Source organism: Aythya ferina, assembly GCF_964211825.1.
Source record: "Aythya ferina genome assembly, chromosome: 1".
Lineage (NCBI taxonomy): Eukaryota > Metazoa > Chordata > Aves > Anseriformes > Anatidae > Aythya > Aythya ferina.
In genome coordinates, this window is record NC_140296.1 from 64614933 (window position 1) to 64759111 (window position 144179).

The 144179-nt window shown below is 39.1% G+C and overlaps 1 protein-coding gene and 3 long non-coding RNA genes across 8 annotated transcripts; 2 read left to right on the forward strand and 2 right to left on the reverse strand.

Annotated features, from left to right (window-relative positions):
• The first annotated feature begins 5077 nt into the window (after positions 1-5077).
• Positions 5078-85176, forward strand: LOC311422702. Its single transcript, XR_014685487.1, has 2 exons — positions 5078-5527; positions 84846-85176. It is a non-coding gene; the product is annotated as an uncharacterized lncRNA (long non-coding RNA).
• Positions 28029-31511, forward strand: LOC311422658. Its single transcript, XR_014685468.1, has 2 exons — positions 28029-28132; positions 30153-31511. It is a non-coding gene; the product is annotated as an uncharacterized lncRNA (long non-coding RNA).
• SLC5A7 (solute carrier family 5 member 7) lies at positions 42764-70570 on the reverse strand. Of its 5 annotated transcripts, none has more exons than XM_084495499.1 (9): positions 70439-70570; positions 69300-69522; positions 63944-64057; positions 60656-60811; positions 56547-56695; positions 51610-51753; positions 49500-49653; positions 48155-48372; positions 42764-47409 (listed from the first exon to the last, which is right to left on the reverse strand). In XM_084495499.1, the coding sequence occupies exons 2-9, from the start codon at positions 69475-69477 to the stop codon at positions 46786-46788; spliced, it is 1737 nt and encodes a 578-aa protein (XP_084351625.1). In that variant the 5' UTR covers positions 69478-69522; positions 70439-70570; the 3' UTR covers positions 42764-46785. The 5 variants fall into 5 exon arrangements, with proteins under 5 accessions (XP_084351625.1, XP_084351626.1, XP_084351627.1 ...); XM_084495500.1 differs by lacking the exon at positions 70439-70570 and adding an exon at positions 70314-70431; XM_084495501.1 differs by lacking the exon at positions 70439-70570 and adding an exon at positions 69680-70141.
• Positions 85177-111976: 26800 nt separating the features above from the next.
• LOC311430071 lies at positions 111977-113403 on the reverse strand. The gene is made up of 2 exons (XR_014688537.1): positions 113313-113403; positions 111977-112168 (listed from the first exon to the last, which is right to left on the reverse strand). It is a non-coding gene; the product is annotated as an uncharacterized lncRNA (long non-coding RNA).
• Positions 113404-144179: the final 30776 nt, after the last annotated feature.

Here is a 144179-nt window from a genome sequence, read left to right on the forward strand (position 1 = left end):
CTTTGGAAAATCACTTTATTTAGAAATTAAATGTAGGCAAAGATTTTTATATTTTAAGATCCAAGAACCTGATGAATTGCTGCTGTCAGCTACATGCAAATTGTGTCTAGAAACAGAGCTTTTGCCTTCACTTCCCAGACAGCATAAAGTTAATGAGCCAAACACATAAGGTCCTCTTATACAACCAAAATAGAAAGGAAAACAAAACTTTGGACTGGCAGTTCAGAAATGTTAAGACTGTTTGTAAGTATGAGCACAAAATGAATAAAAGCCAAAGGCTATTAACAAATGAAAGCTTGTTAGCAGTGGGAAAACTATGATGGCAGCAAGATAAGGGTGGCATTTGCCAAAGGTGGTGGGATATTAATTTAATTCGTCATCTATAAGTTCATGCGACAAAAGTCTTCTGTAACAACCGAAGCTACTTTGAAGGAGGTCCAAAAGAAACTCAGAAGTTAAAGACATTAGTTTAAGACAGTTCAGAATCTGGAAATTTCTTTGTATTTGTACTCTACAGCAATGTCCTCTCAGAAGTACAGGGGCCCTACCTTGATAGCTTTGCAGAATGGAGCCAGAAATGTCTTACTTATTTTTGCATGTTTGGGAGGCACTGGGGTGGGGATAGGGGAACATCAACTTATTTTTCTTTCTCAGGGTGCTCATGTTATGGAACATAATATGTCTTTACATACCTACTCTTGGGCACTCTTTATCCCAGTATAGAGCCTTCCAGCTATTAGTTGGACAAGGCCAGGACTTCTTGCAGAGAAATATGTGAAAAGGTGTACATGGAACTGTTAAATAGCAAATAAGTTACAATGCATCAAAAGAAACCTCAATATACTAGTTGCATGAAAAGTACCAAAAAAGATGTGGGAAGGACAAATGATTGCCAGGTCTACCGCAAAGGCATCTCTAAGCAAAGACCTCAAAGGTGGGACAGCTACATGGTCTGCAACAAGAAAATGACTGTGTCTTAAAAGGAGGATGAATGTACGCATCCCTGCTTGTTATTCTTGTGAATGACACAGAAGTTTTATTAGTATCTGTCCCTGATTTTGAATATCCCAAATTGTAAATCCAAACATTTATTGGAGAACTTTAAGGAAAAGAAGCTAAGGCTACTGAAATGTCCAGATTTGTGGCAATGGAGAATGACTGGAGAGATAATAATTTTTGTTTAAGTATGGTTAATTATCTGTTGATGATTATCTAGTTAGTAAGGAAGAAACACAGAGGCATAATCATGGTGCTTTTTATTTTTTATTTTTTTCCAGTGCAATCCTTTCCCATTAGGGTTGTGGGCAACTCTGTGTTGAATGGCTAATGGTTCATTGTTGGTGGTGTTTTCCATGCTGTTCACAGTCCAGGGATAAATAACTCCATTGTAGAGCCTGTCAGTTTGTTACCTGTCACAAACAGTTGATTACACTTGCTTGTTTATTAATTCTATGTGAGTCTTGCTTCTGGATTCCCCTTCCTAAAACATATACAGTCTTCCTTCAGGCTATGTTGTCCTTATAAATGCCACTGCTAAAGACTTAATGGTTTTTGCATCCTTCTGTAACTTCTACACATCATGTCTTATTTCCCCTGCTGAGTTTGGCAGTTCTACCTATTGAATTAAAGCCTTATTTAACTATACGACCCACAACTTCATCAAAAAACAAAAAGGTAAAAAAAGCGCAACCCCTTCTTTGTTAATGTCTCTCCAGATGAGGGCCAATTTAAATCAGCCTGCAGCCTTTCAATTTCGACATTAATCATGGACTCAGAAAAGCTATGTGCATTAGCGCTTTTTTGCCATTAGAAAACTTATGTTTCAGTGGTGGTAAATTCAGTGTTTTAGTAATTTCTTATCCTGTAACTAAGGCTTGAGCGCTAAAAATAATTGTGTATTCTTTGTAATTTGTTTTTCTTTACAAAAAAGACCAGAATCTAGTATACAAATATGCATTTGCTAATCTGTAGCCATTGTTGATCAGACTTGTGCTGCTCAAGGCAGGAGATAAACTCAATTTCATCGGTGCAAGGAGACAGCATGTAGCTGTCCTCCACAAAGGCCAGAATACACTCTTTTCAATGGTGAAACAATCACTCTTCATGTCTTAACTTGACTATGGGAAAGTACAGATAAAATTAAGAATGAGCAAAGTGAGAACTGCATGTAAGCCTCCTTATATGATTTCTTGTGCAATTTTTCCAGGATATACGAAGGATAACCCTGTGTTCATATGGAAAAAAGAGTTTTATGTGTTTGCAAATACATACTGAAGTGCTCAGTGCTATGGGGGAGATCCATCCTGCCTAACTTCAGACCTACACTGCATGAGAATCTGCATCTAAAATAAGGATGTCATCTGGCATCCAAAGGTCAGCTGGATCCCACCTAGGAGGTCTACACCACATCTGCAAAGCAGCTGTGGTCAGTCTGCTTAGTGGTGACCTTGGCGAAACAGACATTATTAACTTACCAGGCAGCTCTTGGGGAACTTGGCTGGCCTTTCCTCTGGTTTAACATTCCCTCCTAAGAGCAGAACCACAAGTGTCTGGCCCAGCTCTGCAGACCTCCCACTAACATCTGAGCTCCAGTCCACTTCTCTGGTCATTATTCCTGCCTCATTTCCTTTATTTTATTTATTTTATTTTATTTTATTTTATTTTATTTTATTTTATTTTATTTTATTTTATTTTATGGGAAAAAAAAAGGAAAAAAGAAAGAAAAAGAAAAAAAACAAAACAAGGGAAAAGAGCCATGCACCTTATAAAAGTTTTCTAGTCTCTGATGTGACTTCATAATTGCTTTTGTTTTGGTTATAACACATGCATGTTAGATGACTTTGTCATCAAGATGACCTTCCCTGCCAGCAAAGTATTTACTTCCATAGGAGGCAGTAGTTTTTCTGGGTTGATTACTTCCAAGCAGTGAAGGATTTCAGCCAAGGGTTTACTCTGACACATTTTATACTAAAGTGTGGGTGAAGATGCAGCAGAGAAGGCCATGAGTTCCACAAAAATAATAAAAGCTGGGCATCCAAAACACACTTGATGGCTAGGAAATAGCCCAAACAAAGAGGTTTTAATTCCTATGTTTTACAGATCACAGACAGATTCCCCAGTGGTCTGTACTTTGATATGTGTAGAGCCTTTTTTTTATTTTTTATTATCTATTTATTTATTTATTTATTTATATTTATATTATTGTGGAAATGATTTTACTCTTTTGTGAGGGGAACTGAGCATATATGCTATGTGGTGTTTTTATGTGGTCTTTCTCAACCAGAAGAGAGTAAGCTCTGATACATACTGCCCCAGCCAGACACTGCACATCCACATTAGCTTGACATCAAGGCTAAGTTTATTTACCATTTCTCTTAGTGGGCTATGACTGCTTTCTTATGCTAAACATCTTCTTGCTCACTGAATATTGCAGGACCTCCTGTGGCTCAGATGATGAGTTCAAACTGTTGTGAAGCCATATAGTGGAAGGAAAGAGTCACAGGAAGGAGAGAAAGGGAACAGAACATCTGTGTTTTTCAATAAAAACTCTAGGAAATATAACTTAAAATAAGACTCTAATGTTCTTATGATATACAACTGCTAATAAGCAATGCATTATTCTGCTATAGCAGAGGACGTGTTATTTAGTACTCCTGTCTTTAAGAGTACTTTCTAAACTATGGAAGATATTATGACAATGTCCTACATATACTATCTATTGATGTTATCTATTTGACTATCTTTCAAATAAAACCTTATTTTAAATCCCAAACTAATTGCAGCTCTTCTTAATTGACATGAGGCACAAATCACAACCATGCCATTGATATGCATTAAGGATGCCACTATTGACAGCAATAAGGCATCAGTCAAGCAGCTACAAAAATGGAGCCATCTTAGAACATTTACCATTGATTAAAAAAGCAAAGTCAGATCTTGTATTGACTGAATAATGGCTATCCTGTGTTTGATAATAGAAATTCAGATGGTAATCACCAGTTAAAGTACAAGACGATATTTCTGATTTGGATAAAAGCAGATATATCCAGAATAAAGTGTAGCTACACAATAAAAATATCTGTCAAATACATTCACATTGAAACTTAATTGAAAAATAAACCAGAATGTGTATTGGCAGACACACTTAGATCTTTAGCTAGCATAAATCAGCATAGCTCTGTTGTCTTAAGGCGTGATTTATACCAACTGAAGATTTGACCTAATATTAAAAAAAAAAAAAATAATTCCCCAAGTAGTTGGTCTTATCAGGACACACATTCATGTGTTACACAGTGTGACATTTTTTGGTAGTCTGTTTAAAGGTAAATTTAGTCCACTACTTAAGCTCAGTTTCTTATGTGTGTTCATAGTTTACTAGTCATTGAGGGGATTAGGATTTTCTGTACTAGTCAAGATTGGCTGTTGTTTGCCATATGTATTGGCCTATATAGAGCAAGTAAATGATGCTGCCCAATATGCTCTGTGCTAAGCTCAAAAATGAGAAAACTGTGATTTGGTGTGAAGGTCCTGGGCAAGATTCCCATCTTGGCCAACTATGGAGAATGGTTTTTCAAACACAGTTTCAAAAACAAAACACACTTCATGGGCTCCCTGGCAATAAAACCCCCTGGCTCTGGAGTTGCTTACTGCTTAATTCCTGCCTCTCTGCCGTGTTGGTCATCAGGAGACATGCAGGGAGCAAATGGTCAGCAACAAACCATGTTTCCATGGAAATCACCCTCAGATCTTTTGGACATTTTGTCAACACATTACTAGAATATTTCAGCTTTGATAAGTCTGGTCTTTTCTGTCAGAAAAATGCAAAGTCTAGAAAAACTTCTGCTTTATCAGCTTTATTTTTCACTATGTGTCTATTTATGTTAAAGCTTTTTATCTTGCTCACTGTTGCTTTTCATTTGGAATTAATTGAGATAATCGGAAAAGCCACTTAGAACAAGCAACCCTGAAAGGCACATGTTTATGTTAACCATCAGAGAAAGTCTTGTGGTGATTGTGGAGACTTTTTACAGTGCTGTCATTGAATTGGTCCTAGGAGATGGCCAGGAGCACTTGTTAGTCCTGATAGCTGGCTGCCACATTGTAAGATCTTCATCTGTGGTCTGGCAGGAAAACAGGGCAGCAGCCCAGCATCTTGGCAGGTCCTTACTGAAGCCACCAAGATGGGTGGGTGGCCCTGTCCTGGGACCCTCACTCAAGCAGGGGTTAGGATGGTGAATTTTGCAGTGGTCACGTAAAGAGCAAAGTTCCACCATGAGGATGGTGCTTGAGCAGTATGACAGCTGACACGTATGGATCATTTAAATTGGTTTACTGCTTTGTGAAATGCTCTGTACACTGACTGATGTGCAAATAGAAAAGGCAGCTTAGGTATGAGCTATGTTACTTGGGTTTCTCCAGAGAAAATTGGTTTATCTTCTACTGACCCATAAATTCAATTTGCCTCTTTGACTTCCTGTATTGATACAAATGGAGTAAATCAGAAGATGGCTGAAGCAGACATGTTGAGGTAAGCGTTTTTCATTCCCTTTTCTCAATTAAATGAGCTGCAATTGCATTACGGACGACTCTGCTCCTCCAACTCATAAATATTCTTAATGCATTCTGTCTAGCTAAACCTATGATGACGCAAACAACTGCCCCTCTGACCCGTCCTTTCCATTCTTTGACATATGCTTGGAGAGCTACATTTTGACTTGGAGTTATTGCTAGCTGGGATATGGAAATGTTGAAAGTTCTTTGTATACCCATTTTCTTTCATATGTGGGTACAGACTGTCTGATTGTCAGATAGCCATTAGACATCAACAAATTGTAGCTGGAAGCAGGATTTTATAGTACAGGCTTGCTTTTAAGAGCCATTCTGGTACTAGTTCAAAATTAACTTTCAAAACATTTTATAGGCCACTTTCTTGCCTTAGAGAAGAGTGTGGCTGGAATGAAGAGGATATTTTAGGAGTGCAGATGCTTTTGCAAAGCCAGACAGAAAAAATGAAATGTCTCCTGAATCATACTGCTCTACAAATGCCTAATAAACAGATCAAAAATCAGTGATGGTTGTGGAGAAAAGGTATATAAAAAACACCAGCATTTTTGTGGGTTTGAATTTACAGAAACTCTGAATTCTTAATTCAAATTTATTTTGAAAATGCTATTTTACTAACTTCTGTAGGAATAATTTAACACATATTCAGCAGCTGACCCATGAACTAGTTATTCACTGCACTTACAAAGAAGAGAACATCAGCTCTCAGAAGTTTTTTTTGTTTTGTTTTGTTTTGTTTTGTTTTTAAATGCTTTGGCTCTATGCTTGTAAATGAGGATTTCCTTTTATTTTTATTTGTATTTTTATTGCTTTTATTTTATTTTATTTTATTTTATTTTATTTTATTTTATTTTATTTTATTTTATTTTATTTTATTTTATTTTATTTTATTTTATTTTATTTTTTAAGAATAAAGATCCTGGGCTGTTGAATTGCTCTGTTACTGTTTACTTAAAGAATGCAACAGACATATTTAATCCAATTTTGGAGCTGGCATGAGAATCAGTTATTACTTTCTAATTTTACATTTTCTTACTGGCAGTGAAATAAACAGATCCTGTTCAAATATCTATCTTTCTCATGATACATCTAGGATTGAGAAGACTAATATAGATATTTTATTTTTCTATCATAATTCAAGCAAGTATTCCAGTTTGTAAAGACTATCGTAACACTGCTTTGGAAAGGAGATCTAGGAGATGATAATATTTTTTATTTTGCCTTAGTAGGCCACCACAGCATTTGCATTGTAACTACCAAGTTTACTGAAAGTATTTTCACAGGATCAGATGTGCAAAAGCCTTCCCTACCACTGCTACGAACATACCCAGAATATTTCTTTTTAATTTTCCCTGCCCTAAAGGATTACTGTAGTCCCAACACCCTGAGATAACTTGGCAGGACCACTGGCATTTGTTCACCCTGTAAACCAGAAACCAGGCCTTCCATCCTCCAGATTAATGTCATAGTCAGTAGGTTACATGGTAAGGTATTCACATTTCTCCTCTCAGCCTTGAAAACTCTTATTTTATTGTCTGCTGAGCTGCAGAGGCTTCATGGATGTTTCTCTTGCTCAGAGTAACATATAGATATATGGTGAGGATGTGCTTCTCTGGAAAAGGTATTTTTGACATGGTTCAGGGCCTAAAGAGACCTTTCCCTGAAAATATCTCGAGGTGCTTACCACTAGGAAACAGCACCTCACTTTATCTTGCAAATAGACCACATCTAAAATATATGGAAGAGTTGAGAATTTTAATTATCTGTAATTTCTTGGCTTTCTGTGCAGTACATGGGATATTTTTGGATTGCCTTTTGTAACTGTGCCTAATTCTCTCCTTTAATTATGTAGGATGCCAGGATGTCAGGATACCTTGTCCTTCTGAGTTGAATTGTATAAGTTAGAAGTGCTCAGACTTATACTGTGGATATTGCCTCCATCCTGTAATATTGGGTCCATTAGAAAAGTAGAAAGGCAACTTTTTTAAAGCAAACATCGGTGCTGGTGAATTCAAGGAAAGCCCCACCATGAAGCTTGTGTGCTATGTCCTCCCCCCAAGAAATTCTTGTTCAGATTAGCATTACGTTGAATACATGCACAGTAGCTGAACAGTGCAGATGAAATATTGACATAAGAGAGAGCAAAGTCAAGTCTGGAGACACCCTGTAATCCACCATCCCAAAGAGAAGAGAGTCCTGGAAACTTACCACTAAATGCTCTTTACTGGGACAAGGTCTGTACTGCCTCCCAGCCTTCTGTAACATCAGCCTCTGCTGAGAGGAGCCAGGAACGCCACGCTTCCTTGAGCCCCATTGTATCTACTGGAAGACTCCAATGAGTGGTAGGAGCAGAAATCTGCTATGTGACAGCATGCCGTGTTGGAGCTGGGTCTAGCAGGAGCTAGAGATGCCCTTCAGAGCAGGAGCCATACATGCTCTTTAATTGCATATGGAAAATGTAGTGGATAGTATCCATAATGTGCTTTGAAGACTGACTAGAAGTATTTAGTCATCTGATTTCACTAAGGTGTGGCCCAGGCTCTGAAGGATAGCTTATATCCTGCCACTGGAAAACTCTAGAAATCATCTGCTGAGTTGGATTGACAAATCCCTGCTTTCTTCTGAAGCCTGCATAGAGTAATCCTTGGAATATTAATTCTTAATTTATACTTATTCTAATATTTTTAGAATACTTTTTCTCTGTGAAGTATTGTTTCAACATTAAATAAAAAAAAACATAGATGCTACTTAATGCTTTTAGCGAAGGTCATGATGGTAATAATAAACAATTGTTTTCTAAATAAAATTATATAAGAATGCATTACATCTGTTTCAGCTGAGTATATTGAAAGAAAACAATGAATTATTTGGGGTCTAGCAGATAGGTAAGAGTGAATGGAAAGTTCCCAGTAAGCAATACATAAATCATACTTGAAATTCTAGTTAGTTTCAGATTATTCACATCCCCACTTAATACCAGTGTAGAGGTTAGTGCAATTTGTTCCTAATGGATCTGACTGGGGGTAGAGAGGGCTTATGTTCCTCATTTTTATCAGAAGAGTGGCAGGGATCCAGCGTCTTACAAAGCTAATATTTCTGTTTTTGTCCTGCAGATTTTCCTTTTCTTCTGTCTCTGTGCCAAAAATAATAAACCACTTAAGCTGATGATGTGAACTGCTTAAGACATCAGCATGAGTTATGCTGCTGTGACAAGAAGCGCAGAGCAGCATGCGGTCTTCTGACTCTCTGCCCCTACAGGGCACCAGAAAAGCTTGCTAGTTTTAGACAGTCAGAGTAAACAACTCTCACTTTACAGGTTTGGTGGGGCCGCGTTATCACTTTGCGAGGGACAGGGGTGGCACTGACAGCCTCCTTGGTGAAGGCTGTGTCCTCAGGGTTCAGTAGACAGTAAATGCTCCTTGCAGTTTAAAGCCAAACTCGTGGTAGCACTGAGAGGCAACAAGAATATTTGACAATCCTTACTATTATCTAGCTTTTTTTAAAATTTTGTTATCTAGCTTTAATATTGCAGCTGTCATACACTGATGATGGGAAACAGGTTCCTTCCTGGCATTAACTAGCCAGCAGAAGATGGCTGGATCTTTCTAACTGGGAAAACAAAAGAAAAGCAAGAAGTAGATCCTTTTGGGCTGACTCCGTAGTCTTTATCCCAGTCTTTATCCTGGAGTATTAGCTTTAGCAGTGAGCGGGAATTCTTTGTACTGCCTGGGCCTGTGGCTTTTGTATGCTGAACTATATGCCAGAATAAGTTACATTTTTTCTAACTTCATGCTTGTTGTGTACAAGCCTCAAACTGCCCTTTCTGATGGAGCAGGGGCTGCTACCACTATGTTTCACTATTTGAAGAGGCCCCTGAAGAGATTTTTGTATAAATATTTATATAACCCTGAAAGCTGTTTTGCACTGCTAAACAATTTCAGAGGACTGGTGCTACTGACTTTGAAATATTTCTTCAACAAGTCACCATGCAATTTAAAAAAAATATAGCACAAATATCTTGAAGAGAAAACAGAGTAACAATCTTAATGTGTATTCTTACACAGTTTCTAGCTCCTTGTAGTCACCAGCTGTATTGAGTGAAGAAACAATTAAAAAGAAAGTCACTAAATAACTCCAGCTAATAATGATGTTGTTTAGCTTTAATTACCTATAAATTAAACCTAGATTGCTATGAACAGTTCCCATTTTCTAGCAGACTCAGAGCATGACTTTGAACTTGACCAGCACCTAATTTAAGATTCATCAGTGCAATGTTCACAGAAGCTCCACTTTTCCTGTACAGTTCTTTCTTCCTCATTCTGGAGTTACAACACCAGTGTCTGGGTAGTGGGATAAGGAAACTATTTTCTCTTTAGCTTTACTAGTAAGAATAAACTTATATAGGAAGAATCCCAAAGTCCATGCTTGGTTCCTGCTTGAATTCTATCAGTATAATCAGCAAAACACTCAAGGTTGTGTCTTTCAAATTCTGGGCACTTCACTTATTCTTTTCATCTGCCTAATCTGTTTACAATATTTTAATGGTCTGTGGCATCAAGCCACACTGTTGTTTGTGCCCATGTTTTTTGCATTCAGGATCATTATGCTAATGTCTTCTAGCATAGGTACATTCTTGTGTAGTCCTTTGCAGAAGAAGCATGGGTAAATCCAGTCCATCAATGTCCACATACTAGACACCACAGATAAAGCATCTATCATGCACTTAAGCAAAAGTTTAGTACCATATTATTGTAGAAAATACTATTTTTGATTATATGTGTCAGTAAAAATAAGCCACCACATCACCACAACTTTTACTTTATCAAATGCATGAGGATCAGTCAATTAATTCTCTTCATACCATGCTGCATTTGGACAATACTGCAGACTTGATGATGGGATTTACTAAGGACCACAAGGCATTCAAACAAATACAAGAAAAATGTACTTTAGGCTGACAAGACATGTAGCAGATGCCTTGATTTATATCCCACTCTCTGTTGGCTTATTTACAAGATGAATTGTTCATCCTAGGTGCATCTATTACCCATAATATTTCTGCATATCTGACTGCACAAGGCATTAAGAAACATACTTAATAAATCAAGATCATTAAAGAACCACACATGTCAGATGTTCTGTGGATTCACTAATTAGCAGTTAGGAACTTCCAGAACTTATTTCAAGTGGCCGGGTGTTCAGGAAGATTAATCAGCTGGCTATAAAGCTCAGACAGTGAATGAGAATGTTCAGTGGAGGAATAAAATCCCTCCAGGTAAACCAGAACTTGCATACCCTGTTCCCACAGTTGTCACTTCCCTATTCATTTATTTAAGATAACAAATTACCATTCCTATCTCATCATAGCTTGCCTACTGAAAGCTGAAAGATCCCCAGCCAGCTCTACCACAGACAGAAGAGAGGAGTGCTGGTACAGAGCTTGGGTCCCAGTAAAAAATGTTCAAGAGAACATTTACTTGCCAAATTTATTTTATTTATTTTTATTTATTTATTTTCACTGTGAAGGGAATAGAAACTGTATGTGACATGAAGTACCCACCAGATTTGTGAATACTATGAGCATCTTATAGTTCACTTGGAATTCTCTCATTTCTGTGTTTATTTCCATTGACATGTAGAGGAATAAGGTGTGCAGTAGATGGTCATATACATTTAGCTGCAATAGCATGAAAGCAGCTTTGCAAAGAAGGACATGGGAGACCTAGAGGGCAATGAAGTTGACTGTGAGCCACCTGTGTTGACTGCTTGCTCTTGTGGCAAAGAAAAATACTGACATCCTAAACTGTATTTGGAAGAATGTTGCCAGCAGGTTGAAGGAGAAGATCTTTCCTCTCTGCTCAGCACTGGTGAGACATATCTGAAGTGTTGGGTCCAGTGCTGTGCTCCTCACTACAAGAGAGGACTGGACCCAGTGGAGTGGGTCTAGTGAAGAGCCACAAAGGTGATTAAGGACAGAAGTATCTGGTGTATAAAAAGAGGCTGAGAGAGATGAGACAGTTCAGCGTGGAGAAGTCTCAGGCAGGTCTTATCCAAATACATAAATATCTGCTCTGGTAGTGGAGCAAGTGGGGTAAAAAAGATAAAGCCAGGCTCCTCTCAGTGGTACCCAATGATGGAACAAGAGGCAATAAGCACAAACTGAAATATAGGAAACCTCTTTTAAATTTAAGAAAAAATTGGTTAAAATGTGGGAGGTCAAACACTGGACCAGGGTGCCCACAGAGGTGGTGGAGTCTCCATTCTTGAAGATATACAAATCCCAGTTGGATGTAGTCTTATGCAAACTGCTCCAGCTGACTCTGCTTGAGCTGGGGCTTGTATTACACAATCTCTAGAGGTGCTTTCCACCCCCAGCAGCTGCATTATCATGAATTTGACACAATACAGCAGCTGGCTCCTCCTGGCCAGCATGACAGTTCCTTTAACATACACCTCTTTGCAGGTTGTTGATACATGCTCTTTGGGAGGCAGGGGAGAGAGAAAAAGACCACAGTAGAGGAAGTAGGGTTTTCTGGTCTTATAAAAATTACAGATGCAGAGTGGGAGAAATCCTCTTTGATTATGACTGTCAGCTTGTGTTAAGCAACATAAAATAAGTATATTTTGTAATTTTGTTGGGCAACTATATAACTGATTTCTTGCCCTTTCCAGAAAGAAATGTATCAGTGACTAATGGCTTAGGTTGTATTATATGACAAAATTAAATACACAGTCATGCTAGTAAGAGCCATTTTTCTCCTCTTCTTCTAATGTTTATGACAAATGCTCCTGTGTCTAGCTCTAAATAATTAATGACTAATGTGCTAAATTAATGGTAGTAATTTAAGATGGATTATAGCAACATCAATCAAGCAGCAGATATGCTTGTAAACAAAACAAAACAAAAAATCACAGTGGGTTCATTCCTCCTCTGTATTTTAAGGTTTTACATAGGATCATATCTCATGTAATCTCCCTAGGATTTCCTTTAATAGCCTCATATACTTAAGCTCCTATATAAGCAAGAGCTATTATGGAAAAAGGCAGGGCATCTGGACTCTGTCTGACATAATGTAATTTTCTTCTTCTTCAAAGGTCAGTTGAGTTCACTGCAGAAGCCAAGCCCAGCTATTAGCCATTGGGAAGATTACTCTTTGAGTCCCATTCTTTCAGGAAAGCATGAAACCAGGCATCTGTTTCCGGAAATGTAGTGGGTTAAAATTTAGTAACAGCCTTTTCTTCTTCTCACTTTTTATAAAATAATAGAACTTATAAGCAAAGAAAGCATCTACAGTCTCAGAGAGGGAGCAGCACAGTCACATTTATCATGTCAGTTTTCTTAAAGATGTGCAACTTCCAATAAATTTCATGTGCTGTCAGTGTGGAGGATAATGTGTCCCTGGAATAACAGGTATTGTAGAGCTGAGGAGCTTCTCCTCAAAGAAGCATAAAACCCACTTTCAGTTCAAGATAATGTAAAGCTGTGTTTTCAAATGTACAAGTTATCTTGAGGGAATTATTAGGCAGAAGAAGAAAAATGCCTTTAGTATTATTTTTTATGTTACAGAAGTGCAGAAGTCCCTGAGGGATAAACCTGGTGGCTCTGGCAAACTTAGCTTTATAAGTAACTCTGAAGAGACATTAAAGAGAGAGCTAGTGAAGATGGATGACTATCCGCAATGTCCCTTTAAGATGTTAGATACATTTTTTAACACTGCATAGCATTACCTGGAAATGGAAGATACACATTCACTTTACCACAGAGGGGAGTATGTAAAAGCATCAGAATTTTCTTATTATCAGTAGAGCAAAACCAAACTAAACACTTCCCAAACCAACACAAAGGAGCATTTTTTTGCAGAGGTGAGGATAGGCTCAACCTGATGAGGTAGGAATGGACAGAGACTCTGTACATTTAATCAGGAACCTCCTCACCTCTTCCTAAAAAGCGAGGAGAATTGACATGACTTAGCCACCTCCTAATTCCTGACTACCCCAGATAATGAAGTTGACTCATATCCTGCCTATAAACATGCCTTACCTTGCAACCATATGCTCTTTCTTTTAGTCCTGTTGGTATATGTTGGACCACTGTGCCTGTACTTATATCATAGATAATGTGATCCAGTGACTAATTCTTTATTCATATCATCAAAAGCCACAAGTTAACATTTATTAAACCATGTAAGAAAATGCCAGTCATTGTGATACATGACTGAACAATACAAAGCTCTACATGTTTCCAATATGTGAAAATGTACATGCAAGTAAGCTAGCAATGGAAGTAATGTATAAGCTTTCAAAATTAAATAGGATTTCTCCTTGGTTGTAAATAAAAGCTATGGAGACAGCACTGTATAAACTAGTCTGTGCGATTTTCACGAAATTAAGTTGGCTTTCTAATTAAAAGAGATTGAGAAGAACTGTGCTAGGTGATACTTTGGCAATCAGAATGAGTAAATCAGTTCTCTCATTGTAATTGGTATTCTCAGTTAAAGTGATTGCCTGTGAAATGCCTGTAGTGTGTTTCTAAGACACATTATTTGCATAGGTTCTTGCTGTAAAATGATGCCCAACCAGTTAATTTATGAGTGGAAATTGAAGCAGTGGGAACACACTGAGTGACAGGATGAGAAGATGGGAGTTTTGAAACATTTGAGAATTCTAGCTTCAGAGCAAGATATGATGCATGTTGATTATTTTGCAAAGATTAAAACATTTGAGTAAACATTGCCCATAGAGAGTTCAAAAATCTTGTATTTTCAGTGTGCAGTGGTTTGGTCCAAGTATTTTTGTGTTCAGTATGAATGTGGTTGCACACCCTGAGACATCAGTTTCCAGGCCAGCAGGTCATTATAAATCCTCTGAAACACTTGTGGCACACTGACAGAGAACTGACAAGTTGGTGCATTACACAGCACAATATACCTTATTGGTAGTCCTTGAACTACCACTCTTCTTCTGAGCACAGTTTAACCTCCTTAATCCATCACTTCCAGTGGGAGGCTTGAGAAAATTTTAGGTGAAATTGATGTCTTGGATGTTTCCACACACATAGGCTTAAAGAGATGTATAACTAACAGGTGTAGATATCTGCTCTGTAACTTGCAAACTTAGAACACAGGAACTGCATTTCTAGGCTGTAGCTACCTGACGCTAGTCTCAAAACTAGATAACTTACTCAGTCCTCAGTTCATTCAGACAGGATGTGAATGTGCCCTACATTCTATCTATCTATCTATCTATCTATCTATCTATCTATCTATCTATCTATCTATCTAATCTATCTATTTTATTTTCAGAAAGCAGATGTTTATTCCATTAAGACTAGCTTCAGATTTTATTTTTTTATTCTTAGCAAAAACAGACAAACAACAACACAAGAACTAAGAAGTTAATAAAAGGGTTTCTTATACAAAGCTTAGCAATTGAAAAAAAAGTAACATTACAGATACAGAACAATTGTTTACTTCATCGGGAATGTAATTCCCTCACAGAAGTCTAAACTGGAGTAGATATAAATCATGGGTTGCTGCAGATACCTTGATGAACAATCAATAACAATTTTTTTTACAGGAAGCAAAATCTTAAGAGCACAAAAAATCACTACTGTTGTTATTGTCATTATCATCACAAGTCGTATTTCAGCTGAAGTGGAAAGCAAAATGAAGAATAAACAGAAGACAGGAAAACAAAGAACACCCCAGAAACCATCCCTTAAGAATGGGGAGGGAGAAATGGAGGGAAGTGGACAGTTTACTTTTTATTTAGGACAACAGATTCTGGGAAATTCCACTGTAACTGTGAACAAGAAGTGGATAAGGACCAGGCATTGTGCTTCTCAGGGATGTAAGAAAAGCTGAAGAAAAATTAAGACAAGTCTTAAAGTCAGGCATATATATATATGTCACCCAGGCAGATCTAACTTATCACAGAATCACTTAATGGCCGAGCTTGGAAGGGACCTCTGAATATCATCTAGTCCAACCCCCCCACATTTATGTGTATGTAGACAAAAGATGCCTGTGAAAACTGGCTTCAATGCACATGAAGCTAAATAAGTTAAACATCTAGCCCAATACACAAGCCATGTAACATATAACACATATACCTGTATGTGTATACATACATATATATGTATGCATATACTCATGTAGATACAAAGATTTACTTGCTTAGTGTGGATATACTCACTCCCAGATTTGGCATAAAATAATAATTGAGGGAAAACATGCAGTTCCACTTGACAATCAGACCAATGTATGCTTATTAAGGTACACCTGAAAGCGGTCAATGAATGGTCCAAAAAATGTAGAAAACAAAGACTGTGAGGAAAGTTGCAGTGCAAATGTGACTGTATTGGGAAAATAATCAGCTGATTTGCAAACTTTAAATTGTCATAGCATGCAGAAAATGCTCACTAGTATTTCAAAATGAGGATGGTATCAAAGTAGGCTAGCATTATTAGAATAGGAGAGTAAAGTATCACATACAGCTGTGGGACTGAAAACCAGTGCTAGCACTCAAGGGATCTCCATTCTGCCCCCAGCTCAGGTGAGGCTTGGGAAGACTGCTTAGTTGTGGTCTCTCTTCCTCTATTATCACCTGTTAAATAGTTTAATAGTCCCACTTTTATTTTTCTTTCCTATTTAGATTATCTTTACTTTTTTGTTACCGTGGATCTGTGAACTGTAAGTTGTGCTGGCATCCAGTGCCCCATGCCTGGCAGAGAGATGTTGCACTGCAGCACTGCCCTGCTCTGTACTCCTTGGTGCATGCATCTTGCACAGCTCTGTGCTGTCGTATATAAGTGAATCCCCACCCCACATGGTGCTCTTTAATTAATCCTGGACTTGCTTACTGTGTGATTTCTCATCATGCCACCTCACACTGTTCACTATCACTCCCTGTGCTGAAATTTGTAAAATTCAGTGAAAGCCCCAAATGTCAACAGCAGAAAACACCCAGCTAAAGGAAAAAATGTTTCTGGTTCTTGCCATTCAGGCCTCAGCCTATCTGCTGACCAAGAGAATTGCTGCCTTGTCTCACAGGAGAGTGCCTTCATATGGACTTTGTTCCTCATGTTCACTGGGGTCACACTGTGATGTGAAACTGCAATGAATGTATATTATACAACCAGTGGACAACAGCTATAATCAAAGACAAGAATCCAGAATTTAAGTACAGAAGCAGGCCTTCTAGAAGCATAGGGCTTCTGTTCAAGACCATTAGCTCTAATGAAAATGCAGATTTTTCATTAGGCTCTAATAGCCTGCTTCAAAGTAGGGCAACTGCTGTGCAGTGTTTGTAGAAACAAATTGCTAATCAGTCAATAAGGACCTTTACTGTGCACTCTGCTACAGACAGCTTTTAAGCATTTTCAACTACATTGAATTATTTTAACTCATTGAATTGTTACTTAGTGAAAACGAAAATATGTTTTATTTATAGAGTATTCAACATGGCAATGCAGAGTGAATTTCACATCTTGAGTCCATTTTGTTAACATTTATACAGGAGATTTATTATGAGTTCTATTTGCCTCATGACTTTTTTTATCTAGGTTTCGGAAAGTTTTTATTTTATACTGAAAGATGGTAATTAATTGCATCAATCATTCTTTTAGAAGTAGATTTTATAATTCCATTACTAGTATCCCAGGCACCCTAAATCTTAATGACATGAGCTGTTACTGGAGCACAAAAGCCCACTGATCACTGTTGAGTGAATTATTCACATAGAAAAAAATCACAGGATTAGGATCACTACTGCACTTATATGTGTATGTAAATGTGTATGTGTGTGCATATGTAATATACATAAATGAAACAATGTAACTTTTTTTTTTTTTTTTTTTTTTTTTTTTTTTTTCTGGTAAGAAATAAACTCTAATTATTTACTTTCTACAGAAGGTCTGACTCATCTGATCAGATTCACTCATGTTAATAGTACTAGGCACAGAAAACAGAACTGGACTGTACTTTTCCAATCTAGAATATGGAAAGATTTCTACATCTCTTTTAGTAGGAGAATCAAACAACAATATGAATCCTTGTTGGGTATGAAATGATGATGCTCCACCATTTCATGACAAATAAGAATATAATATAATATAATATAAATCTCGTGTGTGTGTGTGAATGGTATATGAAGAAATTCTTTATCTCTATAAGTAGTGATAATATTAACCTCTGTTGTGCCTTTTTGAAGTGGAATGCATAGAGTAATATTTTGAAGGAAATTAGGTTTCTAGTTGGGAGCAAGAAGTACTGAGTTTGAGGGAAAGGTAGAGAGTTAAACGTCTGTAGCTTGAAAACTAAACTGGGACCTGGAGAAATATGATAATTGTCTAGAAATATTTAAATATTATCAGGATGAAAGATTAGTTTAATTTTTATTTTTTGGCCTTCAGATAAGCTTACATGAGAGACAAATGGTTAGTACGACATGTCTGGATGTGAAGCATACCCCTGTAAAGTGAATGCAAAAAATCTTAGATCTCTGTATTTTCAAGGAGACCTCTGAGGTGGATCTTATTGATGTGTTTGATCTTAATGAATAGGAAAAGCCACATATTTGGGATACATGCAGTTGCTGATGAAATAATTCCACCATTATGACTGCATAGCAACCTGAATTTTACCATGATAAACTTGAGAAATGTTTGATTTTCCACATTATGGTCATGTTTTATGTTGATGTTTTATTATGCTGGATTAGACTATTCATTACAAAGGCATGTTGTACATGGTTCTCTAGAAAAGAGGGCATAAACCATAGTATAAAGCAGATGGAAACCAAATTTCACAAGATAAAGGGAAAAGACTAATGCATTTTTTACTTACAAGATGTAACTATTCTGAAGTATTTGGGGAGCTTTCTATTACACCATGATAAATGACATCATTATATTGTCTGGATGTATACTATCTAATCAGTGTATCCAATATCTGCTCAATCTGGCAGAGCTACAGGATGCATATAAACCCGCTTTCAGTAAAGGAATCTCATATGATAGGCTTTTGGAGAAGTGTTTGACTTCTGAAAGTTGACAGTGAAGTTAATACTAGTATTCTGAGAAGCACACGTGCCAAAAGGAGTTGTGAAATATGCCCTTGTTTTGAAGTGAATGGTAAAAGCAGACTACTTAATGCTTCAGGAGCTTTACCTGAGTTTAAGACTTGTGGGTAATAAGATAACATAAAAGCCTGGTAGTTTCCACCTCATTGTATTTAGGAAAAGAATTGCTAACAAGTGGTGTTTATAAACTAACTCCCTTTCCTCTCCTTCATCTTTTCATACATATCTAAGAGTGGCCTCAGCAAAAGGAAATCAGTCCAAGAAGCAACAAATCAAAGATTACTTTGACTCTTCCTAAGCCCTATTTAATGTGTTGAAGAACAGTATCTGCTTAAAACACTCCTTGGACCCTCTCAGACCTATATTCTTTTCAGTCAGTGGTGTGTGTCTACAGCAGTGGCATTGTCCTGTAAATAAATTTAGCCTGATGAACTGCAAGTACCACATGTGAGAGTGGTGGTGGCCTTAGTTTTTTGAACCAGTATAAGTGCACTTCATCCAATCTAAGTATTCTCACAGACTGATTGGTTATAGTTGTACCTTTCTGTTTTCTGAAATATGTTCGCTATACTTTAAACACTAAGTTTTACCATAATCTTCTCTTTGTAAGGACTGTTGGGGACTTTTTTTTCTGACTTTTTCTTTTTTTTTTTTTTTTCACTTTAACTTTTCCATCCTCTAGGGGTTTTTCTTTGAACCGATGATCCTGAGAAGGTTGCACTATGTCTATGTAATGAGTAATATATTGTGTCCAACAGAATGAATCAGAGAGAGAATAACATTATGTGAAACACTCAGAGTTCCAGCCCTTGGAGAAGTGAGTTCTTCTGAGTTCAAGTTAACCCTTACCTTATAGAAACAGCCTCTACCTCAACTGGATGTGAAAGAGACCTGAGGTATCTGGCTACTATGCCTACATCTTATACCCCAATATGTCAGAGAGACATTTGGAGTCCCATGAGATAAGTTTTGCTATCTGGACATGTGCAAGGTCTCTGGCTCCATCTCACTCTTTCTTCCATGGGTCTTTGCTCCCCTACCTAGCCACAGATTTGGTTTTTTGGTTATCAGACCTTGCTTTAGCTATGGATTTAACAGAGGGAGAATTAATTTAACAGGTAGAATGGCTGCTGAAAACAACCTTATGCTAGCAACAGGCTACATTAGGTTTGGCAGTGTGCTCTCCGGGTATATCTAGGTTGTTTTTGTTACCACACCCATTTGTTAAGGCTATCTGAAGTATCTCTACGCAACATTGTATTGTCCAAAGTAAGCTTATTCAAAGCAATAGTTGTTGGTGAAGCTGTCTTAGAGCTCTGAATGTATGAAGATGATCTCATGTTCCCAACAATACCATATGAACAATGAGCTATTGCTTAGAATTCCCCTTGGGAGTGATGCCAGCAGTTTGGAAGGTAGATGAATGGAAAAATTTTGCCTGACAACATAATTCTGTTTGCTTATTTGAGAAAGAAATAAAAAAGTTTTAGGGTTTTCTTAGCTTGTAAATACCTGACAGGCATAAATCCAGTCATAGAAATGCAAGTAAAAGAGAGCAACACTTCTGTGCCTCATTATTCTCAGATGTCTCAACTAATGGATTTGCACCGAGGGGTTCCTGCTTTCCTCAGAACTGATTGTGTTATTCCTTGGGAGCTGAGGCAAAACATATACCTGCCATAAAAATGCTATTGTTCTTCAGGAACTTTTTGTGGTCAGGATAGCATCCATCACCTTTTCTGCTTGTCTTGGATGAATTATTGGGATGCTTGTCTGCTGGCTCTACTTCTGCTTCTGCATGATCTCATGCTCACCCTTATACTCCCAGGGCAGCATTTGGATCGTAGTGATACAGAAGCTGTGCTGGCTTCTCTCACACTGAAAAAGCCTCTGGCTTGCTTCTTTAAGTTTCCCCTTCACAATGGAAAATAACAGCTTTTGCTAAGCTGTGCTTTTCATGCATATAGAGCATATATGGGGCTCTGTACCACAGACATCCAAACCACCAACCACGTGTTTCTCCTTAGGTATCTTCTCTCTTCAGTGGGATAGGCAATGTGGACAACAGACCCATGTCCTTTGAAGAGTTCTCTATACTTCTAAAACAACCTTGTGCTTATTTAATCACAAAAATTGTACATGGAAACTGGCAGAGAAATTGTCAGCATCTGCTGAGAGGTCCTGTAGTGTGGTAAAACACTGGCCCTGTCAGGCTTAACATGCCTAACAGAAATCCTACAGCATAACCAGGTCCAAACCACATCTGAGAATTTCCAGGAAAATGCTTGCAAGTGGACACAGTTCCATATATCAGGAAAAGCATTTGTGTATACCATGAACTTTCATACATTTGCATGTGAAATAAACAGATAAACTGTGTAAGTAATTAGCGAACATGCAATGGACTGTATTAGGCGTGTGTGTGTATAGAAATAAGAGTTTGTAAGGTTAACTTTGGATACCAGCTGCTGGGCAGCTGTATCCCACTGAATAGTTTGTACAGCAATGTGCCATGCTTGACTGCTCGCAACACTGCCTGGAGAGTTGGAAAGCTAAGGGATAGTTCTGGTATGCAGCAAAGCTCATGACTAAGATAGTTAAGGAACCATGCCTGGCAGAAGAACAAGATAAACATATGCAATGTTCATTTATCCTCTAGTTTGCTGAGAGAGGTTTTGCTAAAACCTAAGAGACTAAGTGTTACTGGAGATACTTGGCATTCTCAGCTTCACTAAGATAAAATGATTTAAAGAAGGTGGAAGGACTGGCAGATCACAAGCTGGCTCTCCAAAAAAATTGTGTGACTGTAAAAGCAATTCCTCCAGCCTTTAAAGGACATGGTGTTTGAGGATGTATTATTTGGACCAAAATCAACTGGTACATCTCTTTTCTCATGTTTCTGAGTGATGGCTATACATTGAAGTACATCCCAGGGCATAGGGTCAGCTGACTGGAATGGGACTCTGAAAAGAGCACACCATGGTTCCTGCCTACCACAAGCAACTTGCTTTTTTCCCTGTGGAAACCTATGCATGGTGGAGGGAAGAAGGCTGCGTGCCTGAATCTTGCTCTTACAGTTAGGCAGTACTCAATAATGGTATAGATAGCAGAGCACAGATGCTTGGAAGCATTCCCAAGCACATTGGCTGAGAGATAGCCAATGGAACCAGAAACTTAGATAATAACAATAATATGCTTTAATGGCTTATTAAACTATTAGTTATACATAGCAAAACATAAAATGAACGGACAAATGAAAGATACAACTTTTTATGGTGAATACTATTTACAGAAAAAAAAAAAGTAAAAAGTATGAACACAATGCAGTAACACTATCCAGATGCTGTCTCCCTCAGCACAGCAGTGAGCTTGTTGTTGGATTTTTATTCAAAATACACATGTACATTTTCATCCCACAGAATCCTCCAAACCAATGGAAATACAGATTATTGCCTCTAAGCACTAATTTTTAGTGCTTAGAGGCAATAATCTGTACTAATTTTTAGTGCTTAGAGCAATAAGGATTGCTAATAAAGCCAGTATTGTTCCTATGTCTCTTCCAGTCTGATCTTGGCATTGAAAGGCAGTAACATTTTGGGTGATGGCTTTTTCATTTTTATTCCCAGTAAACAAGTCATCAAAACTACTGTCTTCCCATACAATTTACTGCTGAAACAATATTTTTGCTGTCAGGGGGAAAAACAAAATCAGACCATGCAGCATTAATATCAAAGCTCCTTTACTTAGTTCAGTAAAATGGGGAAGAATTCAAGAGATTCACTGCAAGAAAACACTGTAACAGTGTCAGGAAGTGATCTTCTGTCTCCACAGATAGAATGGTACATTCTTTTTCTGCTGTCAGAGAGGTATATGAAGTCTTGCAGATTCAGTTTATCTCTGCCTTCCCTCTTTCATATTCTGATATTAGCCAAAGGTTGAAGGCATCTAATTCTTCGTAGCTGGACATGATCATCACTTCAGACACAGACTTTTTGCTTGATCTTCCAGTACTGAAGAACAGTGAATCATCTCTATACTATTCATGTCCTGACTCAAAGCCAGCTCTGGCCAACTCTATCACATGTGATTCCATGTAGCAAAAGGAAACAATGGACGGTCAAAGTGAGAGTGGACTCCAGCTGAAGAATATAATAGAGTGAATAGGAGACCAAGACATTTAGGACTAAGCAATCATTGAAAACTACTCATTCCCTACCTTAATTGTCTTGGTTTACAACTTCAGAAAAGAGATGAAGAGTGGTCCGTATGCTTTGTTAGAAACTGGCTGGGTAGCCAGGCCCAAAGAGTCATGGTGAATGTAGTTAAATCCAGTTGGAGGCTGATCACTAGTGGACTCCTCCAGGGCTCAGTAGTAGGGCCAGTTCTCTTTAATACCTTTATCGATGATCTGGATGAGGGGATCGAGTGCACCTTCAGTAAGTGTGCAGATGACACCAAGTTAGGTGCATGTGTCGATCTGCTCGAGGGTAGGAAGGCTCTGAAGGAGGATCTGGATAGGCTGCACCGATGGGCTGAGGTCAACTGCATGAAGTTCAACAAGGCCAAATGCCGGGTCCTGTACCTGGGCCGCAATAACCCCAAGCAGAGCTACAGGCTGGGAGAGGAGTGGTTAGAAAGCTGCCTGGCAGAGGAGGACCTGGGAGTATTGCTTGACAGTCAGCTGAATATGAGCCAGCAGTGTGCTCAAGTGGCCAAGAATGCCAACAGCATCCTGGCTTGCATAAGAAACAGTGTGACCAGCAGGGCTAGGGAGGTGATCGTCCCCCTGTACTCGACTCTGGTGCGGCTGCACCTCAAGTACTGTGTTCAGTTTTGGGCCCCTCGCTACAAGAAAGACATCGAGGTGCTTGAGCAAGTCCAGAGAAGGGCAACAAAGCTGGTGAGGGGTCTGGAGAACAAGTCTTACGATGAGTGGCTGAGGGAGCTGGGATTGTTCAGCCTGGAGAAAAGGAAGCTCAGGGGTGACCTTATCACTCTCTATAGGTACCTTAAAGGAGGCTGTAGCGAGGTGAGGATTGGTCTGTTCTCCCCTGTGCCTTGTGACAGGATGAGGGGGAATGGGCTTAAGTTGCACCAGGGGAGGTTTAGGTTGGATATTAGGAAAAACTTCTTGACTGAAAGGGTTATTAGGCATTGGAATAGGCTGCCCAGGAAAGTCATTGAGTCACCATCCCTGGAGGTCTTTAAAAGACGTTTAGATTTAGAGCTTTGGGATATGGTTTAGTGAAGGACTGGTTAGTGTTACATCAGAGGTTGGTTAGACTCGGTGATCTTGGAGGTCTCTTCCAAGCTAGATGATTCTGTGATTCTGTGATCAATCAAATCCATGTCTCTCCATTTTAGAGATAAGTATTTCATGCAGGACAGTGTTAAATACTTTGCACAAGTCCAGGTAGATGATGTCAGCTGCTCTTCCCCATATCCATCAATGCTGTAACCCCATTGTAGAAGGCCACCAGATTTGTCAGGTACAATCTGAACTTATTGAAGCCATGTAAGCTGTCATCAATCACCTCCTTATCTTCCATGTGCCTTAATACAGTTTCCAGGAGGATCTGCTCCATGATCTTGACGGGCACAGAGGTGAGACTGTAGTAGTTTCTTAGGTCTTCGTTTTTTCCCTTTTTAAAAATGAAGGCTTTCTTTCCCCTCTTCCAGTCAGTGGGAACTTCACCAGACTGCCACAGCTTCTCATATATGATGGACACTGGCTTAGCAACTTCACCTGCCAGTTTCTTCAGATGAAGATGCAGACCTGTGCATTCATCTCATCAGGTCTCATGGACATGTGCAATTGCAGGTTCCTTAGATGATCTTGAACCTGATATTCTCCTACAGAGATGGTTATTCATTCTTCCAATCCCTGCCTTTGCCTTCTGTAACTTGGGTGGTGTGGCCAGAGTACTTGCAGTGAAGACCAGGACAAAAAAAGGTCTCTTCGAGTACCTCAGCCTTCTCTGAATCTTGGGTAATCAGGTTTTCCATTTCCTTCTGGAGAGGGCCCACAATTTCCCTAGACTTCTTTTTACTACTGACAGACCTATAAGAGTGTTTCCTTTTGCCATTGATATCCCCATCCAGATTTCACTCTATCAGGGCTTTAGCTTTCGTAATCTCATCCCTGGCTGCTTGGACAATTTCTATGTATTCCTCCCGGGCTATCTGTCCTTGCTTCCACCTTCTATAGGACTTCTCTTTCTGCCTGAGTTTGGCCAAAGCTGTTTTTTTTTTTTTTCATTCACGCATGCCTCATGGTGTTTTTGCCTGACTTCTTCTTTGCTGGGATACATTGCTCCTGAGCTTGGATGAGACAGTCCTTGAATATTAACCAGGTTTCTTGGGCCCCTCTTCCCTTCAGGGCTTTGTTCCATGGTACTTTACCAAGTAGATTCCTGAACAGGTCAAAATCTGCTCTCCTCAGGTCTAGGGTAGGGAGCTTGCTTCTTCCTTCTTGCTGTCCTCAGAATCCTGAACTACACCATTTCATGGCCACTGCAGCCAAGGCTGACCTTGAGCTTCACATTCCTCACCAGTCTCTTTCTGTTAGTGAGAATGAGGTCCAGCATAGTACCTCTCCTTGTTGGCTCCTTTATCACTTGGAGAAGGAAGTTATCATCAGTGCATTCCAGGAGCCTCCTGGATTGCTTATGCCCTGCTGTGCATATACCTCTAACAGATATAGGGGTGGCTGAAGTCCCCCATGAGGACCAAGGCTTGTCAACATGAGGCTACTCCTATCTGTCTAGGGGGCTTCATCCCTTTGGTCTTCCTGATCAGGTAGTCTTCAGCAGACCCTCATAAAGTCTCCTGTCCCTACCCTCCCTTTAATGGTGATCTATCAGCTCTTGGTTGGATCCTCACCTATTCCCAGGTGGAGATCCATGCACTCCAGCTATTTATTGACATAGAGGATGATGGTCTGTCTTCATCACCCCTGACTGTCCTTTCTAAGGAGCCTGCATCCCTCCATTCCAACATGCCAGTCCCAGGAGATATCCTACCATGTCATCCTGAGATGCTGCCAAGAAGGCAGGGGCACTATGTGTTGTTGTCTAATCTTGCCTGAAGTGGAAGTCTACTGTGTGTGACTTCTACACCATAACATATTGCTCAGGGAGGAACAGAAACCAATGGGCAGAAAGAGAAGGGCTTCTATGTGTCTGTCTTCTTACTGTTTTACAGCTATCATGACAGGATTTCAGTCTCCCAGGTGATATGAAATTGTGGGATTACAAGAAGTTGAGAAAAAGGTAGGAAATATATATTTCTATTTGATTAAATCTGAAAGATGGAATGCTTGGAAAAGCTAACTTTACCTGTAGCCCGAGGACAGGAAGAACACACAAGGAAACTATGTGGATCAAGAGACTTGAGCCTATCTGGTATATTGGGATTTACTTTATGAGAAGAGAGAATCATTGTTATTTTAACCTCCTCCAGTGCCAGTGTGAGGACTGCTCTACCAATTTGTTTGATCTCCCTAAGAAGAAGGAGAATTTTGTCTTCAGGTCTCATTCAAAGCTCCCTGTGGCTCCTTGCATTATAGATTTGTTCTATCAACAGTATTTCTTCACCTGAACATGACCCACTAAGCTCTTTTCTTCCAGACTAAAATACATACCAATACATATACATACATGCATAGACATGCAGACACACATGCAGAGCACTTAAAAGGCAGATCTGTTTCTGACAGTGTTGAGCAGCAGACTATGATCCATATTGAGACAGAATAGGTGTTGCATATTGAGCCTTCTCCTGATGTTGCCTATGTATGCTTTCTGAAACAGAGGCTACATTCAGGCTTCTTTTGTTTCCTTGTTTTCCCTCCATTACCTTCTGGGATTAGTGAACTTCTACCTAAGCATCAGCCTGAGCAAGGATTATTTTAGCTATGCACACCAATAACTTAGAACATTAAAAAAACTGTCATTCATCTGCTTCAGTATTTGCCCCAAGTCCATTTTAGAAACTAATTTTAGACATGTTGACTTGAACAGTTAATTAAATTCAGGAGGCCATGTAATTTGTCCAGCAATATTTTAGGAAGGTCTGTTAATACTAGTTGTTGAGGGAATGAGCATTTTTATAGAACATAAAGCAGGGATGAAATCAGAACTAATCTCAAGTCCCCAGTGCATTATAACATGATATATTGGATCAACAAACAGATATCAATCACTCATTCTGGAAATGATGGCTGGGGTTTCAAAAGTAACTGTCACATTTTTCTGTTAAAAAAAAAAAAAAAAAGAGAAAGAGAGAAGGTTGTATACCTGTATACCTTTCTCTAGTTAACAAAACTGTTACTCCTGTAACAGAAATGCAAAATAAGAAGGAATTAGGACAGACCTAAAGGTCATTTCATGGACCCACTTTTGAGAAGCTGGGATTTCTTTCCCACTATTGTGATGCAATGTTTTTTTATTTAATAGTCACTAATATCCTTATACAGAAAGGCACAAGAAGAGAGAGGGAAATGTTTTCTTCTCAGAGTTATTTGATGCTTGTGCTTCACACAACTTTCTACTGAAACTACCTGAAACTGCAGGCTGATGGAGTCTGCCAGAAGCAATGGAGGGCTCTTTGCACAGAGAGGCCATGCTTTCATGACAGCTGTAATGTGCCCTGTCCCTGCAGCTGGTACTTCTGCCTTTAAGGGGGTACTTTGGTAAAAAGCTGGGGAATATCTTCAGTTGCACTCCAATTGTTGAGAATTTTCAAAACTGATGAGAACATGGGTTTCTGTTCTAGTGGAGAGACAGCCTTCCTTACAATGGAGAATTGATGCATGAGATGTACAAGTCAAATACTTTTAGTAGAAGAAATCTAAGCTAATGCTGTGTTCCCAGAAATACTTTTTCCCTAATAGTTATGAGGTTAGTATTTCATTTGTACACTGCATACTTTAAGTCTGTACCAACACTATTCCACTGTGATGTTAGAACTATAATTTAAAAATCCTGAATAAATTCTATAAATATTGCCAGAAGCACCCAGGTACCAAATTAACCAAATCAAAAGAAACACTTACAAATGCAAAACTAAATCTCTCTGTTCTGGCAAGAATAACAATAAAAAATATAAACCTTTTTGCACAGTTGAACAGGGAAAATATTTTATTGGGTGGAGACAGAAGACAATAGGTAATCAATTTGCAGAATGAATAAAGCTGAGCCATTCTAGCTGAACCACTTGAGAGAGAATCTCAGGTGTTCAGCATAATGACTTGGCAAGATATGTTAGTCTTATCTTGCAAGGGATAGGTATATGAATCCAAGAGTTGTTAAATCTCTTTTCCCAGAAGTCCCCTACTTTACAAGGTTCCAAGAAGGCTTTTTTTTGCTTTTTTTTTTTTTTTGCTTTTTTTTTTTACAGCATGCTAAATCAGTCTTTATTTTGCTTATACTATTTTGTTTAATATTTCCATTATTGGAGTGTCTTCTGTGTTATGTTTCAGCCAACATAGGTATGCTTGGCATCTGCACAGTGAGAACTTTTATCTTTGAATACAGACAAATAATGAGATGGAGAACAGAATTTACCCTTTGGCTTTCTCAGACTTAACTAGTGAGAATATGAAGACATAAGAAAATATGTTTTCTTATATAAATACTCATATAACTTTTGGCTCTGAATTTATATACCTGTTTTTAGATAGCTGGACTTACAAGCTTTCATTGTTGAAGCTATCTACTTATTTGCACCATATATACTATGAAGAATTATTTAAGCAGTTTACATAGGAAGTGCTATTCCTGATGAATGTTGTCAGGGTATTCTTGTCTTTTAATAGTATTCAACAAAATAAATGACATGTATGTGTTTTTGTAAGTCCCATTCCATCACCAGCAAAAAACAAAACAGGCATTCATATTTATGAAAATCTGGCCCTGAACAGTTGCTTGAATGTCCAGGTATGAATATTGGTAGCTCTGTATCCATAGTGCTCTTCCGTATTTCTCTTTTATCTTTATTGATATTGGTGTTAAATGGGCGGTTTGGGGGTATCAGAACTGTGGAACTGATTCATTACAGTGATTTCCTACCTCAGGCAGCAGTAGCTTGAATTTAAAGTCAGTCTCCCCTCCTCCAAAGAACACATACATGAAGACAGATCGATGTCCACCTCTCCCATTTGCAATAATTCATTTAGTTATGTTAATAAGAGCTATCTATTTGATTTGTCAAATTGCATTACAAAACCCACTGAAGCTGATGGGAATTATCTTGTCTCCTGCCCTAGTGCCTGGCTGCCAGATTAGGGGGGTGGAGGTTAAGATCAATTTTGCTATGGCTCATTTACTCCTGCTGTGCTGGTTTATTCCATTTAGCTGTAAGTAGGATGAAGGGAGACAAGCCGCAGCTGATCTGTCCTGTACTACAGTCCAGCCTTCAGCCCTGCAAGAGCTAGAGATACAAGTAGCAGAGCCACAGTGAGCTCCTGCAGATCGTGAAATCTGGCCAGACAACTGTTTCTGAGTTGCTTGCTGGACTTTTGCCTAGTTTATGTAAAATCAGCTCCTGCAGTTGTTAGGCATTGATAGCTCAGGCCTCCAGCTGGAGTATATAGTTGAAATGTTGGGAAAATAAGAGAGTAGTAAAGATGGGTTTTAAAAAAATATATGCACCTACATGCAACCTTGCTGGAAATCCAAGCAGTTACAAAGAAATCAGCTTGTGGAATAAAGACAAAAACACTATGATAAAAAATGTAAATATGTTCTTTTTTTTTTTTTTTTCCCTGAAATGCATGTATATGCAATTGTATTCATGTGCCAAATTGATGTAGATTGTTCCCTTTCCTTTTTTTTTTTTTTTTTTTTAATAATGTGACTCGATTCTCTTCGTAGACAGAGCCTAGTTTGAAATAATACCATGCAAGATACAACAATATTGTGAAAAGCACAGTATGTTTTAGCTCTTTTCAAGGCTCTTAATCAGAACTACAGCCTATAGCCTATACGTGTATGTATCTATACAGAGCTCCTGTATTACCTAGCATGAATGCAGGCTGATCTGATCACTGGGGAGCTGATGACCGGCTGCTTGCTTGTAGGAACCTACAGTGCATAAGGGATGCTGCCTGTATGGTAATTTATCAAGGTAATAAGAATCCTTTTTTTGGCTGATGTCAGCCCCAAGGAAGGTAGGTATCACACAGTGAGGCTGAGCAGCAGAAAGATGACTAACTGGACCTTTACTGTCATAGGAGGCTAGTAGGTTTCTGAAGAATGTATAGCACACTTATAGACACAAAAATGAGGGAGAAAGGTTTCTGATCTCTGAATCCTGAGCTTTGCTATGTTATCCACAGATAAGTGATGTTGCAGAGGGCAAAAAGGCAGTTGTACAGTTAGGCTGAAATTTTACCATGCCAATCACCGGAAAAGGAGTTGTCAAGGATACGTTCTGCGCAATCACATTTATTTCCTTAATGCATAGCAGGCTGGGCAAGCGCAAACCTCCTTCTTTACTCTTGTCTACAGGCTATGTGCAACTGGGGCTATGTGTTGAAGGCCGAAGACCATTGCCTGCTTTCTGTAGAAAACAGTCTTCTCTTCCTAAAGTCCAGTTATTAAGAAGATTCCTTCCTCCACATCTCAATTTAACAATTACTGAGGCTTCCTGCACTATCCTGCACATCTCATGGAGTAAGTGACTCATAGAATCCCTGTGCTGCTGAGCAGAAATTAAAAAGAAAACAAAACAAAACCAATTTACGTCATTGAGGCTAAACTGGCCCTTGGAGGAAGCTCTCTCCAGGTCTTTGAAAGATGTTCAGAAGGATGCTTACAAAACAAGCCTTTAAAATACAGCCCATTTGAGAAGATAACCCAATTTGCAAGGAAAACTTGAGGACACTTGGAATGTTCCAGATTAAAGCAAAGAATCACAGAATGATAGGCTATCCTGAGTCAGAAGGGACCTGCAAAGATCATTGAGTCCAACTTCTGTCATTGAGTGCAGCTCCTAAAACAGTCATTGTCACAGCTTGTTGGTGAGTTGTTTAAAAGAGACTCACGTGCATATTTTTAGCTTTGTTTGTTTAAGGGTTTATAAATACTTGCTAGAAAACAATAAGAAAAAAACATCTGGTTCTTCCTACAGGAGAAGTCATGTCAGACACAAACTCCAGAATGGTAATATAATGCATTTATAAGGTTTGAGAGCTGATAGAAGTCAGTGGTTTAGTGGTTGTATTTCTGTCCGGGAATGATTACATTTTACAGATAAAACACTGTGCACTTCCTTAGGTCCTGCAGAAACATTGAAGGTTTCTGAACACCACGTTTGTGTTTAAAGACTGAACAGAATAATTATCTGTAAAACCTACTTTCTTTGAAGAGTTTGCATTCTCATCCTTTACAGGAATGACTAGGAAAGAAAATGTCACTCTGAGTTAATGTAACCTTTGTCTTGCCTAGTCTTGCTTTGGTGTGTGATGTGCTGTGTAGCAGCAATCACCAGATAAGCTTTGCTGGATGTTAAGCCTAAAGAGATACATAACCATGTGACTCCTCTACCATTCACATTGTTTGTCCCGAGGCAGGTATTCATGTTTTATAAGTGATGAGCTCATTGAGATTTCTGCTTCTTAAAAGCACCTCAGGGAGACATTTGTCTGTTTGCCATTCTGTATTTAAAGTCTTCTACTCCACAAATTGTTGCAACGTCTCCATTCAGCTATCAGTGTAGAATCAGTAGCTTAGACTCCAAACACACATATCTTCCTATGGATGGTTAATGAATCAGCTTTGGAAATCAAACAGAAATAATCATGAGGAATCTTTTCCTCATGACACATAAACACTTTCTACTTTAACAAAATTACTCTTTTAATTGTGTGTTTGGGAAGTTTTCTTGCAAACTAAGGGTGTGCTGAGTCCACTGTTTGAAATAGTGGATCTCCCACCAATTGCAGGTGTAATCAGTGGTGGGGAGAGGCTTAGAAAAATGAGCCCATGAGAATCATAGACTGGCTTGGGTTGGAAGGGACCTTGAAGGTCATCTAGTTCCAACCCCAAGAATACAATAACTGAAAGCAGAAACCATGTTGGAAAATATTTGCAACACAAGTCTTCAGCAAGAATCTATTTTTAGGAGAAAACCAAATTGCTTTTGGCTACAATAGGAATTCTGGACATAATTCTGCAATCAGTTTAAACTAGTGCACAAGATGTACAAATGTCTATTGTATCTGTCTTGCCATATTACATTTTGATATTTAAACTGCCTCATTAGTGCAGTCTCCCATACTAGATGATAATCCAGCTGAAGAATATTAATTTTCCTAAGAAACATAAACAGAAAGCTAATTTAAAAACAACAAGAAGAAGATAACAAAAACAGTTTATGCAAGGAACATTCTGTCTTCCTATTATTAATAATATAGTATGTGTCCAGGAATTTTTATGTTAAAGAATTCGAAAGCACTTTAGAAACTGTTAAACCCTACTGTATATAGCATCACACTGCAGTCTTAGAACAGGACAGCTGTTTAAAGTGAACAATAAACACAGTCTTGTAGAGTGCCAGAAGAGGCAGACACAGGACCTGTAATAAAAAAGGTTATGAGAATACAAGTTTTCCCTTGATGTGAATGAAACTTTTAGCTAGCTTTGAAATGTCTGTCTCAAAGTTTTAGACTGCTTGCCTGTGCTGTGTTTAAAGGACTGGCCTGTAGGAAGGTAACTCTCATGACATCCGTTGATGAGGAAATGTAAGCTGCAGGAGTTGTCAGTGCAGAAAACAAAGACCTCATGCATGTACCACAAATATATATATATATAAAATATATATATATATATATATATATATATATTAATCCAACAAAGGAACTGTGGAGAACAGTCAGACTTGTTCTGATAAGCACCAGCCTTGGGCAAAGAAGAAATGAAAATTGAATGGCTTGTTCTCATTTATCTTTTATACAAATATTGTCTCCAAGCTTGGTATGAGATGTTGATGAAGGAGGGAGTCTGAGGTTGGTGGAACAGCCCTGTTTTGATGGCAGAAGAGAATCTTGAGCACCACAATGCCTGAGTGAAACTTTTTTCTTCATTATGTGTAAAATGAATATTAAAGTTCAAGCTCTTGAATATGACAAGGAGCTTAAAGAAGTACATACTAAACATATTTGACTACATACTTGTATATAGTATTCAACTCCTCACCCAAATCATGATAAACATCACCCCAGGGAGGGAATAGATAAGGTTTGGATGTAAAAGAGTGTTAGGAGTTGGTGTAAATAGATAAGAGAAGGAGAAAAAAAGAGAAGAAGATGAAGTTAGAGGGAGAGAAAATGAAGAGCTTGGTGGGGAAAGAAGAAATTGGAAACTAAGGAGAGCCTGTGTCCTCTTCTCCTCCACCAAGACAAGGATGCCTTCCTGGTAAGCACTGTCTTCACCCTTTGGTGAAGAATACTCACGATAGTATAAGTCCTTGGCAGGGCTCTTAAACAGGCAAAGGTTGAACTATAAGTACTTCCAAATTTCTGAGACTGTCTCAGTGAACTGAAACAGGCAAACACTGGACACTAGTAAGTGTCCTTTAACACTTACTAACATGTAACTTACTAAGATGTAACACACTTCTTAGAAATGAGTGCCCAACACCAAGCATTCTGAATACTGTGTTTTGTAGTTTTTCAGATGTGCATCCAAACATCTCTTTGAATTGTAACACCTTGCTTTTGCCTCTCTGTCTATGGTGAGCTCATGGATTCAGTCCTTCTTATTTTGCTTAACTAGTAAGTCTTTTGAAACAGGGCTTTCTCATATTGCTCTCTAATTTTAGTGACTTTTTTTTTTTTTTTTTTTTTTTTTTTTTTTTTTTGGATCAGTGATGTATCTCAGTGTGAGCTAAGTGGCATATACTGGTATCTGGGCATTGTCTAAGCAACTCTGAGGGTCTTCTTGGTTCCTTAAAGAAATCAAATGTTAAATATCATTCCAATTTCAGCTAACAATCAATTTCTGGTGTCTGCTGAGAAGTTCTCATAGTTTAGACTATCTTGGATTAACCAGCCTGGAAATTGGAAAGAAAAAAAAAAAAAAAACCACAACAAAAAAAGCAAACAAGCAAGCAAACAAACCCACAGCACTACTGAATGATTTTTCTCATGATCTAATGCAAAGAATTTGAAGATTTAGGCTGGGAAGAGCTCAAGTGGCTGTGGCAGCTGTTTTCTTTCTTTCTTTTTTTTTTTTTTTTTTTTTTTTTCCCTCATGACTCCACTTTCCCTCATTTCTCTACTTTGTTATTTGAACGTGATATGCACTTATATGTCTTGCTGTCCTATATAAATACTGACAGTAGAGTAGTCTTTAGCATACAGACCTGTAAGGGAATAGGTTAGTGCTGCTAAAAGCTTTCAAGCCTCTTTGTTCACTGCAGGGCAGCTACAGATCAGTAGCATAGGTTTACTTTTATTCAGTGCTTTAATCAAGTAGACATTCATATCTTCATTAAACATAAGATTGCTGAAGTGTTTTAATTTCATTCTGGTCTATTTCAAGCGACATTGATTTGCTTAGGATTATTTTTTAATTGTTTTGTAGAAAGAAGCTTATCTTAGGCCTGCCTGAGATGTTAGGGTTTGGCAGAGCTCGTTAATGTTAGTAGGTCTGAAAAAATCACTTTCAAAATTAAACTAACCATCCCCAAAACCTTTCATGAACTGTTGATGGCAGCAGTGTAATATGCCAGTCTGTTCAAGGTATAGTGGGAAGAGACCAATATGCATCCAAGAATTTTATTTATTGAAAGCAAGGCCTTCAGCATCTGAATCTTCTCATTTCCACCTGCATTGACCTTGCATTTGAGATTTTAACTGCAACAGGATCAGAATTGATGGTGGTGATTTATATTTCACTCTCGCTCTTGATTTCACTTTGATGTCCACTCAAAATGACTGACTTGCAAAGTAGTTCTTCTTCAGTTGGGTCTACAAGAGTGAAGATGAATAATCACGGAGATTTTGTTCCAAGAATATCTGTGTATCGTTTTGGAAGAATAGGATACTGCAACTATAAAATAATATGTTTTAGTTGTGTATATTTTTACTCACAGTATATTTACTGTGGAATTCCTGACAGTTATTTTGAAAATGCCTTTGACTTTTCACTTATACATATTGTTGTTTAGATAAACGAAAAAATCTACCAGCTGAAGACACTGAACTATAGATTGAGGCTATGAATGAAACATTTTTGTTCTCTTATTATAAGTCAACATATTTCAAAGATTATACATTTCAACTCATCCTAAAATGACCTAAAATGTATGAGTTCTAATAAAGTTCTCTCAGCTTATGTGCTTACAAGGTTATATGTATGCATACAATTAATTTACTGCTCTATTTGCAATACTATTAAAATTCTTGAGATTACATTGTCAGTTATGCACAAAACTTAAGGTTTACAAGAACATTAAATTTTAACCAATTGGGTAACTAATCTGGGAACCATGTGAAAAATGATATTGTGTTCAATTATTTTTTTGTAATAATACTTGGCCCAGAACAGGAGACAAGTATAAACATAAATCCTGGCTTAAAGAGTTTACAATTTAAAGCCCTTCAGAAAATTACTTACATGCATATGAAAAATCCAATTAACATTAAAGTTATGCACTGTCAAATACAGAGAATGGTTGTTTTCTAACACAGGATTAGTATTAATGTATGATATTGGCAGCATATGTTTGACAGGCTGTCAAAGACATGTTCTTACTTCAGGGTTTCTTTAGTAATTGGCTTCGTAATGCATTTTATTATTTGAAAAAAAGAACAGTTCTGAAAGAGCCAGCAATGGAACTCAAATATCTATGAGACAGTAAAACCTTGAGTTGTAGATAATGAAAGCACAGATAAATTATAAAAGCAATAACCCAGACCTTAAAAACAGGTTGGAGAAATGAACAACTACAAAGTTTATTACCTGTAATCCTACAGGATTCACATTTCTTTTGAGGGAGGATCATTTCAGGCATAGGCACAGAACACTGAGTTTATAAACCTCTAAGATGTTTCTAATTTCCCTATCAAATACATGAATTTTGAAAAAGGATATGCAGTTTATGTGAAATGAAATGCTTCTTTGAACAAAAACATTATCATACCAAATTAGCAATTGCTAATTGAGTGCCAGGTATAGTATTTGACTGGAAGGAGGTATCTTTGCATGGCAACGTGACAGCTTTATAAAATCTCTACTACAGGAAATTCTTTTGCATGTCTAATTGTTAACACTACGTTGCATTCACAAGGTTATATAAAAGCTGCCAGACATTACTCAGAACAAATGAGAACCAAAGAACACCCAGCTTTTGAGTTGGTATTGCTAATAATATTGTACAGGGGAAATGTCTGTCAAAGCAGAGGTCTAGGGATGTATGTATTGCTCCCATTATTATTTATATTACAAGAGTATGCAGGTATTCCAGACAAATTTAGGCCTCCTTAGGCACACTGCAGACAGATAGAAAGGGATGTTGCCTTTGAGAGCTTAAATCAAAACAAGATAGGTGAGACAAGGAAAAGCAGAAGAAAAAAAGAAGATATGTACAGACTTCCTTCTGGCCAGGCAACAAGTGAGTGACAGGTAGATGGGCTGGGTCCATTCCTCTTGCCCTTCCCCAAGAACAGTTTAGGCCAGGCATTCTAGCTGCCCAGCCAGCCTGATCTAGAACAGTGGCATCAAAGACCTGCTTTGCAAAAGTGCCAATGACCAAGATACCCAGGAAGACAGTTCTGGATGGATCTGCTATCCATCAGTCCCTTGTACTGCAGACAATGCCATTACCATTCTGGTTCCAAGGCTTCTGTTAGGTATATAAGACAGGATGCTTGAGAAGCACATAGCCTAAACTGGACTTTATTATTATTTTATTTTTATAAGCAAAAATATAAGCTGAAGCTCAGAAGTTGTGTGCTTAGCTAGCTTGCCCTTGTCCTGTCATGTTATCCTTCATATTTTTACATATATACTTTTCCTTAGGTGTATGTGAATAATTTTCCCTACATTTTCATATTGTTCTTCAGAACAGTGAAGGAGCAGATATTTGATGTTTACAATAATTGTAAAAGTCAAGAGGAAGAAATTGTATAAGCTATAGAAATTAGACAAAGACACTAGTACAATAGTTTGATACAAATATTCATTATTTTCATAAATTATTCATTATTCACATATTTGTTAGAACAAATAAATATGTGATCTGACCTTTCCATTATCTTCTGTCCTTAGTGCACTTGATGTCTTAATGACTGTTGCAAGACTCTATTACCTCTCCAGAAGTTGAGCTATTCATACAAAATATTTATGTACAGGTAACTACTGGCTATGACATAGCCATGCCATAGAGGCGTGCAGGAAAAACACATCTAATGTATCCAGTCCCTCTTCTGTTTTTGGAAATGCCGTGATTTAGGAATCAAGGTTATTCACTGGTAGTGCCTATCATTATTCCCACTTATTATTCCCACTTTGCTTAAGGTCTGCAGACATATACTGCAAGTAAGGCACAACATTTTTTTTTTTTATTTTTTTTTAATAGCGGTCTTGGTACAGCAAATTATTATCCTCAGTGTTTTGCATGATTAAGAACAATTCCAACCTATGCATTTCAAATGGGGTGGAAAATCAGATGCTCTACACTGTTAACATTTCTCACAATGGATCATTGTGTGATTAAGAAGAATCTCACTAATGTGACTTTTATTTTTGAATATTCAATTGTAGTTTGTACCCCTTTAATTGAATACCCACTATTTGTTTTTAAGACTACTCTGGCATACAGTGACAGCAGAGGCAGGACCATTAGCTTTCATTACAAAACTGAATAATGGAAACACTCATTATCCTGATAATGCCATTCAGTGTCATACTGCCAAATGCCTATTTTCCCTGACATTTCTGCTCACAACTGTGGATACTGTAATTGCTATGAGACTTCCGCATTTTTTGGTGTGTTCATTTTTAAATGACAATATTGTGAAATATATCTGTCTACTGATAGTTTCTCTACTCCCATTGAAAACCTTTGCAGTATTCCTTAGGTTGTTGTAGTGCAACATAAATCTACATAAGTTAACGTTGAGAGAAAAATGGGTGAGGGGTGCAACTTGAAATGCTTTACTAGATTAGGTGAAAGTGAATGATATGAGAAATCCCTGAAACAAAGCCTTTCTTTTCGAACATATAGGCTACAAGACTTATCTCATTTTTGTTTGTGCCTTGCCAATATACTTTCCTCATAGTGTATCTGAATAGAAACTTCTTATGAATGAAAATTAGTTTTAAAAAGGCATTGCCAAGCATCCCAAGTTTTAATGCAAGCATTCATGCAAGATGAGTTAAGCATACATTGTACTCAGTTCACTGGGCATAAGACCGAACTGTTTGAAAAGCTCCAGATTTTAAGTTTGTATATCTACTTTGAAGTAGCATAAACAGATTTAATATTCCAGGAGCTAACATTCAACACTTTCTGTAAAATGAGCTTTCTGAAAATGAACCCTTAAAATATCAGCACTGAAATCCTGTCAGAGGTCCTGCTCAGAAATGAAGTTTCCATCTTTCCCTTTTAGCATCAAAATAAGCTTCTTATGAAAATCTATCTTATTTATTTTCTTATTCAAATGTTATGTTATTCTGCTAAATTTCCATGATGTTATAAGCAATTTTGATAAGTGAAATCCTTGAGGATACTTCACTAGAAGTAGAAAAACAGAAATTAGGCTGATGGAAAATATAAAGTTGTTTTTCAAATCTGAAATTGGATGACTGTTTTCCCTTCAACATGGAGTCATTACATGGATAGCTGCTATAGTGAGTGTATGAACAAATGTCAGGCAGTGTGCAAATATCATACTAATTTATGCAGTAGAGGAATACCAATCAACCCTTGGCAGTAAACATGACTGGATGTCTGGATCACTGGATGACTAGAGTTTTAATTTTTGGGTCTGAATCTTACTTTCATTTTCTCCCACAGTAAGTGTTTCTAAAAATTCTGCCTCCACATGTGCAGCTGATCTTGCTGGACAGCATGTTTCATGTTTGTGTGATGCTAGAAAGAATTCCTGATCTTGTGCCTACAATCTGGAGGCACCATGAGATGACTTTCCAGACATTTACACTTTTATTGGCAGTTGTCTTGACAAAGTTTGGAGTAAATTAATGTCCCATTAGACTAGGATTCATATATATATATATATATTTCCTTTTATCATGGAGTAATAAGCCAGAACCTACTGCTCTTTGCAGCTTTATGCATTGTGCTTAGAGACATGGTTTAGTGGGTGATATTGGTGGTAGGGGGATAGTTGGACCAGATGATCTTGGAGGTCTTTTCCAACCGTAATGATTCTATGATACATATTGAATAATTCATTCAAATAACCTACTTAAAACTTACGAAATGGCAGTTGTCCTGTTGAGGTTGTGTCTTGCATCTAGTTACTGAAGTTTATCAATGATCTGCAGTTACTATTTTGTTTTGAAAGTATAATTTTACATTAACCAATATCCTGCACAACAGACAACAGGTATAAAAGGACATCATCTCTTCAAATATTGGTTTCCTCATGGACAGGATACAGGAATGAAGCAGAAGAACTTATTAGTTTCTTTATTTGCTGTAACATTTTTTTACAGTCACACAGAATACTAAATTTTACATAGCTCTCTGGTATACCAGCACAGGCCAATTATATTACTGCTGGTAATCAGTTTACATATCTGTCATATTTCTGTCACATTAGCTTTGTGTGTAAGAATGTAAACTGTAGTCTAGAAATCTTTCTCATTGCTTATACTTGCATTCATCTCATATGCTGAGCAACTAGGCTTGCCCTTCATGGGATGAAAACAGTAGTGGTTGATCAGTACTGGAGTGATAACTTTACTGTGAAAGAAGGCAAATTAAGACACTCTGGTAACTTTCAAAAGTCCTAGTATATAGGAGGGAAAAAAAAAAAAAGAAAAAAAAAAAAAAAAGAAAAAAGGAGCCTTAACATTTTTGAGGGCATCTTTTCCTTTAAGTCCTCCTGAAAATTGTGTCCAACATTTTGATGGATGTGAACTGCTGAGTAATAGAGTAATACAAAGTGCAGTGCAGCACTCTAATCTCAGTTATTAATGTGCAGATAATAATTACCTTCCATTAGTAAATTGGCAGGATATATTTGATTCTTTTGCTTGCAGTAAAATTTATTGTTATTTTGGCAAAATATGCCTCATCCATTTCCAAATAAGTAAGCGAATTTTAGTGTTTCAAGTCATAACCACAGAAAACTCATACTTGAAAGAACTAACAAGTGGCTAAGAATTGATTGACTTCTGACATTTTACATGTATGTAAATATGTAGGATGTAGGATGTAGGATGAAGGTATGTAGGATGAAGGTATGAAGGATGGCTACCAATGGCACTACTTCAGTTTTTTATCTACAATATTCCAACTAGAAGACTATTTCAGAAGTTCAATCATTTGGTGAGGAACTTGCTCCTAATTCCCATTCCAGATTTATTCTTTACTACTGTATATTCATTTGTATTAGAATTAATGTATATTTTTTTTCAGCTTAAATATCTTCTTTCATTGCTCTTTGTATACAAAGATAATTTAATCTATTTCATCTTTCAGTTCAATAGTCGACCTGATCAATTCTCTCACCCACAGAAGTTTGTTCATTCAATTTCTTTTGTTTGTTCTTTCATTCCTTCTTTTGTTCCTTCTTTCATTCATTCTTTCATTCTTTTGTTCTTCCCTGCTGTCCTTTATCTTATTCTTTAGTATAGCCTTATTCCAGACCATGGCCTTGTTGTTTACATTGTTTTTCACCTGTTATTTTTTAACACCGACAGTGGAGACAGCATAAATCTCTCCCAGCCATAACAAAACTCTTGCCTCCTAGATGAATGTTTTCCTTCATCTGTTTTTGTAGTCTTTGTTGCAGAAAGCCAGTGCTCCAGGCAGTCAAGTGTAAACTGCCCTGACACTTATGCTCTTTCTGTGAGTGGTTCCTAAAGACTAAACATCTCAAAGTCCTCTCCCTCACACCAATTCCTGAGACATCTGTTTGGTGTGATCGTATTCATGGCTTCAACCTCTTCCTCAAGGAGCAAGGAGTGGGCCACATCACCAATGTTTAGACATCTGTATGGGTATTTCTAGGTTGTGATCTGTTTCATGGCAATGTGTGTATTTAGGTGAGATTAGTCATGTTTTACGTGTCAGCTTCTCTCCTTTGACCCCAAAGGAGGCCCATATCAGGATAGGAGAATTGAGTTGTTTCTCCCTGAGGCGTATCCACACCATAAAACTGAAGGTGTTCAGGCATGTTCCTGGACACTGAACACATCTGGCTTGAGGCTATGCCAACAACCTCTTGCCGAAGTATGACTGCTTGTGAAGAGTCCATTGGGAAAGGCTCTTTTGAGTCGTTGGAGCAGTTTAGTCCCTTAGTCATGCCTGGGGACTGTATGGGAGAGAGATGTTGGACTTGAGACATTTTGACTTGAGTCTGGAGACAACGTTAATGGCCTGGCAACAATTCTGGATATCATTTCACATTGTAACAATGTCTTCTTTAAACCTCTTATAACTCTGTCCCACGTCTGGTGTAATTCTTCTTCAACCTTTCCAGTGGGAAGTACTTTCCCAGCCAGGAAGAATTAACAGTTTTTTGATGTACCCAGATTCACTCTTTTCAAGTGTAAAACTACTTAGTACTTGTGGTCTTTTCAGTTCCTTTTGTGGATATTAAACTGCTTGGTAACTAAATATACTCCAAAGAGAGGGTACATTTCATATAATTGCTCAATATTCAATTGTCATCAGTCGTTGCGTGGCTGTGGTGGAAAGTGAATGGTTCAATATTCTTTGATAAAAATGCTTATATTAAAGAGCTTAATTTCTTTTTCTACCCATTTACTCCTCCACTCTTTGTTTTTATGCCCACTCTCCCTTTTGTGAATTTTATAGGAAAATATGTAATAATTTTTGCTGTGGTTCTGGCCACAGCTGGTCTGCATATGACATTTTACCTACAATGTGATGTGCCTAAGCAGTTCATTAATGCTTCCAAAGCAATCATCACTACATCTTATTTTTTTTTTTCTTGTGTTTTTGACCCAGCAGAATTATGGAATTGCTTTCATTCTGAGATGTAAGTTACAAGATATTAGGGCTTTTGCCTTAACATGTCCTTTATTTTTTCAAAGGTACCAGTGGGAATTCAGGTCCAGAACTGCGAGGGAGACCAGAGCCCTGCAGCATCAAAGAAATGTCTGAGCTGTGCTATGCTGTTTGAAATTTATAGGCTCTGCTTTGCTCCATGAGTGGGTGCCTCTGCCCTTGAAAGCATGCCAGTGCTCCTTATTTCTTCCATCCATGGGTGGATGGTATTGCCCACATATTTTTGTAAAGCAGCTGGGAGATAAAATACACCATATATTTGGCATATCATTAAAGTAACATTACAATAGCTATTGTGTCTTTGTGTACAGTAGATATTTGTGTCTTTGGACATTAAATCAAGATTTTAGTAGGAGGATAAAAGCAGAGCTTTCATTTTTAGTCAGCTAAAATTTTGATTTCTACATAATTGCATTCATAACACATTCAATGCCTATGATGACTTTATGCCCCTCTACAAAGGGCTCTTCCTCTATGTGAAGAATTGTCAAACCCTTTCTCCACTCCACTCTCATGAAAGGTGGAACTAAACCTGCAACTTCTAGGTACGTGCATTCCTGCTCCCATAGCACATTTGTGCTCCTTGTCAACCCTGCCAATCCTGTCAATCCTCATGTAGTCTAGTACAACACTTCCAAGAGAAAGATGCCTCCCAGTACACACTGTGGGAGGGAGTCCTGTTGGGCTTCAGCCCCATTTCTGTATTTCATGGGGCTCAGGGGTCTCTGCTCTTCGTGGTTGTGACAGTGAGGAGGAGATGAGCAGGGCTGTAGGGAGGCTCAACTGCAGCCCCACTGAACCCCCAGGCCAGGGCCAGATTCCTCTTGGCCAAGTTCATCTCACTTCTACTGGGCTGCACCCATGACATAAAACCTCTGGTGACACTGAGTGATAATAAAATAAATGCCTTTATTTTTAATAGATGGACAAAACAGACCCCAAACTAGACATTATTTTCCTGAATTTCATGGGCACTATTGAATACAATACAAATGATGTTAAAACATATATATCTATATTATGCTTCTTATCTGTTTTGTTAGTTATAGTCTTTATATAACGTCTCTGACACAGAAAAAAATATACTTTTTTATTTTTAACAACAGCCACAAATACTGCCCTGATTAATAGCAGACTTACAATAACTCACTGTTTAACTGCACATGGTACTTGATCAAATATGCTTGAAGGGCAGAAGGAAAAATTAGTAACATTTTTTTTTTCCTACGAGACATATTTGAAATCCTAAATTATTGCACTATAAGAAAATAAAAGACTAAGTCTGACTTTTACTTTATTTGATCACTTAATGTTTACATTCAGTTCAGGTTCACAAAAGCATGTTTTATTTATAATACATATACTATCCCATATGGACAAATATAGATGAAATTATAACTTTTTTTTGACATCTCAGCTACGTATTAACTTTGATTTTATGAACACATTTCATGCAAAAGAGGTAAAAAAAACTGTCAAATAATTGTTATTCACAGATGTTAAGAATCCCAAAGTGAAATGTATGATCTTGATATGAGTATTTTATCTAGAAATCTTAGGCTCAGAAACAATAACCTCTGTGTCTGAAAACAAGCTGTTTACTTCACTAAGTAGATCCAATTTACTGCACACACTACTACTGTCTACAAATAGCAAAAGTGGAGAAGGAACATATAATGATTCACATCAAAATAAAGTCTACTTGAAGAATCGCATTCTATTGGCATTTTGCTTGTAGAAACAACTTGGTTGTTTTCTGTTCTCTCTCTCTCTCTCTCTCTCTTTTTTTTTTTTTTCCTTTTTTTTTTTTTTTTTTTTTTTTTTTCCTGCAGCTGTCATAGATATGGCCTTTGGTTATATGATCAGCTTTGTATAAATCTAATAGTAGGATAGCTGAACTAAGGCAAGAAAACTTGTAAACAGACTTTGCATGGGTTGTTTTAGTTTGGATTGTGAAATCATCCAGTCCACAGTGCAACCCACCAGTGCAGCCACTGCAGCCATTGTTGGACTCATGCAAAGACACCCACGGAGACTTGTCATGTAGAAAGTAGAGCTGAGGTCAAACTATGAATAGACTTCTGTGTTGCTTCTACCTTTTGCATGATAAATCTTCCATGGCTTGTAACAGTGCAATAACCTTTCAGTTTCCTTAGAGAGGACTGGAAAACCTTGTTGGAACCATTTTCTCCCAGAAAGTGTAGTTCCATCTAAACAGGAAATCTTTGTAAAATCACAGTGATCTCACAAGAATATTCAATAGATAAGCAGCATAAATTATTCTGATTATGTTGAAAGCATCTGGGTTGAAATTTTTGGACCAACACATTTTAATTTTTCATTTGACATTTCATAGTAAATATTTCAAAAGCCTTTATGTTTTTATAGCTATGAGGGAATACAAGAGAATTAAAATACCTTAAAAGAGTCCAGCTGAATCCCCTTGCCCATTTCCCTCTCCTCCCACTCTTGAGAATTTTGAAATACATAATACAGAAATGCTGCTGACCAACATGCAGCTTCTCATAGTGAAATTTTACCAATTCCTAGACAAAAGAAAAGTAAGATAAAAAATTCAGGAAAATTTATAGGTAGCTGTAAATCAGGATCCCCTAACTTAATTTGAAACCTCAACGTAAAGCATTAGCTATGGAAACAGGTAAAACTCACTTGATATTTCCTCTTAAAAAGGGATTCAGGCTAGTGGATTTGGGACAGAAATGGATAATAATTCAGCAGTGGCTCTGTTCTTCCCTCCCATTCTTCCATTAGATTCCTTTCTGTTTCTCTTTTCCATTGTTCAATAAGCAATGAACAGTCTGGGCTCGTGTCTGGTTTGTGAGATCTGCAGCACCCTGAAGTTCATCAGTATCTTGTTCACTCACCCCACAGGAACTCATCTTTTGTTTGCTATTTTGACTCTTCTAGGGTTTCGTTTAGATCTTGATTTTGTTTTCCTTCACCCAGAGCACACCCTAAACTTGTTAACACAGTAATACTGATGTTCAAAATGCATACCCAGAACTCAAATGTAGTATTATTCCTAATGCAGTGTGTGCAGGAAAAAATAATATCTCTAAAATTAATTTTATCTACATATAAAATATATATATGCCATTAAAACTCCACAAAAGGAGCAAAAACATATCTAAGGATTCGACCTTGAGAAAGTTTATGTCAACACTGAATATACAAGTTGATGGCTTCTTCCTTTAGCAGCAAAACCTATTCTTACACTTTCTATCCTCCAGCATATTTCCTCCTGCTGTAGATGTTAAGAAATTTTCACCAGTGTCTAGCAAGAGGAGGATATCTGGATTTCACTTGAATGTTTAGTATCATGCGTAGATATTAAGAAGAATTACTGGAACATAACTCTTAATTGTACTAGCTATGAGATCTCCCATTGTGAAAGGCACGGTACCAATGAGGACAGACACAATCATCTCAGCTGTGGGCAAACGGAAACAAAATTGCACGTTCCCTGCTGGCCAGACCAAAGTCAGAAGAGGCTTAATCTCCCTACTTTGATGTTCCTAGCCAGCTTTACAATTTATGAGCGAAGTCTCACCTGTGCCTGACCACTGCTAGTGCTCCACGGAGGCACCAAGCTGGCCCAGGAGGATAGCTGTTATAAAGAAGTCCAGTCTATAAAGACAATGCTGTGTGTTTTGCTGTGCTTGTGGGTTCAGCTTTCCTTTCAGATCACCTCCAAGCTGCTGCTGCTTCTAGAGGCGGACACTTATAGATATGGAAAGCTCTCCACCAAGCTTCTTTTCCCATAGGAAATCATTTTTTTTGGAGAAAAGGTGATTTTCCATGGAAAATTTCCTCTTTTCAGAGTAATCCCAGCAAGTCAAACCCAAAACACTTTTTGTTGTATTTGAGAATATATATATGTTTTCTTTTTTAGTAAGTGAAGAATGGGCATTTTCCCCATGGAAAGCCCTTTAATCTTATTTTTTTTTCAAGCAACCTCCTTATTCTCTTTACTTTTCAATATTTGCTCCATTGTTGTGGTTGCTCGGTGTCAGACTGATTTGCTTAGTGTTCATTTTGACGATAAATCAAGATAAGGCTTCTTTCTACAACATCGCAAAGTTCTATTCAGTTTATAAAAATTCTGCCATTTTTCACAAGTTGAGTTTCAACTCCAATTATTGCTTTAAAATGGTTGTTATCCTCCATTGGTGACAGCCACTAAACACAGGAAAAAGAACACCTATAATTACATACTTTGATTAAGGTCATCTTGCATTAGGTATAACATCACTTTAAACTTGTGATTTAATTTGATTTTTTTTTTTAAATGAATATATAATGTTTAGCACTCCCATAAGGAATTTATTAATATTTGCACATTTTGCTGTCTTATACAAATAATAAAATATTATATTTGTATTCTTTGAAACATTTTATGAGGAAAAGAATACCAGACCAAAAACCCAGGGAATTTATTTATCTGTCTACTCAGGCAACTAGCTCTTTAGTAATAAATCACTTATAGCTGTGACAATATCTTTTCATACAATTCCAATAAAATGTTGACTGATAGTATTTCAAAGTGACTGTATTATAATTTCTTCATATGATGTCTTAGCTAAATAACTGTTGCACTTTTCTGCTACTTATATTTTCAATTGTAAATATATTTTTTTTAATTACATAGTGTATAGTTCTGTGTGGAAACAAAGGGATCTGAGTGTATCTTTCAGTAAACAGGCTATGATCTTATCCAACATGTCAGATAACACCAGATAAGAGTTCCTCCCATGGCTCATAGAACCAACTTAAAGAATTGTGCAGTGGTATTTTATTCTAAAGTTTTGTTTTTCTTCTGATAAAATGCCTCTGACTATTCTTTGTAGAATACCCTGCTTTGCATTGCTTTGTCTGTGGGTATAGGACTTTTTAATTATCTTCAGTGTTGGACAGCTCTGGACTTGAATCAACATAATTAAAGGCTTCCTTGTTTGTGAATGTTGAAGTCAAAGTCAGACTGTGTCGTGGATTTACAGGTGCAAGTTCGTTTAATACAATATTGTCACTTTTTACAAGAGTTGCTTTGTCCATGTGTTCTCTGCTGTACCTCGCAACCACAGCATCAAGGAAGTCCAGCTTTGGTGGTAAAGTCCCACTCTCAAATAAGTATTTGGCTATGTAGGAGACTATAATGTTGGTAAAGAAGGAGGTAAGCATTGCAAGTGTTTTAAATGGGAATCGCTGGATATAGATATTGTTTTCATCTGGATAGCAGCCAGGATAGTAGATCAAGGGCTGAAGGTAAAGGTACGGTTCTCCTCCAGTTATTCTGAGAACAAGGCCAAATAAATATCCTGCAATGGCACCGTAGGTGTTGGTTCCTTTAATAAATAGCACACAGAGGAGCTGAGGGAATATGATGATATAAACAAGGTCAGAGCTGAGGTACCACAGGCCGTAAACAGACGAAGCCAGCAGTGCCATCGCTGTTGCTGATGCTCCAAACAGAAAAACAGTGATTCTCATGACCCACACGATTTCCCTGTCTGAGGCCTGGAAAGAAATTGCAGTGTTAGGTGTTTTTTTTTTTTTTTTTTTTTTTTTTTTTATGGTAATATACATATGCTTTCATTTATTTCCATTTCTCTCTCTATGTCTTAAGCACAGAAAAAAACAACAACAACAACAACAAAAAAAAGGGGGTGTGGTCGTCAAGTTATTAATCCTTGTGTGTTTGGAAAAATTTGGCAAATTTGATATTGTGTCAAAGAAAAATTAACAAGTGAGCTGTAGAATAACTTTTAAAAATAACCACAATATGGATCAACAAGAAAAAAAAAACAAACAAACCAAAAAACCAAACAACTCCATGTAAGAATATATTCTTCTCCATTTCCTAAGAAAACCTCTGACTCTCTAGCCCATTTTGTGCCTTTCCTCTGTGTCAAAGGATTTCCTAAGAAATCAGTAATTCAGAAAGATTCATTTCATTAAGTAAGGTAAAACTTATGGTTACAATACTAATTAAGAGCTGTGTAGAATAAACTCCAATGCCATGAAAACACTTGAAAGCTGCCTACCCTGATCTTTTTCAACTGTGTCATCAGTTACAACCATAAATATTTCGTGACTTTCAGTGCACTCAATATACTGTTAGGAAAAAAATGTTATACTTTTTCTAGTCATAGGCAGGAATGTGGAGGAGGTGTTTCATTAAGAAATGACACCCTGTGCTTCACCTAGTAAAGGTCTCACCCAAATTTTTCCCTAAAATTAAAAAATGGAAATGTAATCTCACGTTTTGCCGAAATGAGAGCTGGTAAATGTTCCGAGCAAACATAGAACTTGCTGATAATATCGAAGAGTCAGCTGATGACATGACAGCAGCAGATACTGCACCAAGGCCAAAGAATGAGATATAGACTGGACAAAGGTACTGGAGCACAATAGGTAAAATCATATCCGCTTCTTTTTTAGTCATGGGGTCAGGGACACCATACTCAGTCTGATTCCAGGCTGCAACATGGAGAACAGTGTGTTGTGAGAAATGCTAGTAGTCACCAGCTACAGTACAGCTTGACTTCATATACAGTAAAATATTCATACTGCCACATTTTCATTCGTATTCAGTGACTGAATTTGCTAGGGCTGGACCTAAGCATTTGAGAGAGGCACAGTCTCACTGATTTCTGTTAGACAGATTTAATTCTTCTGCTCAGCATTTTTCCTTACCGCTAAGCTAAGTTTGACCACATCCTGTGGTAATGCTCTAGAATGTGTAATATTAAATCTACATGACTCGTAAACACCATTTTCCTCAGTAAAACCAACCTGAGATCCAAGTTCATTTGTGATGTGTTTACCTACTCTCTTGAATTATTACTGGCTCAAAGCTCAAAGCCTGGTATTAAACATTTTAATAGAGCATTTCTAACAGCTGAGCTACATGGTCACTGCAATAGGGACAACTCTCACTAAGTCAACAAAAGTGACAAGGGTGCTTTGATCAAGACAATAAATTCCTGATAAACGACTTCCCTAAAACAACTAGAATAAAACCACAGTCACTTTACACTTATTACTGTTATGATGAAATAAAAATACTAGAATCTCAAGAAAATGTGAGAGAAGAAGCCCTGCAGATCCCAAGGTCAGTGCAGCAGGAGGGCTGGAGGTGCTCCAGGCAGGCAGCAGCAGTTCCCCTGCAGCCTGTGGAGAGGCCCCTGGTGGAGCAGGCTGTCCCCCTGCAGCCCATGGGTCCCACATGGAGCAGATCTCCACGCTGCAGCCCATGGAGGAGCTCCCGGTGGAGCAGGCGGATGTGGCCAGGAGGAGACTGCAGCCCATGGAGAGCCCCTACTGTAGCACTTCTTGGGGGAAGATGTAGAAGAGGATGGATGAGGATGGATGGGGGGAAGGTATTTTTAGTTTGCTTTTAGTTTCTCACTGCTAGTCTGCTAGTGATGGGCAACAAATTATATTAAACTCCCTGTCCTGAGTCTGTTCTGCCCATGATGGTAACTGTTGAGTGACCTCCCTGTCCTTATCTCCAACCATGAAATTTTTTTTCCTTAATGGGAAAAACTTAAAAATGTAATGGGGTTTTCACACATTTATTATACTACACATTTTTAATTCTTTACCTGTGGATGCTCCAATTGCACCAATGAGTACTGCAGGAAGAGCCATCACAAGACAGCCAAAAGCAGCCAGAAATGACAAAACTTGAGCATATGTGGCAGATGATGAAGAAAGAACCCGCTGGAAATATGCTTGCCATGGGATTCCTCCTAATGTCTGCAAAAACAATGAACAACATCCTGTTATTGAGGGCTGACACTGGATTTCTTTGCTATCATCACATAGAGAGCAAAGCAAAACATCTCTTGAATACTGAAAGCTGTGATGCTGCTCTTTCATTTATTTATTGAATACATGTCAGTTAGTAAGAGCTGTAACTTGCATTCTTGCAAGTAATGTTAAACCTTTGTAAGACTACTAAAATCCCACTCTTTTAGGCAAGTTTTCCTTTGTACAATTAGCAACAAGACTTCACATTTGTGTAGTTCTGCAATTTCAAGGTACTGTGAGCTGCAAAAATATTTGATGAAGCCTTACAAAAAATTATAAAATAGTATTGGTATATCTCATATTTGGAGAACTTGGCTTCCAGCACCCTTCTCTCCTCAAAATTAGATTAGTTGCTGATAGGATTTGAAAGCAAAATTTTATCTTCCACTATGAATACGTGACCATCTAAACAAGGCAACAAGATATGTGTACATTCAGCCTGAGAATCTGAAAATAATTTTTCCACTGTCTTGATCAAATATGATACCACTATAAATTATGGGCAAAGCAGTAAAAGAGTATTTTATTTTATGGTGGTAACTCTTCTCTTGTTTTGGGTATATATAAATGAAGATCCTATTTAGACTTAAAGTTATACCTGCAAAATATGATATAAAGGAAAAGTTATGCCTGCAAAATATGATATAAAGGAGTCTTATCAAAGGCTGAAAAGCGAGTGCTAAAATTCTGTCTTCAGAACAACATTTGAATAGTGTCCACTAAATAAGTGGACACTTATTATTATAAGTAAATAATAATAATTATTATTATAAGTAAATAAGTGCCTATGACTAAACAGTATGGAAAGAAAATAAAGCAAATTGCTCACTAAACATGAACAGTCCAGTTCTAAACACTGAATGAGGCAGGAGGCATTTGGATCTAATAGTGTGTATCCAGGTGTTTCATATATGCTTCATGCACACACAGCGATCAAATGAATGTCTCACAGGCAACTCAGATTTTGACATACTATTTTTGAGTGCTTTCCTTTGTGGTATTAATAACATTCCCCTAACAAAGCTTTCAAAGTATGTGTAAATTTCCTGAGCTCTAATAAAACAAACAAGATGAAAAGGAAATGTGTCACAATTTTGCAACATCAGAGCTTTCCTTTGTTCATCAGCAGAGATGAAACCTTCAAACTTTCAACACAGAATTCAGCTACTTGTGCTAATGTCATACACCTGCTCTCTGAGAATGTTTAAAAAAACCTAAACTGAATAAAACGATGCATTTTACTAACTCTATTGTTAGAAAACGCTGAAGATTTTTGGCTGAGATTGATTAAAAAAACACAAACAAATAAATTGCAAACTAGAGTATGATAACGTGCTGTAGAGTTGCTCAGGGACACTGAGAATGGAAAATGTTTTCTAATGGAAAGCACTTAATAACCACCAATCCCATGTGTAATATATGGGTGTTAAATAATGAAAACCCTCAGTTCATTCTGGCATGTGTGTGTATGAATTCATCCATCCATCTCTGCAAACCTTCTTCTACATCGCCTACACCTTAAGGAATATTTAATCATTTGTGTAATGTATTTATTGCCTTCTGCAATGTATAAATTCTTTTGCCAAGAATGACATCAGTTAAGTATTAGCCACACACTTTTAATTAATTTTAGTATAAATCAAGTCTTGCAGCCTGATGATATTTAAATTGCATTCCTGGCACTGCTGACTTTGACAGCCATGCTACAATATTGTACTGATATTTCACTGAACTCATTCAAATGTGCAGAAATATTTAGCAGGAGTCAAGAGGCTAAGAGTTTTCAGGTTTCTGGAAACACAGATAAACTTTTTTTTTTTTTCTTTTTTTTTTTTTCAGCTGTAACAGTAACACAGTGTGAGCACTTAGATGGTTCATTCCTTCACACAAGCCATCACTTACCAGTAAAAGAAAATTGTCCAGCCATGTGTAAATGTCAAGTGAGTTGATAGATCCGAGCCAAGGTGCTTGGTGCACCTGGTGCACAGCTGTGAACCCAATGTCTGTTACTGCAGGATGGGACATCGCAAAGGGTACACTGATCCACTGTAACCAAAGAGAAACACTTTGTTCAATTGTAATGTAGGCATGATAAACCCATGAAATTATATTAAATTTGGTTTGTTTCTCTTCTTCTTGCATGCTGCTAATCAAATTACAAGTTGACTTGCAGAACAGTCAGACTATGTGCCAGAGGAAAATCTCCAAAATCTGGAGAGTTTGGTAAGAGATGGCTTACCTCTGTCCTGAACAGTATGAGTGTAAGTAGAGGATTAATCAGTGTAAATCATACCACCAGCAGGAAAGACACATTTATATATTTTCATTACGTTTTCCCTAAACTCCGCATATAGTCTTCACACCCTTTCCTGGACCACACTATAGAGCAATATCTACATATAAAAGCATGCAAAAGCATCAGGATTTCCTTCAGGAATGGGGCATCCACAACTTCTCTGGGCAGCCTGTTCCAGTGCCTCACCACCCACTGAGTGAAGAATTTCCTCCTAACACCTAATCTAAATCTTTCCTCTTTAAGTTTAAAACCATTCTCCCTCATCTTGTCATTATCTGTCTGAGCAAAAAGTGTCTCTCTATCTTTTTTACAAGCCCCCATTAAGTACTGAAAAGCTGCAATGAGGTCTCTTCAAAGCCTTCTCTTCTTCAGGCTGAACATCCCCAGCTCTCCCAGCCTTTCTTCATAAGAGAGATCCTCCAGCCTTCTGATCATCTTCATGGTCCTCCTCTGGACCCTCTCTAATAGATCAACATCCTTTTTATGCTGGGAGCCCCAGACCTGGATATAACACTCCAAGTGGCAGAGTGGAGGGGGACAATGACCTCCCTTGACATGCTGGCCACTCTTCTGTTGATGCAGTTGACATTCTGGGTTGCAAGCTTGCACTGTGTGTCGAGCTTTTTGTCCATCAGAACTCCCAAACGCTTCTCTGCAGAGCTGGTCATAATGAGTTCTTCTCTCTGTCTGTACTCATGTCCAGGATTGCTCTGACCCAGGTGCAGTACCTTCCACTTGGACTTGTTGAACCTCATTAAGTTCACATGGACCCCATTTTTATAGCTTGTCCAGGTCCCTTTGGATAACATCTCTTCCTTCTTTGCTATAACTGTACATCTCAGCTTGGTGTCATCTGCAAACTTGCTGAGGGTGCACTTGATCTCATTGTCTATGTCATTGATAAAGATATTAAACAGCAAGGGTCTCAAGACAGATCCCTGAGGGACACCACTTATCACTGGCCTCCACTTGTACATAGAACCATTCACTACCACTCTCTGGGTGTGGCCTTCAAGCCAATTCCTTATCCACCCTTCAAATCAAGTTTGGCGATTGGGATGTCATATGAGACTGTATCAAAATCCTTACAGAAGTCCAGGTAGATGATATCAGTTGGTATAAATACACACACACACATATAAAACACACACACATACACATATAACATATAATATTCAGTACAAGATGCGTTACAGCACTTTTGTACCTCAAGAACAATTTCAATCTGGGCTATTCACTATTTTCAGTTTCTCTGTTTTTGATCTGGGCTAAAAAATCAGTTGTGAAACTCTTCCCGGAAACAGTTTCTGCCAGAAGATGGGTTTCCTTCACCAACAGACTTTTTGTGCAACTCAACCTTTTCCAACTCATTTTTCAGTGGTATCTCAGTAACTTATGTTAAGAACATGGTAGTTCTTAACTGAAATGAAAACCAGTCTTTATGCTCTCTGGAACAGACCATTGCAAGCACAGCATCCTTAAGCCTTCAAAGATATCCAAATACAAGCAGATTACCACAGTCCTAATGATTAGATTTAAGTGTATGGAGGTGCAAGGAGATGGGAAATCAAACATCCTCCTCTTCTTTGTTGCTCACTAATTGCAACCACTTGTGATGAAGGCATGAATTATTGCTATGTTTTGCAGCTCTGCCTATTAATTGGGATGTTTATCAAGTACAGTTTCTCAGTTACATTTAAACTTTGCCAGTTAAAGCACTTGGATGGAAAATCCAAAATCCATCCTTTCTCAATGTCTGCTTAGGCTTTTCTGGGAAATATCACCAAAATGTTTCAACCAAGACATTTGGAGGAAAAATACATTGCCAAAATGATGAAAGGATGCTTTTTTTTTTTTTGAGAAATTTACAGCAAACAAGGGTGTCAAATGGATTTATTGTTCTTTTTGAATCTTAAGTCTCATACATGTCAAAGTGATGATCTTCTCAGTAGTTTACTCATACTCAGATGAGATTTTCATGAGGTAAATTTCTGAAGGTCCATATGCAGCCTCCATGTCACAGCCCAGGATTTAATAGGGACTGTATTGCAAACACATTATGAGCTTTTGTAATCCATTCTGGATCCTGACAGCAACATAGTTCTTGGTGATCTCAAGGACTACTTCTATATTAGAATATATAACAAGTCAAGACACTTTATCTGGCCCTGCAGTTCACTGTCATGTCACAGCTCACATCTGTACATCTAGGTTTCCTTTCCCTGCTGAAAAAGACAGCCCTGAACTGCTCCTGGGAATTGCCTGGGAAAGCACTAGTTGGCATGGGTCAAAACAATACCAGAACTGTCAACAATTAAATAGATGATCTTGTATTTTTACCTAGGCACTCTTTAGCTTGCTAACACAGACATAATCCTAAATTCTCTTCTCTTGCCCAATTTATTCTTTGAGCTCTTTCTAATGAGAGTAGGAAAATCACTTTTTTGTGATTTTGAGCAGAAATAAAACAACAGCTTGTGGAAGTGAAGTAGAAATTGGGACTTTATGTTGTGACTAGGAGCTCAGGGGTAGAAGTAAAAGGTAGCTAAGGACTTGGAACTTGTGGGACTGAAAACACAGAAAAAAATGGACTTCTACATGACAGCTAGGAGTTTAGAATGGAGAATTAATAATATAGGTGAGATGAAGAGGCAGTAAATAATGTGGGTACAGCACAGAATCAGGGAATGACTGACTAGACAAGGTAAAGACACAGACTGGAGCAGAGAATTGCAGTTGTGGGTACAGGAGAGTGAGAAGGGAAGGAGAGAAACTACATGGGGTTGTATGGAGAAAACCAGGGAAGTACATGGGGTGCCTGGGATGGGCCAGTGTTTACAGCGGCATAAGGAAGAGGCTGTGCCTGAAATGAGGAGACAGCGTAGCTAACAGAAGTGATTAATAACAAGCATCGCCTCTCTGTTAAGGAACAGACAGTAGAGGAATAAGCAGTAAAGCTCTATGCCAGTGGGAATACAAACTGCTCCAGAGTCTGTAGGGGAACCTGGGACATTGAGCCTGTAACATCTACTGTGACACTTGCTGTGAAAGTGTCCCATCTCATATAAAACCATTATAAAACCAAAAGCATGACCATTTAGGTGGTATCTGAAGCTTCCAGCTTCTCATGACTCCTACGGTAATGCATGTGATTTCTTCTATATGACGTTATTATTTCATATTTTAAATGGGAAATTACATATAGTGCCCAACCTGGATTAAAAGAGCACTATTAAAGCTACAGAACCAACCATATAGAAGACCGCTACACAGCCTTTGTTTGTCTTCCCTTCCCTGTAAGGTTCATGCTGCCTTTAATTACAGGATCTCATGTTATTCCCACAGGATGAGGGTCTTTAGTAGTGCATGAGTGATTTACTTTAGTTTGGGAATTTATGTAATGTACACCATCTGTGGAACCTGAATGGTTTGCAGATATTAACATGCACATTAGGGAAGGAGTCAGTATTCTCCCCACTGTACAGGTGAAGAAAAGAAGTGTGAGAGAAGAAGCTCTGGAATAACTTCTCATCAGAGGTGGCCAGCTGGAACTTGGATTTGTTTTTTCAGAGTATTTAGCACCATTCCCATGCAATCAGTTACAACTGGGAGTGCTTAGCACTTCTGCAAATAAGGCCACAGGCCTCATGATAAGACACCACAGAGTGAGGACTCACACAGGGTTGGCTAGTGGCCACCTGTGCAAGCAGTGGCTGAAGCAATTTCCCTAGGGCTGCCCAGGAACTCCAGTGAAAGCAGAGAAACAACCCTGGGTCCCCCAAGGCAAAATTCACCTTGAGCCACCCTTTTATTTCAGCCTGTCACAGTTCTCTGCACCACTGTGACAATCTATTACTGGCACTGGCAAGCAAAGACAGCAGCTTCTTTGATTGCAGCCTTATGATCTGACCCCTGGTTGCATTGCTATTTTTCAGAGTAGAGTCAAAGAACAGTAGTAAAACAGGAAAAGGCTGCCCACAAACATATCATTGATAACTGATGGACAAATCATACCATCATATTTGAACAGCAAGGTCCTCTGGTGAGACTCCCCAGACCGTGGTCTCCAAGGTCAGTGGAGAGAAATGAGAGAAAAACCCAGTAGATGATTTAAAACTGGAGATTAACTAAGTTGTGTGAGTAGGCGACAGCAACAGGAAAGAGAAGTAGGAGAGTATCAGCTGCACGGGTCCAATTCCAGTGTTTCTGGACTGTTTTACTGACTGTTCTCTGCATCTGATGTCTCCTTCCAGTGCCTGTGATATGGTCTTATAGGCAGATAGGGAAGGAATCAGAACCATTACTACTCTGAGTTAGATGCTCAGCAGGAAAATTACCTCTTGCCAGCAGTATTGTCAGAGTATGGGCTGTACTTTGGTGTAAATACAGATTCAAAAGTCATTGCTCTGTGAGTGGAGATATTCTTTCTCTGCACTGTCAGTGAAGACACAGTTCCAAAATCTCTGCTGGGCAACAGGTCTCAGTATTTGTCATAATTCTCAAGGAAAAATCTTCAACAAAGGGGAAAAAAAGCCAAACTTACCAGCCCCAGGAAGATGCAGAATAGCTGAACAACATCGGTGTAGGCCACAGAATAAAGCCCACCCACAAGAGTGTACATAGTTGCAATCAGGGCAGAAACAATGACTGATATATTGATATTAATGTCAATGATCACACTTATGGTGGCACCTGTGGGGAAAAAAAAAAACAACAAAACACTGTGTTAGTGTATGTCACAGAATGATGAGAAGGTTCACCTCTGTCAGGTTGTGTATACAGGTACTGGTCTGCTATCCATTCTGACACTGCAAAAGCATGAAGACATAACCCCCTCTATCTTCTGAACATCCCTCTGCACCTTTGATAGGAGTGAGAAAAGGAAGACTCCTGTTGGTCTAAATTTAAGATCTATCACTTTGCAGGTTCTTACCAAATGGAGAAGGATCCCAACAGCTTTTCCTTACAGAACTGCTCAAGCTCTGCAAAGACTACAATCTTCTGCATGTGGAAAAACCACATATAGACACTGGAAGCCTCCCTGGATGAGTTACAGTTGCATAGGAACAAGTGTATAAATGCAGTAAAGATACTGTTTTGTACCTCACTTGTGCTCTGAGCTGTCCCCTTTTGACCAGGGAAGAATCATTCATTGACTTTTCTAAAGTGTCTTTGAATTATTTACATGGGAGAAAGTTGTGTTTCTTTGCAAACTGGAGAATACAACAACCATTGTTGACCTAGAAAACAAGCTTTTCTGCAAGCACCATCAAATAAGATTTCAGTTGTAGAAAACAGACCACAATGTTGAGCTTGCCAGTCAGTCTCCACAAAACAGCTTGTAGAATCAACTTCATTGCCCTCTAGGACTTTCCGGTCCTTCTCTTAAAAGTTGCTTTCCAGCTGGTCAGTGCCCAGCCTGTACTGGGGCATCAGGTTGTTCTTCTCCAAGACTTGGCGTTTCCCTTTGCTAACCTTCATGAGCTTCTTGGCCATTTCTGCAGTCTGTTGAGGTCCCTCTACATGGCAGTATGACCCTCTGATCTGTCAGCAACTCCTCAGAGTTTTATTTTCTTCAAACTAACTGAGGATGCACTAGGGCCAATCATCCAGATCATTAATGCAATTATGACAGAGCACAGGACTCAGTATTAAGACTTGAGGAACTCCACTGGGTGAGTGGCCATCTCAGCTGGATTCTCAGAAGTCACAGACCTCTGAGACTGGCAGCTCAGCTACTTTCCAGTCCTCCTCACTGTCCACTTCCTTACTATGTACTTCATCAGTTTATCTATATTATGGGAGACAGTGTCAAAAGGTCTTGCTGGAATCTTCAAGATGCACTGCTCTCCCTTTTTGGATCAGGCCAGTCAGCTCATCATGGAAGGAATCAAGTTAGGCATTTTTCCCCTTCATAAATCCATGCTGACTCCTCCCAATCCTCCTGTTACCCCTCATTTGTTTGGAAGCATTTTCCAAGTTTGTTTGCTTCATCACCTTCTCAGGGATCAAGATGAGGCTGACCAGCCTTTGGTTCTCTGTGCCCTCCATCTTGACCTTCTTGGCGGTGGGAGTGGCATTTTTTATTTGTATTTCTTCCAGTCTTCAAGAACATTCCTGATCACCACAATCTTTAGAATATTACTGATTGTGTCCTGGCAATGCCATCAACCAGCTCACTCAGCAATGCATCTTGTGAAGTCCCACAAACTTGTGTCTGTTCAGTCTATTTAAATGTTTCCTAACCTGATCCTTTTCCAGCAAGTCTTCCTAGCCCTGAACTTTCCTAGGGTTTTCAGGGTCTGGATATTCCTGAAGGTTGGTCTGAACAGCAAAGAACGAGGCAAGAGGCACTAAGTACCTCAGCCTTCCCATATCCTTTGACCTCAGGTCTCCTGTCCCATTCAACAGCAGGCCTACATGTTACCTAGTTTATGTACATTTAGGAACCATTCTTATTGCCCTCTATTGTCAGATTCAAATGTGTATGGACTTTGGTGTTTCTAAACCCAACATGCTCAGGTAACATTTCAGTATTCCTTCCAGGTAACCTCTCCTTGCTTCTGCATTTGAATACTTCCTTTTTATGTCTGATTCTAGCCAGAAGCTCCTTTTTCATCCATGCAGGTCTCCTGACACCTTTGCGTGTTTTCCTGATCATCAGGGTAGACTGTGCATGGAGGAGGTGATCCATGAATATCAACTGGTTCTCCTGAACCCCTGTTCTCCCAGGTGTCATCTCCCATGGGATTTCTCCAAGAAGAACCCTGAAGATACCAAAATCTACTTTCCTGAAATCTGTTGCTGTGATCCTGCTTTTTGCTTTGTTCCTTCCTTTCAGGACCCTGAACTCCACCATCTCCTGAATACTGCAGGTAAGGCTACCTGCAGCCTTCACATCCCTAACTATTTCTTCCTTGTTTGCAAATATCAGGTTCAGCAGAGCAATGCCATTCATCGGTTCCCTGGTTATTTTTGCCAGGGAATTGTCAGTGTATTCCAGAAATCTCCTGAATATTTTGTGTCCTCCAGCAGTGTCCTTCTAGCTGCTATCAAGGTGTTTATACACTTGCCTTAGATGTATTAGCTATTTCAAGTGATTGAAGTCTTTTAACACTATGTTTAAAATTCCCTCTCTTTCTAATTAGGGTACTTTATATTAAGTGCTTAGCAATAACTTTAAGTTCTTGCAGATACTGCAGGTGAATATTCTTGACCACATAGGTGGAAAAGTTCTGGCAGTACAACACAGCATGATGTATGGTATATGAGAGTTGCAGAGAGCCAACAGGCTTTTTGTTCTACATTGAGTCTTCAAGATTCATGTGTCATAGAATTACAGACTTGAACTTCTTTCACAAACTGAAAGTCCTGTCTTTCCCTTCTATAACCCTGCCAAGCAAGGAATCATGAGAATCAACAAGTGAAGAGTACTGGGATTAAACATTCATCAGTGAGGACAGATGTGCAAATCAGGAGATATAATATAAATACATCTATTCAGATAGTTAAAATTTTCAAAGACCTTTATTGTCACTGATAGTCTTTAGCTGTCAGCCGTTAATATAAAGCAACTAGAAAGGCATTCACATCACTTGCTTTGAAATATCACAGATTAGCTTGTCCTCAATCAAAAAAGAAAGTATATTCCAAATACTCAGAGAGTTCTTCAAGCTATTCAACTCCTATCACCTCAGCATGTAGTTTGTTCTTAGTCCTTTAAGGGTTTTGTGATGAAATTGTGGTAAACAAGCTCCCCATTGCTTTGCAGTTCATCAGAGCACAGTTGGAGAGTACCTTCAAATTTTATTTTCTGTTTAAAATAGCTTGTGCTAGAAAGCATTGCCACATGCATGTGCACTATGAGTATGATTAGCTGGTAAAAGTCAACTGCTGGTGCTTCAGCTCAAGGGCTTTCTCACTTCTTGAAGGGATTGCTAAATTCAAACCTGAAACATAATTAAAAACCCTGGAAACTGATTTATTTTTCAGGACTGGATGAGAAGTTACATGATTTTCTATTGAGTCATAGTTCCACTAATTCTCTGTATCCTTTCTTGAATCATAAATATTTTCTTCATTTTGTCTAGTAGAAAGCCATGTCAGCAGATAGAATAATATTTAAATTTATTTACCTGCATCTTGATTTACTTCTATTATTTGTGCTATGGAAAGTTGTCTTTTTTTTTTTTTTTTTTTTTTTTTTTTAATGTAAAAGATTATTTTGTTTAGATGCATTGTCAATGGTGTTCCACATTTTTCAGGGAAATTTTAGCTTTCTCTTGTGGTCTCAATGGTATAAAAGAGAAGCTCAATCAGCTTTGACATAAAAGGTATACTTGCAATGACTCATGTCACCCTCACTGTTAAGGGAAATTTGTGTCTAAATCTTTCCATGCTGCTTTGAGAAGGGACCACTTAAGGATACCTGAAAATGAATAGATATCTTGCATGTCTTTCCATTACCAAAACAATCAATGGAGTGCCATTATTAGTTTTGACTACTGGTTACCATAGGACCAAGACAACTTCCACACTCTTCATCATTTAGTTAGGATAGTTAGCATTTGAAATCAGGCTTTTTATATATTTCTGATTTTCTTAATCATTTACAACCATTACAAGTTATTTTTTATAATGCTAATTCCTTACCTAAGGCTGAGAAGATGGCAGCAGCCCAGAACATTTCTCCCATTAAAGCTGGAATAAACAGGAGACCTCCCATCCTTTTTCCATAAATCTGTTGAAAAGGGTCTAGCATTGTCACATAGCCTTTGGATCGCATGGGTTTTGCAAAAAACAGACCTCCTACAACAAAAAGTAGCAGAAGGCTGCAGTGAAGAAATGTGTTGCTATTAAAGGGTAAAACATAGAATTTGAATTAAAGGTACAAATATATATATACACACATATATGTATTTAAGAAATAGGTACAATTAAAATATCTGCTGGGAACTCTAACTTTACATCTATCTACAGAGTTACATAAACAAACTCACACTATTCATGTCTATAGTGTGATAATGAACAATTAGTGTTTTAATTTGCCTGGTTCAGTTTACTCCATCTGCCACTATGGATGCTGTCAGGGTTTTGTGTAATTTTGTATCAGCCTAAGGAAATGTTTTTTTTCTACCTAATTCTGTTCATACTTAGAGCTGAACCCAGCATGACTATGGGTCTGATTTCTTTACAAGAGGCTACTCTAAAAATAAAACTGTCCGGGATTCCTGGATCAGAAATATGAGTTCACACATGGTATAGTATGCACACAGCAAGTATGATTCTTCCAGAACAATTCAGATTTATAATGTATGCTTAAATCAACCCTACTCCACCTGGAGGGTAGGTCAAACGCCTTCTGGGCTCTGCAGGTGTCAGGCTCCCTGAACATTCATCATTCACTTATTTCTGTGCATGTTCAGAAATGTTGATATATCACAGTTCTTCTCTGCCTGGCTTGCATATGCGCTGTATATGTACATAAATGTATAAAGTCCGCATATTTCTAACACATTTCTAATATACAACCTACAAATTCCTTCTGGTTGGGAGTTAAAAAAAAAAAAAAGAAAAAAAAAGGATACATCTCTGAAAAGCTGAAACAGCCATTAATCTGTCTTGCTAATACTTGCACGTCTACAGCTAAGTAGACTTCTCTCACAGTAAAACTGCTGAAATACAATATATAAACTACATTTAAAAAACTATAAGATGAGGGAGATCCTAATAAGATCAACTGTCCAGTATTTGGAGACCTTTAGTTAGGTTCTTCATCACAATATATGTGATCCATTGTATTGTCCAGAAGATTTTCTGAATTTCTCTGTCATACCTTATACCATTGATATTTCTTCATTTCATTAAGTTCCCTGAACTGAAGGTACTTGCTTACCAATCACAATATATTTATACCCCTTGTGTTACACTCTTTTTAGACAGGTAATTTGCAGGCAGAAAACCTCCAGTTTTTTTTTTTTTTTTTTTTTTTTTTTGTTTGTTTGTTTGTTTTCTCTACTATTGTTGCATTGTTCATGAATCCCATTCCTATTCTACTTGTTATATCATCACTACAAAATACAGCTAAAACAGGAAAAAAAATCACTGGTAATATAATCTATTAGGCCATTCAAACATCTGTCAAAGGTAATAGGAGATATGTTAACCTTTAGAATTGAATTGGTTGAAAAATTAGAAAAAAAAAGTATACAGCAGAGCATTGAATTACCAGGAAGATTGATTTAATCTTAAATCCTTCAGTCTGAAACAATAATATTTCTTCTATGGTTCTATTCTTGTATTTATAATTTTTTAAAGTGTAAACAACTCTTCCTCCTGCCCCTAAATTTTCACGTACAGATCATACCTACAGATATGCTTTCTTTGCTGTGCTCTGCAAAGGGATGTGTGGTCACATGATGCAGACATTTATTTTTTTTCTCTGCAGTGGCCTACACTTATCAGTTCAGGGAAAAAAATATGGATTTCATTAAAAAAACAACAACAAAAACAGCTGGAAATGCTGGAAATGCAAAAAGGGAGCGTCTAACTCACCCCCTATTATTAATTTTGCCAATTCTACAGAGGTTATGAGCCTGGAAAATGCTCACGGCTATGATCTTAATGATCACTTAATGACACAGATCGATCATGACCCTCATGACCTCAAAGTGACATCAACTGATCTTCAAGCAGACATCTACCATTATTGTTTGCCTTACAGGAAATAACGCTGCTGCCAGGGATGGGAACTACTGTTGGAACTAGAGCTGGCCTGCATACACCAGGGAGGAACATGCATCATGTGGAAGGTTTCTGCCTGGGAAGAGAGGAGAACCAAGACAGGCCATAGGAAAGCACTTCCAAGGGGAAAATGAGTTGTACAGGAAGAAATGATAGGGGCAAGAAGAGCTGGAAAAACAACTAGAAGGAACATAGGGACAGACTAGCTGGGAGGACCATGAGAAAAGGCTTGAAATAGACTGAGAGGCTAAGTATTGTTAAAAGTCTAATATACCAGTAATATTAATAAAAGATGAAAAGCAAAGGATCATTTTGGCAAACATATTCTTTCTAAGCAGTTGCACCAGCACTTCCCTTAGGGACATGATCTGTTCACAAACAGAGGATACACTTGACAGCTTTGTGGAGCATTCATCATGGCTTACAAGGCAACATTTCTGTTGTGAGCTGCTCCATGCAGTTGAGACATGATTAGAGATTTTTTATTGATATTAAGAAAAGTAAAGAAGGTCTGAGACTAAATCTGGGGAGTTACAGAACACAGCATTAAAATTACAATGTTGCCTGTATCTTATACACTAACCGCACACACAACAGGATTCAGTATTTACATTTTGGCACATGATTTGGAGTTTTTTACTACAATTAAAAGGACATTTAACAAATTTTAATGCAACAAGCTGGTTGTGCTCCAGGCTACCTGCCTAAAATTAAGTAAGTTATTTATACTCTCATTGAAGATTTAAAGACGTAAGTAGTTCTGTAATATGCAAGTATATTTGCCACTCTTGAAGTCCAAGATTTACAATATTATCTGATAGTCTGAAAATCAGTAATCTGATATTATTTTCCAGATTATATAGGCTCTTAAAGAAAACATGAATATATAAAACCAAGCACATATAACTAGCACACGCCTAAACAAACAAACAAAATCCCTTTCTTATTTTGAACCCCATAGATCACTATGGTGGTCATAACCATCTAGGTCTTGATGAGACATTCAGGGTACTGGAGATATCGAACTACTCAAAGTGATTTCCCACTTGTCCTTTTAATAGCCTAAGCCTATCAGCAAAAGGGATCTAGTTTACCTCAGTGTCCTTATATCAGACCCTAGTGGTGTCATTTCAAATGATGGTCTTGTCATCAGAACTGTTTAAAATCAGAGGCTGTTAGCTTCAGTTGCTTGCTTACCTAAAACCAGACTAAGGGAATAACCAATAGGTGCCTGAGCCCAAGCTAGACCATAGCCTGGGACATATACAGCTTCTGCTGTCCCGTTGATGTAACCTCCTCCAACCCATGTGGCTGAAAAAGAAGAAAAAATATTTAATGCCCACAAAGAAGGAAAACCTCCCATGTTGTAGAATGAAATCATCATCACTTATAATACTGCGATTTTTTATTGTGTGTACTGTACAAGTCCCAGACACGACAACATTATATAGAATGTAGTCCTAATCCAAAATTTTATAACTTAAAACATATGAAAGAGAAACCAGATGGACTCTGCACAGTCAGTGAAAATGTGAGGCCCGAGTCCCTCACTACTTTTTTTACAATGAATGAAGCATATCAACTCATTAATCATTACCATTTTCTTTGTGTTAGTCCAAATGAAGGAGGGAGAGCAGAGGAAAAACAATAAACAAAAAAAATGACAAAGTCATTCCAGCTGAGAAAACTCAGAGCATTTAAACTAGACAAGAGTTTAATTCATCCATCTTTTAATAGGGATTTTATGAAAAAAGTGCCTTTAAAATCTTACTAAATTTTAAGTTGTGGCTACATGAAGCATATTTATTAAATTCTGATTTCCCTGAGTAGAGAAATCCTTATATAGAGCTATGATGGTTTTGTACTGCTATTTAAGTTCTGAAAGTTTTCTCATTTATTTTTGTGTTCCCTGAAGATATATTCCAGAAGTGAATTGTACGATCTGTAGTATTTGTGAACATTTATCTAAGAAACAACATTATTTTAGAATACTGACTTCAGACCCTTAATGAATTGATCCTCTGCCTTCAAGACAAGTTTCTACATTTGAGAATTTTGGATCTACAAAATTCTGGCTGAATTTCTGGTCTGTAAGAAATTCTCAAACACAGAAATTTATCATGATTGTACTTGCAAAAATCATTCATAATTAATTCTGTAGTGAAGTAATTTTCAGAATTCTGTGTCTCAGATAAAGAAATGGAGTTGAACACAAATGATGAAGAATTAATTAGAATTTCTAAAGAGCTTTAATGGCAATCTAGCTGACCATTCTTTTCCACTTAACTGTTGTACCTCTCTATTACTACTTGATGCTAAACTGCACCATGGCTTTAGAATCAAAGACCTCTGGAAGCTGCAGCGTTGCAATTGTCTCCCCTCCTGCATTTTGAAACAGGAATAGACAGAACTGTTGTTGGAAATACTGTAATGGACTTGTACAAAAAATGTGTATGCAGAGAAAATCTGTAACAAAAGGAGTGACCCCATGCATTGGTAGATGTTTCAGTATTGAGACCTGCTGCACATTACAGAGACAAGTGAGTGATGCCCATGTGAAATCACATGGAGAAGATGGGTGACCACTGATCCTTGACAGGAAGATACAGGGGTACAGAATCTATATAGAAAATCACGAGACATTTGGGATTTTGTGCCTCTTAAGAATGCGAATCTACTGAAGTAGGTGGGAATATGGGTTACTGAAGTCAATATACACCTGGGATGTGTGTTGCCTATTGAGTCTCAAGCAGAATATACTTTGAGAATATGTTTTAAGCACCTGCACGCTGTAGCAACTTACTGAATAAATAATTAGAAAAATATTTGTATTTGTCTCCCTCCCTGGAAAAAGTATGAGCATGAATACTGCATGAATGATACCCACTTCCAGATAGGAAAAGATATTCCATAGCCAAGGAAAAATGTTTAGCAGATCTGCAGCTGTGGTGCAAGAAGTCTTCAGCATCCAGCATTGATTTGCCTGGTGCAAACCACTGAAAGGGTGTGTGCTCTCCAAGGAGATCTTGGAATGCTGTACCCAGCTCCCTAGCTTTGGCCTGGAGGGGACGAAGACACTTCAGTTCTGTAGGATTTTGCAGGAGTCATTGCCCTTCCATGCCTGGGGACAGGAATGCCACCCTATGGACGGGTAGGTAGGTAGGCTGGCACGGAGGATTTAGGTCTCATTTTCTAATTGATTGACTTCATTTATTGATTGGGAGTTTAAAAATTAGCTGCTGATCAATTTTTGTGTGCACTTTACTCCTCTGGAACACTTGCCAAGGACCCCAGAGCTTTACAAAGGTGTTACACAGCTTTTTGTCAGGGGGTTAAAGGGTATATTTTTATCAGTAAATATATTAGAAAGAAAATAATGGGATATGATAGGAAGGGATTTCATCCCAAGGTATTAATGTTCTGATCCTCAGTTTGCTAAGCCACATTTTGGTGAATTTTTTTTTTTTTTCATTTATTTTTTATTTTTCTAAATCAGACAAAAGGAATATAAAATTTAATAATCTATAGAAACACGCATGTGGTAATCCATTTTAATCCTCTCTGCCTGACATCTGAAGGACCCCAAACCACAGCAAATACCATTTAAAATAAACACCCTCAAAAACAATCAGGCAAATACTAAGGATATGCAGTGTAATTCTGCACTTAGTTCATTTGGGTAACAAAGAAAAGAATCTCAGAGTTCTTTAAATATATTGATATATATTAGCAGGTCAGATTTTGTGGTACTTCTTTGTAAATGATTGCTTGTCTAACCGTTCAAATTATTGAATCAATTGTCAAGTTCTATAAGATGAAATTCCTGATCTAGTGATTAAAAAGCCCCAAAATATTGATAATATTAATATTATTTCTTTTATTCTTGTGGAAGAATACAAAGCTCCATCCAAGTAAAATGATAATTACATTAATAGATTATGACATTTTTAGTGGCACTTGTAAGGATTTTAATTATGTCATTTCAAATATTTCCTTTGGGGTTTAATCTCAATCACCAAAATCAGGATAGACTCAGATTTGTCACAGGCACCGTTAAAGAAATTCACCCATATAAATTAAAGAATGCTAATATTTAATCCAACGTTTTAATTATATTTATGTAAAATTATCCTCATGTAAAAATGATACACAAATTAAAATCATGCCTATTGCAAAACTATGTTAGATCATTTTAATATGAGCTGTTGTGATCCATCCAGAATTCAAGATTTTCCCTCCTGTTTTGATAGCTGCAGATACACTCCACTTTCAGTCGAGTGCCAAGCAACCTCCATGTTTAAGCATCTTAGTGGGTAGCTGGTATAGCTGTTTCTTCAGGATCATAGTCTGAATCCATGTATGTCCATAGCCATTATTCATAGGGAGTACACTTGCTTTAAGGCTTTTAAATGCCATTTAGAAAACAAACTAAATACTCAAGAGTCTCTAGTCCATCTTATGAAGTCGTGTTCCTTATGCTCTGAATGTTTTAAATGTATAGACTAAGTCCTGTCATCCTCCCTTCTAAGTATAGAACATGGTAGAGTTTGTCTCAAGAAAGAAAGACGGAATTAATCGTAATCTGAAGTGTTTCACACATGTATAAATAATATCCTTTCTATCCTTCTTCTCTTTAAAAAATAATCTAGTTTTTCTTTTATAGGTAGGCATTGCTTTTTAATTCTTAGACAACTAAAGCTGTAAAATATCACAGTGATTTTGTTATAGCTTTACAAACTATATATCCCAATCACTCTCACTGAGACAAAACTTTAACTAGCCTCTGATTCCATAGGCTTGTGTCCACACCTGGCTCTACGTGCAAGCTGTGGTTCCCCAAAAGTGAAAGTGGAATTTAGTTGGCATCTCAAGCTTTAATTGCCATATTTATGGAAGATGGAGGTGAGAAAGTGTGTAAACCCTGATGTTTAAACCAGAGTGTTTTACCTGAGCAAGGACTTTAGGATACTCTGATATTCTACTGCAGAGATGATATACTACATCATTTCAGGAGGTTGCATGAAATAGAATGAGCATGTGTGTGTGTGAATTGTGGTAGTTATAAAAGTTGCCTCTTATACAGCAAGACTAATATCAAGTCTCATCTCTGCTTCAGCTGTTACTAAAACTATTCCTGTAAGGTTGGATTAAGGAGACCAGAATTTGTGTTTTCTTCCACTGGCAAGGCTCTTAGTTACAGCCACCTGTGTGGGGAATGTCTTGTTTCATCTCTACTCCCCCAATTTAATGATTACGGTTTTGTGGCAAGCAATATCTCTACAAAATATTCTGGTTTTGGTGCTCTTGAAAACATTTAATGTGGCAGAAAACAGTCAAACCAGTTTCTGCTGTAAGTAGAACCTTGTCATATCTGATGCCTCAGTAGCTGATGGATATATGACTACTGAAGCATCAGATGTACTCCAGGGCATTATAACGAAGTGATAACAGTAGAACAACTGCCTGGCTTCAAACGTTAACAACTTTTACAAACATCCTTTACTCTTTATCCAAATATTTAATCTTTCAATGAGGAAAATGACTCTAAGAGAAGAAGGGGATTACTCCCGATTAAAGAACACAGAAGTTTGATTCAAGTTTTTATGCAACTCTTCCTTATTAAGTAAATGTGAAACCACTACAGGGCAGAATGAAAACTCCCATAACCTAATAAATTGAATTTGAGGATTGAAAGGGCTTTGCCAGAATAGAATTTAGAATATCAAAACAATGAAGCATGCTTAAATAAAATTAAATTGCTTAAATAGAAAGGGTGGGCCAATTCATTCTTCTTATAATGTAGTTTTGTTCTGATACCACCTGTTAGCTGCAAAACTTGAGATTTTGGATCACATTGTGAAACACTTGTTTACCCACATACTTTATCTGGTTCAATTGGCTCTGGGAGTCAGACTGCACTGCTTACAAAATTAGTGAACTCATTCTTCACCGAGGCTTTTCCTACTGATACTACTATTCACAGCAATGTCTTATTTTGTCAAACTGTTAAAAAAAAAGAAAATCCAAAAGAATCCACAAAGTAAGTTTGCTTGTAAGTCAGTGGACATATGAATTTAGATTTATGCCAATTTCCTTTTAGAATCTTATTCTAAATTGATGCTGACACCCCCTCCCTCCAACCTTTTTCCATATAAACTTTGCCTTACTCAGATTAAGCAAAAATAACTCATGAATTTGGATGGCTTCAACAACAATAACAATGATTTTAAAACTGGATTTCTTATTAATCTATAGAACTCCTATATTTCTGTCACAAACATATTTGTTCTACAGATGAATATAAAAACAATGAATATGAAATATAACATGTTCTTCCTGTACTATTTTAAACAATTTGTTGTTTTTATCTAGATATTACTTGGCTGTTCACTAAACAATATCAGCAGCAATTGGAAAAGAAAGTATAGATATTTTCTCCATTTTGTATTATTTAACATACAAATTATAGTTCTCTTTCATTCAGATGGAAAACTGACAAACTACACACTGGTTGGAAAAAAAAAAAAAAAAGAGAAAAATAATTTTTACATACCAGTCATTGTAAATCCGCCAACTAGCAAGCCAATATCTCTTCCACCGACTATAATAGCTTCGCTGCGATCTCCTTCGCTGCCGGTGTTCTTGGTTTTCCAAGCAGCCCATATCCCAACTGCCAGGATAGCCAGGTAAAATACAACTATGGCCACCAGCCCTTCCACATGGAAAGGCATGTTGAAGTCCTGACTGTTTCCTTGATCGCTATTTCATTAAGACCTCTGGAGAAAATGCAATAATACATCTGCATTTAACAAATCTGCTAAGATGCTTTTTAGAATCAATACACAAAGAAAACTCAGTTGGTTATTAAAGAGGCTGTTCTGGTGAATTTATGAAATGAGTCTTTCAGATGTAATTGAAATTAAGTTTACGTACCAATTAAAACGCCTGTGGAGCAACAACCAACAATTGTAACCAGTGATTACGATGGAAAATGAATGATGTTGCTAAAAGCTATGCTGGTCTTAGAAATCAGTTAGAGAACTCAGAATTCTTTTAGTCACCAAGTTCCCAGTGCCAGGGAACTCTTCAGTCAATAAATGGTACATGGAATAGGATAGAAGATCGTGGCCATGAGGGCTGTTACGGAAGCCTCCAGTTAGAAGACAAGCCACTGAGCTGTTTCGAGTGATATAAGAACTGTAGAGAAGTAATAAACACAACAGCAAAAGACGTCTTTGGAGTCTATGTGTTGGGATGCCGAGTCTTTTCCTCCTCCTGACATCTCCCACATTTAAAAATCTCCGCTTTCTCTTTGGTGATTTTCCAGCGGGGAAAAAGTATTAATCAATTCGCGCTCGCACTTTCAAGTGGAAAGCGTGCAAGCTGTCGAACAGCAGAAAAAGGCGAGGAGGGCGAACCGCGGCGGGGGCGAACCCCGGGGCTCCCCTCTCCCCGGAGAGCCCTCTCCCGGAGCCCCCTTCCCCTCTCCGCTCCTCTCCCGCTGCCACCCCGCGGCGCCTCCGAAACCCTCCCGCACCCCGACGGCTCCGTGCGGAGCCAGCCCTACCTGCCGGGGGGCTCCGCGGGGCTCCGCGGGGCTCCGCATCGCCCTGCTCGGCCGCGCACCCCCCGCCCGTCCGCCCCTTCCCACCGCGCCGTCGGGGAGCGGAGCCCCCCCGCCGCCCGTCCCACCTGAGCTCTGGCTCCGCGCTGCCCCGCAGCCCCTCGGGCACAGCCGCCCATCCCCGCGAGGTGGCGGAGGGGGTGAGGCTCGGGTGGCTGTGCCCCCGGCCCGGGTTTTGCCGCGGGGGGGCGAAGGAGTAAAGGTGGGAGCGTCTCTTTCCTTCCCTTCCCTCCCCACCCCGCCCCCGGAGGTGCCGGCGGTGCACCGAGAGCTGAGGCTGCGGCGGGGGGCTCGTGGATTAAAAAGAGGAAAATGTCTTTATAAAGGAGGAGGGTTGAGTGGGGTGAGAGGACCGTGTCCGTCAGAGCTGGGGGGAGGAAGGGGGGAAGACGTCAGAGTGCTAGGGGACGTTGTGGGTAAGTAAGGATGACTCAAGGGAGAGTGATTGTCGTGCCACGGCAGGGAAACAGGGTCAGGAAGTAAAACTGGGGTGAGAAAACAAAAGGGAATGAGGAGAAGATGGGAAGTAACAGGATCGTGTGGAACCAAAGGGGAAGAGAAAGAAAAGAAAGCTGATCAATAGAGGCATGCTGAAAAGAGGGATGGAGAAAGGGGAGAAAGCAGAGGTAGGGAGAAGGAAGCACTCTGTGCTCTCTATGTCTTCCATGGCACCCTTCCTGCACTGCCCTTGGACCCAGCATGGGGCAGACTACAGGGGGCTGGTTGCAACCATTTTTCCCCACAGTTCCCTTCCAAACCTGTTTTGCAGCCATGTTTCCCACCAACAGGACTGCTGGTACTTGGGGGTCTCCCATTTTTCCATGCCTTTTTTAAAGCCCACCTGCAGAGCAATGGTAATGTCAGATATTCTGTGAAAGACCACTTGGCCTCTGTCTCCAAATGATGTCAGATCAATGGGCTCCTAAGGGCTGAAAATGAGGGTACACATGGAAAGAGGACCTATACGTGCTGTTGCCCCAGTTTTTACCAAGGGAAGGTCATGTTGAACTTCACCAGTCGCTATCAGCCTGTGAGAGGCAGGTAACATGGTTTGTTGGCCCAGGCAGAATAGAAAAGTAGAGATGAAATGTCCACAGGAATAAAGAGCTGAGAGTGGTTCAAGTCAGAGCTAATATCAACAGACTGTATAAAATCATCATAGACTCAAGAAGGAAAAACATGATCTGGGAAGATACAAAAACAAGAGGAAGGTGGCAGACCAGAAATGCTCAGCCCATGGCAATGAACGACATGAGAGCTGGCTCTTTCCTGCTCTCTTCCAACAGTATGGCCAGCATAGAGTCAGCTGCCCGCTCACAGGCTGGTGAGCCCATCACGACAAGGAGCATGTTAGCCCCAGCCATTTACTATGTACATTCTGTGCAAAGAATTAAGATTGCATATTTGTAAGGTGTGCACGTAATACTGCTTTCGGATCTCTTGGCTTGGTTGAAGAAGCCCAAATAAAGGTGACCAACAAATCATATGCTATAAAAGTTACTATATTTGTCAGCCAATCATCTCATGGACTGTTGAGTGACGCTAGTGATGCAATGCTTGCTTTGGGAGACTGCAGTAAAAACTCCTCCCTGCAAAAGGCAACAGAGATGCACTTTAGACACAGGGGAGCATCATGGCACCTTCTCAACAGATTGTAGGCAAACATAACATCAATAATAAGTAGAAGTCAGAGACATTGAAAAAATGCTAAGGGTGTCTCAACTAGAATAATAAATGATAATTTAAGTAATTCAAGTAAATACATGAACTCCAGCAAGTAAAAAATGGAAAATGGTTGGATGCTAAAATGCTATTATTAGATTAAATTAGATTTATGGAAAGGATTAATTACCTTTTATGTTGTTTTACTGCATCTCAATACAGAAACACATGACAATACAAGAATGGAAAATTCTAGGAAAATGTGTTAGCCAAAAGTCTTTCTTAGGCACATTCAAAAAATGCTATGTGATGACAAAATAGATAAATACATAAATAAATATTTCTTAGATTGAAGTCTAGCTTCAGTCTTCACTGAAGAGTATGGTAGAATACCCGTTGTCCTTATTGTGCTTAATTGACCACTATTTATGGGACTGAAGTATGAAACATTATTTTTTATTCATTTCTAAAAATTAAATAATTTAAATTAATTACCTTTCAATGAAATTCATTAAAATGAATCCTGAAAAACTATTTTTTTTTTAAATTTGCAATGGTTTACAACCTTCCAACAATGAATCAACTGCAGTAGCCAAGTTTTACCTTACACCTGTATCTATTCCTGTAGTGATTTAACCACAGATAAACTAAATCATACATTCTCTCTCTCATGAGACATTCATTTAAAATACAATTTCCTTAAGCTGATATGGCTTTGAGTTTTTGTGCTGCCGTTGCCTGGATTTAGCTTGGAAAGGCTGAAACAATCATTTTTGGTGAGATGTGAACATGAATTGATTTAATACTTGAGCTTCCCTTCTTTGCTCTTCAACTAGTACCAGGTGCTTATCTTAGGGAAGGACCCTGTTACACTGGATCCCTGTTTGCATTATGCAAGCTGTACCCCACCAGCATCCATCAAACAGAGCCATACGCAAGGTTCATTTCTCATATCTGAGGGTATGCACAAATGGGTTCCAGCAAATTTTATGGCTTTTGGGAAAACATGCACTGAGGTGCCAGACTTACTAACTTCCATACTACACCTGACCACATTTCCACATAGATTTTCTTCTGGTATAGAAACACTTAGATCTGAGATCCTATTTTCCAGGAAAGAGAATCAGGCAGTCCATTGGCACTTTGTTGCTTTTAAAATAATAATTCCTTGCATGAACATTTTTTTTTTTTTTAATATACCTTGCAAAACACACTATTCAAACAGAAATCTTAAAACTTTGTTTTCATAGTTAAGCAAGTTGGCCTATGTTTACTCATTTCACATCACATTCAAGTCTTTCTATCCATGTTGGTGGTTTGTAGCTGCCCATCACCATAGGAAGCCCCTACCCAATGCAATAATCCTGTTTTGAACAGTGACAGCACTGAACTCCAGCATGGGGCAGTCCAAAATTGGAAGACGGGGTGGGTTGGCAGATTGCTTACTGCTCTTTCCTTTCAGGTTAAGTTAGCTGAATCAATGTGAAGCACTGAAGAATATGCTGATGAATATGGTTATCTCAGCAAACTTTTTTTTTTTTTCTCTCAAATTGCTCCAGTCTACTGCAAACTTCCAAAGTCTCATTCTGTGCTGGGCTATCAGTTTTACCTTCTAGACTCTTTTAAACACCAGCAAAGGGCCAGATTTTACTTTAAATAGTCACAGTGCAAACCTGGAGCAATGCAAACTAAGTTACTTGAATGCACTTGAGATTAACCAATTATTATTATTATTTGTTTATTTATTTGGTGGCAATTTTCTATGGATATGGATATGGAAATGGATATTTACTTCAGTGACAGTCAAATCCTTTGGATATTTTTCTGGGCAGCATGTACAGGGGCAGAATAGCTATAAAGGAGCAGAAGACTAAAGGTATAGTGCCCTACTAAGATTGTTTCAGAACTCTTTTTCATCGCAAATTAGATGGCTTGAGTTTTCAGTTTTAAGTCAATCCTTGTTACCCATCTGTGTGTCATGCTCTTTCCTCCTTCATTTCTTTACACAGAAAATGATGGAAGTTAGTTTTCATGTACACTGTCATTTTTTAAGCAAGCATGTTACAATATTTCCAAAGATTTCCTCAGCCTACATATAGTTATTTGAACTCTTGGTATCAGCAAAGATTCCATTACTGAGACTTTGCTTAGAAAAAGATGAAGTTGGTCCTATTAAAAACCATCTGGTTATGGCCAGGGAGGCTAATCGCCACCTAGTTTATTTGTCTTAATGCTTCTTGCTAGTTGGTCTTTGGGAGAAGTCTGAACACTGGGAAATGTGAGGGACAGAACCTGAAGTCTAACCAGAGTGAACATTTATGATAAGGAAGATAATTAATAGTATTTGATCTGATGCATGTTTAAGTCATGATATAAAACCTCTAAGAAATAAATATCTGCTTGTCTAAGCAGACTTTTGAGGTAAAATTATATTTTCTGGCAGATTTCTATGTTTAACTGTTGCGTAGTGTAACGATGTCATTTATAAAATCAGACTACAAAGTTACTTAAAAAAACACACTATCTTTCTTAAAAAACAACAACAACAACAACAAACAACAAAGCAACAATAACAACAACAAAAAAGCACAAGGTTTTGATAAGAGTTTCCTTAGTAAGAAATCTTTTGCTACAGCTTGGTGTAAACCCCGTAATAAAAGCTTTTTTGAGACAGACACTACAGAAAGGTTTATGGTAAATTTATTTTAAAAACGGGCCTCACAATGAGTTTGTGGTTTGAGGGATAGCATCCATCTTAGATTCCCCTGTGCAGCTTCTTTATTAACCATGGAGTCCCCAAAGAAATTATCCATCTATTTGCTCAACAGCTCAGAAAAACCACCTGGATGAGAACTCTTTTGGAAGATATATTTTGAAGATATTAACAGTCTCTTGTTACCCTGAGGGAAGACACAGATACAGCTGCAGTTTTGAGATTTCAGGATTCCAGACAGTGCAGCTCACTGCTATGACAATTTTGATTGTGAACTGGATAAAATGTCAAAGAAAAAACTCTTTTTCCTTCTGTGGTGAATACCATATGTGACATACTATTTAATAGTGTGGCTTAGTTTCTGTTAATCTATAGTGTTTTAAAAAAAAGAAACCACACACACACAAAACAAAACAGTGAAGAGTGACCAGACTGCAAAGTTAAGTACTTACAAACACTAGAAAAGTAGAGTTAAGATAATGTGTGAAATATTAATACAGTTCTCTTGTCTTAATGATAGTCTTTAACTTCACAAGAATATACTACTTTTTCCCTGAGATGACTGTCTCTTTCAATGAGAATAAATCTTCACAATTTTAATTTATCTTCTTCTTTAATCATGTGGCCTTACATATTGCACTTCATTCAGACTTTATAACGAAAACAAAATTGGTGATTTCCTCCAGGTGTTTCTTCAGTGCATGGTATTAGTACTTCACAGATTCTGATAATTTTATTTACATAGTATGATAAGGGAATGGGTGGCATTTTTATAGTGTTATATATTTTAAATTTGGTTCCAGTCAATTTCTGTTACTTCTTTACTCCATGTTTACACCAATCTCAGAAGTAACTAAAATTGTTTTTCCTGAAATGCTGAAGAAAAGAAAATCAATATTCAATCTAAGTCAGACATCTGGCATGAAAAATTTCAGGTGGTAACCTGATCCCTGGCAAAGTTGTATGCAGTTAAAAGTAAGGCTTTAATTGTGAGAAATTTCAGGCAACCTGAAGTAAACTAGCTTTTCAACACCTGTTGTAAGAAAGCTATCATAAAAATTAGAAATGAAGAAATTAAGGGATCAAAAGAGAAAGCAGAATGTGTTCATTTTTTGTTTCATTGTCTTACACCAGCTGTACTGCATTTATTTTTATTTTATTTTTATTTTTATTTTTATTTTTATTTTTATTTTTATTTTTATTTTTATTTATTTTTATTTTTATTTTTATTTTTATTTTTATTTTTATTTTTATTTTTATTTTTATTTTTATTTTTATTTTTATTTTTATTTTTATTTACCTTAGAGTAAATAAGAGTGAATCAGATCATCAGATCTGAGATATACAGTGCCTTATGGTAAACCGTTATATTTGAACTGTGCAGAGTATATGATTAAAGAGAAGCAAGGGAGGAAGCTGTATATTGTTATCGTTATTTGATGTTGATATTGCCAGCAGTTCCCAGAAACCAGTCACATCAAAGCTCCATTGTGATAAGTACTATGTAAACATACGGTGAAGGGAAGAGCCTGACAGAGGAACTACATCCTGTAGGCCTTTCTGCATTGTACATCAGCACCAGTGAACCACATGAAGAGTAAGAAAAATAAAATAACTGTAATGAAATAAAACTATAATACAAATTAGTGATTTTTAACATAGGACATAGTACAAAATAGGTATTTGGCAAGCTATTTGGATGCAATGCTTGTCATTCTCCTTTTGATTTTTGGAAAAGATGCTGAGCTGGGACCAGGAAAAGGGAACAGATATACCAAGGATCCACCTTTTTGGGGGTGTCTTGAACTAGGTAAGACCAAGATGATTGAAATCCTTATTGGATTTCTGGGAAACATATTCCTGAGCAATAAATCTGTCTGAAAGGAGACCTACCTTTTGTTAAGCTTACAGTAAAAGGCCTTTGAACTTGTGGACAGTTGCGTAGGAACACACTCAGCTGGGCTAGCACTTGTGCTGTTTATAATTTGAGTTGTATGATGACTTATAGTGTGTCAGTGGCCACATACCTGAGAAGGCAAGAGGTATGCCTGCCTGTATATTATGATCTTTAGACGACATTAGAGCCTCATATCCACTTAGAAAACGGAAATCCAGATATAAAACAAAAGCTGAAAAAAGTGCTTGGTAAATATCCTGGAAGCACAACACAGCCCTGAGAAAGCAGTCTAGGAGGTTTCTGGAGAGCATGGAAGATAGCTTCCTGACGCAGCTGGTTAGTGAACCTACCAGGGGTGGTGCCCTGCTAGACCTTCTCTTCACAAACAGAGATGGACTGGTGGAGGATGTGATTGTCGGGAGCTGTCTTGGGCAGAGTGACCATGAAATGGTGGAGTTCACTATTCTTGGCGAGGCCAGGAAGGGGACCAGTAAAACCGCTATATTGGACTTTCGGAGGGCTGACTTTGAGCTGCTCAGGACACTAGTTGGTGGAGTCCCTTGGGAGGCGGTTCTGAAGGGCAGAGGGGTCCAGGAAGGCTGGGTGCTCTTCAAGAGGGAAATCTTAATGGCGCAGGAACGGTCTGTCCCCACGTGCCCAAAGACGAGCTGGCGGGGAAGAAGACCAGCCTGGCTCAACAGAGAATTGTGGCTTGATCTTAGGAAAAAAAAGATTGTTTATAATCTTTGGAAAAGTGGGCAGGCCACTAGGGAGGACTTCAAGGATGTAGCGAGGCTGTGCAGGGACAAAATTAGGAAGGCCAAAGCTCATGTGGAGCTCAAACTGGCTACTGCCATTAAAGATAACAAAAAACGTTTCTATAAATACATCAACACAAAAAGGAGGACTAAGGAGAATCTCCATCCTTTACTGGATGCGGGGGGAAACTTAGTTACAAGAGATGAGGAAAAGGCGGAGGTGCTCAATGCCTTCTTTGCCTCAGTCTTTAGCGGCAATACTGGTTGTTCTCTGGATACTCAGTACCCTGAGCTGGTGGAAGGGGATGGGGAGCAGGATGTGGCCCTCACTGTCCATGAAGAACTGGTTGGTGACCTGCTACGGCACTTGGATATGCACAAGTTGATGGGGCTGGATGGGATCCACCCATGGGTACTGAGAGAACTGGCAGAGGAGCTGGCCAAGCCACTGTCCATCATTTATCAGCAGTCCTGGCGATCGGGGGAGGTCCCAGTTGACTAGCGGCTAGCAAATGTGACACCCATCTACAAGAAGGGCCGGAGGACTGACCCGGGAAACTACAGGCCTGTCAGTTTGACCTCAGTGCCAGGGAAGCTCATGGAGCAGATCCTCCTGAGAGTCATCACGCAGCACTTGCAGGGCAAGCAGGCGATCAGGTCCAGTCAGCATGGGTTTATGAAAGGCAGATCCTGCTTGACGAACCTGATCTCCTTCTATGACAAAGTGACACGCTGGGTGGATGAGGGAAAGGCTGTGGATGTGGTCTACCTTGACTTCAGCAAGGTTTTTGACACCGTCTCCCACAGCATTCTCCTCAAGAAACTGGCTGCTCTTGGCTTGGACTGGTGAATGCTTTGTTGGTTTAAAAACTGGCTGGATAGCCGGGCCCAAAGAGTCGTGGTGAATGGAGTCAAGTCCAGTTGGAGGCCAGTCACTAGTGGCGTCCCCCAGGGCTCGGTGCTGGGGCCGGTCCTCTTTAATATCTTCATCGATGATCTGGACGAGGGCATCGAGTGCACCCTCAGTAAATTCACAGATGACACCAAGTTAGGTGCGTGTGTCGATCTGCTCGAGGGTAGGAAAGCTCTGCAGGAGGATCTGGATAGGCTGCACCGATGGGCTGAGGTCAACTGCATGAAGTTCAACAAGGCCAATGCCGGGTCCTGCACCTGGAGCGCAATAACCCCAAGCAGAGCTACAGGCTGGGAGATGAGTGGTTGGAGAGCTGCCAGGCAGAGAAGGACCTGGGAGTGATGGTGGATAGTCGGCTGAATATGAGCCAGCAGTGTGCTCAGGTGGCCAAGAAGGTCAACGGCATCCTGGCTTGTATCAGAAACAGTGTGACCAGCAGGGCTAGGGAGGTGATCGTCCCCCTGTACTCAGCTCTGGTGAGGCCGCACCTCGAGTACTGTGTTCAGTTTTGGGCACCTCGCTACAAGAAGGACATCGAGGTGCTTGAGTGGGTTCAGAGAAGGGCGACGAAGCTGGTGAGGGGCCTGGAGAACAAGTCCTACGAGGAGCGGCTGAGGGAGCTGGGCTTGTTCAGCCTGGAGAAGAGGAGGCTCAGGGGCGACCTTATCGCTCTCTATAGGTACCTCAAGGGAGGCTGTAGCGAGGTGGGGGTTGGTCTGTTCTCCCACGTGCCTGGTGACAGGACGAGGGGGAATGGGCTTAAGTTGCGCCAGGGGTGTTTTAGGTTAGATGTTAGGAAGAACTTCTTTACTGAAAGGGTTGTTAGGCATTGGAACAGGCTGCCCAGGGAAGTGGTGGAGTCACCATCCCTGGAAGTCTTCAAAAGACGTTTAGATGTAGAGCTTAGGGAAATGGTTTAGTGGGGACTGTTAGCGTTAGGTCAGAGGTTGGACTCGATGATCTTGAGGTCTCTTCCAACCTAGATATTCTGTGATTCTGTGAAATGGAGAATGTCAGAGCTCTACCCCAGTTAATAAGGTCACCAATTCATGTGTGAACTGATGCAGAAATGGGCCACACGTCTATTTGGAGACACTCAACTGCCTTATTACACCAAAGATAAAGCCATCAAAGGAGGGTGAGCAGCTTCAGAAACACATTTGATGTTATTACTGACTATACAAATATTCTTAACATGTGCAGAAGATGGTCTGTAGTCCTAAGTTTAGCACACAAGAAAAAAAATATTTTTTTTTAATGAAAAGATTAGCAGGTGAGTTTCAACCACCTTCAGCTGTGGTTTCAAATCTGCTATGTTGTCCCAGTGCCAGTCATGAAGGATTTGTATTAACTTGTCTGAATTCAAATCGTTCGTTATTTACCAGACAATTTCCTGTTGCTGTCCTGGTAAAAAAACACAGGAACTGAGAAAGGTTTTCAAAAGCATCCAGTTTACAAATTTCATTTTAGAAAGGATTTCTCTCTCTGTGTGTGTGTGTGTGTGTGTGTGTGTGATAGCATGGAGATGGTCTTACAAAGGCAGTTTCAGAAAAATTTACAGGTAAGATTTTTCTGTACCATCACTGAAATAAAGCAACAACCCATCTTTATACTTCTCAATATTTATTCTAATAGAGCTTCAATATTTAGAGGGAATCTGTGAAAATGTTTTGTAATTCTGATTCCTTTCATAGATCTGCCACCTTCTAATAAGAAATCAGAAAGCCAACTGAATTCAATGCAAAAAATATAGTAAAGTTGATGAGCACTAAATGAAACCACACATAAATTGCATTTTGTTAACCATGAACTGAAGATATATTTTAAGTTTTACTTTAAATGATACCATTATTAATGGGTGTGGTGCTTGATATCTTACAAAAGACACTTTTAAGGAACGTTTTTTTTTTTTTTTATTGCATAATTTTGACCAAGTAGGAACAGACAAAGAACATGGAAAAAAAAAAAAAAAAGAAGAAAATCCCCTTGAGTTTTATTAATGGGAATTTCCTTGAAAACATCTAATGAAGGCAATGTGACTCATTACCAGTAAGTGAAACTAAACAATATAAATTATTTTATCTATGGCAGTGGGTAGACTGATACATCAAAAGCTGGTGCTGTTTGGTTTCAACTTCTTTACACTCATGCCCATACATTTCAGCTAAAGAATCAATGATTTCTTGATGGGAAAAACTGAAAATATTGACTTGACTCTATAAGGATTTTAGGATAAGGTAAATCAAACTTTTCTTTTTTCTTTTTTTTTATCTTTTTTTTTTTTTTTTTTTTTTTTTTTTTTTTTTTAACTCATTAGGCATGGTATCTCAGTGCTTGTTCATACTTCTAAAGCTTTCAGAATAAATGAGACCTGTCTTCTGCAGAGTTTTAAAATTTATTCTGTCTTGAAAGTTATCCAGTATCTCTTTAAACAGTATTAGAGTATTAGTTCATTTGCTCCCTGTTCCTTTCCTTTAGGAAAATTATTGTATTTTCTTACCAGTATCTTAAAAAGCACACACAAGACATAATGTATGGGCAAACAGAGGAGAATCAGAATGGTAATCCTTATTGTAGAAGCCACTCATATTACAAAAAAAAAAAAAAAAGTGTCATCTTCTCAGTGGCCAACCAGATGCATACAGCCATCAGGACACAATTCAGTCATTTTCAGAATTCTGTGATCTAATTTCTAAATGATCTATGAGAAATATAATTTAGTCTTTTCAAATTAAATCATCTGGCTACATAAAAATGGAAAATATCTCATTTCATTATTGTTAAGCCAGAGAACTTGAAATAATATTTACAGCTAAAATGAAAACAAAAAGTGAAATGATTCTGATTTTATCCTCCTTGAAGTCATCCTTCTCATCACATTCATCTGATATATGATTTTATAAGCACATCTACTTCTCTCAGGAATTTGCAAAGAGTGTTTGTAATTAGTGTGGGAAAAGAATATCATGGTAGATATATCCTTGGAGGAACGTGAAGGAAATGTGGTATTTAGAGTGTTTAGGAATTTATAAAGGCACTGTTTAACTATAAGTTCTACAAGAGTTAGATGTTATGAAAGATACCTTAAATTTATGTAAAACTGTAAAATTGGAAAACTTGCACATTTAATGACAAAATTCACAAAGCTAATACTTCTAGTCTAAAATGCTATCTATTTTCAACAGGATAATCTTTTATGACCACAAGTTACTATTCTGTGATTGCTGAATGATCTAAAACTTTGCAGGAGAAGTACATTGGTTTGTATTGTTTCTTTTACTAATGCACATTCATAAATGTTGTCTATCAGACTGTCATAACACTGGGCTGAAGCTGAATGGAGAATATCCATTTCTTTTAGAACGTGTTGGGTGAAATTCATGAGGTAATAAAAACAAACAAAAACACACCTTAAATTTCAAGAGCAGAAAAGTGTTCCCTTTGAATTCATAGAGTAATTTCAAAGGATTTGGAGCAGAATGGGGAGACAACTGGATTACCATGTTTTATTTATTTATTTATTTTTAATATACAATGTAAAAATGTTTATTTTAGTTTAAGAGCTTCAGTAAACCTTAGATACTACCTGGGCTGGGCATTTTGTAGGACCCTGTACATAGATAAATTTGGCACAGAGCATAATTATTTATTTATTAATCACTTTGTTATTTTTTAAAACTCTTTACTGCTTCCTTACCACATCTTTGTTTAAACTAAATATTATTTCTGTGTTTTGGTGTCCATTACTGCTATTTATGAACCAGGCTCTGCTATCAGTTATTCAGATCTTCCTATGGATATCTAATTGTTAATCAGGCTGATCCTGTAGATTTCAGTGGTTCCAGTAATGGGTTTACAAATTTTAAATGAGAAATTCAGCTACTGCAGATATTTGAAACCAATAAGTCAAAGCTAACTAATACTTGCAGTAGAATGTTCTTAACAGTTGACAAAAATGTCCTCTTTATCTTGAGAATGTTTTTATAAAAAAAAAATAAATGATTTTTTTCACCCCTTTATTTCTCTGATCTAAGCTAGTACCTTAAATGCAGGCAGAAAATATTTGGCATCCAAATCTGTATTGATAAAATTCTGAATAATGTCTCTTGTAGCTTCTATGTATCAGTAAGTGCATAATCCCAATTCAAGGGGGCTGCTTCAGTGCCTGGCAGAATTATGGTCATTGACTTCAGTGAAACTTGGATCAGTATGTAAAAAATTGGTGAATTAAAGAAAAAAAAAAAAGAGTCCTCAAATGCTATAGATTTATTACAGGAGTCTTAGTCTGCAGAGCAAAATGTAAACGGCAAAAATGATTCCACATTGTGAGATACTTGATAAAACTGCATCTGATCACAGCAAGAAGGGTTTTGAAAGAAGACTGTGATTAGAATGTCTAATACAAATCTTCTGAGGTACCTTTGAAGCTAATAGGATAAGATCAAATACTGGCCAAAAAAACCCTTTATACCTAGAGCTACTCCTTGGTTGTGTTTGTAAGGCATTCTGGGGTCTCTGTGTGCCTTCATGTCAAAATAGAGCCCACTTCATAGTCATAATTGCTGTCATCTTAGTATACTCAAGAAAAGACCAGGTAAACTTTTAAAATCTATGGTTCCTGCAAACCTGAGTCACAGCAGCACAAGTAAGTAGAAAACTTGCATAGACATGCTAAAACATGTTTATAGATCTGTAAGAAGCTTAGGTCTCCAATTTAGAATACGTAATTTTTACTAAAGCAAAAATGTAACTGACACTAGCAGAACAATTTTCTTTGACAGTTTCGAATAATTCATATTCTAATTAGAATAATTACTTCTATTGATTTATTTATGGAAAAAAATAACTATAAATAAATGAGTTCAAATTTGTGAAATAATCCTTAAGGTATTATTGTTTTGACATATTTGGGAGGCAAATGCAATAGCATGAAATCTGGTGTTTTTCAATGATTTGTTTGTTGTTCCTTGAACTTGAAACTGGGAAAATGTGAAATTGAAGTGAACCTGGTAACAGTTCTGTAGATGCATTTGACTTGGGGAATTTACTAAAAAATGTGCTTTGGAGCATAATTTTGGAAAGGGCTCATAAATTAACAGAGGTGAAAAATTAAAAAATGAGAAAAGAAAAGAAGCTAGGCTTCATTACCCCTTACATCAGCAGATTTATTGAGAAGTCACACTCTCAGCTAGTGTTTTTATAACTTAAACAAATTACAAGTAAACATCATATTTGTATGTGACTTTTCATAAAAGTAATGTTTCAAAGTAATTCATTATTTATTACATGCTCTGTGGTTTACAGGCTATCCATCCTGCACCTCTTAGATGTAAGGAGAACAAGAAAAAGAACTTGTGTGCTTTAGTAGAAGATAGCAGATCTGAAGCAACTTTTTGGCAATATAAAAACAACATTTCTGCATATAAAACTCATGAAACTTATCTCAATAAATGAGAGGTGCTTCTGAAAATCAGTAGCCCTTCCCACTTGCCTCCTTACTGACATAATGCTTCTTTATACATGTTTTGTGGATATATACTTGTTTTAAATCAATCTGCATGTAAGTATTCAAAATGCAATCTCACCCTCTCTGCTTAGACTAATGTACTGATTTGGTATGGGATAGAGTTAACTATTATGCCTCTTCATATCTTCTGGATTTGCATGAAATTGTGTTGATAGTACACCAACATTTTAGTTATTGCTGAACAGTGCTTACACAGCAAGATTTTTTTCTGTTTCTTACAGTGACCAGCCCCAAATAAACTGTGTGTGTACAGGAAATTGGTAGTGAATGCAGACAGTTGAGTTGACTCAAGCTGATCAAAGAGATATTCCGTACCATATAACGTCATTCTTGGCACTAAAGTTGCATGAAAGAAAGATGTGGAAATGGGGGAGAACATCACAATGACTGAGGATGGGTGGACATTCAGAGTTATGGTGTTTGTCTTCCCAAGTAACTGTTGTGTTTAATGAAGCTTTACTTTTATAGATGGCTAAACATCTGCCTTTCTATGGGAAGTAGTGAATGAATTCTGTATTTTGCTTGTGTGCACATCTTTTACATTACTTATTAAATTATTCTATCTCAAACCATGAGTTTTCTCACTTTTACCCACCTGATTCCCTTTCTCCTTCCACCAAGTGAAGGTGAACAAAGAGCTCTGTGGTGGTGCTTAGCTTCCTGGTGGGTTAAATGACAACAAGTAATAAGAAGTAGCCTGTAAAAGAAAACTGAAAGACACATATTTATCTTAATTTATGATTTTTCTTGATTAACTTCTTTTTGTAATTTGTAGAAGGGTTTTGGGTTGTAATTTCAAGACATATAAATTGGCAGGAGGGATACGTTAATATTTATAATATATGAATTATTAAGCATTAAATTAATTATTAATTATGGTATTTATAATACAATAATTAGTATTAATGTTTTAAAATTTAATTTATGCATTTAATTCCCCATAATTTCATTGAGTTTCCAGTAAACCTATTATTTTTGCTTTTTTTCTCCCTGTTCTTTTTACAGAAGCAGTAACAGGAAGGCTTCTGAGGAGATCAGCACCATGGACAGAAACTAAGCTGCCTCCTGATGCTCAAATGCCACCCGAGAAATCTGAATGTGTAAATGCCGAAAACCTCCCCAAAGACTGATTGCCAAAACAAATCCTAGCCTGCAGCAGAGCCTATCACTGACATCATATATCAGCTTCAGTCTCCTGATTATCCCATTTGGTGCGAGCAAGCATTGAAAGACATCAGTGTATGAATTTCTCCTGTGTCCTAAGACCTCAGAATACACACAACAGTGAAAAATGAAGTAAATCATGCTTTACGAGCTAAGTAAACCACTTTAACACTGCTAACTCTTTGAAGTAAGGACTGTTTTTTTTTTTTTTTTTTTTTTTTTTTTTTTTTTTTGTTTGTTTTTCAGAAAATGGCTGGTGTATTACATTCTTGAAACGTGATAGGGATCAATCTTTGAAAATAATGTTCACAGCAAATAATAGTCATGACTCACTACTTGTTAAGTAGCAACTATGAAATTACCATGGTCTAGATGGATAGTAGGCCACTGAACCACTAAGTTTCCTGAGCAACATCAGACATGTTAGTCAAATTAATGGACTTTTTTGTTCCCTCCCTCTCTTATCCTGCTGACAACTTCTTTTGGACAAGAACAACAGTGGAGGGTCTCACAGAGAGGTGAGCTAGATTTCCAGGAAAAAGAAATGTCAAAGCATACATCGTATGTGTTACTGTATTTATTAAAACCAAATCAAACCAATCCAATACAAAACCAAACAAAAATCCCACACAAACAATTCATATTAATGTCACTACTTTATACAGATCCAAGAAAGACTTGAGAAATAGTCATATTTTCCATTAGGTGTGTTGAAAGCCTGTGTCAAAACAGGTACTGTAGTGGCAGTAGACGGTGTCTGTGGTTCATTTTTGACCATTTAAACCACAAAAAGAAGTCTTCTCATTTAACTTCAGACACCAACATCATAGACATCTTCTTGTAACCTAGTCACCCCAGATTTGCTTATGGTCAATGAAACGTGTTCAAGTGAAGAGAAAGGTTTAGGTCAGCAGAATATGTGGAGACATCTCCTAAGGAGCTGATGAACAGAACTCTGATTCTCTCCAGTGGTTTAAATGGGACATTGGGATAACAGCTTCAGAAGTAGGCACATCCACCTGCCTGTTTTTATCCAGATAGACTCTTTGGACGCTGACACTAAACAGTATACAGGTAACTTGGTGAGCATCCAGAAATGTGAATGTTTTGGGGAGGATTAAGTATGTATGGGTAGAAGGCAGCTGGAAAGCCACACACAGCCCTACACTTGTTTAGAGGATGTGCCATCAAATGATGGATAGTATCTGAGTTGTTCAAATTCTTCCACTCATACTGAAAAACAACCTAATGGCAAAATTCCACAAACTGCCACACATTAAAATTCCTCTGTATGCAATTTATACCTCAACAAGTATAAGCCTCTGAAAAAAGTATTATATATCAGTCCCTAAGTAATTTAACCTCACATTCTTCACACTATCTTGGATGCCGGTTATACTTCACTAGTCATTTGATTTTTCAACATCCCTCCCACTACAAAATTTCAATCAAAACAAGTGAAACGATTCAAGAGACACTAAAAGCTGAAAAATATGTCTCAATTCAAATACCCTATTTTTGAGATATCTACTACTGACACAGAAAAACAGTGAACAGATAGAAGTAAAATTTATGTTATAGTATAGAAATGATTAAAGGAAAGTAATTTTGAACCCCTTTCTTTGGATTCAGGGTCTGCTTTGAATGAAATCTCTTCTTTCCAATGGTCCAATGAAAATCAAATGCAGAAAAACAAACAAGCAAGCAAACAAACAAACAATAACCACCCAACAATGCAATGTTGTCCTCTCAAATCTCCAGGTAGCCTGAAAAAATAGTTCTGCTTCAGGAAATAGGAAGAATGATCTAAACACATCTGATTAAAAGTGTGACTGATGAAAATTTGAGATAATGGTCTAAAAAATGCTACCCAAGTTTAGGCATCTGATAGAGCTACTTGAACCAAAAATTTATTTTTTCCTAGGCTTGCATGTGACCAAGGAAGATAGATGATTTCCTCTGGAGATGGACTGAAACATCTGCTGAGATCTCTCTGTCTTCCTCATTCTGTTGACTATGGGGAAAAATTCATATGATTAAGCTCTTTATGTAGGCACCTGCACTTACTGCTAAAAGTTACATAGGACACACTCCTTTCCACCCACCTCTATGCCCACCTCCATCTAAATTAGTTAATGAAAGATGATCTCAGTAGATGAAGATGAGGTGCTTAACCCACAGTTCCAGCCTGTTGACTAACCTTTTAATATACCAGAAAGGATGCCACACAACTGCTATAAGCTTCTCAGCTTTTCCTCTGGTGAGAGAGCAATTTCCCTGATGCACTCATCTGCGTCTCTGATGTCATCAGTTTTTGTTTAAAACCAAAAGAAATAGCTGAAAGAGAAAAATGGCCGGTACTGTATCTCTACACTGACTCATGGATGGTGGCAAATGCGCTGTGGGGGTGGCTGCGACAATGGAAACAGAACAACTGGCAGCACAGAGGTAAACCTATCTGGGCTGCTACCCTGCGGCAAGATATTGCTGCCCAGGTAGAAAACCTGGCTGTAAAGGTACGTCATGTAGATGCCCACATGCCTAAGAATCATGCCACTGAAGAACATCAGAACAACAAAGAAGTAGATCGAGCTTTGAAAATTGAAGTAGCTCAGGTGGACCTGGACTGGGGACATAAGGGTGAGCTGTTTGTAGCTCAATGGGCCCAGCTAGCTCAGTCGGTAGAGCATGGGACTCTTAATCCCATGGTCGTGGGTTCGAGCCCCACGTTGGGCGCCATAAAAGGACTGTGGTGGTTCTGCTTGAGTGGGCAGCCAAGCTCCACCACAGCCGCTCTCTCACTCCCCCTCCTCAAAGAGGAATGGGGAGAAAATACGATGAAAAGGGCTCAAAGGTTGGGATAAGGACAAGAAGATCACGCAGTAATTATTGTAATGGGCAAAACAGACTCGGCATAGGGAGATAGTAAGATTTATTGCTTATTACTAACAAGCTAGAGAAGTGAGAAACAAAGGAAAGAAACCAAAAACACCTCTCCCCCTCCCCCCCCCCCCCCCCTATCCACCCTCTTCCACCTCCTCCCCCCAAGAGGTGCAGGGGAATGGGGGTTATGGTCAGTCTACAGCACTTCTTCTCTGCTGCTCCTTCTTGGTCACTCTCGTCCCCTGTGCTGTGGGGTCCCTCCCATGGGATGCAGTCCTTGATGAACTGATCCAGCGTGGGCTTCCCACAGGCAGCAGCTTTTTCAGAACTGCTCCAGATATGGGTCTGTACCATGGGGTCCATCCCTCAGGAGGAAACTGCTCCAACCTGGCTCCCCCATGGGCAGCAGCTCCTGCCAGGTCACCTGTGCTGGTGTGCTCCTGTGTGGTCTCCTCTCCACAGGCTGCAGGTCCAGCCCGGAATCTACTCTGTCAGGGGTCTTCCACAGGCCGCAGCCTCTGTCGGTGCAGGGCCACCTGCTCCACCGTAGTCTCCTCCACGGGCTGCAGCATGGAACCCTGCTCCACCGTGGTACTCCATGGGCTGCAGGGGGACATCCTGCTTCACCATGGTCCTCACCACAGGCTGCAGGGGACTTCTGCTCCAGCGTCTGGAGCATGTCTCCCCCTCTTTCTTCACTGACCTTGGCACCTGCAAGGCTGTTCCTCACTCCTCTCACTCTCCCAGCTGCTGTGTGGCGCAGCGTTTTTTTCCCTGTCTTAAATATGCTCCCACAGAGGTGCAAAACAACATCGCTTATTGGCTCGGCTCTGGTCAGCAGTGGGGCCCTTACAAAACATGGGGCAGCTTCTAGATTCTTCTCACAGAAACCACCCCTATGGCCCCCTGCTACCAAAACCTTGCCACGTAAACCCACTACAGAAGGACTGAAACCTGTATTGCCATGTGTAGGCTTTTCCATGGTTGCTATCATCAGGAACACTCATTTATAGTGCTTGATGTTTTAGTATTGTCTGTGGTATATTAAAACTGGGAAACCTGAAAATCTGATGACAACCCAAAGTGCAAGAAACACTGATTTATTTTAACTATTTTTTTTAATGTAAAAGGAAAATTCCACTGTTCCAGTTGATCTATTAATAAATCTCACATTTTATACAGGAGAAGTTTGAAAAAGAAAGTTACTGTAGCATTTCCATTTTGTTACCCAGGGCACAACCACAGTACTCGTCACAGATTTTAGATGCATTTGACGACATACTATTACCAGGTGTCATGGAGCAGAATCCTCTCCTCTCCTCTCCTCTCCTCTCCTCTCCTCTCCTCTCCTCTCCTCTCCTCTCCTCTCCTCTCCTCTCCTCTCCTCTCCTCTCCTCTCCTCTCCTCTCCTCTCCTCTCCTCTCCTCTCCTCTCCTCTCCTCTCCTCTCCTCTCCTCTCCTCTCCTCTCCTCTCCTCTCCTCTCCTCTCCTCTCCTCTCCTCTCCTCTCCTCTCCTCTCCTCTCCTCTCCTCTCCTCTCCTCTCCTCTCCTCTCCTCTCCTCTCCTCTCCTCTCCTCTCCTCTCCTCTCCTCTCCTCTCCTCTCCTCTCCTCTCCCTTTCAATAGTATTATTTGCTCTTATTACAGGATAGGGCCTACCTGTGCTATAATAACAGGATATTAAGAAAAAACAATGGCTTGAATAGCCACATTTTGGTTCTCTGCTTCTACATTGTTTCAGGGGAAATTGTGACAATCTCTATTGTATGTCTAGACAACATCTTACTCTTAACTGACAGCCTATGCTGAGTGGCTATTTTCTGCCTTTTCCCCCTTCCACCTTGTTCTTCACTCTTTTTTCTCCTAGTTCACTCAGCAGATTAGCAGAACCCAGAAACATTCTTATTTTATGTGACAAGGCCCACAACAATGTGAGCTAATTTAATGAAGTAAAATATTATTATACTTTCTTATATTGCATTATGTAGGTGCCAGATATATACAAACCAAACAAAAAACAACAACAAAACAAAACACAAACAAACAAACAAACAGGCCAGCTGTTTATTTGCAGGTTTCCTAAATATTAACCACAGCAAAATAAATTACAATTTAATGTCTTACATAATATATGGACTAACATATTGCTACTCGGGGAACAGAATACTTTTTATTTAAGCCTGTGAAACTCACTTTTGTTTCACACTTGTTAGACTTTGAGTATGCAAGCTGACTGAGGTCAGTGCAGATGTATAGGTGCCACACTGGGGCACGGTGAAAGGAAGGAATCCCTCCTCAGATGGGCACACTTCCAGTCTGTCTCTGGTTTAGTTCATATTTGCTAACCATCCAGACAAAAAAGAGAAATAATATGCTCTGATAGTTGGTGCAAGGTATGTGTTAATTTCTTCCCTATCCTCCTGGACAGAAGGGGTGATCAATAACTTCTTACCCTGGCACCCCAGCCTGTGATATGTGGAGGTGATACAAAACTGTGAGAGTGTCCTGCGCAGGCAAATGGTCTGGGCTACAATCTAGCACACACCCAGCAGTTCTAGAAGGTCCTCACTGCAGGCTATGGCAAACAATGTTGGTTATTCAGGAATAAGGTGGCAATAATATTGTCAATAATATTAAAAAAAAAAAAAAAAAGGCCTAAGAAGTGGGAATATAATGACTTATTTGTTTTTTGTAATTTTCAGTGCATTTTAATGGTTACTACAAAATTATATATTTTTGTTTTGTTTTGTTTCCTGCAAAAGAGAAATACAATCTCAGTATTTCCAGATTGAAATAAAAATAAATTGCAAGAATGAATCACTGAAGTATGACCTTATAGGAAAAATGAAATGCATGTAACCAGGAAGACAATGATTTTTGGAAAAAGAGAGAAAAATTACTGTCAGCAAGGAAATTACTTAGTACAGATTTGACACTGACTTTTCAGTTTTCTGTCCCTCCCCAATACTCTTCTCCATTTTCATCTCATTTGAAAGGGTTATGTGGAAAATGTAGCTCATCGTTAAATGATCTGAGAAAACAGTGAGAAGAGAAAAAGGCAAGATAATTTCACTTGTATAAATGAGCAGACATAAAGACAATAACAAAACAATCAATTGAGCAAACAGAGGCTGTGGTAGTAACACAAATGATTATGCATACACCATTCTCAAAATCCAAGATGCAAACAAATTTGGTGGGGAGACATTAATCAAAAAATTACTCACATAAGCTTGCTTATATTAGGATTTCTATAGTTGCAAACTACTGAAATATTAAACAAACAAAACACCACGTAGAGGAATGCTATTCCTCTATGTAAGATTTGTAAATCTTAACAGAGCCCCATTTCCCTATTCAACTACAGTTTTAGGCTAGATCTTCTACTGTTCTTAACTACTGAATTTCCACAGCATTTGTGGTACTTTATTGATGTATATTACCTGAAGTCTGGGTTCTTTGTATGTGATTGAGTTCTTTAGTCATGGTGAAGATATCAAATAGGAGATTAAGTCCTATCTTTTTTCAAGATATGAACACAGCCTGAGAAATGCAAAATTTCCTGCATCATATGAAGATGTCAAAAGGAAGCAGCCAGTTTTAGAAGTAAACATAACAAGATTATAGTGTATTCCTATTTGTAGAAGTGGTTTTACAAGAAGGCACCCCTAGAAGTCTTTTAGTCTATTCTCTGTTCTAGTTCAGTTCATGGCTTCTGAATTTGCAGGCATTTTCTGTTAACAAAAAAAGTTCAAAGGAATTCAATTATTTCTGAGGTATGGCATCTACCAAGGTTGTTTGATGTGCTAGCACATCTGGTCAAAGTTGTTAGCAGCTGATCTCATATAGTGTTCTTGGAAACTGTACTGATTAAAGCAAATTTTCAAAAATGCCCCTTGATATTGAATGCTTGGCATCCATAGATTTCTAAATTCATTCACTTTTTCAAGGTTTGATTCAACTCAGGAAACCATTTAATGCAAAGTAAAGACCCAGTGAATCTAGTAAATATTATGCTTAAAATTAAGAACATAGAATCATAGGAAAAACTATGGCCTTCCATTCCATGCACTACTACAAGATAGGGTTAATTCTACTAGATCTCCTTCAAAAAATATTTAGGCAATGTTTTCTTAAAGATCTGTGAATAATTTGACAATCTCTCCATGCAATCTATTCAAGAGCTTGTCTTACTATAACAATCTGTTCTTTAATGTCTAAATATCCACGTTTTTGATATTTAAACTCATTACTGCCTACCAGTGAAGAGGAGCTTCTTCCTTCCAAAGACAACTTTTTATGTACTGTAAGGTGATCACCTCATTCTTTTATGATTGTTTTAACTTATGTTTGTTTTCCTCTTAAGTAACATCATATGACTTTTGGTCATTCTCTACCGTTTTCTCTGTGATGGTTCATATCTTCCTCGAAATTTTGTGTCCAAAACAAAGTGTCATACTACAGTATGGTTATTATCTGATGAGTATGTCAGGAGGATTGTTTCAACATATCAGAGGTTGTAATCTTGTTTTCATATTTGCCAGAACTGTGCTTGTTTGTATGCAGCTGCATCAAGTGCTTATACGACTTGCAGTTGGTTTATTATTTGAATTATTTTGTATTTTTCTACTTACTTTTTACATTTTTTTTAACAGATAAAGATGTTAAAAATAAATATTTAATGTGATGAATTCTGTTTCTTTTTTTTTCTTTCCTTTTTTTTTTTTAAAAAAAAAAGTTTTATTTATAATTTTAAGTAGAGCCTAGAATTGTTCAAGATAGCTCAAAGTAGGTTGATGATAAGAACATTACCTTCAAACCTGATAAAATTTAAACTCTTTTCTAATTTGTTTTTCTTAGTAGCTGTAAAGTACTGTACATATTTGCTATTGCATTGTATTGTATTGCTATTGTATATTAAGTATTTGCTGCACTTTCTACTAAATGTTTGAGAATTATGTTTATTAGTAGCACATACATACATTTCAAAGAAATCTACTCATATTTATTTAGTAGCTAGATATAGTTTTTCTAGATATACTTTCAAAGCCACCAGATGTCAAAAGAAGCAAAGTAGGTACAGCCTAATTTTAGTAGAAAAAAATCATGAAAGTTGGACTTAGTTGCCTGAGATCAAGAGCAGCGGAGTTGTGAGACAACAGGAGAGCATCAGTAATAGTTAAGCAAACTGACCTGGTGACTGTGGCAGGAAGGCTCAAGTGACAAAGGATCACAAAAAACCTGACAAGTTATAATTGTTTGAACATATAGAAATGTGAAAGAGGCCCATTTCTAAAACAGACTCTCACAAAAGCATTTCCTCTAGTGGTTAAGGTATACTTGATGATTCTCAAAGTCTTTGAGATATCTTGTTCTTCACAATGAAATATGCCTGCTTCATGTCAGTGAGATTGAAAATCAATAGAAACACACATAAAGTTATATATCCAAGAATTGATTGTGGTGATCTGTTTAATTCCAATTTAAGGAAGCATTATAAGGAAATGCATTTTACGACAAATGGTCTGACTTCCTGGCATCTATTAACACTTACCAATGAATAAGCTGTACAAATTGAAATGGCCTTATGAATGTTTAAGGGAGATGCTCTTATAAACTTTGAAACAAATACAGGAAAGTTTCCATCAATCACCTGAGTGTTAGAACTTCAGAGCTGCTTAATATCTGACTCAACTTCTATCCCATAAAGAGGGCTTACATTCAGCTACTAGCATGCACTATGCTTGCTCACATGGTATGACATTGTTTGTTTTCTATTACAGTGATGAACCGACCAGTTAATATGACCAATCTCCTCTGGGTAATGCCATGCTTAATAAGATGTAGCTAATGAGCAATATTGTAATGTAGATTTTAGAACAGTTGTGAGAACAAAGAATCACAGATGAAGTTGAAAGCTTGTTTGTCTTTTTAAAAATTACCTTTGAGTCTTCAGCTTTTTAATATTTTCTCTCTTTCTTCCAAAGGCATTTTGTTCAGGAAAGCTGAACACACTCCTGTTAGCAATGTGTTCAGTCAAGAGAAGCTGGGAAAATATATTGTTGTATTATAAAAAAACAAATAAATATTCCCACATATGCTTTGTAGGCGATAACACAGAGCATCTGTACTGCAAAACCTCATGCTTTGCAGAACGCAGTCCATCAGCAGAGACATGTGTTTTGGTTCATCTGAGAGAGAGGACTATAAATCACCAGGTGGTAATAGGCATTGTCTGGGAAAGCTCTGTTCAGCTGCAGGAGGAGCGTGGTAGGAGAGCAGCTTCCCTGCCTGCCTGTCACTCCTTGTCTGTGCCCCTGCTGCCATACACTCACTATTTTATCATCCTACCCCATTCAGGCCTGCTCACCCTGCCCTAAACTCTGAATCCCTCAGCACAGCTCCCACATCTCCAAACAGAGATGACTTTGCTTCGCTTCAGTCACCTTTGCCTCAAGCAGAAGTGCTCCCCATCCCTTTCCTACCTTCTGCTTCTCTGAGAAGGCTGTGGAGTACTTTATTTACTGACACCACATTAGAGAGCTGCCTGACTGCTAATAGGTGTGATCTCATCAGTGGAGCACCCCTGAAATCATCACTGCTTTCCTCTCACAGACCTGTAATGCTCAACATAGGTGTGAATTAGTTCCTGGGTATCATAAAATGATTTCCTAATAGAGCTGCAGACCTTGGAGGTGGTGAATAGGATTTGACACTGGATCCGATTGTACATTGGCTTTATATTAAAAGAGGTGTGAAGCTGCTAAAAGAGGTGTGATTAGCTCCTAGCAGGGTAAATGTAGGTGCCTTCCAAACTCCACTGGGATAATTCAGCTGCCTCAAATTTCCAAATTTTCTGGAAGTTGATTTTTTTTTTTTTTTTTGTAGCTATGTGGTGACTTTTTCAGCATTTGTTTGGCATAGAGAAGCCAAGATGTTCATGAATCTTCCTTCCTTCCTTCCTTCCTTCCTTCCTTCCTTCCTTCCTTCCTTCCTTCCTTCCTTCCTTCCTTCCTTCCTTCCTTCCTTCCTTCCTTCCTTCCTTCCTTCCTTCCTTCCTTCCTTCCTTCCTTCCTTCCTTCCTTCCTTCCTTCCTTCCTTCCCTGCCCTCCCCTCCAATACTGAAGTCCAGTCAATAACATCTAGTTTTGCATAGTGTTTCTCTTGCTGATGTTTTCTAGAAAAGTAGCATTATGAACAAATACACAGATCCAGCCTATTTTGTCTTATGTTCGTGATAGATAACTAAATTTTGGTCCAAGAATCCTGATGTTTTAGTGTTGTTAAGATAGGACACTGGGTGTTAGATGTTTTTAGAAATGCTGATCTACTGCAGTAAAAGTACTGAGTAATATGAAGCGTTTGATGTTTGCTCTGAGATACTGAAATTTGATTGCAACAAAGAAGGGATAAATGGATTGTACTGAAGTGATTACTTTTATGTCTGTCTGTCTTTAAAAACATTTGTGTGTTTCAAGCATACTCTCTGTGAATTATATATGTGGATTGTGAAATATTATATTTCCGTAAAATCTCTGAGATAATTCTTTCAGAATTGCTTCAAATCCTGGCAGATAAGACAGATGCAACTGGAAATGCTGTCACAGATTGTTTTGCCCTGCTGCTGACTTGTATTCTGAACTCCAAAGATTTCTGTCAGTACAACAGGCCAGTTGGGGTTTTGTACACTATGTTTCTGGGAAGTAATGTTGCAGGATGATGTCTGTAGAGGTCAGCTATGCATTTATGGTGTTGGACCTGTGGTCAAGGCAGGTCTGTTACCAAGGAATACACCACTGCGTCTGGCCACATCACAATCTCCGGGAGTAGAAAAAGAAAGCAGCACTTGAAAGGTACTGTGACTCCAGAACTTATGTGTGAGAAGAGACACTTGAGACTAGTAAAGATTACAGCTGAACTTGTGATATCTGCCAGAGTGTGAAAAGCCTGGGCTTAGCTAAGGCAATTACTCACCAGCAGCACCCACAGCTCAGGGAAGGGGAGCTGCTCCCTCAGTGTCACACCTCCAGGAGAGCCTGTGTGGAGACAAAGCACTCATCTCCTCAGCATTTGGTGGAAACAGGGCTCCTTTCCCCTGAGTGAGGGTAAGGGTCCACAGGTGGGAAGTTCATGCTTTAATTCTCTTGCCAAAGATCACAAGATAGCTTGGCATGACTTCTATTGCTTGGCTCATTCAAAGGAGAACAGAGGGAGGAGGTTTTCACTCCCTCCTCAGGCCTTTTATTTAGAAGATGTGCTATAAGAAATAAGTCCTGTTGTCCTGATTTTTAAGCCCCTTATCCTATCTAGTACTGGGATAACAAGATCATACAGGCATGCTGTATTATATCTTTCTTGTGGGATAATCAAGACGATGGTATACTGATATATCTCAAGATTGTGGGGATTCTCTCATAGGCAGCTCTTTTTGCCCTTTAAACCCTGGTCCTTATAAATGGGAAGTACGTAACAAATTGTTGGTTGCTTTATGAAAATATTATGAAACTGAGAACATAGTTAACTTAATGGCTAGTGCACACAATGTAATTAGTTAAGGGAAATTAATCTACGCCTAATTACAAGTGTCCTTTTATTAATCTGTATTAGAAATGTATACTTGGCTGGACAGAAATAACAGAAGATATAACCACTCTTGTGACTTCAGCAGGATACCCCATGAAGTTATCAGTACAAACATTTTATTTATTCTGTATTAGTCAATTGGCAAGTGTTACTACAGCAGCAATATTGTAAAAGGACAAGAAGACTGTCACTGTCCACACCTGAAAGTTTACACTCCAGGGAAGCTGCGAACTCCCTTGAAGTATATTTCCTTTATTAGTCTTTTTTGAGCGAAATATACTTCCCACAGCAAAAAAGACATCTTTTGGAGCTGCAGCCCAAGTATTCCCAGCTGTCCCTGTATGTCACTGAGACTGGTCTCAGCACCTGAAGGGTGTGAACATGCTTAGGCTTCCACTTCTGGGAGCAGACATAAGATATATTGTCTGTGCCAGGAATGAACACTTTGTCCAAAGAAGTTTCTTTCTAGCATACTGAGCAAAATCTCTTCTGTAGTGGGCTCCCCAGTACAAGAGAGCCCTGGACGTACTGTAGAGAGTCCAAGGGAGGCCACCAAGATGATGGAGGGCCTGGAGCACCTTTCCTGTGAGGAGAGGCTGAGAGCTGGGACTGCCCAGCCTGGGGAAGAGGAGGCTCAGAGGGATCTCATCAATGTCTGTAAATACCCAAGGGGAGGCTGCAGAGAGGGTGGAGCCAGGCTCTTATAAATGGTGAAAAGTACACCAGGCAGCACTTCCATACTGTGTGGTTGTTGGAGCACAGGCTGCCCAGAGGAGTTGTGGTGTCTCCTTCTTGGATACCTTCAAAAGTTGCTTGGACGTGGTCCTGAGAAGCCTGCCCTGGGTGGTTCCTCTTGAGCGGGTGTTGGACCAGATGGCCTCCAGAGGGCCCTTCCAGCCACAACCATTGCATTAGTCTATGATTCTTTGAAATCTTTCATGGTGACATCATTAATATACATGTATGTGTGAACTCGGCAGGGAAAGCTTCTTCCCTAATAATGTTTCCATGGTTGTTACAACAGTGCCCAGATGTTTTGTTTGCTGTGCACAAGTGCCTCAAGTGAAATCTCTAGCTTTACTTGTTGTTAGCCCAGCCTTTCACTATTTCCATTAATAATAATTTTGCATCTCACCAAATATATTTCATATCCACAAATGGAAATGCAAAAAGGACAGAATAACATTATTTACATTGTCCTCTGCCTCCAAGCCTAATGACAGAAAACAACTATTTACAACAAAATAAGCCAGAGCAAGAGATAATTGAGGAAAACTGTTTTGCTTCCAATTCACAATTCAGACTAAATGTGGGTTGAAGTTATTAACATATTGCCAAACACTGGGTGGCTGTATGAATGGGATGATGCTCTCAGTGTAAAATTTCACTGGCCCTGGAACAAAACTACCACTGTAACCTGCTACTGAAGACGGGCACTTACTTCCAGCTTAGCTTAGACACTGGTACATTTCTAATCATCAAGGACTTTATATGTGTCTCAGAAGGTCTTTACAGTCATGGACTTCACATTCAGGAGGGAATGGATTTACTGTTAACTGTTCCACTGCTATTGCTTACTGGCATATCTTGCCTCATTCGTAGATGTGAGGCAGCCTTGTCTCTCTTTCTCTGAGGGATAAGATACCTCTTAGGTGTTTTGTGGTAAACTCAGTTACCACAGTGCAACTGACATGTAACAAATCAATATCTTACTTTATGTAGTGGTATCCTATTCTTGTGCGCATTACCAAAATGACGTATCTGCCATCTGTCATGTGTGGCTCTTCCTTTCCCTTGAAGGTGACTTCAGTTTTGACAGAGACATCATTACTTTAATGACATATTCGAAGGATTTATCTAGTTTCCTTCATAGTGGTCTCTGTTCTTTGTTTACTCAGAATATCTCTCTCTGGAGTTGAGGAGTTTTTGCATCAGGATAGAAGGGGAAAACTGGACCTATTAATTTTGTAGCAGAGCCATGGAAAGCACCAGATCAAAATTATGCTGATGCTGCTACTCATGTTAGGCTTACTGTATGAATAAATCATATGTCCCATTTCTAATGCTGTCATTTAGAGACTTTTTACAAGTTCAAAACTCACAGAAATGCCAAAAGAAAAAAAAAAAAAGTAGATGGAGGGTCAGAGCTGGCTATGTCAACAAACAGGTGGAAGCTAGCTGGGCAGGAAACCTGTCTATAGTCATGCTCAGAGACCTGTGGTCATTTGTAACAGGAGATAGTGGAGGTTTTCTAGCTCATTGTAATTTAATAATTTTAGTTAAATATTGAAACAACTTTTGTACGTTATGAATATACATTTTTTTCACTGAATATACATTATATTTCATTTTGATATGAGACTATATAAAGTGTACTTATATATTATGTATCATATCTATAGCTGTGGAGGCAGTCTAAATTTCAGCATCTAAAAATAAGGTGTAAGCTCATGAAGAATAATGAATAATGAAAATAAAAAAAAAATAAAAAGCCTGAAACATATCTCTCATTCTTTACATTATCTGTTCTTTTGAGGCAAGCCAGGGAATGACAGGTCTGCCTGAGAGAAGAAAGGAAGACAATGGAAAGAATAGGAGTGTTAAACAGTGAAGCCCTTGGGAGTGACAAAGCTTCACAGAAAGGAGGCCAGGGAGTGGCTCCAAATACTCTTGGGGAAGCAGAGATGCAGAAGTTGAAAATGTGAAGCTAATCCATCTAGAAAAAAATTAATCTGACACACAAGTGTATGCAACGTGAAGGAAAAACTTCTAATGCAGTAATGTTGAGAGCAAAGAAGTTGTGCAGGTAAGTATTTGCAAAACTATATAGCTTAGAAGTAAAAGGTTAGTGGAGCATGCAGCTGAGTGGAGGGGGAAGGGGAGACTTGAGGCCATATATGAGGTAAGATGGTGAAGAACAACAGTTCTTTTTAGTAAAAATCATTCCAGAGGTAAGAGTGACTTATTTATTGAAAAGGAGAAAGGGAAAGGGAAGAAGATTTTCACCTTGGCTGATGAGGGAGCTTAACAAAAATACAAATAGCAAATAATTTATGGGTGAAAATGAGGAACAGGTTGTTATTTTATATTAACCAATCAAATAATTTAAAAGGAAAAACCAGACACCATCAATATTCTGATGACTTGTTGTGTTTAAAGGGAGAATAGTGAGTCATTCCCCATGGGGAATATAGAAAAAGAGAGTGAGAAAGCAAAGTAATAATAAAGGAATGGTGTTAGAAAAGCAATTGTTTTAAGCTGTGCTTAAATAAGAAAGGTGTTGTGAAAAGCGTTGAAAGCTTAGGCTTCAAAGGATAAAACTGAAATCAGTGGCCTAGAGCTCTTTAGCCAGATACTCCCTGAATCACTGCAGACCTCTGGGGGTTTAACAGGAATGACAGAAAGGAACAACGTTCACCCTCCATTGGTGAAAGGGGCTGCTTGAGAGGTAAGGGTGACTGTTCCTATGTGAGTTCTTGCCTTGTGTTTCTCCTCAGTCAGACCTTGACCTTACACACTGGAAGTGCAGAGCCCCTGTTCTAGCATGCCATCTCACATTTTGGAAAAGCCTCTTTGGCCTCAAACTCTGGCAGTGACCAGCCTTTCCTGTTGCAGAGCAGATGACCCTGTGTTTGTAAGTGAGGATGTGTTGTTGGGTGAGGGCCATGTACTCAGAGGTTCCCTTCCCAGCTGCTACGTACCATTGTGATCCCTGCAGCATCTCCCAGTTTGACCAGCCAAACATATCCTATTCTGTGGGACCTGAGGAGGCTCTGTCTTGCTTGTTGGAAAAGAATATGCTGGAGAGATCTTTGAAGATCTTCAAAAGCCACCTGGACCTGACCCTGCGCAACCTGCTCTGGGTGGCCCTGCTTGAGCACGGGGTTGGAGTAAAGGAGTTTCAGAGGTGCCTTCCAAACTCTGTTGGTCTGTGACAGTCATGTAGCTAAGGTGGGAAAACACTGATGTGGGCAGTGTGAATCCTTTCTGAAAATAACATACAGCTTCATAGATGACCTACTTACCTGCAGGCAGGAGGGGAAAAAAAGCACACACTTGTCAAAAGAGCTTGATACCTTGTTCTGTTTTGATAGTATTACAGAACTTCATTTGCTATTGGGCAATGAAATGCATCCCACAGGAAACAACATCACCTGTCTTTTTTCGGAAGCACCTATACATCTACAGGGGATGTGGGCAGTAGGAGCAGAGCGGGCAGTGTCCAGCCCAGCCAGCACGAGCTGTCCCTCTCTGCTGCTGTCAAGCGAAGCTGTGGCAGGAAAAGAAGTAGCAGGGTTCCACCTGCCGGACAAACAATCAAACCACTTGCTTCTGAAATAGGAACGAAGGTTTCCATCTGCGGTTGTGTGTTTTTACCTGTGCGAGGCAGAGGGAGACCGGAGGCACGGGTCTGACTTGTCCATACCCAACAATAATCTCAGCTGTGTGCTAAGGTGTTTTGATTGCTACAATATCTCCTCTTGCAATGATTTTCTCTTGACGCTGATAGATTAGTATCAGAGGTTTCTAGATTTCCTAATTAGCTACAGACCTAAAAGCAATCAGCTTAAATCTATGTACTTGTGTAAAGCACACCACCCTGTCTATTCCACTGCTGACTGCTGAAATAAGTAATATTGCTCCTAAGAAACCTTATCCCTTGTGACTAAGAGGTGCTGAAAATTGCAGGACACACTGTTTATAATTAAATAAAAAAATTGCTTCCATGTTAGTCAGAGCTTACTCAAAATCCCAGCATGGAAAAATGAGACACAGTGTTTATTACTCAAATATCAAAAAAGAAAAAAAAAAAAACAAAAACACACCAGAGACTTACCCCTTTTAGAAGCTGAAACTTTGAACACTGATAACAAATTACTGCTTTTTGATCTCCTTTCAAGTGTTGCCTAAAACACCACTGCAATTGGTCGAATGTCTTCCAGTTTCTTCCTGATCTGATTTGTGACCTTGCCTGTTGACACAGTTTAGAAAGCCAAGAAGCACCATTTTGCCTCTTTGTGATTTTATCTCAAGTTGTGTTCTTTGCCTTTGGACATCCTGGGGTAGATATTGCCTCAGCACTGAAAGTTGGAGCTGCTTCAAGCCCTGTTACAATTCTGGCAATGCCGGCTATGGGAATTTTTCACCATGCTGGGGTTCTTTTGAGAGAAAGAGAAGCTAAGCATATACATATATAAAACTTTATTTAGAAACTTACTATGTATACATAATGCATACATTATATTGCAGTTAATAACTTTATTTCCATGGATTTTTCACCCAGTTTCTTGCCTCCTTTGGAATATTGAATTGGACAAAGGGTAGAAGATATTGGAAATGGTGCACAGACTGCTAGAAAGTCATTGATTTCCTTTTTCTCTACAACATCCCTTTACACAACACACCTGTCAGCAGAACACACCAGCAACACCAATTAGTAAGCATGTTTCCACCAAACCTTGTGCATGTCAGGAATACACAGAGCACTAAAAAGAGAAAAAAAAAAAAAAACAAACACAAATGCTGGCAGATGAGTCTTCTGCTTTTATAATACCATAACAGCACCAGAAGAGAAAAGCAATACCGATCTGTGGAATGCAAATCTGCAGAAGTCAAGGATGCCTGCAGTTAGAGTATGTAAACAGTATCTAGTTCTGTGGCAGAACTGATTAGAAGCACCACTTGTCCTTGAAAGAGCCAGATAACATATTTTAAAATCAATCTGTATCTGAATAAATGTACAATTGAAAGGCTCATCAAATCTCCAAGCTTAAATGGGTTTTTGTTACAGGTTAACCATGATGTAAAAGTAGTATTAGACTTCCCTCATTGCCCTCTTGAGACTCACTTTCTCACCTGCTATATATCAATCACACACTTGAGCGGGGAGAGAGATGCCACCTTCTGGAACCAGTTAAGTGTTCCCTCTTGATTTCAGATTTATTATCTCTGCAAAATACTGCAATTCTGTAGGATGCAAAGATAAAACCAAACCTTCTCTGCACAGGACTGCCAGGATATGATTGACAGGCATGCTCATTAGACTAAACAACTGGCAACTCAGTGCATGAAGGAAGGACCATTCCAAAATGCAAATTTGGAGCTCCCATCAGCTGGAGATCTGCAAGTCGAGTTCTTGCTTTTCTGCTCCAGCAAGAATATTAGCTAAGTACAAGAAGCCAGATCCTGACATTGTGGAAAGAAAAGAATATGGACCTGAAGATTATACTGAGCATCTTCAGGTAGTGGTGGAAGAAATGCTGTTACATGTACTGTTTACCTGTGCTTTATTGGTAAAGGATGGAGAATGTATCATGCACTGTACTTGTTCATCAGATATGAAGCTTTAAAATAATTTATACAACCTTCAACCTTGGCTTTAAACTAGTAGGACTGCTGTAATCTGTGTACTGATGCTGTACAGCACCAGTAGTGCTGTTTTTGGGTGCTGCTGAATGGTCATATACAAACACTGTTTGCATTTTAAAGGGAAGGCATATGACTCACCTAATGTGAATTACCATTTTTGACATGCTGTTGCACCAGAAGATTGTGTCAGCAGGATGTAAATAATTGCGTTGGCTGCTGGTCCGTGTGCTGCTACTTTCTATAATACAAAATTAATTGAGATGCAGCTGACAGAGGGACCTGAATCCAAACATCCTCCAGGAACTCTTTAGAGTGGAATAACCACATCCCATTTACTAGTCAGATTTAATACAGGACTGACAGCAGCTGCCTAGATGCTATCTCCAGAATTTATTAATTCATCCATCTTTCTTAAGTTTTGCTAGGAGAACTAACCACTGAGCGATTTTTCTTTTCTTTTCTTTCTTTTTTTTTTTTTTTTTTCTTTTTTTTTCTTCTTCTTTTTATTTATTTATTTTGTTAAAGTATCCAAAGTCTTGCAGCTGCCGGGAAAAGCTTTGTAACCCGTGTTTCTGTGAACAGAAAGAGTGCGGGAAGAGCAGGGGCTGGAGCCAACAAGGTTTTGCGCTGCTTCCTCCGAGGAAGAGTCCGGCCGCGGGCGCTCCGCTAGAGGGAGGCAGAGGAGCGGCGCTGGGACACGGAGCATCCTGCGGGGCCGGCGCTTTGCCAGCCCGGCTTTGTTTTCCGGCCTTTTTGCCCCACTGGAAGCATTGCCCGACGGCCTTTCTTTGGGAGGGATGCCCTCTTGGTAACCGGCTTGCTAAACTCTCCCTTTTTACCTTTGCAAGGGCCGTTGGAAGAGATGCAGAGGTGGCTCCTGCCAAAGCGTCTGGGATACGGTCAGAATATACAAAACGCAGCACCACTGCGTATGGTATATGAATCCTTTTGGTAGGCTGGCAGCGAGCCAGGTGCTGGGATAATTTCCCCCTTATTCCTGCTAGGGAATGTATGACTGGGCATTTGTATGGTGCTCGTGAAAGTTTCTCTTCAGGCCAGGCATGGAGCAGGCATCTGCAGTTCACATTTCCTTGTGTTGTTTTGCCAATGCCATCAATCTATACCACCCTTTATAAGGGGGAGAGGCAATGTGAGAACAGTAGAGTTGCTACCTTAAATCAAAATAAACAAACGACGACAGATTAAGCTGGCAGCACAAGCTCGATTTGTTCCAGCCATGGAGTAACAACTGTCTCTTCAGACTGCCCTGCCCAAAGGGGTCTGGGTGAAGAAGGATGCGTGGATTTATGGAGGGGGTCCTGGCTTCTGAATAAAACCCCTGTTAAGAGTAGAGGAGTCCAGCACAGATGGCCAAGAGGAGTGCTGATAGGGAAAATCTGTTCTGCCATCCCTGGACATGAGGGTAGCCCCACGTGGGAAGTGCTGTGTGGTCCTCTGGGCAAGGCATGCAGATGGAGCAATGGTTCTGGGTTGTGTGGAAAGGGGGTCAGGAGAGATGGCAGTCAGAGGGGGAAATGAGGGGGTACACAATGCTCTTTGGGGAAGGAGAAAATGAGGCAATATAAACCTGACCTACAAGGGAAAGGAGAAAATAAGGCAATATCAAACTGACCTACAAGGGAAAGGAGCAATCAAATGTGTCATTGCAACCGGGAGCAGTGAGAGATTTCTTTGCCTTCATTTTTTTTTTTTTTTTTTTTCAAATTACAGAACAATCAGTATTTCATTCCATTTCGAAATGGAAAGCCGTTCCTTATTCATTAAAAATGTACGTTCCATAAAATATGGATCAGCAGCAGGCCCCTTGGTGAACAGTGAGCTACAGTCCTCCCAGTTTGAACTAAATTATTTGTGTTGGTTTTACGATCTGGAATGCAAAGTCGTGTGCTCTGGTGCTTCTTTCTGAAGTTTTAAAGCAATTTTATTATAATACTTGCAGCTTTTTAATGTCTGAACAAAGTAATACATTCAGGGGTTATGAGACGAAAAGAGGAAAGGAGACCAGAAAAGCACTGCTTATAATGGAAAATAGTATTAAAAAAGCCATAAAACATTCTGGTGTAGAGGGAGGGAGAAAGGGAAGCGGGACTTAGTAGTGGAACCTCAAAGTACAGTCTCTTCAAATTCTAAGTGCTTCGTACTGAATCATTTGACTTGAATCTGAACCTACAGCTATAATTACAGGTCAGGTCTGAAACACGAAGGGCCTTGTTGCCTTGTACATATACAGACAACTTTGCCTAAGGATCTTCATTTCAAACACAATCTCAGTTCAGCACAGTCGTGTAATGAAACTCTACTGATCTTACATGACATGCGTCATTAGTTATAGCCATGAAAGAAAGTCAGAAGAACTTGGAGAAATGGTTTGTTTTGTCACTACACAACAGAATCAAGCCCTGTCCTGACTTGATCTAGGATTTGAACTTAAAACATTTATCCTGTAAATTTGCCCAAAAATGAATGTAGAAAAGCTCTTAGGTTGTCCTGAATTGAAAGCAACTATAATCTCTGAATCTTAAATTGGAACTAAGATGTAAAAGATGCACATTTTGTTTTTCCTTTTAAATAGTTTTACTATACAGAAGTGTGCAAAATCTCAATTTCTTCATTGCAGGGGTTCTAACAAAGAAATCTCACTTTTACTCATTTATTTTAAATGTGTTGGTTTCTTTTCTCTTTCCTGCAAAAATTGAAATGATATTGAAAAGAACTCCCTTCTCTTCTAATTAATGAATGCACAAGCTTGAAATCCATCTGAAGATTAAGGGCACTGTCTTCTGTATGTAGTCACACTAAATTAAATGTTATTTATAATTTGTAGGAATGCTGAGTAGGAGCATATATAAGCTGCAATATATAAGTTTTCATCCATTATTTTAATGAGTATAATCATTCTCTAAATCTTATGCATAGTTATTTCCGTGTTGGAAGAGCACTCTGTACAGATTTTTCAGAGTTTAATGCTAAACCTCCTTAAACTTCTCTGAACTAAATTTGTTTGAGATGCACTAAAAATTACTCCATTCTTCTGGGCATTACTACATTACATTACTACTGTAGGTTCTTACCACACATATTCATAAACATTGTGGTGCAAAATGTACATTATATAGAATTATTCACCAACCAGATATATCTGCATTTATTCCTAAACCCTGAGCTGTGTCACGCTGAGCACTCCTTCTCCAGCTGAAAATTCATGAAATGTCCTTGAACTTCAGGGTTGGTCGCTGGTGCCTGCTACAGCTGCCACTGAAGTCAGTGTGACTACTTCTATTGATTTTAGGGAGAAATGGCTTTACTTTTTGCAGCCAATACTATGGCTCTTACTAAAGGAGGACACCCATCAGACACCTGGCAGAGCTGCTCCTGAGCTATGATGCCAGATTCAGACCGACAGCCATTTGACAACCTTGGTTGGACTTTGATGTCTTTTTTTTTTTTTTTTTTTTTGACTATCGTGACATGAGGATGTGATACACCCTGAAGATATATCACAAGACAACTGTGTTGTTTTAAGGAATCTGTCTCAAAATCAAAATCTGAAAATTGCTTATTTGAATAAGCAAAGTATAATCCAAAACCTCTGGCAGATCCCTGAAGATATTAAGGAAAACAAACCTTCCATTAAACTCATCCCTTTGAATGTCACAGACATCTGAGCACAAACCTGTCTCATATTTTCAGTATAAATTGTAAGTCCAGTAATTGTGCTCTATGACACACAGCTATAACTTTGTCTTTTAATATTTGAGCCATTGACTCTGTGATCATTAGAGCTTCATAGACATAATATGCTTAGCATAAACCAATTTTTGTAAACAATCTACTTTCAATAGGCAAAGCTGCTAGTCTCTCAACAAGAATAATTATGGTTTCAACTTTGCTCCATTCACAGGAATCTGTAAGTTCTCTCTTCAGAATAACACCTTTTACACAGTATGCCTAATTTTTACTGCCACAGACTTCTGTTGCTGTCTCTTTGAAATGCCTCTCATTTACACATTTAATCTTCTTTTCAAGGGTTTAACACTTGGCTGTATACATTCACAGCTGTGACAAATTTCACCTCTAAGTCTTAGAGCTTTTTTTTTTTTTTTTTTTTTTTCCCCGCTGGTATTTCGCAGAAATCTGTATGGTTGTCCTTAACTTGAAGGAGTGCAGAAGCAGCAGCTTATGAAATCCAGATATTTCTCTGCATTTCTGCAGCCCGCAACAGACGCCTAGGTGATTACAGTTGGGACCTCTTCCAAGAGAAGGCACAGAGACAGAAATTGCAGTGGTAGTGTTTTCAAGGTCCCTGCCAGCCCACTGAAATCCATGGGAGCTGAGGTTGTTTGGTACTTCTGATTGTGGGGAGGGGAATATTCTGCCACTTTTCCCACACTGGCTGTGTGTGCAATGACAGTCCTCTAAACACAGACCTTGGAAAAGGCAGAGGCTGCCTATCCCTTTCTTATGATGACTGGGAAAATATGTAGCCATTAAATCACTGTGAAAGAAAATGTTCCTTGCTCCTATAAGCATCTCAACTCCTTGTGGGAACTTGCTGTGTGAACCCCAGTTTGGCACATGGAGTCCCTGGCCATGATGGGCGGTTTAAGCGTGGGATAGCAGTGAAGGCCTTGGGCACAAGCTGTAAACAGAGTCTGCCCAACTATAAACACCTCTGTGACGGGAAATTATTAGCTGTTGAAGAAGTGCAACATGGAGAGCTGAGGAGAAATTACTGTAAGTATAACAAAGAAGAGAAGCAAAAACAAAGCACAAAACCAAGACTGGCTGATCAACGGGGTATGGCTGCTGAAGTCTGGGAAAACAATGCACAGTGTTTTGGCCAGGGTGGAGACGAAGGCCTTTAAGGCATTGAGAAAAATGGAAACATCTTGTAAAAGCTTGAGATTCTGCATTTGGGGAGGGGAGTGGGATTGGTGTCAGGTGAGTCTCTGACTGCCTTGAGTGCCTGCAGGGACCCTGTTCCTTTTTGCTCCAGCATCTTGACTCCTGATGCACCTTTTTGACCCACCAGCCAATCTCCCAGTTGTGCTGGTGACTGTGGATGCCTGAGCATGTGCTTTCTCCCACCAGATCTGCACTCTTGTTTCTAATGCTTTAAGCCCTCCATAAAGGCTGACTGCATGATAAGTAATTTTGGACTAATTATAGTTTTGGCCAGCAGAAGCAGTGTCCTGCTGAAATTATAACTGGTTAGTGTGAGGTGAGGTAAATGACTGGTTCTGCTGGGTGAGTCTAAATCACTCCCAGCACTCTCCTCTACCTCATTTGTGGAGTCTTACCACCTTTCATCTATAGCTCTTTACAAAAATGTCTGTCATCCACTTCTAGTGGGTTGAGGACACGATGATGTATAAACAGTAATGAAGGTACCTACGTGTCCCCCTGTACTCGGCTCTGGTGAGGCCGCACCTCGAGTACTGTGTTCAGTTTTGGGCCCCTCGCTACAAGAAGGACATGGAGGTGCTTGAGCGAGTCCAGAGAAGGGCGACGAAGCTGGTGAGGGGTCTGGAGAACAAGTCCTACGAAGAGCGGCTGAGGGAGCTGGGCTTGTTCAACCTGGAGAAAAGGAGGCTCAGAGGTGACCTTATCGCTCTCTACAGGTACCTTAAAGGAGGCTGTAGCGAGGTAGGGGTTGGCCTGTTCTCCCACGTGCCTGGTGACAGGATGAGGGGGAATGGGCTTAAGTTGCGCCAGGGGAGGTTTAGGTTGGATCTTAGGAAGAACTTCTTTACCGAAAGGGTTGTGAGGCATTGGAACAGGCTGCCCAGGGAAGTGGTGGAGTCACCATCCCTGGAGGTCTTTAAAAGACGTTTAGATGTGGAGCTTAGGGATATGGTTTAGTGGGGACTGTTAGTGTTAGGTCAGAGGTTGGACTCAATGATCTTGGAGGTCTCTTCCAACCTAGAAATTCTGTGATTCTGTGTGTCATTGCACTCAGCTGGAAACATATTCTGGTACTTCTGATGCTCATATTCTGCAAAGCAAAGAGTAGCTGTTTGTGGGTCTGTCTAAATGACATACAAAGGGTTAGCATGAAGTAATTACAGATCTGGAGACAGACTTTAGAGTTTGCAACTGAGCACCGTGGCTCACGCACATATAGGAGGCTAAGTGGTAGGTGGATGACAATGTGTTTAAATGGAATTTCCACCTTCATAATACTTATATAATTGTCCTGTTGAGATTTTAATGGCAGAAAATTGACACTGAGGTATGACCAAACAGGAAAAAAATGTGCTTACGATTGAAAAACAATTGGATAAAAAGATCTAAGCAGCTGAATCCAGCATCAACAACTATTTTGTGTGTGCTGACTTTACTTAAACCTCCTCTAGGTTATAAACGGTTGCTGGAATAGGTGTACATACGTGATGGACAAATTAATTATAGGATTGGGCACCTGAGGAATGCAAAACAGATATAGGCCAATCTGTCTGAAATCCAGATGGTAAAGGGTCAGGTCCCAGGATCTTGTTCCCATAGACTTGTCCCAGTGCTTCACACCTTTCACTGTTTGCTGCTTCAGGAAGGAAAACAGGCCAGGATGCTTTGGGGAGAAGGATGTAGTGTAGTGATCTGCTTACACTAAAGCAGAGCAGCTGTGCTCCTTAATTCAGAGCCTGTCCTGTCCAGACTAAATCCTGAGGGAGAGCTAACCTCAGGACAGCTGTGTATACAGTTATACACTTTTTTTTTTTTTTTTTTTTTTTTTTTAGAGCTGCTCAGTTATTAACTACTATTAAAAAAGACAGGAACCCAGATGAACCAGGTCCATATTTTGGTTCAGAACTGAACCAGTCTTTGGGCTCATTTCCTGGAATTTTCTCATCTTTCTCATAATTTTGGTGAATAATTTCACCAAAGTTTTGGGTTGCCAGCATGCACAGTATTGATAACCTTCAATAATTGAATCATACCTGCTTCATTCATTGTGTTGGTGATGTAAAGCACTGAGATTGTTGATATAAGAAAAATATAAAAAATTCCCCTATTATGAAACTTGGAATGGCATCGGTAACAGCAGATATCCTGACAGTGTGACTACCTTAAAAAGTAGAGATGCTTGGAAAAACAAAACCACAGTAACATAAGAACACAACAAATAAGTTTAACAAAACTAAGTTTAACAAATATCTTTAACAAATACGTTTGGTGCTGAAGTCAGTGGAAGCAGCCAGAGAACAGCACCTTCACATATGCAAACACACAAAAAGTCACTCCATATGTTTTCAATTGGAGGACAGTACATAAAAGAATGGAATGTGAATCTTCCTAATGCTTAAAGAATACAGAAAGAGTGGTGCTTACTAATTATCTTTTAAATTGGCTAATATGTCACCTGATGAGTATGTGCCTCTGCTGGGCCATCTGGGAGCTTAGTAACTGCATGAGACATTAGGTTACATTACAAAACACGTAGGAATTCATTATCTGGGGCAATTCTCTATCAGACATCGAGCTATTCCCCTTACTTGGAGCCAATGATTTTACTTTCCCATGAAACCTACTCTGTATTCACTCCCTAAAATAAGTACTAATTAGCTAAAGATAACAGTCAAATAAACCACTTTAATTGGGAAACAGAAATTGGCAGTTAAACATAAAAGTGTGTATGTAAATATGCTGATTATCCTTAGTGTTTGATAAATTATCTCTTTTCTGTGCAGAACACAGGTATTTCTTCCTCTCAAACCATGAGAACTCTGCTATCATCTCAGTGTCTTAATTACATAAATTAAAAGGAAGTCCCAAATAAAGAAATTAACATTATTTTGCCTAACTGGGAGATGCTAGTCTTTATCTTTTTGCCTTAGTAATATGCTTCTTTAGGTACCTCTAGTTAAAAAAAATGAAAAGCTTTCTACTTTTCATTCTTCCTCCATGTTGTGAATTACATGTAATTTATTTATTTATTTGTTTTCACTGAGACAGTTAAAAAGTGTGAGAAACATTGCCATGACTTTATTTAAAGGCTCCACTCTAAGTTTCTTGCTTTGAGTTTTATATTGTACCTTGTGCATTTCAAATCCTGATGTACTAGTTCAAATAGAGTTTTGCAATCACATTAAGCTGAGAGCTGCAAAATTATTTAAACCAAAAATTTCAGTAATTTTGTGTCAAAATCTTCAGGACAATGTCTATGTTCTTGTGCAAAGTCTCGGCTCTGGGATCACTCTCTAATGGAAAAGCCTTCTACCAGAACATTTTCAACCACCTCTACACTCCAATCTTACAAGGTCATTCACCGTGAAGCAGCAAGGTCATAGAGTAATTATCCTCTCTAGACACCTTGGTTTTATTAGCATGAGTGGAGTTATTACTGAGATGCTCTTCTCTATTTTGTCACAGAATTAACATATGTAAATATGACAGTAGGTTACGTCTACTTGGACTGAGCTTAATCTGATTCAGGGCCTGATATCGAGGTCCTTGAACATGCATTAAAATTTAAATAGCACAGAGTTGTCACAGCTGAACAGGCATTTTACTGTTTGCAGAACTGGTGCCATTCACAAAGCTAGTAATACTGCATTTTTGTGAAACTAATATGGGTGGGATCAGCACAGAGCATCTAGGTTTCCTGGTGGGGAAAAAAAAAGTTATCTCAAATTTTACTGTTCCAAATATGAGTTTTGTTTAACTTTTTATTTTGAAAGGGGAAATTCAAAGCATTTTCTGAAAGAAATGATGCAAATTCGTTACAGAATAAGTGACAGTTATCTCCAATTATACCAATGAGCTTAGGGCCAGATGAATACCAAGACTACTTTAATTTGAGTGAATGGTTGGTGACCTCCAGTCTGTCTTGCAATAACCTGGAAGGCTGTAGAGATTTCTTAGGACCTCTATATCCCCCATTTGGGATAGACTTTGGAATGTTCAAAGACCTCACTGGAAGAGTTCCATGGAATACAGCCCTGGAGGGAGGAGGGGTCCAGGAGAGCTAGATAGATGAACAAGGAAATCTTGATGAAACTTAGACATAAAAATGAAGTGTACAAGAAGTGGAAGCAGGGACAAGAGAGCCAGGAGACATAGGAACACAGTCTGAATGGGATGGGGGCTGATCTTGATTACACCAAATCTAAACTGGCCTTGAGCCCCTGCAGCCAAACCACCAGGAGGAGGGATGCTCCCAGGGTTCTGACACAGGAATGGGGTTTGGAAAGACATATCTAGGCAGCTTTTGAAGATCTCCAAGGAGAGAGACTCCAGGGTAGGAGACATTGTGCCGGCACCAGCTTGCAGAGCAGCTGCAGTCCTTGGGACATGTGCTCGTAACTGCCCCTAGAAAAATATCCATTAGAAACTATAGAACACTGAGTATAAAATACAGTTTTTTGTTTATTTATTTATTTATTTTTCCCTAGAATACCAGCTGCCTAAGAGGTTAAAAATACTTGGAAAGTTACATACCCTGCAGTGTATATTCTGTGGTGAGGAGACACTGCTGGAATGAATGTGGCTATATTTTCAACTATATAAACTGTTTTCCATAGATTTGCACCATTATCTGGGGTCTGCACTCCTGTTTCCAGTTATAGCTCTTTATTTTTCCTCATTCCACTGAGGGAAATATGTTTCCAACATCAATGTCACAAGTAGAGTTGATTAAAAGTTCCAAAATCTGGTGTCAATTAAAACAGGAAAAAATAAAAAAGAAAGAAAGAAAAAAACCCACCACAGAATGGATTAAAAAAGAACCTTCTGTTTTTGAGCCAGCTAGAGAACTGATTAAAAAAGAAGGGAGATAATGTTTGAACAGACTATGTTTTTCAGCTTACTCTACTCTGGACATCAATGACTAAATAAGGTACCACAGATATCAATTGTTCACAGTCATTAACATATTGACCCCTTCTGCTTCCCAGAGAATGTCTGAAGAAACATGTGATTGCAGCAGCAGGGTTTCTGAAGTCTATAGCCCCAATCAAGAGAGAGAGGCCAACAAGATGTTATTGCTAGTGCTAATGTGAAGGCAAAATTCCTACCGGCTGAGTTAATTGGACTATCAACTGATTAATCAAATCCATCTGGTGCTTGTTCCTATCTCAAATCCTACCACCTTTGCACCAAAAGTTATCCAACTTTTCTGCAGGCAAAGACACCTGCAACAAGGAGAAATTCTCAATTGTTGGAAGAGGTGAATGAAACTGCAAATACTACTAGCATTGTTGCACAAAAGGTGAACAGTTCACACACTCTCCCAGAGATTAAAATGAATAAATAAAAGTCTATCTGCAGAGTGGCTGTGAATCCTACCTCCTACCACTAGGAAAAGTTCCCATACAAATGTGCAGAAACATGTCAGTGACACAGCGTGGCAATGCAGAGTGAAGGGGTACACAAAATTTTCATCATTCTTTGATGGAAAAAGTGATCAGTGAAGAGGAGGATATGAGGCTGTCCTCTGCCAGTTGATGTTACAAACCTGTTCCTGGTGGATGGCCCCAGGCTCTTGAGCAGGCAGTAAGGAATACCCCTTCTGCTGGAGGCAGGCAGCTAGGAACGCCTTCCTTTAGTGTCTGAAAAAGCTCATGGAGAGCTGTCTTTAATAGGCCTCAGCTTTTACTTGTGTCCAGGACCCCTTAGCATCAGGCTTCGTGTATGGGCATAACACAGAGCCAATTAGTGATCTCCTCAGGGCCACAGTCACAGCGTGAGCATTCACACTTACATTTTTAGAGCACACAGCCAGAGATGATCACAAAGTACTGAGCTGGCAGGGTAGACCAACATGCACCTAGCTGGCAATAAGGCATTTGGATTTCTGTTACCTTGTGGCAGGATGTTTACTTCCTGGGGATGTTTTTCAAGTTTTTTTTTTTTTTTTTTTTTTTTTTTTTTTTTTTTTTTTTTCTGTACTCCCCACCTTCCCAGTTAAATGCGTTTTCCCTCATGTCAAAATTGACTTTTGGTCCTGGAAAGGTGAAGGTGTCTATTAAGTAGAAGCATGCTGGCTGCAGGCTGAGGGGCAGCACGCTCTGGGGAGCTGCAGGCATGGTATGGCACTTCATTGCTTTGCTACTCTGTTGCTTTGTCATGAAAGCAAAGCCTAATTCAAGATAGTTAGTCTTTAATGAATAAAGCTCTCTGTAATTTCCAGCTGTGGCCATGTAATCAGTGTTCATATGCATGAAAAGGATTTTTTGTGCCCATATTTCATTTTGATGTGCATCTGTGCCCATTTTTTTGCCCCTCTTCTGATTGGGTTGACAGTTTTCATCTTTATTAGTTCTGCTTTTCAATTCTGTCTTATCGTTTCTGTTAGAAAACAGAAAGCCTCAAGTAGATTGCATTATGTAATAGTTTATTAGAGTGTTCCTCTGACCTTGATCATTTGAATTAATTAAATTCTGTTTGTTTTTGCTTGCTATTTTCCAAATCACTTTGTTGTAGTACACCACATCTTTTTCTATCCTGTTATTTTTGGTCACTCTCTCCACAGCACCACTGTGCCACTGCAACACACTTTTTAATTAGTTTCACCACAGTCATCAGCTTTGTGATTATCTCTGCATCTTGAACACCTGGTCTGACTTTAGAAATGACTTGCCATCTGGTCAAATACTGGGTAATTATAACAATTTAATGGCAGGATAAAATAGTGTTGGTTAAGAGGCTTGATTGTTCCCTCCATTCCTTTCCCTCATGCAGTTTGGTTGCATTACTTCAAATTAAATTAAAATCCCATCATCAAGTTATCGCTCTTGGGTTTGGTCTTTTTTTTTCTTCTTCATTCACAATACTCATAAACATCTCCTGGAGTTAGTTTAGTTTTAGACTCTCCAGACATTATGTCTCTAAGAGCTGCATGAATTACTGTGTTAGATTCACTGATATGATACTTATTCTATAACTTCCACTGCATATCAATAAATGAAGCAGTAAATGGGTCTTGTCTGGCAAGTAAATGCTGAGACAACTGCAGGGGAGCCATTTGTCAGGAACACACACAAATGGAATCTCACTAATGTGCTACAAAATGTTTTTTTCTGTACAGTTTAATACTACTATATGCAGAGACTTGGCAGCTGATATGCTGCACCATACTATAAATAAGCTGATTCTCGTGAAAAAGTCAGTGGATTGGATAATGAACTTCATGCAGTCTGGTCATTTTATGATTGGCTCATTTTATGACACTTGGGTGAATAAGTTTTTTTGCCCATTTGATATTGGCTGAGAAAAGTATTTGTGAAGCAACTTCTCAAGCTTTTTTAGCATCCTAATAGCAGCTGGCTCAGAAAAGGAAATAGATGTGGTTCATATAAATTGTTTTTACATTATGCAAAGAAAAAATGCTATCACGATTTTTTTTTTATTATTTATTTCCTTTCAGCATTTGCAGTTTTCTGAAGTGTGTTGTTGTAATTATTCAGATTGCATAATTACAGTAACAAATGTGCAATAAAGTATCTTTCTGTTGGGGAGGGAATGAGAAGAACCTTTTTTTTTTTTTTTTTTTTTTTTTTTTTTCCCGTAAATACCAGTGAGTATTAGATTGATTTTTCATCCAGATCCCTGGGAAACTAAATACTTTTGTCATGTAATACTTCCTCCTAGTGAACACCAAGTTTAGTCTATAAAAGCACGAAGTCTGTAAAACAAAGAAAACACTGTTGGAGGTGAAGAATGGAAAGGGACATGGAATAAATCTGGAAAGTCAAAGATAATCAACAGTGTTGTGCGTGTATCAAATAAAAATGCCCTTGTTATATCCAACACATACAGGATGTGACAAGACAGCCTGAAACTTCATTCTCATCCACCAGTGAGGAAACTGCACTGCCACTCACTGTGGCTGCAGTCACTAATGAGGGTCTGGATCTCAGGTTTGGCCTGGACACTGCAATTCCTATCATCTTTGCAAGCTGGGCTGCTTCTTCACCTCTTCTACTAAGGACATTCCCCTCTGCTGCAGTGTGGGGAGAGTGTGCAGACAGTCCCCATCTTGCTGCTCTCTGCAGCATCAGCAAAATGGTCCCCATGATTTTGTCCATCTGAAAACTGCTTCAGCTGCTCCTTGCAACTACCTCTCTGCACCACCTCTGCATTTTGCAGAGGAGCCAATCTGTGGAGAGTTGTCTGAACCCTGAAAGACAAGCTGCCTCCCTACTGTGCTCATTTTGCTTGTGCTACTTACTGTACCTGCTGGCCACAGTGATAACTCCTCGTCCTAGGCATGTTTGCTGCAAAGTCTTGGGTGTGCCCCTCTCCTTTACATTGCCAGAGAGATATTTTTATCTAAATTCTTAAAACCCAATAACAGCTAGATGAAAATACCACTGAACACATCGGAGAGATCCATTTGAGACCTGGTGGATGCAACAGATGGTGACAGAATATCAGCCTCTCCACAAGCCCAACGCGCTTTTCCCTGCTCACCCAAAGGTGTCAAACTCCTCACTCTCCAGAGCCTCAGGGCTTCCGTTAGTAAAAATAAAAGCCCTTGAAAGCCTTACAGAACTAAATGTACATCATCAGTACAACCTTGACTTTTCAGAAGAGGAAAATTATTTTTGCAATAAATTGTATAACCAATCAAAACCCACACCATTCTCCTTTAATCAGAATATTCAGGGAAACAGGAGGTGTAGCTAAAGTTTCTTCATCAGGACCTTGCCTCTGTGCATAAGCACTCTAATGGGTAAATTTAGGTCTTAACTCTGCAATCAGTTCCACTTGGATAAGCTCTTACACAGACCCACATTGGTGTCTGATTGCAGAACTGGGGTCACAGCAATGCAGCACGCTGCAGCCCCAGGTTCCTCACAACATAGTCCTGAATGACAAATACCTAAATCTTCATCTGGTGATTGATTTATATTATCTAGGATGTCTGAAAGACAAAAACACAAGGTTAAATCAAGGTAATTGCCATTGGTTTGCAGGAAGATGTGGTAGCAAGATTTTTATTTATCTATTTATTATTATGAATTTTAAATATACATTTACTTCATTTAAAAAACAAAACAAAAACAAAAACACTTTCCACTGTGAAATAATAGAATAATCTGTATCATTTAGGTATCTAACTGTATCTACATTTTAAAGGTGAAGCAGTGACAAGTGCTTCCTGCCATCAATGCATGTTTCGGAGTGGTGTGAGTTGTGCTGCAGAGTGGAGCAACCCTCCCTTACACACACTCTTCTTGTTCCACAGCATCCACAGACCACTTCTTTCTTCTCTTGGATTTCCCCAGCTGGTGTGGTTATGTTGGTTACAAACCAAACTACAGCAGCCAGACACCTCTGGATCGCCAATCTAAAATGCCTGGTTATTTTCATCCAGATCGGATCCCTGTGCTGGTGTCCTGCTTTGATCTTGCAGAAGGAAGGTCAGAGGGTGAGGACAGGGAGAAAGGAGGAAGGAGAGCACTCCCTTCAACTGCTTGGCTGCCTGAAGGAGCTCATGGGCATGGCAGTGCCTTGAATAGTCACAGCAAACACAGACACTTTGAAGCCTTCAAAAGGCACTTGTTTCTCCCCACTGGTGAAGGATGTCCCAGCTCTGTGATGCTGCTTTCAGCAGGGACCGGTATGGAGGTTCCACGTAGGTGCCTCTCCTTAGCAAATTGTTTCCCTGCTGATTCATCAGTACATTTTGGTAGGCATTATTAAATAGGGGGCTTCCATAAACACATGCAAAAGTCCTACTTGAACAGGAGTCACTTGGGATAAAAATGAATATACTTTACAGATGTGGCTTTAACCACCTCTGAACCACCACCATTTTATAATATGAAATACATTCAGGGTAAGGAGCAAGTGATTAGAGGTGGTCTTAGTGTTGAATAAAGTAACTGCTGAGATGGACCTTCAAGAAACTCAGTGGAAAACTTTTATTCATAACTGTCGAAATTTTACTCCTATCAATTTGTGTGCATATGAGTAATCTTATTTCCCATAGCTTTCGTTTCATTTCCTATTAGCTAGAACACATTTTCCAAACTCACCAATATGAAGCCACTAAATCTAATTTCAAAAATAAGATATAGACTGAAATTTTCATGTGGTTGATCACGTTGTTGTCAGTGAAACATGAGGAATTCCTAGCAAAGGCTTAATTTAAGACCAACTTGTTGATCTACAGGTTCACCAATATAAAGAACTAAGATAGTTTGCAAAGAACACAGCCCATCCATATAAACAAGAAATAACCATATTTGAAAACATCAGCATGTAAACACAACTTTATGCCTTAATATTCTGAAATATTTTCTGGCTGATCCTGACTGAAAATATTAGTGCATACAGAGAACTGAAAAAAGCAGAGTCCTTATTCTGTATTTTCCATCCCTATAGGTGTTGTGGTTATTCCTACAGTGACGACTCTCCTTGCAGTTTTCCCTTTTCATTTTCTGTAATGAAAGGATGATGGGAAACAGAAGCAAAAATGTGGGGAAGGGAGCTGAGTCATACAATAGAGCTTAGCTTCTGGACATTGGGATAGCAGCAGCAAGACAGGGAGTAGCATACTCTGCCCTTGGCTGCAGCTAGTCATTCCCCAGTGAAACTTGCACAGGAAGTACTGAAGAAAGCATCATGTTCACAGAGTGTCTGGCATAAGAAACCTGTCTAACTGGTATATTTTTAAAAGTGGTATTTCCAACTGTTGTATCAGTTCCACCAGACAATATTGATTCACAGCCTCTTGCATGTTCCTAGTGTAGAAAGATTTTTGTCTTTCAGAAAATGCTTCATGGTTACCAATTTTATGGTGCAATGAGATGCAACAGATGAAGTATTCTGTCTGTCTTGTTTTCTTTATCCATAGGCAACTCTCCAGACAGAGCAGCTTCCTGGGGACCAGGATAACTAGCTTGAGACTTCTGTAAGAGGTCTTTCTTCCTCTGGTTTGTTCAGAATTCATGTACAAGCACAGAACAGAACAGGATGGACAGGATGAACTTTACCTTGTATTCCATGTCACTGACATTTATTTTTATAATTCTACCAATTTTTATGTGGTTGATGATCATGCCAGAAGTGTCTCAATAAGAGTCAGTGTAAGGGTGTTTATCAATATTCTTTTAGGGATATCTAAGTCTAATTTCTCAAGACTCTTATTTGTTGTGTTGAATTGACAATGGGAATTACGACATTATCACTAAAGGATTTCTGGTGAAGGTCATGCCAGGCATCTACTTTAGCTGGAATCATTACAAGCTTTCCAAGGCTTACTGCAGGAGTCTGGGTGCCTATCCACACCGCACACCATGTCTGAGCAAGGCCTTTGTTTCTCTGTTGTTTGCTCCCCTGGCCAGATGCAGTTCGTCATCGCTGTGACAAACCAGCAGGCATCATTCTGGGGACTGCTGAGTAACAAGCTCTTGCTGTTGCAGCCGTCCCACCTACAGCTGGCCAGAGCTGTGCTAACTCCAGCAAACAGGTTTTTGCAGAACAATGCTGTCTTTGTTGGGTGTCAAGAGCATTTGAACAGCTGCACTTCCATAGGAACATAGCCCCCAAATAAAGCTTAGCTGTATTGAGGCCCAAACAGAATCCCTCCTTCACACCCAATTTCAAGGGCTAAAGATTGAACCCAATATTTACATTTCATATACAGGCAAGATGTCTGGAAACCTTATAAAAACATCATTATATTTATATTCTGTATATGCAGAACCATAGGCTCATTATGTCAAAGCAAAGTCAAATCAGAGACTAACACCTACACCTGATTATGAAGCAATAACATTTTTTGTGAAAAAATATTTACATTATATATGGTATTTCCATCATGTCTACAATAGCTCCAGTGATCAATTATAAATCTTGCAAAACTTACCTGCCTCACTCATCAAGTGAATTATTGTGAAAAAAAAATCCCTAAAGACTGTAAGTGACATAAGTTATTTCACATTAAATGGAAAATTGATTTACTTGCTAAAGAAACTAAGTTTGTTATGTTTTTTGTACAAGGAATCTTGAATTTTCAGCTTGCTACAGTCTGAAAAGAAATCTAGTGCATTTCATAATGACACTATGGTATTTCTAATGATTATTGCTGTAAGAAAATCTATTAGCATTCAAACAGTTTTAATGCACTTACTTTGACTTTACTAATAAACTGTAGATAAGGATAAAAATAATTCGTAAATATTGAACCATCTGTCTTCAATTTGCTTGAAGCATTTGAAAACATCCTGAGAGGTTTTCTCATTTCTATGATCTGCTGCTATACTTGCCATTTATTTTCAGTATGCTGTATCTTTCCTTCCACCACAAAAGCAGAGCTCCACATTGTGTGAAGTGCCAAGTCAGTGACCTTGGGAAGCTGTACTGACAGTGACACCCTATCATCGTGTCTCAGGCTGGATCTCTCACTAACTCTGACATATGGACTGTATTCAAAACTTCAGAGACAGATCTTATTTTTTTTTTTTTTTTTTTTTTTTTTTCCTTCTCTCTCTCTCTCTCTCTCTCTCTTTTTTTTTTTTTTTTTTTTCCTTTAGGTGTGTCTGCTTCCATCTTCCAGAATACACAGCTAAGTTTGTTTTGTTTTGTTTTGGTAAAGGTCAGAATGGAAAAAGACATTTCATAAGTTAATGGAGGGAGGGGCATAGTGTTGATATTTTAGTGGTCATCCAGTGACCATCAGGGTGCAGAGAGGATATTTGAGCATCTGGCTTTTTGGCAGTGACAAAGACTGCAGCTTTTCTGTAGACGCAGTCTGTCAATACAGCTGGTAAGAAAAAAAATGTTGTTAATATGCTCAGTAACTAACCTCTATCCTGACTGCTGATGTGTGATAATACAAATTTCCTTTATAAAACAGGTGCTAGAAGCAAAGAAGGTGAAATATACAAGAATTTATTCCAGAAAGCAAAAGATATTTACTGTTTCTTAGGGAAAGCACAGTCATGAACTTTTAAATCTGAATATGATTTAATATTTGCAGAGCTATTATATACATACACAGTGGAAAATAATATTCCATAGTGAAATATGAACTAATAATTGCCCTAGCAAGTTAGAGAGATTCATATGTTTCTCAAGAAAATCCCTCTTAGGATCCAATTAGATACCTGAAATTTTACCTGTTTAATGACTTGCATGCTTAACTCAGTAGCAAGACTTCTCCTGCCTGCTCCCAAGCCATTGCTCAAACACCTCTGGCACAGCATGAAATGCTTCTTGTTGATGGGGTCAGACTAGTTTCTAAGCAGTTTAAAAAGAGGGTTAAAGAATGTTATTAAAAACTGATCATACCCTCACTAAACCTCAAGTTTAATAACCACTGTTTTCCTTTGAAGTGTTTTGTGGTGTAGACAGGGCCTAATGAAATAAAGAGTGTTTATCTGATCTGTATTGTGGTCATCCACCTCCCTGTCTTGGGCTCTGAAAAGTAGGATAACTCCCTCTTTCACCTTTCACTGAGATGTATAGCTTGTGCATAGCAAACAGCATCTCCATAATTCACTGTGCAAGAACTATTCATTTTATCTGTACCTTTATGTTTTGCTTTGGTTTTCTTTTTCATTTATTTGAAACACATTTTAAGAGAGGAAGAATATCACATGTCAAAGATAAAACAAAAAAACAAACAAACAGGAAGCATTACATACCTCTTTATTGGAAAATCTACCAATGTGTCATGCACTCTGATGTGCTCAGTGCTGAACTGGGCATTTAGATGTTGTGTTTTTCCGTATGCACACTCCCCTCTCTTAGAGAATCTGGACAATACTGTCTTTACTATGTTCAGTTACTGTTATTTTTTATTGTACATGTATGTGATTCAATTGAAACTGTAGAAAATGTGGCTCAGCAAAGATAGGAAGTTTACAGAGGAGGCACACAAATTAAAAGAAGCTGGAAGACACTTGGATAAACATTGTATATATTTTAGCTGGTGTCAACCATGAAATATTCGTGATTAACCAGTTCAGGACAAGCAGTCATTTTGTTTGACATGTGGCATCTCTAGTGGCTGCAGTTACCAAGATAACTGCTTTTCATACAGAGTCATGACTATTTGCTGCATACTTTTGCATGGTGTCTGATATGGCTGGTGTGGCAACAGCAGTTTCCCATGAAGAAACTTTGACTCATGAGATTCCCATGGGGACCTGAGAAGAGCCTGTACCAGTTCAGCACACCACAGCATGGCCATCTCAGCAATGTAGGTGACTGGTCCAGTCATGCTCCTGCTGATAAACCAGAGACACGGTGCCTCCAAACGCCTTTTGAAAGGTAGCATTTCTGTATTGCCAGTTGTAGCAAGGAAGTGATTCTAATGCTAAACGGCAAAACAGGAAGAAGGCAGCTACTAGTTCATTGTTAGTTTCTTAAACACTGCTATTATTCTCATTTTTGATCCATTTACTCATCAGCTCCTTTTGTGTGGGAACCATTTCACTTCCCAGGAGCACAGCTTTTACCAGCTAAGTAGCAGAGGGCTATTACTAACTAGCTCATTGTTTGCATATTACCCAGGATTGCATGTCTATTTTGGAGGCCATTTTTGCTCTTAATGTTCTCAGCTGGCAAAGGGATGAAAGCGCTTATGGGAGTTACACAGTCTAGAATTGTGTGCCTTGACATTGTAACTTGGAGTTTGTAAGCCACTGAAGAAATATCAGCCTTCTTGTGAATCTGTGGCATGATTAAGGCAGAAACCTGGTTATGCTGTCTTTGCTATGCCACCATGGAGTTTCTAGCTAGCTACCTCTACTGTCACTAGAGATTGTGTGTCCTGGTGCAAGATGCCTTCAGTTTTTTATAAATCTATCTGTAGCTTTACTTGAATGGTTTGAAGATTGTTAGAGGCAGAACCTTCATAATAATTTTTTTAAAAACTGAGGTGAGTGCAGACTTGCAGGGGAATCCTTTCATCTGCAAATTGTGTTTGCTCAGCTTATAGATTAGCAATGCTATGGCAATATCTGTCTGAAAGTATCATTTCTATAAAGAACAATCAGAATATTCTTTACAATTTTAGGGCAATATGTGAATAAGCAGCAACTTATGCTGCTGTCAAGTAACGAAAAATGGCTACTATCATTGTCTAGCAAACTGGAAGAAAATGGGATCTCTCTTCTATGGAGGCATTAAGGGCAAGATGGTGAGAACAATAGTGGAGGTATTGCTCCTTGAAGTGTTCATTGCCCTAGGAATTCATAATTGAGCTCAGAAGTTATGTCAAATGATAACTATCTGGACAGAAATAAATTTATTTATTTATTTATTTATTTATTTTGTATAAGAATCACCTCAGTCTGCTGTGATAAACTTGTTCTCCTGGGTGGACTGAGTTACTCAGACAGACAGTTGTGCTCTGTTCTTATTTCTGATGGACTCATGTGAAGAATTCCTTCCTTTGGAAGGCTTAACATTAATCAGGTGGAACAAAAGCAGCAAAGAGTAGACAGACTGTACACTAACCTGATCCTGACCATCACACAACTGGTTTAATATTAGCTGGTTTTCACTTTCAGGCTTTCAAATAATAAATGCAAATAAACTTGCTATGTGCCAGTAAATTGACAGTAAAAGGTTACAGCCTTGGTACAGTCTTCGCAGAGAGCACAGCAATCTCAACAACATGGATTCTGTCACTGTTCAAATGGAAGATTTAACACCTCCTTTACCACAGTGCAGCAAACTGAAGTTAGCTAATGTGAACTTAGGAAGGTTTACACAGTCCACTGGACAACTGGGAAAGTCTCACCTTTACTGCAAATCCAATATCCAATCCAACGTATACTCAGGGCTCCAGCAGTTAGTCACACAGCTTCAAAGAATCTGACAAAAATGGATGGGATCTTACAAGCAGAGATTCTCTGGTGACTGTTTCTATTTATTATTATACACCTATGCATGTGTTGAACTGGTAATTCAAAAGCAACAAAGTGAAAATCTTGCTCTCCTGGAATGTTGCCTATTCAATCTAATTTTTCTTTAGAAAAAAAAATGCTTGTATATCCTGTTCGATGTAACAGCATCAAACAGTGTACGCTGGTGCCTTTCAAGCACTACAGCAATTTCACATTGAGGCCTGTGGCACAATGCACAAACACAGAGGGAGGGTCCAGTCTCACTGCATATATGCTGTTGAGTCCTCTGCACCAACACACATCAACTGTGAGCTCACACAGCAACTCTGTCATGACCAGAGTGGTATCTTCTCAGTGTTGTTTTTAAGTTCGGACTGGTCCAAAATCTCAACCCAGCAGACTCATCCCATAAGATGGCCCTGAACCATCCTGTACAACGTTACAGATGTCCCCACTTACAGTTCCCCTGGAAGCAGGCCTGTTTGCCTGGTGAATCACCTCAGTAAAAGACCAGCCACTACCAGCTTCCAGATGAGTGCTTAGAAAATCCCCCAGCGGCAGTGCTTCTTCCTCTTCCTCTCTCAGAGAGGAGCACTGATATTTCCCATGACCATCATCCTCAGATCACAGTGCAAGAACAGAAAAAGAGAGTGGAAAATTTGCTGTAGAGTTAATCAACTAGTACACAGAGGGCCTACCACATTAACACTTGTGTAGCTTATGCTCAGTTCTCCAAAGCTGTCCTCAGAGCAGACACCAAGTCCATCCCACACAGCTGTCAAAAGAGTTACGCCCCTTTCTTTGGTGAGGAAATTGCAAAACTTCTGAAGCACTGTGATGTGTTTGGCTATGGCAAATCACCTTCACTGACAACCACCTTTTCTGTGAGAGGGGATGTGCAAGGTCCAGCAGGCAAATACAGAAAATCATGGAAAAACCCAGACAGCCCAGAAATCACCACCCAAATATCAGCCTGAAGTGTCTCTGGTGCAGTCAGTTTGACTTGTGTAACGTGGATGCAGAAAGAAACTACAAGTAGTGGAAATGAATGGGGGAGTTTATTTAATTCAGTGACGTTTCACTCCCACTGAGGAGGCATGCAGATGACTGTACAGAGCTCATCTACAAAACAGAGCGAAGAGGCATGAAGGGGGAGACTTAGACCGAAGTGTCAAGTGGAATTGCTCATTTATTTCTCCCAGCGCCAGTCTGCCTCCTGGTATATTATATGAACAGGATAAAGGCTTAGATTTCCAAAGAAGAGAATATACATTGTGCAGATGCAACACTGTTTTCCTCAGTGTCATTTTTACTGGCAAGGTTGCCATGGGCTGTTGCTGGCCTAGGAAGGATTTTGTAAAAATGAAAGAATATCCATACTAAGGGCTGGGAAGCCACACTTCTGCTCTCCTCAAACCAGCAGCTACCAAAAAATAAGCAGAAAGGTTTCTAGCTCCCTCCCTATGTTAGAAAGACCATGACACAGTCCTTGATAATAGCTATTTTGGTATGATAAATGCTTTTTGTCTGAAAAAGTGACACTTTTCCAAAGTGTGTACAGCCATGTATTGTCATGGTAAGTTACTTTTTCAAGTAATTGCTGTCTTTGTGAGAGGTCATTCTGCATGATTTTAATAGATTTAGCTGAAACTATAAAAAAGGGAACTGAGTTGATTTTAAATAAAGCAAATGGCGTGTTTTATGAAGTTTTATTAGTTTCTTTGAAATGCAGATTTGTATTAGCTGAGCATGAAATAAAAAGCTACAGGGGCTGTATATGAGAGATAAGTAGGAGCATTCGCATATTCCTGCTTAACCTCTCTTTTTTGGGGGGTACTTTTTGTATTTACAATACTATGCACGTTGTCTGAGGGGAAAGATCGTCACCTGCATTTTTAGGCATAGTGAGAAGCATATTAAAGGATTATTTTATTTTTGCTAATTTCTTTTTAGATTTGCTATTCAGGCAAACAACCTGGAAAGTCTGTCTTTTCAATATATCATAGAATCATAGAGTCATAGAATATCCTGAGTTGGAAGGGACCCTTAAGGATCATCAAGTCCAACTCTTGACACCGCACAGTTCTACCCAAAAGTTCAGACCATGTGACTAAGTGCACAGTCCAATCTCTTCTTAAATTCAGACAGGCTCGGTGCAGTGACCACTTCCCTGGGGAGCCTGTTCCAGTGTGCAACCACCCTCTCTGTGAAGAACCCCCTCCTGATGTCAAGCCTAAATTTCCCCTGCCTCAGCTTAACCCTGTTCCTGCGGGTCCTGTCACTGGTGTTAATGGAGAAAAGGTCTCCTGCCTCTCGACACCCCCTTACGAGGAAGTTGTAGACTGTGATGAGGTCTCCCCTCAGCCTCCTCTTCTCCAGGCTGAACAGGCCCAGTGACCTCAGCCGTTCTTCGTACGTCTTCCCCTCCAGGCCTTTCACCATCTTCGTAGCCCTCCTCTGGACACTCTCCAACAGTTTCATGTCCTTTTTATACTGTGGTGCCCAGAACTGCACACAGTACTCGAGGTGAGGCCGCACCAGCGCAGAGTAGAGCGGGACAATCACCTCCCTTGACCTACTAGCGATGCCGTGCTTGATGCACCCCAGGACACGGTTGGCCCTCCTGGCTGCCAGGGCACACTGCTGGCTCGTATTCAACTTGCTGTCTACCACGACCCCCAGATCCCTCTCTTCTAGGCTGCTCTCCAGCGTCTCATTGCCCAATCTGTACGTGCAGCCAGGGTTTCCCCGTCCCAGGTGCAGGACCCGGCACTTGCTCTTATTGAACTTCATGCAGTTGGTGATCGCCCAGCTCTCCAACCTATCCAGATCCCCCTGCAAGGCCTTTCCACCCTCATTCGAGTCCACAACTCCTCCAAGTTTGGTGTCATCAGCAAACTTGCTCAAAATACCTTCTATTCCTACATCCAGATCGTTTATAAAAATATTGAAAAGTACCGGCCCTAAAATGGAGCCTTGAGGGACCCCACTGGTGACCGCCTGCCAGCCTGACGCAGCCCCATTTACCATAACCCTTTGGGCCCTGCCCGTTAGCCAGTTGCTCACCCATCGTATGATGTTTTTATTTAGCTGTATGGTGGACATTTTGTCCAGTAGGACATAAACTACTACAGAGATCACTACACAGCATCTTCACTGGCATTTCAGGTATTAGTTTCAAATAACTCCATAATACTATCTCACAGCACTGTGGTAAAAAGTGATTACCTCTCATATGCATACAAATTTGGGGGGAATTTCATAACACTATATTGTTTCAGCTAAGTATCTCTTATGAGTTATAGAGTATTACCTCAATGCTTTCCTAGTCTTGGGAATTTCTAGCATATATTTTGCCACATAATTTTATACAGCTCTGTTTTTTCAGTGTTTTGAGATGCATGCAGGCCCAACCATGCTGTACTTGGCTCATTACCTCATTCCACTCATTCCAGATTCATTGAGGAACCTGCACAATCCAAGTGTTCTGCAATTATTTCATCAGGGAACAAGGCTGGGTGCAACAGGAAGAAATGCTTAAATGCATTTTCCCTGTGGTGAGATGAGGTGATGGTTTGCTCAGTCAGCCTAACGAACTGCTGTCTGCTCATCACCACACACAGCCAGACATTTCTGCTAATGTGGATTTGGTCAAGCAGCACATGATGTATCAGGCTTTTGAGTAATTTTTTTTCTGGAACTGCAAAATATTGTTTTTTCAGAATATTCAGATATTGAATAGCATTGGGTTGCCAGTTAAAACTTTAGGATAATAGTAATGAGGAGTCTGCTTGGGAGAGCAGGGAGAGCTCTTTCACAGATGTGATATGCAAGAAATGATACTGGCACCACTCCATGAACAAAGGGCGAAACAAGGAAGGGGAGTACTTAAAGAAGCACATGCGATACTGCAAAAATAACATAACCATTATTCGAACCTATTAGACATACATTCCAACAAAAGTAAGTTGGCTTTTTATTCCCAGGCTGGTAGCAATGTATTCATTCATGCTCATCATATTTGCTATTTTCATTAGAGAAGAACCATTTTACATGCAAGTCATTACAAATAAAACTTCGGGCTTCTGAAATATGCTTATCTTACAAGAAGCTGCTGTTAGATAGTTTAGTGTAAGTATGCTATAAGTGAAATAAATACAATACATTCTTAATTTGATAGTTCACCATGTGATGCACTTTTAATAACATATTTTCATTAAATTTTACTGTCTCAGCTATTTGAAATAAGTGTGCAAATATGAAAAGCCTGATCTCTGCAGACCTGAACTACAAAAAGGACTGGAACAGTTTACTTTGTGTATAGCTCTTGCAATGACATTTTGAAATGACAGCTGATCTTCTAGCTCATTCTTTAGAGGAACAATCACACCATATTCACACATCTTTCTCATCCCTCTTATCTACTCTTAAATGTTTAATGAACTTTATTCCTTCTCAGACATCCTCAGACATCCCAGATTGTCTGTCCCAGATTGTTTCCCATCTTCCCTGCCACAAAGGTGTTTTATGTGAGTAGTCAAATCTCTTTGTCTCTGTTCTCAGAAACTTTAAAAAGCACATATGGACTTACTGGGATTCAGTCATAGTGTTTCTCACTCTTGAGCCTAGTCTCAGAAAAGTATTTTATATGTCTAATTCCAGTTTCAAATCCTATAGATGTGTGCCAGATGATCTTACAGAAGAAAACTTGTACTTGGTTACAGCATACATCCACCTCAGTATTTACACAAATTATTTCCTATTTCAAGGGCTCAATTGTAGTTCTTTTGTTGTTGTTTTTAATGATGTTGAAAACACATTTTTTTCTTTATTTAAAAGCTATCATGAGGTATGAAAGAAATAGCCAATAAATTTCAATTCTGCATAAAAATAAATAAATAAATAAATAAATAAATAAATAAAATTGCTGTAAGGCTTGCTGTTAGTTATCTAAAATCCTCTAAGCAAATGGGAGGCAAAATGCTCATACAGTGTGAATGGACTTGTCACAGGCCCACATGGCCAGCATCTCATGACCCAAGAAGTGTTTTGTAACAGGAAGTCATTCAGTAGACATTGGGAGGGAAAGTGGAGAAGGCTCGAACCTTACCTACTTCTGTTGCCAGAACGCCATACCATATTTAAGCCCAGCTGGAAAACTTTTTTGGGTTGATTCAGTTGTCAGCTAGATGTATCCTCTGGTTTATAGATTCTCTCTCCACCCCAATAAATTAACTAACATTTTGTGCTTGGAGCAGTAACTGGGTCTGGTTTGGAATCATTAGCTATATAGGTTATAAAATTGTCATGGATATAAAACTGATTTCTGGGGCATTTTGAAAAATTAGGACCAGATCTGTTTCCAGGAGGATTTTCTGTTGGAACCTATTTTAAAAGTTTTGTGTGGTATTGTTTTATCCCTTCTGTAAATGCAGTTTTAAGGAAAGAAAAAGGGAGTGCAGCTGAATGGAAGGCATGGGGCTTACAGCTCCTGCTTTCAGGTGTTCAAGGACTTCCATTTACGTGCATGCAAATACAGCTATTAAAATAAGCTGCTAAATGGGTCAGTAAAATTTTATAATGTTTCATTTAAAAAATGTTTTTTTTTTTCCAGGATTTTTCTCCAAGAAAAAAATAAAGGGGAAGTGGTTACTTAGATACCATGACTTTTGGATGTAAGAAAATTAAAGAATCAACATCTTTTTCAATGTCTTCTCAATAATTATAATCATTGCTACTTGAAATATTTGAGGGCTATTTATTTAAAATTCAAGTGAAAATGGATTTTTGAATTTATGCATTCCCCTTGCTACTCTGGTCTGTTAATGTGTGAGGACAACATTAATGACATGGATTGCATGGGTTGCTTGGCTGTCAAATCCTGGCTGAATGATGTTAAAATTAGGGCCTTCACTCTTCATTGCACTGAGTATTTTGTGTTTAGTTACTCTTACATCAAGAGGGTGTAAAATGTCACTGCTGTCACTGTGTATTCTGATTGAGTACACAAATTATAAATTAATTCAAAGTAGTTGCAGGTATCAAAGGATGCTTTGCGCTCAGATCCTATCGACACTTACATGTATTGTTATTTGATGCATGTTACATAAAACAATAACATGCCCTCTTGTGTAAAGTACTTGCAGAAAGTAGGCTGATCTGAACCAATAACAGGAATTCAGGAATATTTCCAAAATTGGAAGCCAAAAGCATTTAAACCAGTGCTATGTCCTGTAAAACCTAATTTTTCTCTTTTAAAACCATATATATATGAAAGAGCTGGCGGATGTCATCGCGGAACCTCTCTCAATTATTTTTCAACAATCCTGGGAATTTGGAGAGGTCCCAGTAGACTGGAAGCTGGCAAACGTTGTGCCGATTTTCAAGAAGGGTCAGAAAGAAGACCCTAGCAATTACAGGCCTGTCAGTCTCACATCAGTGCCTGGTAAAATCATGGAGAAGTTGGTTCTTGAACTTATTGAGGCGCACCTGGGGGACAAAGCAGTCATTGGTCCCAGCCAGCATGGGTTTGTGAAGGGTAGGTCCTGCCGAACTAACCTGATTTCCTTTTATGATAAGATCACCTGTATGGTGGACCAAGGGAAACCAGCTGATGTGATTTTTTTGGACTTCAGCAAGGCTTTTGACACGGTTTCCCATAGGATCCTACTGGACAAAATGTCCACCATACAGCTAAATAAAAACATCATTGTGATGAGCAATTGGCTAACGGGCAGGGCCCAAAGGGTTATGGTAAATGGGGCTGCGTCAGGCTGGCAGGCGGTCACCAGTGGGGTCCCTCAAGGCTCCATTTTAGGGCCGGTACTTTTCAATATTTTTATAAACGATCTGGATGTAGGAATAGAAGGTATTTTGAGCAAGTTTGCTGATGACACCAAACTTGGAGGAGTTGTGGACTCGAATGAGGGTGGAAAGGCCTTGCAGGGGGATCTGGATAGGTTGGAGAGCTGGGCGATCACCAACTGCATGAAGTTCAATAAGAGCAAGTGCCGGGTCCTGCACCTGGGACGGGGAAACCCTGGCTGCACGTACAGATTGGGCAATGAGACGCTGGAGAGCAGCCTAGAAGAGAGGGATCTGGGGGTCGTGGTAGACAGCAAGTTGAATACGAGCCAGCAGTGTGCCCTGGCAGCCAGGAGGGCCAACCGTGTCCTGGGGTGCATCAAGCACGGCATCGCTAGTAGGTCAAGGGAGGTGATTGTCCCGCTCTACTCTGCGCTGGTGCGGCCTCACCTCGAGTACTGTGTGCAGTTCTGGGCACCACAGTATAAAAAGGACATGAAACTGTTGGAGAGTGTCCAGAGGAGGGCTACGAAGATGGTGAAAGGCCTGGAGGGGAAGACGTACGAAGAACGGCTGAGGTCACTGGGCCTGTTCAGCCTGGAGAAGAGGAGGCTGAGGGGAGACCTCATCACAGTCTACAACTTCCTCGTAAGGGGGTGTCGAGAGGCAGGAGACCTTTTCTCCATTAACACCAGTGACAGGACCCGCAGGAACGGGGTTAAGCTGAGGCAGGGGAAATTTAGGCTTGACATCAGGAGGGGGTTCTTCACAGAGAGGGTGGTTGCACACTGGAACAGGCTCCCCAGGGAAGTGGTCACTGCACCGAGCCTGTCTGAATTTAAGAAGAGATTGGACTGTGCACTTAGTCACATGGTCTGAACTTTTGGGTAGACCTGTGCGGTGTCAAGAGTTGGACTTGATGATCCTTAAGGGTCCCTTCCAACTCAGGATATTCTATGATTCTATGATTCTATGGATTGTTAAATATAATAATTAAAGATGCAACTTTACTGCATAATAGACCTTGCCATAACTTATGTGAACAATAATAAATATAAGTAATAAATGTAGTATATAATAAATAATAAATATAAAGCACAATGCCATGATATTTGTGTTTCATGTGGGCTTCATAGACGTAGCAGTCAGAACGACAGTATAGATACTTTTACTACCAGAGTTTGGTATGCTCAGTTGGTGAAGGGTTACACAGATGTATATTGTTAAACTGTTGGAAATGTGCAGAAGATGCCTTACAGGAGAAAGGGGAGCAGGAGGAGAGAAAGTAACCCTTTGGAGGATCTGAAATATTCCAGCAGACTCCACACTATTTTTCTTCTGAAGAGTCAAATTCACATCATGGCACTGAAGTTTGTTCTAGTGCCAGCTTTCCAGGTCCTATGGTAACTCACCTCATTGGAGGCAGCAGAGGATCTTTGCTTGTTTTCAGATATAAATATATTGATTGCATGCGTCATTCCAGCCAAAAGAAGGAGTAATGGCTGTTAAAAAAAAAAGCCATTCCAAGCTCTCACAAGGCATGGCTGTGCTCAGCCTACTTTACCCTGCAATGTCTTCAAACAGCTGTCGGGAAGCCTGGCAAAATCTGGAGCTTGCCAAGATTAGTCAGTCATTGTTTCTAGCTAAACTTTGACATGATCGGAGTGTATAGAACCTCTATTCAGTGAATTACTGCTAATGACATTTATTACCAGCATTAACAGTAATTTATCCACCGTTAATCAGAGCAGCCAGTTACAGTACTTCTCAATCATTCTGAGTCCTCACTTTGCCAGTTGACTAAAATATTTTATGCTACCGTTAGTCACAAAGCCTCAGCAAACAGCCAGTAAATTTAGACAGAGCCAGGATCCGGAAGTTACACCCTGCTTCTGTCTAATTTATTGTCACTGTTTATGTTTGTGCCAAGACCTGGGTTTTCCCACTGATCAAGATTTGAAATACATAGTCATAAAATGTTGTTTAGGAGTGAGCCATTGGATTAGTAGTATAAAATCATGTTCTGCTTAGTGGAGATGTTAACGGTACATTCATTACAGAAGAAAGTATATCTTCTAATCTACCAGGTTGGTAAGTACTGCTTGGGTCATTTAACTCATTATCTATGACTTCTGAAATTCTCATTCATCTCCACATTTGTTGAGCTTCAAGACGTATTGTATGCATGGTGGTGGAGGATGCATGTTCAGGATGTCAGAATAAGCTGCCATGGAGAGAGGTGCCTGATCTCCCCCTTACCAAGAGGAAAATCTTCCTCTGCCTTCTATAGAAATTCCACAGCAAAAATGCCCTTCAATGTGTGTCAAGCCATAAAATCAGTGACGATAAGTCTCTCTTGAAAAATGGGAGAGCAGGGAGGGTAACACTAAAAGGCAAAATAATTTCAGGTTAGTACCTCTTTACGTTGTCGAAAAAAGTGTTCTAGCGAGTGATGAATTTGTAGTAGGGATGTCCAAAGGGAGGGACAAAGAGGACAAGGGTGCCTTTGTTAACACAGCAACCAATTCACTATTAATTCATGCCATAAGTGGAGTCTATGCTCCTTTCACAAAGTTCTTGTAACAAAGAACATATCAGAAGTTAAATGTTTTCTGGAAATCATTTTAAGATGGCCACTCTGCTTAATCAGCGTGAAGTTCAGTCCTGCATCAGATTACTAAAGCATACCATTACCCCCTGAGGGCTTAAAATTCCTGCAGTTTCATATCAGTCATTATGCCATGAGCAATGCAATTCCCATAACATGATCCAGGTCTTGGAAATAAGGGTAGGAACAGTTAAAATATCAACATTAGCTTGTCTGACATAGGCTACACTGATAAAATATGTATTTCCAGATGTTTGGCTTCAGAGAATTATTTAAACTGATGCATAGCAAAGATTTATCTTTATCTGGCCTATATGATACAACCTGGTCAGACACAACAAAAATGAAAGATTTCTTTTTAAATAAAATCAGATTTTGTTGAACCTGCAAGTAGCAGTTGGTTCAAGTTTGACAATTCACCAAACCCTGTTTGCAATCCATCTGCCAGCCGCCTTCCAGCTCACAGGCTGGGTTTCTTGTGTCTCAGAAGGGAGGTGGGTGCCTGGACATGGGGCAACCCAAGATGCCAGCACCTGTGGCCTGGAGAGGACTTGGAGGAGGCCAGCCAAGTGAGCTCTTGTTCCCAGAGCTGCATAGGGATCAGCAATTTCTTCTCCCAGGTATTTTTTTTTCCTTTAAACAGCAAAGGTTTTTATTCAAATTGGAACCAAAGCAAAGCACATCACAGAATCACAGAATCACAGAATCACAGAATCACAGAATCACAGAATCACAGAATTGTAGGGGTTGGAAGGGACCTTGAGAGATCATCGGGTCCAATCCCCCTGCTAAAGCAGGTTCCTTACAGCAGGCTGCCCAGATAGGTGTCCAGACAGGCCTTACATATCTCCAGAGGAGACTTCACAACCTCCCTGGGCAGCTTGTTCCAGTGCTCCATCACCCTCACCGTGAAGAAGTTCTTTCGCATGTTGGTGCAGAACTTCCTGTGCTCTGTCTTGTGGCCATTACCCCTTGTCCTGTCCCCATAAACCACTGAAAAGAGGTTGGCCAAATCCCTCTGTCTCCCACACTTCAGGTATTTATACACATTGATGAGATCCCCTCTCAGTCTTCTTTTCTCCAGGCTGAATAGACTCAGGTCTCTCAGCCTTTCCTCATAGGGAAGATGCTCCAGGCCCCATATCATCTTTGTGGCCCTCTGCTGGACTCTTTCCAGGAGATCCCTGTCTTTTTTGTACTGGGGAGCCAAGAACTGGACACAGTACTCCAGGTGAGGCCTGACCAGGGCAGAGTAGAGGAGGAGGATCACCTCCCTTTACCTGCCAGCCACGCTCCTTTTAATGCATGCCAGGATCCCATTAGCCCTCTTGGCCACAAGGGCATACTGCTGGCTCATGGTCAACCTGTTGTCCACCAGGACCCCCAGGACCTCCTCAGAGCTCCTCTCCAGCAGGTAGCGCCAGCCTGTACTGATACTTCGGGTTGTTCCTTCCCAGGTGCAGGACTCTACACTTGCTCTTATTAAACCTCCTTTGGTTTCTTCCTGCCCAGCTCTCCAGCTGGTCCAGACCTAGCTGACAATGGTCACCTAATGACAGCCTTCTGGCATGTCAGCCACTCCTCCTAGCTTTGTGTCTTTGGTGTACTTGCTGAGGACGGACACTATTCCCTCATCAAGGTTGTCGATGAAGATGTTGAACAAGACTGGACCCAGCACAGACCCCTGGAGAACACTGTTAGTCACAGGTCTCCAGCCGAACTCTGTGCCACCAATCACCCCCCTCTGAGCTTGGCCAGTCAGCCAGTTCTCAACCCACCTTACTGTCCATGAACACATATTTCCTCCTAAAGTGGAGTTATTCTCTACTTTAGTTTAAACATATAAATTACTGGTCTGTCTGTAGGCTAAGAATTATAGAAGAATTGCATTGTTTTAGAAGACATAGTGGTCTCAATTACATGGCAGTGCAGGTCTGTAGTGAGATGCAACAGCTTTGATTCAATCAGTGGATGAAAAATATACAGTTTGGGCATGCAATTCTTTCTGCAGATATGAAACACAAGTCTGTCTAAGCCTGTGCCTAATAACCTACCTATATTTACTTGCCTAAAAAAGGTGAAACCCTTTACAGCCATTTCCAGTGTTCTTTCATTAAATATTTGTGGGTGTCTTTAATAACAAGAAAGGCTATGATTGCTCTTTTGTATATCTGTGATTGGATCCTGGATAATTTCCAATGAGCTGCACACAGAGAGTGCTCTGTTGTGAATTTGTATGCTCTGACATTGAAACATATCCTTTCAAGTGCTTCATTATGAATTTAAGGGACTGACATTGGCAGTGGTTGTCCTAGTTCACATTTATAGAGGTATTCATTCGATAGAGGTGTCTTGGTTCAGGTATATTCTTCAATACCTTACTGCGGGCTAGAGAGACCTCTAGGCTATCCTCTGTTGGTGGCTGTTCACTCGTGGCCATGTCCTGGCTTTCCATTCTGGGCATTCCTGACTCACTGGATAATGAGGAGGTGAGGTGTCTGGTTAGGGCATCTTACCACCCTGATTTGTAGATTTGTGCAACCCCCTGGGGAAGGCATGTTTTGCTGTCAGCCAAAATCAGTCTTAATTCAAGCCAAGCTAATATAAAATGGTGGGGGAGAGAGTGGAAAGAATGGATTTACTTAAACAAAATTGACAACACAGCTGCCAATGTTTATAAAAGGCATAGGTCAAGAAATGAAAGAAAAGAACATGCTTACTCTATTCAATTTAATCCAAGGGATTTCATTCTCTCCTCTGCTGGCTGTTTTTCTGTAGACATTCCGAAGGCTACCTGGTCAGAGATTTTGTCTTTCTGCATATTTTGTGTCTCAGGTTGCATCCACTACAGAGAAAAGTATTTCCTGATAGGACATATTTGCTTTCATAGCTAATCTTCCTTTCAGATTCCACTGATTTAATCTTTCTCTTCAGAATGTTTTTTTTTTTTTTTTTTTTTCTTTCTCCCTTTTCCAAAAGATATAGTCTTGCTGCTCCCTTCCTAATTAAAATAAACAATGTTATAGTCACTCTGTGAAACCAGCTGTCATCTTCTTTGCTTGATTTTAATTAACCATTGGGTGACAGTGGTGTCAATGCTACTAATGAACAAACCAGAAATTTCAGACAACATTTGGAAGAACCTACCAGAGTTAGATAAGTAATCAGAAGGCTGACAAATGCAAAAATGCAAACAAGAGTAGAAGGTAAATCATATTGATCAAAAATATTTCTTTTTGTCTTTTTTATTTTTTATTTTTATTTTTTAATTTGCCATTGAAGCAGGGAGGAAAAAAGTATCTGTTTAAATATCAGGAAAATGTCTGTCAGAAAATTAGAGGAAACTGCATATATGAGGGTTTGAAAACAGGCTGTAAGTCAGTGCTCTTTCTTCTTTTCATAGTTTCTGCAGCTTTGGTCATCCTTGTCACTAAAAGGTAAAATTATGGTCCAGAGGAAGTAATGAAGTGATTGTTTATGTAAAAGCTTTCTATGTTGTATTAGAATGAGAACTAAGAAAAAATACAACATTTTAATTATTTTAATCTTTCTTAAAAAAGGAAATATTTTTATAGATATCTTTTATGTAAACCATTTTTTTTTCTGGCTATCTACTGTTATGACTAGTCTAGAAAAGAAACATATAAGGTGATATTAAACTGTCATCTAAAATTAATGGGAAGATACGGGTTGGATGTGGAAACTGAAAAGATAAAAAAAATCAATTGAAAAAAGGAACATTTACAAACTAACACTTAAAACCAGAATGCATAATTCACTTCTCTAACCCCATGACAGATATCACTCAAGAAAAGTACTTTGCAGAAGGTTAAAAAGGATTAGACACAGATAGGTGAACAAGATGAATATCATTCAGTTACACTTGTTAAGATCAAATTGTAAGTAAACCAAGCCATATGCAGGCAAATAGCTCCCTGAAGTGAAGAAGAAACTTCCCCATAGTCGTATCATAGAGTAATAGTTCATTATAGGTGCCTTTCACCTTGACTTAAAGTCCCCATCCTTGGCTGCTGTCAGGCACAGAATATTCATCAGGAATACTTGATTGCTGAGGGCAGGTTGGAGGTGACCCGTTCAAATTGCTTTCACAGCCTTTTCCTTGAATGCACCTTTTTCATCTTTTACTCCTCCCACAGTTTCGATTTTATGTCCCTACTTTTGCTACTTTTGCTTTTTCTGTTTTCTATTTCTCCTCCTACAGTACTTCCCATTCAACCTGTTTCTCCTATTCCCACAGCATACTGTTTGACCTCTCTCAGCAGTTCTTGTCACTACATCCTACTCATGCTGTATATTTCTCCTACTCTCAACACAGAACAGTGTTTTTTTTTCTTTTTTTTTCTTTTTTTTTTTTTTTCCCCCCCATGTTTCATGTACATGTTTGAACAAACTAATGACATGTCCAAGCAAACAGAGCTCATGAACACCTCGGAGCAATGAACCACTAGAATTATTGCTCTCACCCTTGGACTTCTACTCTTAGAGAAGCTTAGCACATTATGACTCTCTTATTTTCAGTTCATGTGGATCAAACAGATCATCACATGGCACGATCCCCAATGGAAAAATCAGCTAAAACTGATTGCTACTCCAGTACCAGTTCCGTGGCATTTTATGAGTGACTCAGATGGTGGTATTTTTGTGGGCTGCCATGTATTTGCCCAATAATCTTTCAGAGGTGTGTAGACTTTTCTTTTTTTTTTTTTTTTTTTTCCCGCTGAACATCAGTTCCCTTAATATTAATTTCCTTTCCTCAAGTTTGAAAGAAAAATCATGTTCTTATTGTCATTTCCTACTCAAACTTGAAACCTATGAAGAAGAAGAAATAGTCATTTGTTGATTCCTTAATACGTATCATGACTAACAACTTGCAGTGCACAGGCGACATGGATATTAGAGATGAGAAGCTTCTCACTGATGCACTATCAACCCTTTTTCACATGGTGTGTGTGAGTACAGTGGCCCCGGATCTGTTCAAGGGACAGACTCCAGCCATTACACCAAAAGAACCCTGAGGCTCTGCCATTGTTTACCTTCACCCCCAAGTGCAGTGGAGAACCTGGGCCAGGTTCCCAGCTGCAGCTGTGCTGTGCTGGGAGCAAAGGATGCACGGGAGGGAGGACATCACTGGCAGACTGGCTTTGCTGTCATCCTTCTGCACAGGAGAGCATAACAGGTCATAGTGAATCACTGCTTGCATATTGTCCCAAAATGATTTCTTTCACCTGCTGGTTCTTAGCACAAATAACAGGTATGAATATGGCTGACATAATGACAGGATTTTAAAAGACCGCCAGAAATGCAGAGTGAACTCCATAAGGAGACATAGAAGCCTTATTACAGATATTAACCAGTAATCATTCTTTTGGTGTGTTTGCCCATGGGATTTTTTGTTTGTTTGTTTTTATCAATTGAAAGTGAGTAGAAAGAAATGAAAGATACAGCAAAATAAATTCCCTCTGACTTCAAAGGAGAAATGGTTCTCCATTGGAAATTCATGTGCAATTATTAGATAGTGTTGAAGTACAGTAGTACGGAGATGCATGGATAGCATTGTACACAACATGTTTCATGCTGTGCATGCCTGCTCACACTCTTAAACAAGAATCAGGCAGGCATGCTGCCACCTTACTGTTTTGTTTCAATGAACCAATTTACAAGAAGTGAGTTTCTTCATCTAAAAGGTCTGAGACCTCAAATTATCTGCATAGATGCGCTTTGTCCAGACTTGGCATGTTTTAGAGATTAAATTAAATCCAGAGAGTTTCCAGGCAGATAAAAGGTAACTTCCTTGCCAATAGAAGTTACAACCAGAGGGAAGGCAGCTGGACAAAAAAATAAGGAAGGAAAGCTAATAGACATATAGTTTAGCATAAATTCAAAAGGTAAATTAAGGAATTGTTTTAAACCCAATTATTTCCCAAACATTTAAGAGTGACATTCACTGTTTTAACAAGTTATTTGCCTGCCTCTCCTCTTCTCTTTTCTGAGTGTTTTTCAGTTTCTGTTTCCTTTTCTTTATATGGTGCCTAGCTAATCCAGTGTGTGTAGAAGTGGAGGTGCTTCAGGCAAAGGCTCAACCTTAAAAGGAATTTTTACCTGCAGTCGGTGACTGCCTGAGAAGGATTTTTCTCCTGCCAATAACTGTTATTCACCTATAACCCCTTTCTGGTAAGCTCATAGATGTCCCATTATTACTTAAAAAAAAAAAGAAAAGGTGCTTTGAATAAGAATGTGTTCCATTAAGCAGGCAAGTCTAAGCGAGTGGCTAACACCAGTGCCCATGAAGTTCATCAGAGGAATGCTGATTGATTTTCTTTAAATAGACCAGATGAGGGGTAGAGCATTAGGCTTGTCTAAACAATATGCAAGTCAGCATGGGGAGGAGAGCAAAAATGGATTCATTCCAACAGCACAATATAGCGCTGAGCATAGCCCAAGTGTAGGAATTCAGGCTCAGACTTTTAAAGGCAGATTTTCCATTGGTTTAAAGAGGAAATATTTCTATTCTTCATGAGGAATACTCATATTTTTAAAATCATGGCATAGGCAGCTGAGTATATTTTATGCTGCAGAGCTTCTTCTTTGTCAGTGCACCTGAGGGTCTTAAAGTATCTGCCAAATGTTGGTATGTAAAGGAGTATAAAAGGGAGCTGAATTGAACGAAAGTCAGTCTGGTCCCTGGAACTAGAGCCTTAATGTATTTTAGTGCTCAAAGACCAAGCACAATTTTCAGGAAGCCAGAAAGTGTCCTACACAGCAGATTTTCATTGCTTGACTCCTAAAGAAAGGCAGAGTCCAGACACCATGTGCCCCAGAAAGTCCTGTCCCACCCCTACTCCCCAAAGAAATTTTACATCAGGACAACATCTAGCAAAATGGAATTTCCTATTAAATGGGAAAAGATCCGTAATTTGTCTCTGTACGTCAAAATGCTACACCCCATCAAAACAATCCTAACCACAGTTGACAAGATTCCCTGATCTGCTTGGGTCTCCAGCTGCCTGGCTGCAGAGCTACTGAGAAGCTCAGCATCTGGAAGCCTTTACCTGCCATGATTTTCTTCCCAGGTTGTTGGGGCTTTGAAGTTGCCAGGCTTCCTGCTGAAGGGTGGGGCCCCAGCTCTCAGGACCGTCTGGCAGAGAACCAGTCAGGAAACACTCAGTAAAAGTTCCTATCCATAGACGAGCAAAGCAAGACTTTCTTTTTCTTATTTGACCTGCCCCAACAAGGCAGGAAAGCTTGAGCAGGCTAGCCTGGGGGAAGAGCAGCAACTGCTCTGACCAGAATATATCTACTTAGGCCCCTGCTCAAGAATATCTGGTGAAAACAGTTGTGTTTTTAAGAACAACACTGGTTATCACATTTGGGTACAGGTAGCAGTAAAAAATCTTAAAAAAATGTTTCCACTGACGCCTCTCCCTGGCACAGAGGAAGGTAAGGGCCTGGAGCTACATTCCCCTCTCTTTCATCAGCACCCAAATGCTGCTGCTGGCTGTGACTGCTGTCAATAGAGAAAGCCCAATCCAAGGCTGCACAGATAAATCACCTTTTGCCTTAAATAATAGTGAGCCCCAGCTCTCTTTTTATCACAATAGAGAAACACATTCAATTTATTCTGGAGCTTTTGGGGACCAGTTGGCTTACATATATTGTTCAGCTTCTGTCCTGTCCTTGGCATAACTCAGAGAACTAATATTTCATGGGAATAGGTAGGAACTATTGCTCTCCTTCAGCTTTCTGCCTGCTATATTACCATCAACTACATCTGGAATCACATCAGTTGTAAACACAGGGGCAGATGCTCAACTGGTACAAATTGTTTCAGGTTTCTTCAGCTGCCTGGAGGCAAGACAATGTGTCTGCACATCAGCAAGCACCCCTCTGTGAGTACCCAGAAGCACAGAGAGCAGGGGGTCCCCTTCCAGCCAAAGAGGAAGTCAGGAAGAGAGGCTCAGGCATAATAGCAGCCTCAGTACCTTTATTTACTGCACAGCCTGACAGCAGGGTGCTGGCAGAGGAGGTAGAGAAGCTGAGATTGAGGGTTTGCATCTGATAGGCAGCCTCTTGCAGGACACCAGTGGTAGAAAGGGAGTGAAGCTGCATAACCAGCACCTCTGGGGAAGGCTTTGCTCTCTAAGTGCGGGGTGGGAGTGGATTCCTGCTGACATGCAGGCGTGCTGTGACAGTTTGCTCAGAGACAGGGTTTCAGTCTGGTGATGAGTTCTCCAGGCAGCTGTTCAATTCAGGCCAGAGATGTGCCTGTCTCTTCTCTCTCCATCTTTATTCTTGGCAGAGACTGAACACCCCATGGAAGTTTAAGGAATAAAAGGTATAAGTAAAAGGAATAAAAGTGCTCAGCGTGCACTTTAGACTTTCAAATGCACATTGATTCATTTCAAGTAAATCACTGTCCATGCCATGACAGAAGCTAATTTATAGTCTGTATCAGTAGATTACATGCACTATCATTTCTGTTTAAAGATGAGGCATAGATCAGAGCCAGGTGCTAAATGGAGGATGAAGGTTTAAATAAACCCCAATTTTCAGAAGTGAGGCCAAACCCTGTCTCTTCAGCAGGTTTGCACAGTACTTACCACTTTTGGACAGTGTGTTCTTGTTGCACAGATACTCCAAAACAGAACCACCTTGTCTATCTATCTAGTACAGCTCATGCAAATGAATTGCCTTTGGCACTGCCACTACTCTCTGCCATTTAGTCAGCTCATGATTCCAGGGGGTGCTTTGAAAAGATAAAGTAACATCTCTCTGATATATATCTTTTTGGTGTTTAGAAACCTCAAAGAATGAGTTGCAGAGAGAAGAAGAGATATTTGCTGAAAGGCGCTGTGCAAATCACTTAAATCAAATCCAAACCAGCATGAGTCAGATTTTGTCCTCTACCAGGACACAAGCATCTGCAGTGGGGGGAGTCCCAGAGCGGATTTCCTTGGGCACCATCATCACAGAAGGGGAGTGGTGTTGTACCCTCCCAGAATGGGGCAAGAGATGCCCCTCCACATGGGGCTTTGATGGAGGGGAGCCTCCACTTCTGCTCACCCCAGAGGAAGAGCTCACAATGCAGATTTTTGGGTGTCTTCCACTTTGGAGTAGCTTGCCAACTGCCAGGGTGATCTGTCACATTTGGGAAAGTGTATTCAATTTCCTGTGGCTGGTGTGTAACTCCTAAAGGTGGTAATTTGCTCAGTGTTTCTCATTCCAACAATTATAAAATGAAAAGTTCACAGCTGGAGGATCTTTTTCCATCTTTTACACCTGCCAAATTCACAATTCCATATTGCCCTTATCACAGTCAGTAGCATCAAAATTGAAAATAATACGTAGTGTTCTGAAGGAGCAGAAAAAAATCACTTTTAAATACTCACAGAAGAGGATAGAAATGATTATAAAGAATGAGCTTTTCCTACCTTTGGATTTTATCTCCTTTGAAATGTAATACTACAAGGACAGAGTTCAGTCTATAGTATTACATGATTTAGGAAATTCTCCACAGGCATTTTTTTGTTCTTTCTTTCTCTCCCTCCCCCCTACCAAAGTAATTTATTTATTTATTTATGTGTGTATATGTGTGTACTTATTTATTTATTTTCACTGAGGTTGCATCTTTTTTCCCGTGTTTTCATGCACGGGTTTATTATCTGTCACCAACTGCTCAAGAAAAAAAACAACAAGAACAATAAAACAGATTCCTTGATTCACGACTTCACAGGTACATGGAGAATAAATGTGCCTTCAAGTTCTTATGTCTTCACATGTAACTTATTGGTAGTACTAAAAACTTTCAGCCAGATCAACAGTTTCACTGGTACTGCACTCATTACTACTGACCAAAGATCCAGCCCTACTTAACTAAATTATTTGTGATTTAGGATATTCAAGAGTGAATTAAAAACTGCAATCCCAATTTTGTTAGTTTTACAAATATTTGTATTTTTTTGTTTGCTTTGTTTTGCTTTCCTAAGAGTAGTGATTTTTACTTTAACATGAAAGGAATGAATTAAAACTGTATAAATCAAACTCCAAATGTCCATACATTATTTAAGGTTCCCAGCAAAACAAGTAACAACATAGAAGACACTGGCAAAGTTGTTTTCATTGAGCTCTGAGATCTGTGGAAGATGCTGGAGAGGTGACATCATTCAAAATTTGGAAAAAAAAAGATATTTTAGAGAAAAAAAAACACACTACTCATCTGTCCACATAGTCACTCTTAAAAATTCAGTCAGCTCCTAGCTCACATAGCTTTCATATACATGTAAGAATACACATTTCAAATAGATGTTCCTGAATTTCTGTCCTCTTTCACGGTATTCACAGGTTTCATGGGAAAGATAAAGGTCTACTAAGGTGTGTGCTAGTATTTTCACTTACCTGTCAGATTTGGAGGCTCTTTGAGCTTGGATATTTTAAAATTGAAGCATGGTTCCAAAAAGATATAAAATAATAATAAAAATAATAAAAGAATATTAAAGCAAACTTCTCTTCCAAAGCCCTCAAAGTTTTCAGATGTAAGTCTGCTTCCATTTTCCAGATCTCCTTAGTTTCTCTGGTAAAACTTCTTTTGTGCTGAAAAGGCCAGAATGGCAATTATATGCAAACTCTAGAGAAAGAAGCAATACTGTTAGAAAGTTACTTAATGGCATGCTTCTGCCTACTGTCATGATACCCACAACTGACTCGCCAAGCAGTGACTCATGTTTCCTCCTGAGAAGTTGTATTTATGAGCTTCACTGTGGCTTTATCTCTTTGAAGCATGCCATGCAGTGCTGTTCCTTCAGCAGGGTTTCTTCAGTCTCAGTGAGAGAGAAATTTGAGAGCATCAGTGAAACTTCATTTCATGTTTTCCACATGGCATCTCCTCTTCATCCTATTAGAGATCCTAGGGGAATTTAAGGATTCTGTATTATAGTCCAGATTTTCCCAAAGTCTGGTAGTTCAAGGTCTAGAATTTGAACGTCTCTGGCCTATTTGACATCTATATTCTGAACATTACTACTATATGGAGCCCATTTGGAGCTATATAGTCTGCACGGTGCATATAAACTGAGCTGTGCAGACA

Bases quoted from the DNA above. Each gene is read 5' to 3' on its own strand.
- SLC5A7 (XM_084495499.1), bottom strand. From the start codon at position 69,477: ATGCCTTTCCATGTGGAAGGGCTGGTGGCCATAGTTGTATTTTACCTG. The intron at 64,058-69,299 runs GTATGTAAAAAT...CTTCTTTTTCAG, and splicing joins TGGCGGATTTACAATGACTG to CCACATGGGTTGGAGGAGGT. The intron at 47,410-48,154 runs GTGAGATTACAT...ATTTCTTTCCAG, and splicing joins AGCTCTCATTTCGGCAAAAC to GCCTCAGACAGGGAAATCGT.